The 144179-nt window shown below is 38.0% G+C and overlaps 5 protein-coding genes and 1 long non-coding RNA gene across 12 annotated transcripts; all 6 read left to right on the top strand.

Annotated features, from left to right (window-relative positions):
* The first annotated feature begins 27433 nt into the window (after positions 1–27433).
* Positions 27434–59083, top strand: LOC307167548 (NACHT, LRR and PYD domains-containing protein 3-like). 3 transcript variants are annotated; one of them, XM_079886729.1, is made up of 11 exons: positions 27434–27710; positions 27988–28083; positions 28358–28471; positions 29720–29833; positions 37551–39353; positions 41947–42117; positions 43747–43917; positions 45115–45285; positions 53471–53641; positions 56670–56848; positions 58592–59083. In XM_079886729.1, coding segments are annotated over exons 2-11 (2946 nt in total). In that variant the 5' UTR covers positions 27434–27710; positions 27988–28033; the 3' UTR covers positions 58594–59083. The 3 variants fall into 3 exon arrangements, with proteins under 3 accessions (XP_079742855.1, XP_079742857.1, XP_079742856.1); XM_079886730.1 differs by having other exon boundaries at positions 27525–27710; positions 27948–28083; XM_079886731.1 differs by lacking the exon at positions 45115–45285 and having other exon boundaries at positions 27483–27710.
* A 12633-nt stretch (positions 59084–71716) lies between these two features.
* LOC307167597 (uncharacterized protein) lies at positions 71717–97894 on the top strand. 3 transcript variants are annotated; one of them, XM_079886826.1, is made up of 5 exons: positions 91641–91747; positions 91959–92021; positions 92459–92574; positions 95976–96224; positions 96481–97894. In XM_079886826.1, exons 4-5 carry the CDS (start codon positions 96140–96142, stop codon positions 97578–97580), a joined length of 1185 nt encoding a protein of 394 aa, XP_079742952.1. In that variant the 5' UTR covers positions 91641–91747; positions 91959–92021; positions 92459–92574; positions 95976–96139; the 3' UTR covers positions 97581–97894. The 3 variants fall into 3 exon arrangements, with proteins under 3 accessions (XP_079742951.1, XP_079742953.1, XP_079742952.1); XM_079886825.1 differs by lacking the exons at positions 91641–91747; positions 91959–92021; positions 92459–92574; positions 95976–96224; positions 96481–97894 and adding exons at positions 71717–71821; positions 76896–76994; positions 77370–77543; positions 77774–79624; XM_079886827.1 differs by lacking the exons at positions 91641–91747; positions 91959–92021; positions 92459–92574 and adding an exon at positions 71793–71821.
* Positions 97895–111911: 14017 nt separating this feature from the next.
* On the top strand, positions 111912–117914 carry LOC307167611 (uncharacterized protein). Its single transcript, XM_079886855.1, has 3 exons — positions 111912–112157; positions 115377–115625; positions 115876–117914. Exons 2-3 carry the CDS (start codon positions 115541–115543, stop codon positions 116907–116909), a joined length of 1119 nt encoding a protein of 372 aa, XP_079742981.1. The 5' UTR covers positions 111912–112157; positions 115377–115540; the 3' UTR covers positions 116910–117914.
* A 1542-nt stretch (positions 117915–119456) lies between these two features.
* Positions 119457–124158, top strand: LOC307167616 (uncharacterized protein). Its single transcript, XM_079886864.1, has 3 exons — positions 119457–119702; positions 122322–122570; positions 122824–124158. Exons 2-3 carry the CDS (start codon positions 122486–122488, stop codon positions 123840–123842), a joined length of 1104 nt encoding a protein of 367 aa, XP_079742990.1. The 5' UTR covers positions 119457–119702; positions 122322–122485; the 3' UTR covers positions 123843–124158.
* Positions 124159–129070: 4912 nt separating this feature from the next.
* Positions 129071–135050, top strand: LOC307167605 (uncharacterized protein). Of its 3 annotated transcripts, XM_079886842.1 has the most exons (4): positions 129090–129312; positions 129770–129829; positions 131486–131863; positions 133912–135044. In XM_079886842.1, the coding sequence occupies exons 3-4, from the start codon at positions 131779–131781 to the stop codon at positions 135003–135005; spliced, it is 1179 nt and encodes a 392-aa protein (XP_079742968.1). In that variant the 5' UTR covers positions 129090–129312; positions 129770–129829; positions 131486–131778; the 3' UTR covers positions 135006–135044. The 3 variants fall into 3 exon arrangements, 2 of the variants coding, with proteins under 2 accessions (XP_079742969.1, XP_079742968.1); XR_013822822.1 differs by lacking the exon at positions 129770–129829 and having other exon boundaries at positions 129071–129312; positions 131648–131863; positions 133912–135050; XM_079886843.1 differs by lacking the exon at positions 129770–129829 and having other exon boundaries at positions 129076–129348; positions 131648–131863; positions 133912–135050.
* Positions 135051–136694: 1644 nt separating this feature from the next.
* LOC307167647 lies at positions 136695–143107 on the top strand. Its single transcript, XR_013822831.1, has 3 exons — positions 136695–136845; positions 137185–137433; positions 141558–143107. It is a non-coding gene; the product is annotated as an uncharacterized lncRNA (long non-coding RNA).
* Positions 143108–144179: the final 1072 nt, after the last annotated feature.

Genomic DNA, 144179 nt, shown 5'->3' with positions numbered 1-144179 from the left:
AAGGTAATTTCTTTTTCTTTTTTTTTATTCCTGTTGCTTCACCACACTCATGCTTCTTGTCACTTGTCAGATATATTTTTGTCAGTGCTTTCATTACATCCACATATCTGTACCGGATAGTAACAATGGATTTATATCTAGAGGACCAGCGGGTGGGACATAGTCCCACAAAATATAAATGAGCTTAGTTTGGATAGAGGGACTGAGGTATTTAATTGACCCCTTGGGCCGTTTGATCTGCTCTTGCAGCACAGGGTCATAGGTCAATAATGTTCAATAATGACAAGGAAATTCCCACTGTTTGGCTGTCCCAAAATGTCTCTGTGTCCCCGGAACGCTAGGTTGCACAATGTGCTTTAGCACCTGTTTAAAACAAAGCGCAGCATCATGCATGTCCATCTCCAACTGCGCATCAATGGTGCCATTAAGTTTCCACTGTTCATACAACTAGTAAAAGTTGTGAAACTGTAAAACTTTACACAAAAATGCTTAATGAGTCATTTTTCAACACTAAAATCCACCTTAACAACCACATTATTTATGTCTGTAGTTTTATCTTTGAAACTGAGATTACTAGTATAAGGTTTGGCCCCATTTAGGATACTTCCATTTTCTCACTGTCACGCAAATGCCCGTAAACTAAAGTTTGTCCAGAATCATCCAGTTGTGCGCTCAGGAACCAATACATCACCATTTCATTCATAAAGTAGACAACAAACTCATGACAAATATGGAGTTATAGTGCTTGTAACTTGTAAATATATAACTTGTAAAATCAAATAATTATTTTATCATTAATTAGGCGTATCAAATACCCCTTTCTTAAGTATTTCACAGGACAGTTGGACCTAATATCCAACATATTTATATTTTCATTTTTATAATTAGAGTTAAAACTATTTAATTATAATAATATCAATAGGCCCTATACTTGCAGCCCTATATTAAAATAAAACCAAAAAAAATTTAAACAAGTAAACCCAAAATAAAGAAAATAATTAATATTTCATCTGTTTACTTGCATGTCTCTTCTGACTGTTTCCCACGTCAGAAAACCACGAATATGCAAATGTGCGTGGGATTATTGAAATATTAAGTTAAAATTTGAGCGTTCGGCTGACAAAAAAAGTTTGGGAACATCTAGTCTAACTGAAGCTGAGGAAAGGAGCGGGTTACAAAAGAACAAGAGTTCTGTGTTGCTTGTAGACTGAGAGAGAAAAAAGCCTGTCGATCGCCCCCTGGAGGAGGAAAAAATAATGACGAGGCTGAGCTGTCCTTTGCTCACCGAAAACAGACAGAAGCCAGAGAGAAAGCAAAATGAAAGACAAATAAATGAAGCAATTGAATTTAAAAGGATAAAGGAACAATCGTGGGAGCCGAGCCATGAAGTGTATTAGTGAAGATAAAGCAAAAGCTTACAGCACCTGGTATTCCCAGGCGGTCTCCCATCCAAGTACTAACCAGGCCCGACCCTGCTTAGCTTCCGAGATCGGACGAGATCGGGCGTGTTCAGGGTGGTATGGCCGTAAGCGAGAGTCTTAGCCAATAAAGAGCTATTTAAAGAAGGGACACCGGGCTCGGCCCGCATTCACACACGTCCCAGACTGCAGCTGAAAGACAAACAGGAAGCACCAAGTGTTTTCATGCAGGCTTGACCATGAAACTGAGAGGACTCTTAAAAAAATGTTTTCAGAAAAATGGCCCCAATCTCTGACTCCCTTCACCCATGCATTATTGTAGTGGGGTGAACTGCGGTCTCCAAATAGCCAACAGGGTTCACAGTATGCACTGTCACACTCATTCGTTCATGGACAGTGGTTCCACGTGATTAAAACAAGTAATCTTAACAAAACAGGATAAATAAAATGCAATAAAATCTACCCTGTAAAACCAACTAGAACTAATTGGTGTTCATTTAACTTGAATGAAAGGTTTTAGTTATTTAGTCGACAATCTTGGAATGGCGTTGTCCAGCAATGTCAATGCCTTCTGCATGTCAGTGTTTGTAGCTTGAAGCATTGTAGATACAGAATTCACACTCTCCAAAATTTTAGTCTGCAGAATCACTTGAAAAATGAAAGGGGAATGACATTTCATTCTTCTGACTCTCAGATTTTCGAAAGTTGTCTGAGATTCCCATTTTTCTGCGAGCGTTTCTGAGATTCCCATTTTTCTGCAAGCGTTTGACATACTGACACATACAATGTTTGGTGTCAATATGTTAAGGCATTGCAGAGATAAAGCCTGAATAGTGCTTTTGCCAATATGCCTCAACTTCGCTTCTGCGGTATACGAAAATGGTTTTGTCTATCGACACGAAATCCATAACTTTTTGTCGGCACAGTCTGGAGATGATGCGATTCGATTTTGGTAAAAATCGGACAAACGGTCTAAGAGGAGTTTGAAAAAGTAGGTTTTGAGTGAAAATCAAGATGTCGAACAGGAAGTTAGGCCAAATAAGGAAAACTTGGTATCTATGTTCTCGGCGTGACCCAAGGAATCTATTAAGACCAATAGCCTTTTTGGAAATTTAGTTATAACTTTCAACCACTAGGTGGTGCTGTCTCAAAATATTTTGAGTACCTTCAAGGGATGGTGCTGATGGCACATTCTGAGTTTCGTAATATTACACCAATGCATTTGTTTAGTATAGCATTTTATTTCACAAAACTCTATTGAAGTCAATGGGAATTTCATGTTTTGTTCTATTATAGCGCCACCAAGTGACTCAGTCCCACCATTTTTTTATGTGTCCTCAGAGTGAGCCCATACATCTGTGTGTTAATTTTGGTGAAAATATCTCAATTCACTTCGGAGTTATAGACATTTATATGAAAAAACACTTAAAAAATGACAGACACCTGACTTTGTTTGGATTTTACTACCCCTTACTATCAATATTTTCGCATTTGGGCTTATTAATCACCTATCAACCTATGTTTCCAAACTTCTGACGGTGGTTTCGTCTTGATTGAACTAGCGGTTTCGAAGATATCACCAAATGTTTTTTGAGCGCTAAATCACAACGCTACACAAACCGTAAGGCAAAACCTAGCATGTGTGGTATTGTTGGACTCGGCAAGGATTCGGGAGTCTAAGGAGATTGCTCACGTGTAAATAAGTTGACCACACCCAAAGTTATAGGCATTTGGAAAAAAAAATGTCACTTCTAGGAGGCGCTGTTTTGAAACTTCTTAGGCTCCTTCAGGACATTGTGCTGATGACCAATACCAAGTTTCGTAACAATCCGTTCATGCGTTCTTAAAATACAGCATTTTAGCACATAATTCAAAATGACCGGCAGCCAAAATGGCCGGTATGGTAAAATTGGATATCAGTCGACTCGACTCGACTGTTGCCCTGAATCTAACGAGACCAATTTTATGATTTTTGGACTAACTATTCAGAAGTTATAGCTAAATTAGCCATTTTTCATATCTCCTGACCAGTAGGTGGCGCTGCGACGAAACGCAGCATTTAGCCTCAAGTCATGCTTGTGAGTACATGTACCAAGTTTGGTCTGAATACAATAAACCGTTGTGGAGATACAGCCTTATGACTGTTCTTGGAAGCGCTACGTAAAATTTGTTTGTGCGTTTATCGAAAATGGTTTGACGAATCAATTTGAATTCCATAACTTTTTGTCACCACTGCCTGAAGATGACCTAGTTTATTTTTCGAAAAAGTAGCTTTTTAGGAAAAATTAAAATGGCGGCCATATTTTTATGACGGAAAATGACGTCATAGGGTGCAATCGAATTGCCATGAGCTCAGAAATCAGAGGAAAAGGGAATTTTGTTGATTGGCCTTACGGTTCAAAAGTTATTAGCATAAATATAAGTGAAACTTTGGACAGGTGGTGGCGCTAGAGGGAATGACTTAAACACACCAAAATTGGTGTATTTAATGTTGGGACTGTCCTCTATCAGAATGTCAAACCGTTACTACTTTCCCACAATCGGTTCTATGGGCTGCCATAGTCTCCCAGAGCGGAAGAATAATAATAAGAAGAACGGGAACAGAGACAATAGGTGCCTCCGCACCTTGGGTGCTTGGCCCCTAATTAAACAAGTAAATCCAAAATAAAGAAAAGATTAAAAACCATGAACATGCAAATGTTTGTGGAATTATTGAAATATTAAGTTAAAATCTGAGAGTTCGGCTGACAAAAAAAGTTTGGGAACATCTAGTCTAACTGAAGCTGAGGAAAGGAGCGGGTTACAAAAGAACAAGAGTTCTGTGTTGCTTGTAGACTGAGAGAGAAAAAAGCCTGTCGATCGCCCCCTGGAGGAGGAAGAAATAATGACGAGGCTGAGCTGTCCTTTGCTCACCGAAAACAGACAGAAGCCAGAGAGAAAGCAAAATGAAAGACAAATAAATGAAGCAATTGAATTTAAAAGGATAAAGGAACAACCGTGGGAGCCGAGCCATGAAGTGTATTAGTGAAGCTAAAGCAAAAGCTTACAGCACCTGGTATTCCCAGGCGGTCTCCCATCCAAGTACTAACCAGGCCCGACCCTGCTTAGCTTCCGAGATCGGACGAGATCGGGCGTGTTCAGGGTGGTATGGCCGTAAGCGAGAGTCTCAGCCAATAAAGAGCTATTTAAAGAAGGGACACCGGGCTCGGCCCGCATTCACACACGTCCCAGACTGCAGCTGAAAGACAAACAGGAAGCACCAAGTGTTTTCATGCAGGCTTGATCATGAAACTGAGAGGACTTGTGTATTTAAAAAAATAAATAAAATTCAGACAAATGGCTCTACAATTAAATAGCAATAAAATCAACCATGTAAAACCAACTAGAACCAATGGTGTTCATTTAACTTGAATGAAAGGTTTTAGTTATTTAGTAATGTCAAAAATAACAGCAGAGCAGTGCACACCTCAACATTGGTGGATGTTATGGAGTCCACGATCAACATCTTGGCAAGTTGATAGATTGAGGACTGCTGAGCAATTTCTGCTCTAAAACAGGCCCTGAATGACAGTAGTTGTGCAGGAAATGTAAATCCTATGTCCCTGTTGTAGTGGTCAGACAGATGTTTTGCCTTGACATAGGCCTACAGCTCATCATCACTTGCGAGCTAAAGAGTCATGGGGTGTAGGGCCTCAACATGTCAGAGGTTGCTCGCATACTGTTGAATCTTTGAGAGAGCTTGTTGATTATTGTGTCTCGATTAGCGTTAAAAATTTTGATTCTGAAATAACGTTCTGTGTTGGACAGGCGCTCTGCTTCACACAACTACCCATAAAACTTCAAATAATAGCCGAGTCCCAAATAGACGCCTGTCTCTTTTACACGCCTGGTGTGGCTACAGGTTTGGATAAATAAAGGCCGGTCTCTAATAGAGGCTCGGTCTGTTTTATAGTTTCAGGTTGTATTTAATCTTCTAAAACCCGTCAGATCGTCTGTTTAAACCAGTTCTATGGAGCAGATTGCACACCGTTGGAGAAGCGCCGCGTCGCGTCTATGACAACTCGAGGTATCGCACACCGGACGCTCACTTTGTCAGTTAATGGCCAGTAATATAGTTAGCCGATGTTTAAGGATATTATGGAATTAAGATCATGTCTGTACTATGTTATGATTGTACTGTACAATTAAATACAATCGTTGCTTAATCTGCAGTCTGAACACTTTACCTCAGAGCGTCTGTTAACTGAATGAATTGAGAATATCACCTGAAAATCCGATAACATCAGCAATTTTCATTCAAGCAGCTGATTTCTGTTAATGAATGTAAAACTGAATGTATATTGCAGCACAGGGGGAAGTCAGTATATACATTAACGACGATTTGAGACAATGTACACTCATAAAAAATGTGTGAGAATTTTAAAGACGTGGCGCTGCACTTCTCGTCTGGTGTGCGAAACCCTTTAGACATACGGAAATATAGTAGGCTAATTCTTACATTAACTGATCTGTTAAACACAAACACAGATTTGGTAACCTCCTACTGTCATGCTCATCTCAACACTAAATTCAAGGCCTGTCTCATATAGACGCCTGTCTCAAATACAAGCTGGTGCAGTTCGGCGATTTGGGAAAATAAAAGCCCGGGCTATTATTTGAAGTTTTACGGTAGTCATATTGACATTTCATTCTTCTGACTCTCAGATTTTCGAAAGTTGTCTGAGATTCCCATTTTTCTGCGAGCGTCTGTGCCTTAATCTTTGCCTGGTCAAAAGCGGCACGATACTCAGACAAGCTCTGAATGGCGTTGTCCAGCAATGTCACGGCCTTCTGCATGTCAGTGTGTAATAGCAATTTTTTATCTCACTGGGAAAAACAGCATCAACAGGTGTAAGAAACATTCAAGAGGCAAATTGTAATAAAGAAGAACAGGCTTTATTCTCTGAGGATTCATTACAGAGCCGCAGCCACCCAGCTTGTAAGCAAAAATCCCACAAACATAATAAAACTAAGACATTTTATACAGGTTTCTAACATCTTGACCACACCTACTTAGTTTTCTGTAACTTTCCAAAAGATACCCCCTATCTTCAACTGGCCTGGACTGGTTTTCTACCCCCCTGTGCAGGTCACACTGTTCTTTGTCCCTGAGAAGCCAAAAGGCCTTCATCTGTTAGAAAACCCTCACAGAAGCACATGGTCAGATGCTACTACACATAGTTAAATGAAATCAACAAGTTTAAATGAATAAACACAAGAATGATGAATTTTTCATTAACATTTCCCCCCTGTTTATCATTCTCTGATAACCAACAAAATAATAAAAATTCATTTCTATTTTCTAAAATTAATCAAACCCATTTTACTATTGAATCCCCAAGAATACAATCACTTCAAGCTTTTCTTTACATCACAGTTATACTCCTTCATATTTGATTTTTGTATACCTGATCACTCTTCTTTAAACTTGTAGGAAAAGAAAGGATTAAAAATGAAATAAGCTTAGGCTGTTTTTGTAAGGATAGGCCCTTAATTTTGTAGCAAGCAAGTAAAGGTTTATATATGGCCGGGCTAGGTGAACAAGCACTGTTATTGCACCCCCAAAAACTATAGTTCGGACCCTCGGTCACCTCAATATAAACAAGAAATAGTGTAGTTATATTTAGTAGGAAAACAAAGAAAAAGGAAAAAGTAGATACAAAAATATCCCTCAATTCAAACCCTGTCCTTGTATGCCACCTCGTAACACGGATGGCTACTGTTTTTAACCCTCTTTATACATTATCATCGTCCTCAGAAAGAAAGAATTTAGAAAGTAAGAAAATCCGAAAAATGAAAAAAAAAAAAACACCCCCCAATTTACCACGTTACTGTAGCTCTCGCTACTTCCACCGTCTGCCTAATTTTGTCCATCCTTGGGATAAACTGAACAGACATTCCAGTACTCGTATTCACCCATGGATAACAAAATTGTCAAAATAACACATACAATCATAACTCCTATAGCCTACATTCAGCCCTTTCCATTAATCCACTTTGGTTGTTGAAAATTAACTCTTACTTTTCCATTGCAGACCGACTATCTTTTTTTGTTTATGACCGTACTTCACATCATTGAATAGATTTTATACTTTTCCTGAAAACATTTACACCAATCAAATCATTAGATCTATATCAATACTAAGCCCTAGTTTGATTTAATCAGATAAAATCATCAACATCATCACAAAACAAATTATTCTGCTAAACTTAAACCATTAGTTGGTCCACATCCTCCTCCAGGTGTGTTGACCATCTCGTTCGCCCCATGGACATTCCGTCTTCACCAGGGTGACTCTTTACGAACCGTTGCAATGGGCTTTCCATCGTTGGCAAGGGAGGGTACGTTACTAGCACGTCCTTGACCCCTCACTGTCCTTCGCGTCGGCGCGTGGGGTTGCTGAGGTTGGTTGGTGTAGTCTAAGGTCAGAGGCGTGGACCCAGATGTCACCCTCTCCAACCATTTTCTGATCATTACAAGATTTTTCCTTATCCCGACCGCACCTCTACTGGAATTAACCATTTCCTGCCTGCTGTCACCTGTGAATGCAGACCCTAGCTATTTTGTTATTGACCGCTTGTCTGGCCGGTCGTCCCTTTTGGTGTGACCTGTTGAATCAACAGCCTGAAACATATTGTCACCAGATAATTTTGCTCACTGAATGGCACTGAAAACCCTGAAAGGAAAAAACACTCAACCCACTTTGCCCATGTCAACAAAACAATATTTATACATTTGGAACAGAATCAGTTCTGTTCGACACAATCCATCCTGACATCCTGCAAAAGGAAAGTTTTAAGTTATGCGCTGCGCAAGGTGTGGCACCTCTCTGCCACAATAATAACCCAGTTTACTGGGCACAGTCTGCCCTGTATCAAAAGTCAGCATGCTCTGTAAAGAAAACCAACGTCGAGGTTATTGTCAGATAGTAAAGTACACATAGTTTCTTTTGTCTGCTGTGCTGCCGCGGCCTTCGCTGCCAAATCTGCACACTTACAGACAGCAATTTTGTTAGGGAGAAAAAAATGACTTCTTACAGGGCAGTGTTCTCCCAACATTTATTGTCCCACCTGTACGATGGCTTTCAGCTAATTTGAACCCCTTGGTATGGTAATTGTTACCATCCCCCTTTTGATGCATGATACACAATGGTGTTTGGGTAAACAAAGTTTTCAACACTAACCCAAATGTTGTCCTTCAGCCAAATTTCCCCCAGACATCTTTCTCTGCCTCTGAAACAAAACATTACATAAGCCACAATCTCATCTTCTTATCTAATAATTTGAAGGGCACCGGTCCTGAGTCTCACTGCTTTTCAGGCCTGTTATTTGGTCTCTTAAGTCAGTCATCTACAAACATTTTCCAATGTCAAAGTCATCAATTGTTTCTATCAGGTCAGGTCGTCGTGTACAGACTTAGTCGTCATTGTCAGTTAAACAACATTCTCCTCCTTTGTTCACAATAATCATAAATGTTAGGAGCTCTCTGGATAATTTGATGTTGACTTAGCCAATGTGTCACTTTGTTGTGGCCATCAAATCTATAACATTTTCGTTTATGTCAACCCACGATTGACGACGATCTACAACGATTCCAATTTACATAAATACTTAAACTGATCCAGAAGGTAATTCAAATCAACACCACAAATGACAAAATCAATTACTGCCAGACAGAGCTTGATGACTAATCAACTTAAAACTGGCCCCGTGTTCTGTATTTTCATCAGATTTTTTGGCTTCTTTAAACTTTGTAATTTGCCACAACCCATCTTTAATGATACAACACTCATTCCAGAGGTTAATGACACCATATACACACTATTCAGATGGAATAGCTGCTCTAAACTAACACATACCAAACATGAATTAACTCTCACAAAACATACAATGCTGTCACCATCAGACACACACACACACTGACACCTGTCTATGAACTCATATTCATATCTTCTGGTGTTTACTCTAAACATATTTAAAAATTAAACACGATTTTAAACTTCTCATTTTCCTGTAGCTTTTATCTAATTTTACATAGTCTCTTAACCAGTTTCAAAAGCCTGTCTGTTCATTATTCTTTTTCTCTTAGAAAAGTCAGCTGGGTTGTTTTGGTTCGTTATCATTATTTTGCTTCAGCTTGCTTTAGCAGGCCCATAACAGAAAGACAGACAGAGTACCGGCCCTTCCTCCACTCAGCAGTCTCTCTCACTATACACAAATAATCTTTTCAACAGCCTACTAAGACTGTAACTTATACAAAATCTAATAATAAATTAATTTCAATAACCTTTGACCATTAACCTTTATCCAGACTTTTCTTGAATCTACAAGCTGTCTTCACCTTTAGCCACCACCACGTCTAATGACCTTCAGGATTTAAAACTTACAAAACATATCTTACATATCTTAAAGACATATTATTTCAATATCAACTTCTATAATATTTTCCCTTGCCCATAAGGCAACCAACATCATGTTCCTGATAAAAATTAAGTTTTGTTACTGTCTCCACAACAAATAATGACAATCACCTCACGGTCTCAGCTGGCTCTTGAAAGCCCATTCCCATCAGCTCTTTATCTATAATCTTCATCAGGGTGTTGTCCCCTGGCATGGTTGCAAACACTTGTCATAATGAAAAACAAGCCATACAATGAATGCGGTTTCTTGCAAGTGGTATATAGAGGAACTCACATTTTCTGGGTCAGACATGCCGTAACTCCTCACAGCCCATCTGGCCTCTCAATGATCTGCTGATGCTGGTGGCCACTCAGTCAATCAGCGCCACTCTCATACCCAACTCACATAAAACACCGCCATTCTGCAGATACCCAGTGTTGGCGTGACCCTCTGTCTTAGGTTGACCTCTGGCCCTAGAGAATCTTACCCGTCTTTGAGTGATATCACTTCGTGCACACTGGTAACCGCTCTTCCCCATAACAGAATCTTTGACCATTTTCTTCAACATAATCTGTTCTGGAGCTTAGGAAAGGCACATTCAAGAGTCACCAGAGCCATTCGGACTGCCTAATAGTGTTAACACAGGGAGACAGGTTAATAACAACAGTATTTAATCACTTAAATATTTTAAACATCTTCAAATCAGCAAAATCGCAATACTGAGCTTACACTCAGTGAATTTAGTTATCACAACGTCCATTCAGTGTACTGTTACATCTGTAGCCGGAGCCATCGGCCCTGTTTCATGGTGGAGGCTAAAATCAGACAAAGAAGTTACTGGTCCTAAACTAGTCAAAAATGTCACTTCTATCGTTTAAGACTTCTTTAAAGTCATTCAGTTTTACTTTTAAAACATTTACAAATTTCCCTTTAAATGTATGAAATCTGAACTGCCTTGTAGCATGATTTCTTTTAACATCCATGTCTATGGTTTTCAACTAAAACAATGTGCCTTGCACAGGCTCAGACAAGAGCTTTCAGCTGACATTGAATGAGAGAGACTCTGAGTCATTCAGGACTGGTACACTGCATTTCTCTTCTAAAATCAAACTTTATCTACCATCTTTTAACTTTAGCCCAGCTTAAGGCATCTTTGCCAGAATTTACATGTATTTTCAAACAACCATATTTTACATTTGTCTTTTGCCCACATCAGGGAATTTAGACATCACATTACAAATTTCCTCTCAGATCGTGTCTCTGTCGCGCTGGCCGTTTTAGACACAGCACACACCAGATTCAGATAAGCAAACTGTTTCAGCCAATCATAAGCTTATCTTTTGAAAGCAAAACATCAGCTTCTAGTTCTTTCATGGTCAACACCATTTCTCCACGTTCAAAACACTAACTTTTGAGGCTGCTAGCAACCTCCGCTTTTGATAAATTTTTTGCATTTATCGTTGTAAATAATCTGTCAGATTAGTCTCTCTATATCATCTAAACCCTTTTAAAGTGTTCCATTAAAAACACAATCATCACTTTAGGTACCGGTACTTTTAAAATATTCTGCAACTCATTTGTTGGAGTCATTATTATCTGTAATTTTACATCAACCTGTATTCATCAATTCACTAGCTCTTTCCTTCAAAACGATTCCCTTAAGACTTAAATCTTTCAACCTTCTTACGACTTCCATCTATTAACTTTCCTTTAACTTTCTTTTCTCCCTTGCACATTCTTTTCACTTTCTTTAGCACTGCGTTCACATTCTTAGTTCTTTCTCAGACGAAAACTTTAATATCGTCATTTAAATACTGTTCTACTTTCAAAAACCCACATTAATACACGTCACTTTCACGTTATCACTTTCTTTTCTGAGTGTCCATTTACAATTACGGGCTAAATGGCCCACTGACCACAATTAAAACACTCACTTTACCTATAGTTTGATCATTGAGCTTGCAAACAGCTCCAACTTACTGCACACCCTTGAAGCAGTGCGTCCCAATCAGGAATGTAAACAGAGCCACTGATAAGCAGTTCTCTGTATTATTTTACAGTCCACCAGTGTGGATTCAATCACAATAGCCAAATCATAATCTTCATCATTATTATTGGCATAAAACATAAAGTTTCATAAGTTGCAACGAAAATCATTCAATATATTCTCAGGGGTTTTCACTAAACATTTTCTTTCTAAACTTCACATTTCTTTGAAGTCAAAGCTTCAGAGCACAGCTGCTTACCGCATTTTCCCTCTTTTGTTATGAAAATTCTCTAGACATCATTATTTTACCAGTAAAATAAAATTGTTTCCCATTCTGCTTAATAAAACTTTTGTTCATCTTTATATCATGTTAATCCCTGTTAATCATACTCAATGCCCTATTTTTATCTAAAAACATACCATTTTTAACTTAATTTGACTTAACAGGCGTTCATAAATTGTTCCATGAACTCTATCTTCCCCTACATGCTAGTTCCTTCTGCATCTGTTCTCTTTTATCTGCAATCCAACAATTCTCTGTTTATAATTTCCATCAGGAAAAACATTCTATCTTTCCCTATCTTTTTCAGTTCAACAAACTACTGTCTGTTCACAGTTTTACACACATGCTGAACACGACTACAACAGCCTCTCCGTTTCCCTGCGTTCTATTCCACTGACTCTTTCACGACATTCAGTCTTATTTTACTCAACGTTCCCGCTTCAGGGAAATCATGATATTTGATCAGTTTCTGTATGTCAGTCATACATTTACCACCATAATTATTTCTCATTTGACAGAAAATTGGTGTATAAAAATTATCTGTTTTACTGTTTGATGATCCCATTTTGGCTGAGTCCCCCCCTCCTGGATTTTACTATTCGACACGTGTCTTAGTGTCTGTCAAACGTCTTCGACAGACCCGATCTTTCCCTTACCCCAAGATCGGTCGGGTGGTTTGTAATTACGTTTCACTCAAAAACTCCCTATAAGCACTTTCCAGCGCTCGATTAATTCTGATTTGACGTGGCTCTTCCGTCCACCTAAATCGATTTGATGTGGCTCTTCCGTCCACCTAAATCGATTAATTCTCGGGTTACTAGCGCCTTTGAGTAAAACTAATTAATCAATAACTGTGATTCCCCTGAATCACCTGTGGGCTTTCCGTCCACCAACGAGCTAAGTGAGGTAGAAACTGATCCGAATTCCTCAGATCAATTCTTTCCCTTACCCCAAAAAATTGTGATTCCCCTGAATCACCTCTCGCTCGTACCAAAGGCAGACACTCAGCCAGAATAGTTCATGTTCACTCACAATTATCAAATCACACTTAAACTTCAATAAAACAATTTGCCGTGTCTTACCCAGGTGCTTTTTCTCTGTTTTTCCCGCAATCGCCGCGGATTCTTTATGGTCCTGGTGGGAGCTTCCTCCACTGGCCCTGAATGCGGTATTGCTCTCTCTCCCGTAATCTGTTGAGTTTCTATCTCAAACCGTCGAGGTATGAGACGGCCGCCTGTTGCTGCCGAGGTCGTGCACTTTCCCGTCAATCCGTTCTCAGGACCAGGAGAAGAAGCGTCCGCACAGGATCCTAACTTCTGACACCAGCTGTAATAGCAATTTTTTATCTCACTGGGAAAAACAGCATCAACAGGTGTAAGAAACATTCAAGAGGCAAATTGTAATAAAGAAGAACAGGCTTTATTCTCTGAGGATTCATTACAGAGCCGCAGCCACCCAGCTTGTAAGCAAAAATCCCACAAACATAATAAAACTAAGACATTTTATACAGGTTTCTAACATCTTGACCACACCTACTTAGTTTTCTGTAACTTTCCAAAAGATACCCCCTATCTTCAACTGGCCTGGACTGGTTTTCTACCCCCCTGTGCAGGTCACACTGTTCTTTGTCCCTGAGAAGCCAAAAGGCCTTCATCTGTTAGAAAACCCTCACAGAAGCACATGGTCAGATGCTACTACACATAGTTAAATGAAATCAACAAGTTTAAATGAATAAACACAAGAATGATGAATTTTTCATTAACAAGTGTTTGTAGCTTAAAGCATTGTAGACACAGCATTCACACTCTCCAAAATTTTTGTAAGTAGAATCACTTGAAAAATTAAAGGTAATTTCTTAATTTTTTTTCTTTATTCCTGTTGCTTCACCACACTCATGCTTCTTGTCACTTGTCAGATATATTTTTGTCAGTGCTTTCATTATATCCACATATCTGTACCGGATAGCAACAATGGATTCATATCTAGAGGACCAGCGGGTGGGACATAGTCCCACAAAATATAAATGAGCTTAGTTTGGATAGAGGGACTGAGGTATTTAATTGACCCCTTGGGCCGTTTGATCTGCTCTTGCAGCACAGGGTCATAGGTCAATAATGTTCAATAATGGCAAAGAAATTCCCACTCTTTGGCTGTCCCAAAATGTCTCTGTGTCCCCGGAACGCTAGGTTGCACAATGTGCTTTACCACCTGTTTAAAACAAAGCGCAGCATCATGCATGTCCCTCTCCAACTGCGCATCAATGGTGCCATTAAGTTTCCACTGTTCATACAACTAGTAAAAGTTGTGAAACTGTGTAACTTTACACAAAAATGATTAACGAGTCATTTTTCAACACTAAAATCCACCTTAACAACCACATTATTTAGGTCTGTAGTTTTATCTTTGAAACTGAGATTACTAGTATAAGGTTTGGCCCCATTTAGGATACTTCCATTTTCTCACTGTCACGCAAATGCCCGTAAACTAAAGTTTGTCCAGAATCATCCAGTTGTGCGCTCAGGAACCAATACATCACCATTTCATTCATAAAGCAGACAACAAACTCATGACAAATATGGAGTTATAGTGCTTGTAACTTGTAAATATATAACTTGTAAAATCAAATAATTATTTTGTCATTAATTAGGCGTATCAAATACTCCTTTGTTAAGTATTTCACAGGACAGTTGGACCTAATATCCAACATATTTATATTTTCATTTTTATAATTAGAGTTAAAACTATTTTATTATAATAATATCAATAGGCCCTATACTTGCAGCCCTATATTAAAATAAAACCAAAAAAAATTAAACAAGTAAACCCAAAATAAAGAAAATAATTAATATTTAATTTGTTTACGTGCATGTCTCTTCTGACTGTTCCCCACGTCAGAAAACCACGAATATGCGAATGTGCGTGGAATTATTGAAATATTAAGTTAAAATCTGAGCGTTCGGCTGACAAAAAAAGTTTGGGAACATCTAGTCTAACTGAAGCTGAGGAAAGGAGCGGGTTACAAAAGAACAAGAGTTCTGTGTTGCTTGTAGACTGAGAGAGAAAAAAGCCTGTCGATCGCCCCCTGGAGGAGGAAGAAATAATGACGAGGCTGAGCTGTCCTTTGCTCACTGAAAGCAGACAAAAGCCAGAGAGAAAACAAAATAAAAGACAAATAAATGAAGCAATTGAATTTAAAAGGATAAAGGAACAATCGTGGGAGCCGAGCCATGAAGTGTATTAGTGAAGATAAAGCAAAAGCTTACAGCACCTGGTATTCCCAGGCGGTCTCCCATCCAAGTACTAACCAGGCCCGACCCTGCTTAGCTTCCGAGATCGGACGAGATCGGGCGTGTTCAGGGTGGTATGGCCGTAAGCGAGAGTCTTCGCCAATAAAGAGCTATTTAAAGAAGGGACACCGGGGCTCGGCCCGCATTCACACACGTCCCAGACTGCAGCTGAAAGACAAACAGGAAGCACCAAGTGTTTTCATGCAGGCTTGACCATGAAACTGAGAGGACTCTTAAAAAAATGTTTTCAGAAAAATGGCCCCAATCTCTGACTCCCTTCACCCATGCATTATTGTAGTGGGGTGAACTGCGGTCTCCAAATAGCCAACAGGGTTCACAGTATGCACTGTCACACTCATTCGTTCATGGACAGTGGTTCCACGTGATTAAAACAAGTAATCTTAACAAAACAGGATAAATAAAATGCAATAAAATCTACCCTGTAAAACCAACTAGAACTAATTGGTGTTCATTTAACTTGAATGAAAGGTTTTAGTTATTTAGTAGACAAGCTCTGAATGGTTTTGTCCAGCAATGTCAATGCCTTCTGCATGTCAGTGTTTGTAGCTTGAAGCATTGTAGACACAGCATTCACACTCTCCAAAATTTTAGTCTGCAGAATCACTTGAAAAATGAAAGGGAATGACATTTCATTCTTCTGACTCTCAGATTTTCGAAAGTTGTCTGAGATTCCCATTTTTCTGCGAGCGTTTCTGAGATTCCCATTTTTCTGCGAGCGTCTGACATATTGACAAATACAAAGTTTGGTGTCAATATGTTAAGGCATTGCAGAGATAAAGCCTGAATAGTGCTTTTGCCAATATGCCTCAACTTTGCTGCTGCGGTATACGAAAATGGTTTTGTCTATCGACACGAAATCCATAACTTGTTGTCGGCACAGTCTGGAGATGATACGATTCGATTTTGGTGAAAATATTACACCAATGCATTTGTTTAGTATAGCATTTTATTTTACAAAACTGTATTGAAGTCAATGGGAATTTCATGTTTTGTTCTATTATAGCGCCACCAAGTGACTCAGTCCCACCATTTTTTTATGTGTCCTCAGAGTGAGCCCATACATCTGTGTGTTCATTTTGGTGAAAATATCTCAATTCACTTCGGAGTTATAGACATTTATATGAAAAAACACTTAAAAAATGACAGACACCTGACTTTGTTTGGTTTTTACTACCCCTTACTATCAATATTTTCGCATTTGGGCTTATTAAACACCATTTCAACCTATGTTTCCAAACTTCTGACGGTGCTTTCGTCTTGATTGAACTAGCGGTTTCGAAGATATCACCAAATGTTTTTTGAGCGCTAAATCACAACGCTACACAAACCGTAAGGCAAAACCTAGCATGTGTGGTATCGTTGGACTCTGCAAGGATTCAGGAGACTAAGGAGATTGCTCACGTGAAAATAAGTCGACCACAGCCAAAGTTAAAGGCATTTGGGAAAAAAATTCACCGCTAGGTGGCGCTGTTTCGAAACTTCTTAGGCTCCTTCAGGACATTGTGCTGATGACCAATACCAAGTTTCGTAACAATCCGTTCATGCGTTCTTAAAATACAGCATTTTAGCACATAATTCAAAATGACCGGCAGCCAAAATGGCCGATATGGTAAAATTGGATATCAGTCGACTCGACTCGACTGTTGCCCTGAATCTAACGAGACCAATTTTATGATTTTTGGACTAACTGTTCAGAAGTTATAGCTAAATTAGCCATTTTTCATATCTCCTGACCAGTAGGTGGCGCTGCGACGAAACGCAGCATTTAGCCTCAAGTCATGCTTGTGAGTACATGTACCAAGTTTGGTCTGAATACAATAAACCGTTGTGGAGATACAGCCTTATGACTGTTTTTGCAAGCGCTACGTAAAATTTGTTTGTGCGTTTATCGAAAATGGTTTGACGAATCAATTTGAATTCCATAACTTTTTGTCACCACTGCCTGAAGATGACCTAGTTTATTTTTCGAAAAAGTAGCTTTTTAGGAAAATTTAAAATGGCGGCCATATTTTTATGACGGAAAATGACGTTGAAAATGAATTGCCATGAGCTCAGAAATCAGAGGAAAAAGGAATTTTGTTGATTGGCCTTACGGTTCAAAAGTTATTAGCATAAATATAAGTGGAACTTTGGACAGGTGGTGGCACTAGAGGGAATGAATTAAACACACCAAAATTGGTGTATTTAATGTTAGGACTGTCCTCTATCAGAATGTCAAACCATTACAACTTTCCCGCAATCGGTTCTATGGGCTGCCATAGACTCCCAGAGCGGAAGAATAATAAGAAGAAGAACGGGAACAGAGACAATAGGTGCCTCCGCACCTTGGGTGCTTGGCCCCTAATTAAACAAGTAAATCCAAAATAAAGAAAAGATTAAAAACCATGAACATGCAAATGTTTGTGGAATTATTGAAATATTAAGTTAAAATCTGAGCGTTCGGCTGACAAAAAAGTTTGGGAACATCTAGTCTAACTGAAGCTGAGGAAAGGAGTGGGTTACAAAAGAACAAGAGTTCTGTGTTGCTTGTAGACTGAGAGAGAAAAAAGCCTGTCGATCGCCCCCTGGAGGAGGAAGAAATAATGACGAGGCTGAGCTGTCCTTTGCTCACCGAAAGCAGACAGAAGCCAGAGAGAAAGCAAAATGAAAGACAAATAAATGAAGCAATTGAATTTAAAAGGATAAAGGAACAACCGTGGGAGCCGAGCCATGAAGTGTATTAGTGAAGATAAAGCAAAAGCTTACAGCACCTGGTATTCCCAGGCGGTCTCCCATCCAAGTACTAACCAGGCCCGACCCTGCTTAGCTTCCGAGATCGGACGAGATCGGGCGTGTTCAGGGTGGTATGGCCGTAAGCGAGATTCTCAGCCAATAAAGAGCTATTTAAAGAAGGGACACCGGGGCTCGGCCCGCATTCACACACGTCCCAGACTGCAGCTGAAAGACAAACAGGAAGCACCAAGTGTTTTCATGCAGGCTTGACCATGAAACTGAGAGGACTTGTGAATTTTAAAAAAATAATAAAATTCAGACAAATGGCTCTACAATTAAATAGCAATAAAATCAACCATGTAAACCCAACTAGAACCAATGGTGTTCATTTAACTTGAATGAAAGGTTTTAGTTATTTAGTAATGTCAAAAATAACAGCAGAGCAGTGCACACCTCAACATTGGTGGATGTTATGGAGTCCACGATCAACATCTTGGCAAGTTGATAGATTGAGGACTGCTGAGCAATTTCTGCTCTAAAACAGGCCCTGAATGACAGTAGTTGTGCAGGAAATGTAAATCCTATGTCCCTGTTGTAGTGGTCAGACAGATGTTTTGCCTTGACATACAGCTCATCATCACTTGCGAGCTGAAGAGTCATGGGGTGTAGGGCCTCAACATGTCAGAGGTTGCTCGCATACTGTTGAATCTTTGAGAGAGCTTGTTGATTATTGTGTCTTGATTAGCGTTAAAATTTTTGATTGAGTCTGAGCTGTCCTTTGCTCACCGAAAGCAGACAAAAGCCAGAGAGAAAGCAAAATGAATGTTTAGACAAATAAATGAAGCAATTGAATTTAAAAGGATGAAGGAAAAAACGTGGGAGCCGAGCCATGAAGTGTATTAGTGAAGATAAAGCAAAAGCTTACAGCACCTGGTATTCCCACGGTCTCCCATCCAAGTACTAACCAGGCCCGACCCTGCTTAGCTTCCGAGATCGGACGAGATCGGGCGTGTTCAGGGTGGTAAGGCCCAGACTGTAGCTGAAAGACAAACAGGAAGCACCAAGTGTTTTCATGCAGGCTTGACCATGAAACTCAGAGGACTCTTAAAAAAATGTTTTCAGAAAAATGGCACCAATCTCTGACTCCCTTCACCCATGCATTATTGTAGTGGGGTGAACTGCGGTCTCCAAATAGCCAACAGGGTTCACAGTATGCACTGTCACACTCATTCATTCATGGACAGTGGTTCCACATGATTAAAACAAGTAATCTTAACAAAACAGGAACGAATAAAACGCAATAAAATCTACCCTGTAAAACCAACTAGAACTAATGGTGTTCATTTAACTTGAATGAAAGGTTTTAGTTATTTAGTAGACAATCTTGGAATGGTTTTGTCCAGCAATGTCAATGCCTTCTGCATGTCAGTGTTTGTAGCTTGAAGCATTGTAGATACAGCATTCACACTCTCCAAAATTTTAGTCTGCAGAATCACTTGAAAAATGAAAGGGAATGACATTCATTCTTCTGACTCTCAGATTTTCGAAAGTTGTCTGAGATTCCCATTTTTCTGCGAGCGTTTCTGAGATTCCCATTTTTCTGCAAGCGTTTGGCATACTGACACATACAATGTTTGGTGTCAATATAGGCATTGCAGAGATAAAGCCTGAATAGTGCTTTTGCCAATATGCCTCAACTTCGCTGCTGCGGTATACAAAAATGGTTTTGTCTATCGACACGAAATCCATAACTTTTTGTCGGCACAGTCTGGAGATGATACGATTCGATTTTGGTGAAAATATTACACCAATGCATTTTAGTATAGCATTTTATTTCACAAAACTGTATTGAAGTCAATGGGAATTTCATGTTTTGTTCTATTATAGCGCCACCAAGTGACTCAGTCCCACCATTTTTTATGTGTCCTCAGAGTGAGCCCATACATCTGTGTGTTAATTTTGGTGAAAATATCTCAATTCACTTCGGAGTTATAGACATTTATATGAAAAAACACGTAAAAAATGACTGACACCTGACTTTGTTTGGATTTTACTACCCCTTACTATCAATATTTTCACATTCGGGCTTATTAATCACCTATCAACCTGTGTTTACAAACTTCTGACGGTGGTTAGGTCTCGATTGAACTAGCGGTTTCGAAGATATCACCAAATGTTTTTTGAGTGCTAAATCACAACGCTACACAAACCGTAAGGAAAAACCTGGCATGTGTGGTATCGTTGGACTCGGAAAGGATTCAGGAGTCTAAGGAGATTGCTCCTTAAATATATCTACTAACGCTTAGTTGAGAATGTCTATTAATAGTCTACTGATCATAAACAATTTCTTTGTTGACAAGCAACAAATAAGCAACTACATTTAATCTTTAGTTGACTATCAACAGTTATCTACAAATGGTTAAAACATTTTTTTTAAATCAGCTAAAATAATAATTAATTTGATGCATATGAGACCCCTTGAGTAAGGATATACAGTATCATATACTTCATATGCTGACATGACTGTTGACTTTTAACTGACAGATTGATCTTGAGTTGTTGGTACTCAATCTACAGAAAGTTAGTTGACAATTGAAAGTTAGTCGCCAATTGGTTAATAACCTGTTGCAAAATAACATTGACAGTCAACAGGCACTTTTTTGTAAAATCTGTAGATTAACACTTGAATTGTACCTTATAGTCTATAGGCAGTCAGTTGAACGTATGTTACTTGTCTGTTGAAACAGTGTTGTTGAATGTCAACTGATGCACTGTTGACAAGCTACTGAATGGCTACTAATAACTAGTATAGTCTCAACAAACGGACTATCAAAATAAAGTGTTACCGAGTCATTTCGTTCATTTAAGTGGCTTTAAATGTTATACTTTTAACAGCCAAATTCCCCGAAAACATCCACCTACGCAATCTCTATCATATTTTGAATGAAGAAATCATTATAATGCAGCCAAAGATAATTTACAGGGAACATAAATATCTAATTTACCTTCCGAGTCTTTGGTTCATTTGTCATGTGACGCACGCAATGAACGGATCGTTCGCGAACGACACATCACTACCCTCCAGGAATTGAGTTTGAGATCACTGAAAGCAGCTCTGGAGAAAACAGTGATGTCATCCAAAAAGAAACCGTTCTCAGTTCTGTACTGGTGATTCGAGAACTGCTGCAACAACCAGTTCTCTTACGAGAGTACTCTCGTGTTGCGTAAGCTAGCTTATGCTACGGGAAAATCCCTTTTCTCGAGAATACTGAAGCCAAAAAATTATCCTTAATTTTTGCATTAATTTAAAACGCGTTGCTGCATAAGCAGACATAGGCGAGGCAGCTTGCGCGCCTATTGGTTGCTATGCAGCAACTGCTGCAACCTGTCGAGGGACTGCCCGTGATGTAAGCACCAATGAGGGCGTGGGCGCCCGTGAACGTCACGTCCCGCCAGAAGGGGCGTGGCTTATACTATATAAGCAGAGTCCAGATAGGTTGTTCTTTGATTTTTCATCTCTTCAGCGAAGTATACACATCGCTTCAGCGAAGTATACACATCGCTGGATCTCTGGAAGAAGCTTTTGCTGTTGAAGAGCTCTACAGCGGGACAAGCCATCTGCATCGCAGAACCAGAAGCCGGCTATCTTCTCGCCGCTTCACCGCCGTTCCTGCTGCGCTATCCGGCACCTATATCCTTTATTGCATTGTGTGTGTGCTCTTCTTCCTAAAAGAGCTGAGGCGTTGTTTCAAATGCCTCGATTTTCTAAATGCGGCTCTTGCCGAGCCACTCTCAGCGACGGGGACCGCCACTTCCTGTGCGTTTCCTGCCTGGGACGGAACCACGCGCTTTTCAAGGGCGGCTGCCCGGAATGTGACATCATGACTGTGTCAACCCTGCGGGCTAGTCATCTTTGACGTGGACCCCGCTCCTCCGCTTCTCTCTGCTGGGCCGTGCCGCAAAGCGCCGCTCACAGAGACCACCGGAGTGTGAGCCTGTTATGCAGAAGAGGATAGCGCGAATGCACGCCGGTGGAATCCCCACATGCATCGCTTCCTGAGTTTCCCGCCTCGCTCATGGCTGGCCAGCCCCGGCTTCCGCCACCGCTCCCACCGTGCTTGACGAGTTCGACGGGGATAATGCAGAAGAGGATAGTCCCGCCGAGGCCGGACCAACCTCCATTTCGCACATTTCTCAGTTCCCTCTCAGTTCAGGCGACTGGAAATATCAATATTGCAGCATATGAGCCTGTTATAATACATGCATATCTGCTCACGCGGACTGGAACCTTATGTCATTTCCCCCTGTGGCTCAGTGGCGAAATCTAAGGCTTTCGCGAAAGAGACCCGTGTTCGAATCCCGGGCCTGGCGGCAGATGAAAAAATGTGAATTGAAAAATGATACTGCTGTCGTCTCGGAGCTCGCGGCCAGCGGGGTTCGAGTGCTATGAGCTTTTAACATAGAGCTCGCGGCCAGCTTTCTTACGTACAGAAAGCAACACGAGCCCGCGCCGGCCCTGCCGCGTGACTCACATGACGCTCTCTTATCTGCTCACGCTAACAAAAAGTTTTTGTCCCGTGTTGAATCCTGGCTCTGGTGGCAGATATAAATTATACTGCGTTCTTCTCTGGGCTCGCGCCCTCCTGTTCAAAAAAAGGCGGGGCTTTTTTCACAGAGATTGAGAATCTGCTGAAAAAAGGGGCTATAGAAACCCTTCCTCTGATACAGAGCGAATCAGGTTTCTACAGCAGGTATTTCCTCGTCCCAAAGAAGGATGGTGGTCTCAGACCCATCCTAGATCTCAGACGGTTAAACAAAGCCCTCATGCAGAGATCGTTCAAAATGCTCATGACCAGACAAATTCTCGCGCAAATTCGCCCGAGAGACTGGTTTATCTCTGTGGATCTGAAAGACGCCTATTTTCAGATTCAAATTGCGCCCCATCACAGGCTTTTCTTGCGATTCGCCTTCGAGGGTCAGAGCTATCAGTACACCGTCCTGCCATTCGGACTGTCTTTGGCGCCTCGTACATTCACAAAGTGCATGGATGCAGCGCTCGCTCCCTTGAGACATCAGGGGGTCCGAATATTGAACTATTTGGACGATTGGCTAATTCTAGCTCAGTCAGAGGCAGAGCTGATAGCCCACAGAACTTTATTACTCGACCATTTACAGGATTTGGGTCTCCAAATCAACTGGACCAAGAGCTCGCTGTCTCCCAGCCAGAAAATTTCCTTTCTGGGGACAGACTTAGACTCTGTGTCAATGACAGTGCGGCTGGTGTCACAGCACGCGCTGCGAATTCAGCGCTTTTAAGGTCGGCAGCATTTTTCCTCTCAAGTGCTTTCAGAGGATGCTGGGTCTTATGGCTTCGGCCGTGGCAGTGCTTCGACTGGGCTTGCTTTTCATGTGCCCTTTCCAGCACTGGTTGAAAACGTGGGTCCCACTTTGAGCATGGACCTCCGGCCGCGTTCGCCTCAGGGTGACTTTGTTACAGCACTGAATCCCTGGAAGGGGATGGACTGGTACCAGTCATGCGTGAATCTGGGAATGGTCTCGAAACGAAAAGTAATCTCTACAGAAGCCTCCAACTCAGGTTGGGGCGTCCTCTATGAGGAGCGCCTACACATAAACTGTCTGGAGATGAAAGCGGTCGAGAACGCCTTTGGACATTTTCTCCCCTTCCTGAAGGGTCACAATGTCTTAGTCCGTACGGACAACATGGCGGTGGTGTCCTTCATAAACCGTCAGGGCGGTCTCAGGTCACGGAACCTCCACACGCTGGCAGAACGCCTCCTTGTGTGGGCCCAGCACAATCTGCGCTCGCTAAGAGCAGCACATGTACCAGGCTGCCAAAAATGTGGGCCCAGACATGGTGTCCAGGGACAATGTTCCCCCCAGGGAATGGTCCCTGCACACTCAGGTAGTCCATTTACTATGGGGCACCTTTGGCAGAGCGGAAATCGATCTCTTTGCATCATCAGAGAATGCACACTGCCCAATATTTTTCACGAAACACAGGGACGCGCTGGCCCACGACTGGCCCAGCCGCCCGCTCTATGCGCTTCCTCCGATCGCGCTATTAACACAGGTGATCAAGCGGATCAGGGAGAATGAATGCTCTGTGCTCCTCGTGGCGCTGCTCTGGATGATCCAAGTTTGGTTCTCAGAGCTGATGCAGCTAGCGAGTACGACCTCATGGCCGATTCCGGTGAGGAAGGATCTCCTCTCCAAGGCCAGGGGCCAGACTTATGGGCCCTACATGCATAGGCCATCAACGGGTACCCGCTGATCTCTCAGCGGGAGTGTTGAATACAATTACTTAGGCTAGAGCGCCCTCTACGAGACGGCTCTACGCTTCTAAATGGTCAGTGTTTTCCGGCTGGTGCTCGGCCCGAAACACAAATCCACAATGCTGTAGCGTTACGGAGATTCTCTTCTTTCTACAAGAGCTTTTGGACGAGGGCAGGTCCCCCTCCACGCTCAAAGTATACGTGGCGGCCATAGCATCATTTACAAAACCTATGCATGGCCAGTCACTGGGAAGGAATGATCTCATCATCCACTTCTTGAGAGGAGCTAGGAGGTTAAATCCTCGCCGGCCCCCTCTGGTTCCTGCCTGGGACCTCTCCACGGGCCTGGATGCCATGAAGGGTGAACCCTTCGAACCACTTCAGTCCGTGGATGTGCGGTATCTTTCGTTTAAGACCGCTTTCCTCATGGCCTCAGTTAAGCGAGTGGGTGACCTCCATGCGCTCTCTGTGAGTGCTACGTGCATTGAGGTTGGGCCTAATGACTCCAAAGTCATCCTCAAACCAAGACACGGTTTTGTCCCCAAAGTGCTTTCCACTCCGATCACAAGTTATTTCACTGTCAGCTCTTCCACGACCCGATGGTAAGGGCTATGTGAATTTTATCTGCCCTGTCAGGGCATTAAGAATATATGTTGAACGGTCTGCTGCTTTCAGGCAGTCAGAACAGCTCTTTGTTTCTTTTGGTGGCCGTACTAAAGGGCTAGCCATGTCGAAACAGAGCCTATCCAGGTGGATAGTTGACGCTATCGCTCTAGCTTATAAGTCCAAGGGCCTTCGTTGCCCTCTGGGCATCAGAGCTCATTCCACCAGAGGCATGGCCTCCTCGTGGGCATGGTCCAGCGGAGTTTCACTCCAGGATATTTGTATGGCGGCAGACTGGGCCTCTCCATCTACATTTATGAGGTTTTATAACCTGGAAGTTCCCGCCTTACAGGCTAAACTGTTGTCAGTCTAACATAATACATACTGTTTTGCTCGACTCAGACTGTGTATTATGTACGTGCTCGGGCACTAGATCGACAGATCAGGCTAATTCCCCTAACTGTATTATACACTCACATCTGTCCCTCGGGTTCAGATGCCTTCTGACTGATAAGCAGTTATTAAATCATTCTTATGAGATCCAGCCCACGGATGTCTATCCCGGCTGTTCTTCCGTACTAAGCACCCATTTCCTCTACCTAGGAATGGTTAATTATATTCTTAGGCCCACCCCGGCCGGCCTAGATATTACCACTATTATGTGTATCCCTGTGCACATGCCCTTGGGAATATATATGTGGACATCACTAGCACGCACAGCGTTTTACATTGGGTTCCCGTAGCGTAAGCTAGCTTACGCAACACGAGAGTACTCTCGTAAGAGAACGCTCTCGGTTACTAACATAACCTCGGTTCTCTCTATATGAGGGAACGAGTGTTGCGTAACACTGCCGTGCTTGTGCTACTTTCTGGTTTCGCTTCAGTATGAAAAACCAAAGAACAACCTATCTGGACTCTGCTTATATAGTATAAGCCATGCCCCTTCTGGCGGGACGTGACGTGCACGGGCGCCCGCACCCTCATTGGTGCTTATGTCACGGGCAGTCCCTCGATAGGTTGCAGCAGTTGCTGCATAGCAACCAATAGGCGCGAGCTGCCTCGCCTAGGTCTGCTTATTGTGACAGCCGGAGTGTAGCGGAGCATTACCAGTTGACGCCACACGGTGGTGCCTCCTTTTTGTTTTGTCACTGGGTATCACCTTTAACTCCTCGTCGACTTCCTTGACTCGAGTAATGTGGACGCTGGTGAAGGCTATAGGTCACGAACATTTCTGTCCGGTTATTATTTTTGCTGAAGGTAATAGTTTATATGCCGTGAGACCTGGCTTGTATGGTCTGTATCTGAGAATAAATATGCAGTGTGGAAATCCCTCCACTTCGTCTCCTGCCTTGCTACTTTATTTCATGCCGGAGCTATGCTAATAGCCTCGTGGCTTAACGTTAGCTTCCCTCCAACTCCACGTTACATTATGCAGCAACGCGTTTTAAATTAATGCAAAAATTAAGGATAATTTTTGGGCTTCAGTATTCTCGAGAAAAGGGATTTTCCCATAGCGTAAACTAGCTTACGCAACACTCGTTCCCTCATCTAGAGAGAACCGAGGTTATGTTAGTAACCAAGAGCGTTCTTGACTTGAGAACCGCTGTAGCTGTGTGTGTGTGCTAAGCTGAGCTGAGAACTGATATGAAACCTTACTAGCCTACAGTCGACAAAACTAAAAAAGTCGATGCATAATCCTCTCCAGTATATTTAATAGGCTACGTTATGTTTTGATTAGCATATTGTAAACATTTACTTTGCACCCTTAAAACCTTGGCAGGAGTTTGTCAAAGATTTATATCAACTTAGAAATTAAATGAGCTGTTACTGAAAATATGCTTTAGTAGGCTATGTTTAGTTCGACAGTTTTACAATCCATTCATTGTCTTTCCCAATCTTTAAAACACTACAGTGATAAGACAGTAATTATGTGATAGGCCTAAACATGTTTCCAACATGTTTTATTGTTTTACACTTACTGGTGATCAACAAAATACTTAAGAAACATGCATTTCGTCCCTCTGAAAAAATTGCACACATGCTCAGCTCATCAGCTCATCGGTTTTCAGTGTCGATTCGAACGTGTCCGAAAGAAACAGTTCTCGGTTCTGTACTGGTGATTGAGAACCATGTGGTCGGTAGTGCGCGCATGCGCAGTATCAGCTGCTCGTGCCCATCAGTTCTCTCTGCTCAGCACATGCCTCAGTTCAGTAAAATGTTGGAGTTACTGGAATAAAGAATACACGGGGATATTGTTTTATTTCGAGTCGGAGGAACTGTCAGGCATGTCGGAAAGTGAGTAACTTTAGTAAGATCAGCACTGACTCAAGACGCGAACTGTTACGAACGATTCAGTCCGATTTGATGTAACCTACTGGTTCGACCGTTTCACTAAAAAGAACCGGTTCACTAAAAAGAACCGGTTCAAAAGAACGATTCGTTCACGAACCGGACAACACTATTGTTTTGCGCGGAAAAAATGAAAAGTGAAAGTAAATGTTCAGAGTTGATGTTTCGTCATTTAACAGCCAGAATCGATTCTATACTGAGATTCAAATGCAAAGTGTTTAATGGAAACCTTCACAAAAGCTAAGACACGGATACGTGTAACTTGATAGAAACGGCGGTGGATTTTGTGAATCTGAATGTGATCAAACGTTGATCAAGGTGAGTGTTCAAGCTCGAGACGTTTCACATGTGACTTCCGGATTTAGGCCAATATTTCCCTTAAAGGACATATTAGTTATTTTATATGTGTTTGGTTTATATTTTTCATTTCAGAGAAAAACATGGTTTCATTGTTTCGTGTTGTCTGTGGTTAAGCATTTGTGTTAATAGGCTACGGCTAACATTGTGCATTTGAGTGAACGCCGCGTCTCATGATCCTGTTTCTCTGAATCTCAGGTTCCGTTCAGCTGAATTATTGTTTGTCATTTCCATTCAGAGTCAGTGGTGAAGATCAGATTCTGTTTCAACTGTTCAGCTTCATCATGGATGAAACTCAAACATCCAGAGATGAAGATTTTTATCCAGGTTGCAGGTATTTTGAATAAACTCCAGATTAAACCATCTTTAAATTATAGTAAAGAAGATGTTTTTATTACGTTAAAAGCTGAAATTTCATTGAAAACAATTAGACCAGCCAGTTCTTCTTTTATTAAAATACCTTTTAAAAATGTATATTAAAATATCAAATAAATAAATTATTTATATATATATATATATATATATATATATATATATATATATTTATATTTATTATTATTATTATTATTATTATTATTTTATTTTTTTATTATTATTTTTTTTTATAGTTCAGTTCATCAGAAGAGATCAGGACCAGAGCCCAGCTGTGTGTCTATGAGGAGTGACGCGTCTATGGGTCATCCAGCAAATTTTAAGAGTGAAGATACACAACATGATCTCAGGTATTACATTTCTATAAAAATATGACATTTTATATTATCAGAACATTATCAGTAATATATTGTACAAGATATGAGAAATTCTGTTTGGACATTGCATACAGTTATTTTTATGTGTAGCTAATATTTTAGTGTATGTAGTGGAAAAGACGGAGACCATTCTGTTTGGCTCAAAATACAAATTGAATAGATGCTCGGAATTTAGGGTTATTTTGAATAATGTTGTGGTCAGTACAAAAACGTCAGTAAAATACCTGGGTTGCATCCTAGAAAGCAACTTGGATGGCAGGAAGATGGCCAATAAGGTTCTGAGTAAAGTCATCGGGCTTACAAAGTTTTTAGCCAGAAATTCTACATTTTTAGATAGGTCAACAATGATCAATTTAGCTAATGCTTTAATTTTAAACCAGTTTGAATATGCATGCACATCCTGGTTTGAAGGCCTAACAAAATGACTTAAAGGGAGGCTGCAAACAGCACAAAATAAATGAATAAGAATAATTCTAAACATGGGCCATAGGTCTCATATAGGTAGGTCACAATTTGTTGAGCTTAACTGGCTTCCTGTTGAGTCGCATGTTATTATGTCAAGACTGACCATGATCCATAAAATATTGTATGGTAATGTCCCAAAAAATTTTAGGGCACACACACTATTTTCACTCGTGGCAGTATATCAGACCTCTGTCCTTATGCATTCAAGACAGTGTTAGGGAAAGAAACATTTGCCTATATAGGGGCAGTTCAGTGGAATAAGTTAGACCGGCAAATTAAAGTGATTTCAAGCATGAACTCTTTTAAAAAGAGGACCAAGGATTGGTTATTAGAGAGGGTAGCGGGACAGAACCAGGGGCCAGTTACAGTTTATATTTTTGCTTATTTAAGGAAAATGTTTGTACAGCATGTTATGTCATTGATTATCACACAATATGGAAGTGTCTTGTCCTGATGTTATGTGTTGAGGACCACAATGGAAATAAGTCCTGGACTTAATTGTGTTTTTATCCTCGATTGTATTTGATGCCTTTTGTTTTATGTTTAAGGCTTTCTTGATATAATTAAATAAATCAAATCAAAATCTAGATATAATTAAATAAAATCAAATTCACAGTGAGAGACGTATATGAGAGCACTTAGTTCATTTTAATTTTTTTTTAATCAACATTGTGAAAATCAATTCTTTAAGGATAAATGAAAATGTGATTTTTGAATGCAGTAATTCAATGTATTAACTTTAATATTATGTTATAGTTCAGTTCATCAGAAGAGATCAGAACCAGAGCCCAGCTGTGTGTCTATGAGGAGTGACGCGTCTATGGGTCATCCAGTATATTTTAAGAGTGAAGATACACAACATGATCTCAGGTATTACATTTCTATAAAAATATGATTATAGTATGACATTTTATATTATCAGAACATTATCAGTAATATATTCTACAAGATATGAGAAATTATTTTTGGACATTTCTTATGGTTATTTTTATGTGTAGCTAATATTTTAGTGAATGTTGTGTTATTCACACATGAGAGACGTATATGAGAGCACTTAGTTCATTTTAAAAAAAAAAATCAACATTGTGAAAATCAATTCTTTAAGGATAAATGAAAATGTGATTTTTGAATTAGGGCTGGACCCGAATATTCGATCGGTGGGTTGGTATTCGATTTGAAAATTTGACATTCGAATAATCTTTTTTTTTTTTTTTTTTTCACACCTGGGATACCCCGCGAAACGGTTCTCATTCGTGCTTGAATAAGGCCGGCGACACACTGGCTGCGTGGCGTGAGTGTCTCAGCTGCGTGGCGTGTCTGTTTTTTATTTCAGCTCCCATGTTAACAGGCTGGAGTTTGCACACTGCCTGCGTGAGACACGCGAAAACGCCTGCATGCTAGAAATAGAACCGACGCCTATAGTGTTCCGCAATGGGAAAGCTGCGTTGCTTTGACATTGTGGAAAATAGAATAATAGAAACAAAATGTATTAGCCTTTTTACCCGTTATTATCAATCTCAATCTCAATCTCAAATTAATCTCGTTTTTAATTTAACTTAATTTCGTTTTTCTTTATTTAAATTTCGTTTTTCTTTATTTAAATTTCGTTTTATCTTTATTTAAATTTTGTTTTTCTTTAGGCCTATTTAAATTTCGTTTTTCTTTATTTAAATTTCGTTTTTCTTTATTTAAATTTATTTTTTTTCTTTATTTAAAATTCGTTTTTCTTTATTTAAATTTCGTTTCCTCTTTATTTAAATTTCGTTTTTCTTTATTTAAATTTCGTTTTTTTTAATTTAAAATTCATTTTTCTTTATTTAAATTTCGTTTTTCTTTATTTAAATTTCGTTTTTTTTTATTTAAAATTCATTTTTCTTTATTTAAATTTCGTTTTTCTTTATTTAAATCTACCCTTTACTGTGTCAGTAATTTGTTAGTCAGAAAAATATTAGACTACCTTAAAAGTATTGCTTAAGTTAACAGACCTGTGTGTGTGCGTTTTATATCACTAGTGCAGACTGTGTCCATTCTCGGAGCAAATAAGCCCTGCCCGCGTGAGGCGCGATGCGACTCTTCCCGCTCATGCTGTTCTGTAGTTTACTAAAAGTTTATTAATTCTGAATGTGTCGCGTCTATATTGCACCAAATGGGACACTGCTATGGAAGTAAAATAATGTCAAATGTTTTTGAAACAAAAAGCCTGTTGAATTGCACTACTTGAAAAAAAAAATAGGCGTTGCATTAAACATGCTTGCATTTTAATGCATTGTATTTTTAGGGCTTGCATTTTTATGGGCTGAAATTCAACATGGTTGAATATTTAAGCTGTGAATATTTCAATTAAAAACGTTTCAAACACATTTTCATTATTAAAAATTCAATAATCCATATTCACCTTTCATATTTCACTTCCAAAATATTCAAACTGTTTAAAAATACAACCTATAATATTCAACAGGCAATTTTCGGTCCATTTTATTTCGCTTTGCAAATTCGCTTCCACAAATTCAGTGGTTCAAATTCGACAGTAAATTCAATGGAACTGCAGGAAAAGCAGTAGATTACAGAGATACTCTCCATCTGCTGTTAGTCGACCTCACCAGCAGGTTGTGCAAAAGCGCGTGTTGTTGACGAAGACCAGCAACAGTTAGAGCAAGCCATTCATTCATAAAACTCATTTACAGCAATGTAAGTGTATTCATAGGCGTCGATTTCGGGGGGGACGGGGGGGACGCGTACCCACCAGATTTCGTCATGAGTCATTTTGTACCCACCACTTTTAACTTCCGTCCATATTAATTTGACTTTTGGTTCGATTTTTTGACCGTTTTCAGTGGTTATGAGGAGCAATATGAGAGAGAAATTTGGTAATCATTGTCTGACCCAACAAAAAAACATTATAATATTAATTTTATTTTATTTTTCATGTTCGCATTTATGAGGGAAAAAACAACGTGTCAGTTCTCGGTTACGGACGTGCAGCGCTCTGAAAGTGGCACTAAAAGACTGCTTTACAACTTTCACAGAGACCTCAAACAGAACAGCTGCTTTCTTTAAATTTAATTTAGTTTTGTATTAATTATATCTTAATTTTAATTAATGTTTCATGAACCAGTTGCCTGGATTTAAAGTAAATATAGCAGAATCACGACAAGGCGCCGGCGAGTGAACTGGAGTTCGTCTCATAAATGAACCGAAACTCAGCGTTTAATGCACATTCACATTCACAGTGTATTTAGACACATTTAGACGTATTCATAATCATTACTTTTACCGGTTCTTTGTGGCAAGCTTTATGCGTGCGGTCGTGCGCTTGAGTGCGGCTATATTACGTAAACGCTCATTATCCTGTAGGCTATATAATATAAGTAATTAAATTAATATAAAGGGGCGATTTGTCCACGAATGACTTAAATGAACAACTAGCCTACTAGTCGACTAGAAAAAAACAACTTTTAGTCAGAAGCAGCCCTTATTCCAGATATTTTCGAACCAGGCAAAAGGACATCTGTGTTGAGCGAGCGACCCTGAGGAATGAACGAGCGGAGCGGAATATTCAGAAATGCGCTCTCCACTCACGAGCTCTGATCGGAACAAACCCGAACCTCACTGTCTGCTGAACTTGCGCAGAAACATCTAAATATAACCAGCGTTTTAAAATGTTTTTTAAAATTAAACACTATTTTAGCACAAATTATGAGCTTATTTGCGATTTTTTAATAATTATTGACAAAATTATAATAGGCCTATAGTAAAAGTTTTTTTTTTTTTTTTAGTTTTGGGTGAGCCTTTTGAAAAGTGGGGCCGTGCCCGTGCCTGAGCTACAGAACATCGTCTTTCAAAACATAACCTGCGCGAAAGAGAAAAAAAAATGAATGCGTCATTGTACCCAGCACTTCTGAAAAAGCACTTCCGAATGCGTCTCTGTCCCCAGCACATTTCAAACCAAACTGACGCCCGTGAGTGTATTTGTGATTATTATGACGGCGGTTTTGTGTTAAATTCAGTGTCTTCACGGTTACTTTCCCTGTGTAGCCTACAAGCATCTTTCTCTACCGTGAACAAGATTATAATGTTATTCCCCGATGCGGATATAAAGATCCAATGTTACATTTTTGAGGTTGACATATATTTCTCTTGGTTGTTAGTGGCCTTAACTTTATATTGTGGCGATGTGCTGCATGCAGGCTATTAGGGTTTCCCTCAATACTTAAGGAATCCCCTTCTTGACATAGCCTATAAAACGCTTAACGTATAGCTTAATGGACTAATTACAGTGATATAAAAGACCAAACTCGCAGGCAAGCAGATGGACTCAGAATAACGCGCAAAGTTTAATTCTGAGCGTTTCCCAGTGATAGACTGGCATAAAGTTGGCTTGACATTGGACATTCGCACATTTAGGGACCGTCTCTAAAGTGTATACAACTTTGGTATACACGTTTCTAACTTCAATAGCATTTGAATAGAACGACTTACAGTCATAAAACGAACTGTAAAGTGTTCATGTAGTGTCAGGCATAATGCGCACCCTTTGGATTTTTGATATTTATTCAAATAAATTAAAGTTTGCTATTGAAGTTAGAAACGTGTATGCCAATGTTGTATACACTTTAGAGACGGTCCCTAAATGTGTGAATGTCCAATGTCAAGCCAATTTGACATTTATTAGGCTACATTGTCATTTATTTAGCAGACGCTTTTATCCAAAGCGATTTACAGTTAAACTAACAATAGGAAGACAATATGCAAGTGCTATGACTCTTCCCAGTTTAAGCTAATGCAATACACGTAGGCATAGCCTACTATACTATACTATACTATATATATCTTTTCTCTCTCTCTCTCTCTCTCTCTCTCTCTATATATATATATAATATATATTTATAGAGAGAGAGAGAGAGAGAGAGAGAAGAAAGTTTTATTATTGATCAAGTGTTGATTTTATGCCAGTATATCACGAAACGCTCTGCATGAAACTTTGCGCGTTACGTTCATATTCTTAGTCCATCTAGCTATATAGTAGCCTACAGCCTACATCCCCAATAAGGTGCGAGTTTGATCTTTCATATCACTGTATTAGTCCATAAGCTAAGTTAAGCGTTTTGTCCCGACAGAAAGGGAATTCTTGAGTATGAGTACTGAGGGAAACCGATTATAATCCTGTTCATGTAGAGAAAGCTGATGACATGTAGGCTACCCAGGGAAAGTAACAATGAAGTTATTGAATGAAACATAAACACAGCTTTTGTGTCTTTATCATCTTTTCCGCATATATACTGACACAGATAATCATTTTCATTTTATGAATGAATGGCTTGCTCTAACTGTTGCTCTGTCTTCGTCAACAACACGCGCTTTTGCACTAGGGCTGAACGATTTTGGAAAATAATCTAATTGCGATTAGTTTTTACCAATATTGCGATTGCGATTTAATATGCAATTATTTTTTTAAGATCTTTATCTTTTCTATTATTTCAACAAAAACAAGCAATACATCATTTTAAAATAGGATGGGAATCTTTAGGCACCTCATGAGCCAATCAAATTTTTTTTCTTATTAATTAATCTTATTAATAAAACTTAAAATATTTATAATTATAAGTACTTTTAAAAAGAAATACACATTAAAAAACTAAATAATACAACTATATGTTAAGAATTTTAACTAATATAGCTTCAAAACATAAAATCAAATAAAATAAAAACATTAAAAACATTACAAACAATAAACAAAGAGTGCTTTCAGTATTTAAGGGTATGCTGTCTGAACGTTTTCATCTCTTTTGAAATATAAGATGTGGTTTGTCCTGTCTGTTAAAATAACTGACTGCGTTTACATTAATTTCGCGTCATAAAAGCATTTTGAGATGCAAGTACACGTAGATGGAGTCGCTCACAGCCGCATGCTCAAGCGCTCTTCGCAAAGCGCGCGTGAGTATTTGAAACTGAAAGCAGCTTCTGTCGGTGATTTTCATATTTTTAATATATAAGCCAACTGCATTCCAAAAGACATATGATGCCTTCGTAGAGCATTTGTAAGGAAAATACCGGCGGGCCAGACTGAGTAACATCAAGCAAAGCACGCGTGACGCGTAAGTTATTATAGCGCATTTTGTGCAATGCAGCCTACGAATGTCCTTGTACCGGTAATTCGCTTCAACTTCTCCAAACTTTATGAAAGATTATTTTTCGGAAGGTTCGAGTGGTGCGTGTGTGCGTGTGTGTGAGACAGAGGAAGCAAGCAGAATACGGTTGTTTATAAAGCACACGCAGCGTCATATCTGTGTTTAAAACTAAGCTCAGACTCTATTCTGAAATTATCTGAATAGATACAAAATCGTTGGAGAGAATCTATAACACAATATCACATAAATACAAACTGTTCTTTCCTGTAGCCTATGCCAGGTCTATATGCGTAGCGTGCCAAGTCGATGCTTCCCGTAGTGCAGACTGCTTTACTCTCGCGTGTCACGTGACCAAAGTTTAATCACAGCTTTTGCGGTTAGAAAATCGCGTTTCATCATATCGCGATATTATCGCAAATGCAATTAATCGTTCAGCCCTATTTTGCACCCCCTGCTGGTGAGGTTGACTAACAGCAGATGGAGAGTATCTCGGTAATCTACTGCTTTTCCTGCAGTTCCTTTGAATTTACTGTCGAATTTGAACCACTGAATTTGCAAAGCGAAATAAAATGGACCGAAAATTGCCTGTTGAATATTATAGGTTGTATTTTTAAACAGTTTGAATATTTTGGAAGTGAAATATGAAAGGTGAATATGGATTATTGAATTTTTAATAATGAAAATGTGTTTGAAATGTTTTTAATTGAAATATTCACAGCTTAAATATTCAACCATGTTGAATTTCAGGCCATAAAAATGCAAGCCCTAAAAATACAATGCATTAAAATGCAAGCATGGTTAATGCAATGCCTATTTTTTTTTCAAGTAGTGCAATTCAACAGGCTTTTTGTTTCGAAAACATTTGACATTATTTTACTTCCATACACTGCACTCCCTTGTGAAGTCGATTGGATGAACGGTTCTCGAAATAATCAAAATGCAAACGGACATACAGACACATAGTGATTCGTGCCTTTATTAGAGAGAAGAATATGTTCAGCCCATCTCCAAAGTTTCGAATATTCGATGTTCATTACTACCGAAGCTTCGAAGCTCAAAAAATGGTATTCGGACCAGCCCTAGTTCATTTAGGAACCAACAAGCTGTGGTGGGCACTGAATGACTTGCTTGAGGTAAATATAAGGCTATGTGACAAACTAAGACAAACTAAAAAGTTTTATTGGCGTCTTTCCGCTGCTGAAACACTGATCGATTGATTACACAAGTTATGATGCCTTTCAGTAAGAATACTGTATCTTTTAACATACCTTCAGGTGTCCATTCATGTTTATTATGAGGAAGAGAATCGCGTTTACTCGCGCTCCGCACTGCCACTTTAAAGGTGCAATGTGTGATATTTCTGAGGATCTATTGACAGAAATGCAATTTAAGATCCATAACTATGTTTTCAGTGGTGTATAAAGACCTTACTTAATGAACCGTTATGTTTTTATTACCTTAGAATGAGTCATTTAGATCTACATAACCGCGGCCACCCCCTTCTATGAAGGTCGACATATTGTGACGTCATGTTTCTACCGTAGCCGACAGCGAACAAAACAGCGCAACAGAGCGCGTTTCGTCACTAACTTGAATGAGACGCAGCAGAATACTCAGGTTGTTCCTGACTCTGCAAACGTTGAGAAAAACATGCTGTCTGAACGACGCCTCGGACATCGTAACGTTAGCTATTTCCCCTTACCTAAGTTAGCTGCTTTGATGCTCTTATCTTATACTAACTAGCATGGAAACAAGCTATGGTAAAGTCAGTGAATAAAAGACTAACACAATGATAAACAAGTAAAAATAACAATCGCAATAACCTGTGGTTTTTCTGAATAATTAAGTAAATATAATTTAATATAAAATATAATATAGAGAAACCTCATTGCTTGACTTGCTACTCTCTGCTGACTCAGACGATGACATCTTCCGATCCTACGTCGGCCACCCTAGCTTCTCATTTGAGTTTGCAATTTGAAGGAAAGGCCGCGAGTTATTGAACGGTTGCAATTCGCAATCTCACCACTAGATGCCGCTAAAAATCACACACTGCACCTTTAAATGAGGAGCTAGTACAGTGATCTGTCACGCCACATCAAAGAGCGCCAAAACGGCATTTATTGTTTGAATTTTGTGATCAAATAGACAGAATTTGAAAGATTACACCTTGCTTATTATCGAAAGTAACAAATTACGGAGCTTGCTATTATAGGGTGTTAATGGTGGTTAGGCTATAACGCTGTATTCGTTGTGAACACATAAGACATGAGGTCCATTGTGCCGGGGCAGCAGGGGGCGGGGCGTCCTCGGTACACCATGAGAGTATCGCGATACGTATTGTGGGTGGAGTATCGCAGTTTTTCGGTTCGGTTTGAATATCGTTACACCCCTAATAAAAATATATGATTAAAAAAAGTAATTGTGTTTATTAATACTGTGGTATTTTAATTTTACAGCCATGAAGTCCTCAACAGGTTTAGATCAAATCTGATGAAGAAGTTTGAGTGTCTGTATGAAGGAACAGCACAGCAGGGAAACCCAACACTCCTGAATGAGATCTACACAGAGCTCTACATCACAGAGAGTGAGAGTGGAGAGATCAGTAATGAACATGAGCTGAGACAGATTGAGACACAATTCAGGAGAGCAGCAACAGAGGACACACCGATCAAATGCACAGACATCTTTAGACCTTTACCTGGACAAGACAAACCCATCAGAACTGTGCTGACAAAGGGAGTCGCTGGCATTGGAAAAACAGTCTCTGTGCAGAAGTTCATCCTGGACTGGGCTGAAGAGAAAGAGAATCAGGACGTCCAGCTCATATTTCCACTTCCTTTCAGAGAGATCAATCTGATGAAGGACAAAACACTCAGTCTTTCAGATCTTCTTCATGTCTTTTTCCCTGAAACTAAAGAAATGGAAATATCCAGTAACAAATATAAAGTGTTGTTCATCTTTGATGGTCTGGATGAGTGTCGTCTTCCCTTAAACTTTCACAACAATGAGACTCTACAGGATCAGACCAAAGAGACCTCAGTGGACGAGCTGCTGACGAACCTCATTGTGGGGAATCTGCTTCCCTCTGCTCTCATCTGGATCACCTCCAGACCAGCAGCAGCCGATCTCGTCCCCTCTGAGTGTGTCCATCGAGTGACAGAGGTACGAGGCTTCAATGATCCACAGAAGGAGGAATACTTCAGGAAGAGAATCAGTGATCAGAGTCTGGCCAATACAATCATCTCACACCTGAAGTCATCAAGGAGCCTCTACATCATGTGCCACATCCCAGTGTTCTGCTGGATCTCAGCCACTGTTCTGGAGAAGATGTTGAGCAAAGCAGAGAGAGGAGAGATTCCCAAGACTCTCACTCAGATGTACACACACTTCCTGATCCTTCAGACCAACATCAAACATGAGAAGGACTATGAGCAGAGCGTGACAGATGAAGACATGATCCTCAAACTGGGGAAACTGGCTTTTCAGCAGCTTGTGAAAGGCAATGTGATCTTCTATGAGGAAGACCTGAGAGAGTGTGGCATTGATGTGACAGAAGCATCAGTTTACTCAGGATTGTGCACTCAGATCTTCAGAGAGGAGTTTGGCTGGTATCAGGGGAAAGTCTTCTGCTTTGTTCATCTGAGTGTTCAGGAACATCTAGCGGCTCTATATGTGCATCTCTCCTTCACAAACCACAACAGAAATGTGTTTGACCCAAACACAAAACAGAGATTGCTGTCTAAAGTCAGTGACTTGTTTCAGCTCAAGTTTAAACATGTTTCTTTATCTGCGCTGCATCAGAGAGCTGTGGATGAGGCTCTACAGAGTAAAAATGGACATCTGGATCTTTTCCTGCGGTTTCTTCTGGGTCTGTCAGTGGAGTCTCATCAGATTCTCCTACAAAGACTAATGAAACAGACAAGCAGATCTGACAGCAATGAGGAAACAGTTGAGTACATCAAGAAGAAGATCAGGATCATTGACTCTCCAGAGAAATCCATCAATCTGTTCCACTGTCTGAATGAACTGGGTGATCGTTCACTAGTGGAGGAAATACAACAGTATCTGAAATCTGGAAGAATAAAGGAAGCCAAACTCTCTTCATCTCAGTGGTCAGCTGTAGTCTTTGTGTTGTTGACATCAGATGAGAAGCTGGATGAATTTAATATTAATGATTTTGTTGGAAGAGTCAATAAAACTGAAAAACTAAAGGTTCTTCTGAAGCTTCTTCCTGTGATTAAAGAATCCAGATCAGTTCAGTAAGTATCAATCAGAACAATCAGTTCAGTGTTAAAACATCAGGAAAATAAAAGTTCATAAATCTTCAGTGCTGCAGATGTTGTCTAGAGTTCAGTGGTCAGTATTTGATGTGTTTCCTAACCTGTGACCATGTAAAATGTGTGTATGAATAAATAATTCAGGTTTACTAGTTAGTTGCACATAAAGAGGGAATTTAAATATTTAAAGGGGTCATATAATGCCATTTTTGTACAAGCTAATATGATTCTTTAGGGTCTAAATTAAAAGTTTGTAATATACTTTAAAAATTCTCATTAGTATTGTAAGAAAACACTAATTTTACCTGGTCAAAAACAGCTCTGTTTTCAGCACGCCGTTTAAGTGCATGTGTCTTTAAATGATAATGAGCTTTGCTCACCCCGCCCCTCTGTTCTGTGCGTACACCAACACAATAACATAATAACCATAACGCGTTGTTCATTATAAAAGTGGGATTATGAATTATATTGAGAATGTCGTACATAGAAAACATGCCATAAAAATAGCCGCATTCATCGTGAAGCGTGCTAGCGATTTGCAAAGATTAATATAAATATTAATATAAAGGTTAATAAAACGTTACACTCACTTCTTCTGGAGGTGCAGCAGGAACACGAATAGTGGGTACCGATCCTTTTTTCAGGAGCAGCTTCTTAGCAAAAACAGCTTTATACTGACTTTGTTTATAAAGTAACTTAGTCTGGTGTGTGAAATGATTCACGCTCGCAAACATGAAAGCATTGACGTTGATCGTGAGTAATATTCCCTTCGAAAACAAACTCAGCCACTGCGTCTTCAGCGGTTCGGATTTAGGAACATCAATATGACTGCTGTGTTCGTTATTACACCGAAGAACCTCCATTCTGCTCATAGACAGACAGTGCTCCAGCTATCAACAATGACGCGCCGCGCGGGCTATGATTGACAGCTCACTCACGAGCAAGGGCGGGTCTGTGTTGAAACGTTCCTGTCAATCAGCAATTGTGGGCGGGGCGTCGATTTTCTGACTTCTCAAAATCGAACGGGTGGGTTTCCCGAAAGCATCGTTGGCCAACTATGGTCGCAAGTTCCGTCGTTACCAATAGAGTTCAATGGACATTGCGATGAACTTGCGACCATAGTTGGCCAACGATGCTTTCGGGAAACGCACCCCAGATTGATTTCAGAGAGGGCTAAACATATAAGAAGATAAAAAAAAAACACTGGATGGATATCTATCATTTTATGATGGTTGTGTACAGGCACTGCCAACACACATTTCAGTACAATCAACTTGTAAAAGTGCATGTACCATTATATGACCCCTAAAAGAAATGATAAAAGAAATGAAGACCAAGCAAACAACTGGAGAAACAGCTCATTTATGAAGTAGCTCAAATCTCCTAAAAAAAAAATTTATGTTTGGTTTACATAGCAGAGTCATACATTTAAATTTTGCTATTAGAAGGACAATTAAACATTTACTTGATGTTTAGATTAAAGTTGACTAAAACTTCACATTGTAATTTTACTGTGAGATTGACAATACAAATTCAAATCCCTGAGTATGTGAAATTGGTGATGGTTCTCTAGTAAAGTGCAGATTTAAAGCTCTCATATTGTCAAAACTGAAATTTCCTGGGTTTTTTCATGATAACAGAGGTCTAGGGACAATGTACTGTAACTACCATACACGTTTCAAAACAGTCAATCCACAGACAAATGCACACAACCTGCATACAGTACAGTAGCTTTGCCTTTTCAGAGCCGTAAAAATGTGATGTCAGAACTCTTCAGTCACCGCCTTCAGTCACCACAACCACCAATGGTGGGTCACTCAGAAAACAACCGGCCAATCAGAAGAGAGGTTCATGAATATTAAGTAGACAGGCCAAAATCGACCTGTTCTTGGCAGAGCTCCTGAGAAAGGAGCTGAAAAAAATATATTGAGATGTTTTTTTGGTACTTAAATTGCAAATATATATTCTTAAGGACATCAAAACCTAAAATAAAACTTCAGAAAGTTGTACAATATGGGACCTTTAATGTGTATCAACGACTCTTACATAACTAGGATAGCAATCTACAATGAGACATTTAAGATTATTTACAAGTCATTACTTTTACAAAATCTGTTGTGGGTAACTATTTTGAAATGCCGTTTTGCAGCGTGTAATTGGCCATCGGTTCTCAGCAGAAATGGATTATGTATTAATGTATAATGGATTAATCCATACATAATCAATGAACATAATCAGGGTAGCAATGAACATCATTTATTGCTATAGTGAATGGATTATGTATAGTCTCAAAAGAAAACTAACCTATGTTGTGAATAGTGTCATTTATTAAAGCAGATTTTGCACAAGACTGAATTTCTAATATAGTGCAAATAAGAGATTATATTTCCTGATTGAATGATACTTTAGATGTTTTAGGATCATGTTTTGTGATATTTTGGATCTTAATCTAATGATCCATCAAACATTATTAATTTGTGCTTTAAGTTTGAACTTTCTCTTTAATAATGGATTCACTGCTAAACTGATCTGATCTGAACTGAGAGAGTGAAGTGTGTGTCATTGTTCTCTACAGGTTGAGTAATTGTGGCGTCACAGATGAAGGTTTTGCTGCTCTGACTTCAGCTCTGAGATCAAACCCTGAACACCTGAGAGAACTGAGTCTGTCTGGGAATAAAATAGGAGAATCAGTGAATCTGCTGTCTGATGTACTACAGAATCCTCACTGTAAACTGGAGAAATTAGAGTAAGATCATATTTGACTCTCACACATGAATCACAATGTAAAGTATATTTGAAGTGTTCAGCCTCTTTCTGCTGCTGTGAGTTCAGATTATTGAGCTGTAAATGATTGAACATGTTTTACATCATCAGTCAATGACACGTTTGGTGATGTGAGCTGCGTTACACGCGGGATTGAAATGGTGGCTACAGAAATCTCTAATGTTTATTTTGGTCATGGCTTGTCTTGAAAAACGAAGACAATATGACGGGTGCCGTAGGAGAAGTCACACTGCAGGACTGAGAGTCAAATCTTCTGACACTGTCAGAATCTCGTCGGAGGTCAAATTTGATCGCAACAGTCTTTAATCGGCTGTCGGTGAACGTATCAAATAGAGCTGCACGATTAATCACAATTAACATGAAATCAATTTTGCTTATCACTATAATGAACTTCGCTGTGATTATTTATTATGTGCAGCTTGTCAGTGACGTACGGCTCTGATCAATAGTAAACGCTGCTCTTTTAATGTGCATTTAAAAAAGAAACACATCAAACATCTTTCCAAACAAAAAGACAAACTAATGATCAAACACTTCAGGTTTTGGCCTAAGATCAGAGGAAACTTTTAGGATTTGCTAAATTTGTCTCAGACGGCCAAAATCGCACAGTGTGCAGTCGACTTAAAACAGTAAAACTAACCTATGTTGTGAATAGTGTCATTTATTAAAGCAGATTTTGCACAAGACTGTATTTTAATATAGTGCAAATAAGAGATTATTTTTCCTGATTGAATGATACTTTAGATGTTTTATGATCATGTTTTGTGACATTTTAGATCTCAATCTAATGATTCATCAAACATATTAATTTGTGCTTTAATTTTGGACTTTCTCTTTAATAATGGATTTACTGCTAAACTGATCTGGGGTGTGTTTCCCGAACAACGGCGTAACTCGCTGCTTAACTATCATAGTGCGATGCATCGTTGAAGAAATCAACTAGCTAGTCACGACTGTTTCCCGAAACCGTATTGTCGCAAAGTGGTCATTCAACCATGTTGGTTTATGACGTCAAGCACGTGGTGGAGTAATAACTTCTTTGAATGAACCTGTTCGGGATCGTATTATCGAATTTGAGATCGCTAGATGTTTTGCTGTAAATTACAGAAATGGCATCTGAGGACAATTTCTAATTTTTCACAGTTATTTTGCTTTATTTCCAGATTCAATCATAGGCTCGTTCTTACGCACTAGAGCACGTTCTCACATGCGCACTCTTTAAAAACAGTGCTTTAAATGTCTTGACAATCTAAAAGACATGAATGGCATTTGAATTTATTCTAAATAAAAGATACAGATTGTAATGAATGTCAGCTTGCTTATTTTGCTCAGGATGAGGATTTATTAAGTCCACATGTCATGCAAACTAGAAACTGCTTTTAATCACAGGTGGAGAGCTGTCGTTCCAACTACACAACTTTGCGATGCTGTTTGCGAATGTTCGTTAAAACGATGGTTTCGGGAAACACAGACTCGTTTTACTATGCTGATAATGACGGATCTTGCGAATGCAGTTGGCTAACAATGCTTTTGGGAAACGCACCCCTGATCTGAACTGAGAGAGTGAAGAGTGTGTCATTGTTCTCTACAGGTTGAGTAATTGTGGCGTCACAGATGAAGGTTTTGCTGCTCTGACTTCAGCTCTGAGATCAAACCCTGAACACCTGAGAGATCTGGATCTGTCGTGGAATAAAATAGGAAAATCAGTGAATCTGCTGTCTGATGTACTACAGAATCCTCACTGTAAACTGGAGAAACTGAGGTAAGATCATATTTGACTCTCACACATGAATCACAATGTAAAGTATATTTGAAGTGTTCAGCCTCTTTCTGCTGCTGTGAGTTCAGATTATTGAGCTGTAAATGATTGAACACATGAGCTGATCCTCAATAACATGAAACTGCAGGACTGAGAGTCACACTGAAATACACACTTTCACACACAATCAACATTTCAGTCTCTTGACTTTAAACAGACTCGAGCTCAACACAGTGTTGTAAAGTTTTTCTTTCTTCAAAGCAGAGACCAGGAGACAGTCGGGATCACGTTCAACAGAAGTTATTCTTTATTGAGAACTCCTCCGTACGCGGCTGTAGAAACTTCCAACATGATCTGTCTAACATAACTTTACATGGTGTCTTATAGGCATTTTAGGAGGAGGGACTTTTGGGGGTGGAGACAAATTCAAACAAAGCATGTAAATGAGTATACAGATTAAGGTAACACCCAAGACTGTGAGGGTCTGGCCAATCCTAATTTAATTAGCATAAGGCTCCAAGAGCCATTTGGGTCCGAAAGCCTTTTGCAGAACAAAAGGTGAGATTCTCAGTGAATCATTCGTGTGCTAATCCCATCAGTCTGAGTGAAACTGGGACTCGAAGAGCCATTAAAGAAAACAGGAATTACAACTTTGCTGAGATCTTAACCTTAAAAGCTAAAATCAGTATTCTTCACTGTGATGTTATGTAAGGAAGCATATCTGAAATAGATTCTTAAATTTTAACCCTTCAACAGTCAGAACTGAGAAATGAAGAACATGCTGGATTCATTCTTACTGTTAATTATGTTCATCTTTCTGCATTGACACTTTCTAAAGGATTGTTTTAATTTTGTAAAATGAAAACACACACACACACTAATTGACACTGCATACATATTACTACAGATCTAGTAAGTAACACAGAGTAAAACTATGTTGTGAATAGTGTTATTTATTAAAGCAGATTTTGTACAAGAATGAATTTTAATATAGTGCAATAAGAGATTATTTTTCCTGATTGAATGATACTTTAGATGTTTTATGATCATGTTTTGTGACATTTTAGATCTCAATCTAATGATCCATCAAACATATTAATTTGTGTTTTAATTTTGAACTTTCTCTTTAATAATGGATTCACTGCTAAACTGATCTGATCTGAACTGAGAGAGTGAAGTGTGTGTCATTGTTCTCTACAGGTTGAGTGATTGTGGTGTCACAGATGAAGGTTTTGCTGCTCTGACTTTAGCTCTGAGATCAAACCCTGAACACCTGAGAGAACTGAGTCTGTCTGGGAATAAAATAGGAGAATCAGTGAATCTGCTGTCTGATGTACTACAGAATCCTCACTGTAAACTGGAGAAATTAGAGTAAGATCATATTTGACTCTCACACATGAATCACAGTGTAAAGTATATTTGAAGTGTTCAGCCTCTTTCTGCTGCTGTGAGTGCAGATTATTGAGCTGTAAATGATTGAACATGTTTTACATCATCAGTCAATGACACGTTTGGTGATGTGAGCTGCGTTACACGCGGGATTGAAATGGTGGCTACAGAAATCTCTAATGTTTATTTTGGTCATGGCTTGTCTTGAAAAACAAAGACATTGTGACGGTTGTCGTAGGAGAAGTCACTGCAGGACTGAGAGTCAAATCTTCAGACACTGCCAGAATCTCGTCGGAGGTCAAATTTGATCACGGTCAACGGTCATTAAAGGGGAACTTGAGAACTATTTCAACTTAATAAATCTGTTTAGAAATCATTTGAATGGTTAAATAACCTGTTCTGGTGAGAATGGTGACTTTACCCGCACCCCCCAGCGTTCCCCGGCGGAAAACCAACCTTGCAATGGGGACTAACGTCCCGGTAAGTTGGAAATAGGAAGTTTCATGAGAAGCGAAACTACTTTACGGCAATTCAACATAAACACACACGCTATGATACTGTGTATGATGTGTCACTTCGGTAGACATAGCTCCACACAATAAAGTTGGCCGGCTCCCATAATAACAAATGCACATGAGCAGCGGTAGAAAGGGGGAGGAGGGAGCCGCAAGTGAGATTTTTTTACTAGTGTTGTGAAATATACGGCCCACAGCTGTAGGGGGAGCTCGTTGAGAAAACACACGACAACAAAAGTGAAAATCTGCGAAGAAATGCCTAGAGTTGCCATGTTCCCCTTTAATCGGCTGTCGATGAACATATCAAATAGAGCTGCACGATTAATCGCAATTAACATGAAAAAATCAATTTTGCTTATCACTATAATGAACTTCGCTGTGATTATTTATTATGTGCAGCCAGTGGTGTAGTCTAGTTTTTTGTAGTGAGTATACTGTAATATACCCCCCCCCCCCCAACTCACCCATCCCAGAGCGTCACTCCATAAGCACCACCACACTCACTATACAGTATGCATCGACATTTAACAAATTGAGAGCATTATGAAATATTAGGTGTTATCAACATGTCAATTTATTATAAGCAACACAAGACTTTAACAGCCAATGTCATTTACAGCTGGGGAGACTGGACTGATTTTCTACTGTTTAGTGTTAATCACCATCTAATTTAGCCAGTTAAGAGCTACATTTAGCCTTAGATTTTATATGAATATGGTCCCTGAAGCACAGGTTTTATCAGCTGACAATTTTCCAAAAAAATAAAAAAAATGAAACATTATAGGCACAAATACAAATTTACTTTTAGAAATGGTGTGTTTTTTTTTTTTTTAAATAAGGTGTTATTCTTTTGGCAAGTTTACTGTTTAAATTAAAACATGTATGAAAACTTGTGTGAAATTCCCTTAAAATAACGTTTTAATAGATTTTATTATTATTTTTATTATTTTAGAATTAATTTTATTGTGCAATTTCTTTCTAATTTCTTTGAGTTATACCGAACTTTTATTTTGACAGGTTGTCGTGAAGACATTACAGTTTTAATGTTTAGGCTATATGAAACGAATGAATGACGACAGTTTTATCAAATGAAATGGTGAAATTTTCGTGCAGTGACTCTCATAGCAGCTCTGCGATGAAAGTTCACATGTGTATCCTATCCTACACCATGTCTCAATACAGTGAAACGCTGAAAACACCACAAGCGTGAGTCACTCGTGCTTCAGTGTGTGTGTGTGTGCGCGTAGTGGAGCACACATTGAGCGCTCATTCCCAGAGACGCGTAGAACAATTGCAGTCTCTTTTAACTTTAATATTCAGACTCTACGTAGGGCTGTACAATGAATCAAATCTCGATATGGACTAGTGTGACACTAGTCCATATTTTGAGATTTGATTCATTGTATAGCCCTTCTTTTGATTTATTCATTCAAAAATAGCCAAATTCCGTGACGTTCTGCTTAGCCAGCTCCATTTGTGACTGGATTCCGCGATTCGGTGTCGCTTCGCAAACACTGTGTGAATTTATGAATGAAAGTGAAAGTTCTGACACAAAACGAAGTTGTTACGTATCCTCACAATTTTTTAAGTGGGTATACGGAAATCTTTGGCCTTTTCTAGTAGGTATACGGCGTATACCTGCGTATCACGTAGACTACACCACTGTGTGCAGCTTGTCAGTGACGTACGGCTCTGATCAATAGTAAACGCTGCTCTTTTAATGTGCATTTGAAAAAGCAACACACATCAAACATCTTTCCAAACAAAAAGACAAACTAACGATCAAACAGTTCAGGTTTTGGCCTAAGATCAGAGGAAACTTTTAGGATTTGCTAAATTTGTCTCAGACGGCCAAAATCACACAGTGTGCAGTCGACTTAACAGTAAAACTAACCTATGTTGTGAATAGTGTCATTTATTTAAGCAGACTGAATTTTAATAGTGCAAATAAGAGATTATATTTCCTGATTGAATGATACTTTAGATGTTTTATGATCATGTTTTGTGACATTTTGGATCTGAATCTAATGATCCATCAAACATATTAATTTGTGAGAAAGACAAAAAAAATGTCCAGGGAGTTCAATAAAAAAGTGACTGAATGTGCTCTTTGTGGTTGGGAATTTAAATACATGTAGTAAAGTAAGGATCCAAGGCACTGTTCTTCAAAATTGTTAAAAGCCTTTATTTACCTGGCTATATCATCGTAGAAAATTTAAAAGACAAGGGGTGAAAAAAGCAACCCACGCGTAGCGGCACAAACAGCCTTCTTCAGGGTGTGCTTTCCAACCAAACAACTTCCTCTTTTATGTGTGATGATTAGAAACACCTGAGTGACATCATACATGCACTTACAGAGAAAGTCCACTAGGGGGCTACATTGCAAATTCAGTCCAAAGAAAGAGAACAAAAAAATATATAAATAAATTAATAAATAAATAAGTGAAAAAATTTATAAATATATTCAACAAAAAAATACAAAATAAATAAACAGTTTTGGATAATGAAAGACAAAGGTGGGCTATACACAGAAAGCATATATCACAAAAAAAGGACTGAAGTCTATTTCTTCATTTAACCGAGGGTAAACTGTGGCCTGTAGCTCATATATATATAGAGTGTTTCTCTCTGTAAAAGTCATTTTAATCGGTCACCACCCCGAATACTCTTTTTCATCGTTTCTAAACCCTCAACCATTAGGCCTTCTGGATTACTATTGTGCACATTCTGGAAGTGTTTTGCCATAGGGTAATCTAAGTTAGCTTTTCTAATGGCATTTTTATGCTCTGATTCTCTGTCTTTGCGACGTCTCTTAGTCCGGCCTACATAAAAGCATCCACATCTGCATGATAACCTGTATACCACAGAAGAAGTACTGCAATTAATGAATGCTTTTGTGTTGTACATCTTCTGTGTCTTGAAATTGCAGAATGCTTTGCATTCTTTAATATTAGAACAATGATTACAAGACCCACATTTGTACTTTTAACTGTCTTTAAAGCCAAGCAATCTGTTTTTTGGCAGGAAGATGACTAGATACTAGCCTATCTCGTAGTGTTGGAGCCCTCTTGAAACTAATTTTTGGAGATGCAGAAAACACTTCTCTAAGGACAGGATCACTCTTAATAAGATTCCAATCTGAGTGTTTAATCCTTTTTATGGGATTGGCCAAAGAGCTGTCACAAACTAGGCCTGGAATAGCTCTGATCTAGGAATAGACTGGGCTTTCTTGTAAGCATTATGTACAATTTCTGTGTGATAGCCCCTGTCTAAAAATCGATTAGACATGATTTTAGCTTGCACTTCATATTCATTATCGGCATCACAAATACGTCTAAGACGTTGGAACTGGCCAAAAGGTATATAGTTTTTTTTGTAGCCAATTTGAATGGAGCTATCTGCTTTTAACATAGTGTTAGTGTAAATGGTAGTCTTTCAGCCCCCTTATCCACGGGTTCTCCTCAGGGATGTGTTTTGTCTCCCTTATTGTATATCTTATATACAAATGATTGTCTAAGCAAACATAAAAATAGGTACTTCTTAAAATTTGAAAAAGTTATCGTGAGTCTTTTAGGTGAAAATGAAACGTGCCTTGGTCCAGTGGTTAATGACTTCGTGAAGTGGTGTGATGATGCCTGTTTGCAGATTGATGTATCCAAGACAAAAGACATGAGTATTGACTTCAGAATACAAACACATCCTTCCCAAGACACATTTGTTAAGTTCAGTAAGGTGGAGTGTGTGGACAGTTACAAATATCTGGGGACTATTATTGATAAAAGATTGCGGTTTGACTTGAACACAGAGGCCCTGTGTAAAAAGGGACAGCAGCGCCTTTACTGTCTTAGAAAATAAAGATAATTTAACAGACAAAACACTGATGGAATTGTTCTAGTCAAGTCAAGTCAAGTCATCTTCATTTATATAGCGCTTTTAACAATGTAGATTGTCTCAAAGCAGCTTTACAGAGATAAGCGTATAATTTAAGGCAACAGAGATTGTTTCGGCTGTACAGCAGAGTTAAGTTATTTCCATCTAAAGTTAGTTTTAATTGATTTGCTTCCGTCGCAATGATCATTTGTTATTAAATTAGGGGCCGCTAAGACGACACCATTACCTCTACACAGACTTTAAATGCGAACCTGTGAGAAACACTGATGGCGTTCACATGCGCATTTAGAATTGGTTCTATAGTTATGTGCGTTTGAATATACGCAGGTTTGGAATTCCCTACAAGCCAAGCCTAAACAGAATACTTGTCTTTCCTTATAAATTTTGATAAGGAATTTTATTTTATTTGTTGCTTTGGGGTAGGACCGCGAGACGAATTTTCCCGACAACGCCTTATCTGTAGAGTGGTAGTGGGATCCTCCATAGGGAGAGACTAGTTGGCACTTCAGCACTGCGTTGTCATCGGGTCCAGGCGAAGGTCCTTCGTCAGATCTGGATATGGCCTGGATCCGGCAGGCTGCAGGAAAACCTCGGGATAAACACAGACACTAAAATTAGCGTAGATTCTTCTCATGATGTAACGAGTACATCAGGATTTTTGGGAAGTGTTCCCGGTTCCGGCTGACCTACTATATGCAGCCTAACATTAAATTATAGAAGTCTATAATGTATTATGTGAAAGCTAGGTCAAAGAGATGTGTCTTTAATCTGGCTTTGAACTGACAGAGTGTGTCTGCTTCCCGGACAATGGTAGGAAGACTGTTCCAGAGTTTTGGTGCTAAATAGGAAAAGGATCTACCGCCAGCAGTCGATTTTGATATTCTAGGTATTATCAACTGGCCGGAATTTTGAGATCGTAATAGACGTGACGGACTATAATGCGTTAAGAGCTCGCTCAAGTACTGCAGAGCTAAACCATTCAGTGCTTTGTAAGTAATCAGCAATATTTTAAAATTGATGCGATGTTTAATAGGGAGCCAGTGCAGTTTTGACAGAACCGGGCTAATATGGTCATACTTCCTGGTTCTGGTAAGAACTCGAGCTGCTGCGTTTTGGACCAGCTGTAGTTTGTTTATTAAGCGTGCAGGGCAACCACCCAGTAGAGCATTACAATAATCTAGCCTTGAGGTCATGAACGCATGAACTAACTGTTCCGCATTTGTCAATGAGAGCATATGGCGTAATTTAGATATATTTTTAAGATGGAAAAATGCAGTTTTACATATACTAGACACGTGACTTTCAAATGAAAGATTGGTATCAAACATTCCAACATTCTACAAGTCGTATATAGAGCCAGTGTTGTCCTTTTCCATCAGCTGCTGGTTTGGAAATCTTAGTGTGAAATACAAAAATGCACTAAATAAATGAGTCAATAACAATGGGAAGATTATAGGTAAAGAGCAAAGAAGCTTGACATCTCTGTTTAACAGACATGTCTTGAGTCGAGCCCATTCTGTGCTTTTAGACAGTGAACACTTCTTATATCTGGAGTTCTTTATGTTTCCCTCAGGTCGTCGCTACAGATTACCAAAGATTAAAAATAATCTATACAAATACTCTTTTGTTCCGAGTGCAATCAGACTATTAAATAAGTCTTAAAGGTATTTATTAAGTTTTTTTTTTTATATATATATTTTTTTATATTTTTAGGTACTCTTTGTATTTTTTGTAATTTGTAATATGTGTTATTTATTATCATGATGTAATGTATGTGTTCTGTTTGCCTGTGCTGCAACCAAATTGCCCAAAATGGATCTTAATAAAGCTTGACCTTGTTCCTATCTGTTGTTTTATGATACACAGTAGTGTGGAGCTTCCCATCTTTACCAGTTGAAATGGTTAGGTCTAAAAAGTTAAAATCCGTTTTGGAATGTTTTATGCAGAATTTTATATTCCTATCATTATTATTCAAATGATCATAAAATTGTAACAGTTCATCATAAGAACCACCCCATATCAAACGAATATCATCAATGTCCCTCCCCCACCATTTTATCTTGTCACTGTATCTGTTTAAATAGACAAAATCCCTCTCCCACAAACCTAAGAAAAGGTTAGCATAGTTAGGAGCAAAGCATGCACCCATCGCAGTGTCCCGAACCTGAATATACAATAGGTCTTGGAAAAGGAAAACATTATTTTTAAGTGTCCATTCGGTGAGCTGAATGATGCATTCGGAGGGAGGCAAAGAGTCTATTCATCAGAAAATGTTGTAGAGCTTTTAGTCCATCATTATGAGCAATATTTGTGTAGAGAGACTCCACATCCAATGTGATAGGAAGCAGTCGTCTGGAACTCTCATGTCGCTTAAGACCTTCACTGTATATAGGAGGGAAGTTGTTGAGCTAATGGCTTGATGTGAAAGTCTATAAATTGCGAAGCTGGCTCTGTGAGAGAACCGTTGGACGATATGATGGGCCTGCCTGGAGGAGATAGTACTTACATTTACTGTGTTTATGGGAATACTCTACTTGGTATTTTGAAATATTTCCGTGTTTATTTGGCCGTTTAGGCGCGCAACCGGAGACAAAGTCTACTATGCTTGTCCGTGTTGCGCTCGGAGCGCGCACAGCATCCTATCAGTCAGGTCTCTTTTTGGACTTATTGCGCTTTTAATATTTCTTTTCAATATAAAGCACATCCTCCTGCTCTTTTCTTTCTCTTTCATTCATGATTTGTAATTAATAACTTTAAACAGAATCGTCAGCTGAAATCTGCGCGGATTAACAAAAATACTACATTTATTTAAATGACATAAAGGATCTCTGCGGCAAAAGTGAAAGTAAAGGCACAGCAAAGCACCCGTTTCAATAAAAGGATATATTAAAGTTTATGTAGCCTACTTTTACATTTTCGCTGCTGTTCTAAGTGGTTTTCGCCATTACCTTAAACAAGCTGCCGCTGCTTGAATCCCAGTGCAGGAGCTGGAGGTTACAGCACCACACTTGTGGTTAGTGGTTAGTTGATCGCTGTGGTGACTCGTGACACTCGCGAACAGCACTGAACACGCACTTTTGCCGGTACGACTTGAATATCATTATTATCATAAACGTTTCATTAATTTCGGTAGGCTGTACAACAAGGGAATTGCAATTGGCTGCTTTTTCTGGAGAGAGCCGATCTCTGTTGATGTGTCTTCATTTTTTTATCGTTTGTTGCTAAAGGGTGAGAGACCTTGCGAGGAACATGATTTTTGCCAAAGAGCCAGGTGTGATTCGCGAGCCATAGGTTACCAACCACTGGTGTACACGAATCAATACGTGACCTTTCACAAACTGCCGTGAGACTGGGCCGGTCTGACAGGGTGGGGGGCGTGGCATCATGATGGTGGCTGTCCATCGTGATGTCGATCAGCACAACCCTAGTCGTAAGGCTTCTTCACCATATTTGTCTCTGTCCATTATTACAACTGCTCCCCCTTTATCTGCAGGTTTGATGATTATAGACTCATTCTTTGCCAAATGATCTATTGCCAGTTTTTGGGATTTAGTCTAGTTCTCCCTACTTCTTTGATTTGATGAACAGTCATTCAATGTCAAAATCCACCTTTTTTGTAAAAGCAGTCAAAGTCCCCCCACCCACCCCACATGTCTTTCAAATTTGTGCTTTAAGTTTGAACTTTCTCTTTAATAATGGATTCACTGCTAAACTGTTCTGATCTGAACTGAGAGTGAAGTGTGTGTCATTGTCCTCTACAGGTTGAGTTATTGTGATCTCACAGATGAAGGTTTTGCTGCTCTGACTTCAGCTCTGAGATCAAACCCTGAACACCTGAGAGAACTGGATCTGTCTGGGAATAAAATAGGAAAATCAGTGAATCTGCTGTCTGATGTACTACAGAATCCTCACTGTAAACTGGAGAAACTGTGGTAAGATCATATTTGACTCTCACACATGAATCACAATGTAAAGTATATTTGAAGTGTTCAGCCTCTTTCTGCTGCTGTGAGTTCAGATTATTGAGCTGTAAATGATTGAACACATGAGCTGATCCTCAATAACATGAAACTGCAGGACTGAGAGTCACACTGAAATACACACTTTCACACACAATCAACATTTCAGTCTCTTGACTTTAAACAGACTCGAGCTCAACACAGTCAGAACTGAGAAATGAAGAACATGCTGGATTCATTCTTACTGTTAATTATGTTCATCTTTCTGCATTGACACTTTCTAAAGGATTGTTTTTAATTTTGTAAAATGAAAACACACAGACTCACACAAACTGACACTCCATGCATATTACATACTAAAGATCTTAGTAACAGTAAAACTAACCTATGTTGTGAACACTCTCAGAAAAAAAGGTACAAAAGCTGTCACTGGGACAGTACCCTTCAAAAGGGTTCTAATATGTACCATTTAGGTACTAATATGTCCACGTATGGTACCAATATGAACACGTTTGGTACCAATATGTACCTTTGAGGGACTAGCACTGTTTAGGTACAAAGGTGTACCTTTTGAAAAGGTACCGCCACAGTGACAGCTTTTGTACCTTTTTTTCTGAGAGTGAATAATGTCATTTTTTAAAGCATTTTGCACAAGACTTAATTTTAATATAGTGCAAATTCACACTTGCATACATTTTGAGGGGGGGAAAGTTTAATGCGTATTTGGCGTGCTGTCCGGGGGGAGGGCTCCGAGCTCCGAGTTCTCCCCACGTATGTAATGGCTCGTTTCCACTGAGTGGTACGGTACGGTACAGAACAGTACGCATTTATTTGCGTTTCCACTATCAAAAGTTGTGAATGGTACCAAAATGCCGAACCGTACCGTACCACTTTTTAGGTACCCTTCCATTGGGATACCTAGCACAGTGGAACGGTACTAAAAGGTGGAGCTAGACTCACTGCAGGACGTTGATTGGTTGACAGAGAATCGTCACTTGCGCGTGCTACAAGGGGAATGACAACATAAGAAGCGCCATTTTTTAATATACAGTTTAATATAATACTACTGTTACTGTGTCACGAAATGTAATTTTAAGAGTTTTTCAGGCGAGAATGTAGTTGTTTAAAGCTCAAATCTGTGGTTTATTTATAAAGATGATTTTTTTCCCCCGGATCCATGCGATCAGCGGGCGCTCGGCGCTCATGTTTCCCGGCTGGATGAGCCTTTCCTCGGCTAACGTTAGTTCTTCTGACGGTCGCCGCTGACTCCGACGGTATGGTTAAACATGAGATATAATTCGTCTTGTGTAGACCTAACGGGCGATCTTTGGTCTCGTGAATATATAATTCGTTCCCTGCCAATCGTTTTGGCTGAGGGCTAAGTTTAGTTTCATATTATAGCCTATTTGTATTTAACTTTACTGTTGTAATGTTAGACTAGAGCGCTGCATTTGGATATTTGACTGAATTGTTTGCTTTATTTCTTATTGTATATGTTAGCTTCTTGTACCTTTTACTTAAACTTTTATATTGGCTATTATTGATAAAACTGAAATTTTACAAAAAGAAATATGGTTTCTTGTCATTTTTTTATTACAAGATTATCACTTATGTTTATTGCAGCATTTGTACAAATGCATATTTTGCCTGGAATATGTTTTTTTATAATTATTTAAACGAAAAGAGGTAACGTTAGGGTTGTGTTTTAAATTTCGTTTTGTTCTAAATAGAATAACGTATAATGTGCAGTGAATAATCAATATGCGTTGCGCATGAACCACATTTGTGTCCCTATAATGTTTAATTTATTTAAATGAAAACGAAAAGAGGCAGAGTGGTGTTTTATAACATATTTCGTTTTATTGTTGCTTAAAATGTACAGAGTAACAGAGATAACCGGAGTAGCAGAGCGAGCTGAGCGACGCTTTTAAGAACGTGCTGTACCATTTGCATGTAGGAGTCGCACATGGCAAGTACAAACTTTGCGTACTTGATATTGAGAAAAGCCTAATGTCGGCGCTTGTCGTCTTGTGACAAACATGTCGAGGAGCAAGAACAAGATCTGCTGTATGTCATCCATTGTAGTTTACTATGTTCTTCTTCGCGCGAAAATGACGTTGATCGAAACACCACGCCTATCAAGTAAGGGTACTGTTGGCAGTGGAAACGCTAGCCAGATCATGGTTAACAGACCCGAACCGTACCGTACTGTCCCGTACCGTACTGCTCAGTGGAAACGAGCCATAAGGTTCAAGGTTAAAAAGGTTCAAAATTGATTTAGCCACTTCAGCATTACAGTTGATAGGAATTTGTCTTGGTATGCTCACATATATAACTTAATTAACAACAATACACTGACACAACAACACATTCCACACATATACCTCACATATGCCCCCCAATAACATCAAATACACAGACATGAACAACACATATTGCACATTAAGTGTGTCAGCGTGTCATAAAGCAGTCCGTAAGGGCTTGGTGCAAAAGGCACAAGGCAAATACTCATAAAGCTTAAGGAGTTAAGATTGAGGTAAGTAAGGGTGAGTGGTGGGGTGGAAAACATCCAACTAGTTCATGGACTTAATTTAATGTAAGCATTCAGTTAGTGTAAGTGTATAGGACTAGAAGCGTGGAGAAGGGGTGGTGGGGGGATGCTGCAAAACTGTCAATGGATTGAGGTGAGACTGCTGAGTGTATATATACCTCTTACCATTGATTGCTGAGTGCTCTCCACTTGTGGTAATTATCTGAACGCGCTCCTCCCGAACTTTAATAATAAAACATGATTAAGAGATTATTTTTCCTGATTGAATGATACTTTAGATGTTTTATGATCATGTTTTGTGAATTTTTAGATCTCAATCTAATGATCCCTTTAGTTGTTTAGTCCAATTAGGTTGTGCTTTAAGTTTGAACTTTCTCTTTAAAAATGGATTCACTGCTAAACTGATCTGATCTGAACTGAGAGTGAAGTGTGTTTCATTGTTCTCTACAGGTTGAGTAATTGTGGCGTCACAGATGAAGGTGTTGCTGCTCTGACTTCAGCTCTGAGATCAAACCCTGAACACCTGAGAAAACTGGATTTGTCTGGGAATAACTTAGGATATTCAGGAATGAAGTTGCTCTCTGATCTGAAGGAGGATCCACAGTATAAACTGGAGACATTACACTACTGTGAGTATATTTTTATCTGAAGTCTAAATTGACCCAATTTCAGTAATGGGTCTCATGTGTGTAACTGGAGAATATAAGATAATAATTCAGCTCCACTTTAGTCTCTGTAAACTATTCTAATAAGAGTTGAATTCTGTGATGTGAATATGATCTATGAATAGGCTAGCTATATGAATATTTTCATCCCTTACATGTTTACATGTACAACTTTTGTTTCAATTGGAATTAATTCATTCTGATTGATGAATCCAAACGTAGTGTTTACATAAACAATTAATACAATTATTGGTTTGATGTGTGTGTGTTTACTTGACATACAAGCTTCAAATGGGAATTGAGTTTTTGACATGCACACACTGCACAAATATTTCCCACTGTTTGCACTATTCTCCTACTTTCTTTGTTTTAAACAGCAGACTTAATATTTAAATATAACGGGTGTGGTAGATTTTTCCCTAAACCTAACTATCTGGGTCTCGTCTACAAATCGACGTCCCTGAACGTCTACTGTCTACGTTTAGTCAATCTGGGTCTTGTCTACAAATCGACGTCCCCATTCAAAAATAATCATCTAACTAACTTGTTCCCCTGAACTAGCTTCCGTCCTGAACTAGCTTCCTTCGCATGAATAATCGACAAACAGACTCAAGCAAATGTCCTTTAAATGCTTTAATCACGGCCAGGAGATCTTCCCGAGCAGTTCTCAGGGAATCTCTCCCAAGAAGCAAGGGCAGAGGATCTCAGACAAAGTCCATTGAGAATCCCACCGTAAAACACGGATACAACAGTTTTTATAGAATCGAAAAAACAAATAAGACAAACATGTCACCTTCAATATGATTGGTTCAATTGGTTCAAAAGCCCCAACCTTTTTCCTCTGTCACTGGCACAAGCAAACTCTGATTTTGTGATTTACTTATCACAAGGTTTGAGAACTAGTAATCTGTCTAGTTTCACTTCCCCTATTTGTTATTTATACACACACACACACACACACATACACACACACAAGTCACAAGTTTTCCCCAAAGAGTTTGGACACATTTAAAAGCATAATGTTGTTCCTGCAAGAAAAACAAATGTTAGTTGATTAATTAAACTTGATTAATTAAAAAATCCATCACACGGGTCAGGTCCTAATTAGGAGACAATGAGCACATGAACCTGTTGTGCCGTGCTGCTTATATTTATCCCGCAGTAAAAACACCCCTACCTGCACCCGAAACAGCCTGTGGATGCGAGTCTGAAAGAAGGACTGAAGGCCGTGAGATTGTGTTGGTCATTCATGACTCTTCATTCAACAACTACAACAGCTCATACGCATCATACGGCATTACGTCATTGCACACGCACAGAACTTTCCAGATTCGGTTTTCAATCTGATCAAGTGTTTACATGTCCTCTCGATCGGATTAGAAAAGGAATAAACCACCCAATCCGATCGAAATTTCATTCGGATCGAGCTCAAGTGTTTGCATGAAGGCTTTTCAGTCCGAGGATTATTTGTTTGCATGTAAACGTGGTGTGTGTGTGTGTGTGTGTGTGTGTGTGTGTGTGAGTGATAAAGTGAGAATTGTTGATCATTTGCTGTTATTCATCTATTCCAGTTTTTCATTAATATCTTTGGCTGTAATATGAATATACTAATATCTCTGGCTGTGTTTTCCTGAAATGATCTCCAGATGTGATGTGACTCAGTAATGTCTCATACTCATATGTGTCTGTCTGTGTGTTTTATTGTAGGACTCTCAGTGTTTAGACGTCAGTTCAGTTTCCTCAGGATCAGCTGATGGTGAATAAAGAGCCGCTACAGAGACTGAAGACACAGAGACATGATATGTGTGTGACTTCACACCAGTTTCTTGTTTTATAGTAATGGCTCATGAAAATGAGTGCTGAAAATATTAGCTTTGAATTGTTTCAAATTTGTAAGATATTGATTACAATGTAGATGGTGAAACACTCGTACGTGACAAACGGTTAAAGCAAAGTGAAAACAAGTCAGTAGATTTAGACAATAGATTTATTGTGCAATACAGACAGCGTTGGGAAAAGTGTTATATGGTTTATCAAGAGTTTGACTTCAGAAGAGATGTTGTAAATTATACCATCAGAGGAAGACAAAGATTATGCAAATAATTTCCACTGAACATTTATTTTTCAAGTATTTTTCTATTAATAAAAAAAGTATACGTTGATATATTAATGTTTCCAAATAAATCTTCACATTCATTTACTGGTTTCTTGTTTTTCTCCTCCTGCGTCTGAACACAGTTAATTACTAATTGCAATGTTAATTTCTATCATATTCCTCTTGATGTATCAAGTGTTTCTAAAACCAGCAACTAAAAAACAGTGGAATGAGTGCGGGCAGCGATTTGATCCAGAAATCAATCCGGAGGGTGTTTGTTACAATAATCTAGTTACAAAGTTTATTCATGATCGAAAGTGTTACTTGTATAATCTATGTTAATATTATTTTAAGTGTTACCCAAGTTTATGTCTAATTATAATAGAGCTTTTCCTTGAACTTTCCTGAGAAAAATGAGCAATTTTATAGAAAATCCTTGAAACATTGTTTTTTCTCCTCGTTCAGGTTCACTTTGAGCCAAATCTCAAAATCGTCCTATGGTGTGACGGTAGACAAAATTATTTCATAAATATTAACTTTTATAAATAAAGAAAATAATGTTTAAAAATCTTAATGAACACTCCTGGCATAATTGTGCAAGTGGTGCACTGACAATATAGTTTTATAGGCTATAATTTGTATACAAATAAATCTGTGAAATGCTTATAGATCAATAAATGTTCATTTAGATGCCCCTTTGACACACACACACACACACACATATATATATACTTCCATAATATTTTTTCCTATTGTTGAAGTCAATGGCTACCGTCAACTGTTTGGTTACTGACATTCTTCAAAATATATTCAAGTCAAGTGTGCTTTATTGTCAATTCTTCCACATTTACAGTACATACATACAGAGAATTGAAATTGAGTTACTCTCAGACCCTTGGTGCATACAGTTATCATTAAGCTCTAACAGTGGACATACAAATACAGATAAATACAGTTTAATCATATGTACATACAACTATACAGATATACAAATATACAAATGAGGACACTGTAATGGCATAAGGCACATGGCAGATAAAGTGCAAACCAGTTGAATAAAACAAACAAATAGTGCAAGAAGACTTTGTGTTCAGCAGAAGAAAGAAACTCGTATAGGTTTGGAACAATTTCATTTTTGGGTGAACTGCATATCACTTTAATATACTACGGTTTTCATTTGGAGTGGACTGTTTATTGTAGAGTCTGTTTCTACTGTTTTCACATTTTAAAATTGTGCAATTTGCCTGATTTATAAAATATCCTGTTTAATCAAGGTCAAGCTTTATTAAGATCCCTTTTGGGCAATTTGGTTGCAGCACAGGCAAACAGACAACAAACTGACACATACATTACATCATGATAATAAATAACACATATTACAAATTACAAAAAATACAAAGAGTACCTAAAAAATATAAAAAACCTTAATAAATACCTTTAAGACTTATTTAATAGTCTGATTGCACTCGGAACAAAAGAGTATTTGTATCGATTATTTTTAATCTTTGGTAATCTGTAGCGACGACCTGAGGGAAACATAAAGAACTCTGGATATAAGAAGTGTTCACTGTCTAAAAGCACAGAATGGGCTCGACTCAAGACATTTCTGTTAAACAGAGATGTCAAGCTTCTTTGCTCTTTACCTATAATCTTCCCATTGTTATTGACTAATTTATTTAGTGCATTTTTGTATTTCACACTAAGATTTCCAAACCAGCAGCTAATGGAAAAGGACAACACTGGCTCTATATACGACTTGTAGAACAATTCCATCAGTGTTTTGTCTGTTAAATGATCTTAATTTTCTAAGACAGTAAAGGCGCTGCTGTCCCTTTTTACACAGGGCTTCTGTGTTCAAGTCAAACCGCAATCTTTTATCAATAATAGTCCCCAGATATTTGTAACTGTCCACACACTCCACCTTACTGAACTTAACAAATGTGTCTTGGGAAGGATGTGTTTGTATTCTGCAGTCAATACTCATGTCTTTTGTCTTGGATACATTAATCTGCAAACAGGCATCATCACACCACTTCACGAAGTCATTAACCACTGGACCATGGCACGTTTCATTTTCATCTAAAAGACTCACGATAACTGTGTCATCTGCAAATTTTAAGAAGTACCTATTTTTATGTTTGCTTAGACAATGATTTGTATATAAGATATACAATAAGGAAGACAAAACACATCCCTGAGGAGAACCCGTGGATGTTGTTAAGGGGCTGAAAGACTACCATTTACACTCACTCTCTGAGTTCGTTCAGTTAAACAATCTAAGACCCAACCTACCAAGTTAAGATCCAGACTAAAATTAGTAATTAACTTATCTGCTAAAATATGGGGTTGTAGAGAATTAAAAGCAGATGAGAAATCAATAAATAAGAGTTTGGCATGAGTTTTTCTACCTCTATGCAATGTTTAATAGAGTTGCTGTTGCATCTTCGACACCTCACTTTGTTCTATATGCGAACTGAAGAGGGTCTAACAAATCCTTAGTTTTGTCTAATAATTCATCTTTTACTAATTTCTCGAAACATTTCATTATAAGGGATGTTAATGCTATCGGCCTAAGGTCATTTAATGTTACAGCATGTGTGGTTTTCGGCACTGGCACTACAGTGGCTTCCTTCCAAAGTTTTGGAACTCTCTGGAAGGCAACTGATCTTTGAAAGATGTTACAAAACACTGGCGCCAATTGTTCTGCACAGACCTTAATTAAACGCCCTCCGATTTTATCTGGACCAGGGCTTTTTCTCACATTACAACCCTTGAAGACTTTCATTACAGACAATTCGTCAAAACAGTTATAAGCACAACCATAACTCGTTTTAGATTTCATAGACTATCGCTGGACCAAAATCAGGCACATCAAATTGTAAATAAAACTTATTTAGGTCCTCTGCCAGCTGACTACTAGAGTCATACTCTATTGGTAATTGAACTTATGCCTTGTATGTATTCATATGCTTTCATCTGGCAGATTGAGATTTCCCACACTGAGTACATTTATACGGCTTTTCTTCAGTATGAACTACCTCATGTTTTTTCAGGTTTCCAGACTGAGTGAAACTCTTGTCACAATATGAGCACTTGTAAGTTTTTTCTCCAGTATGAATTCTTTGGTGCCGTTTCAGATATTCAGCTCTAGAAAAAAAAAAAAGTTCTTCCCACAGTCCAAACACACATGATCTCTCACGTCATTATGTGTTTTCTGGTGCAGTTTACAATGATCCAGCCGTGTAAAACTCTTTCCACAGAGAGAACACACATAAGGCTTCTCATCTGAATGAACTATCAGGTGTTGTTTGAGATTTGATGATGAACTAAAACCTTTTCCACACTGATCACAGTTAAAGGTAGGGTAGGTAATCCTGTTCAGAAACATTTTTTTTTATACTGGGTGAAATGGTCCTTCCATTCTGATAGTAGTCAATACATTATGTGTTCAGAAAAAGGAATGGAAAAAATCTGACCTCTGTAGCAGCTGTAGGACAGTAAAAACTCTGACCAATCACTGCCATTCGGTGCGAATGTAAAGAACCAATCAGATGCCTTCATGTCTCGTGCCCGAGCACCACTGCGTGCACAGCCCTGCGTGCACTCATCATCACATGTCACCGTTCCCGGAAATATTCAGCTCACTACACCGAGTAAGCAGGAGTTTGCGGCACAATGGCTGAGAAAATGCAGCAAAAAGTACCAATGCCAGCTTTGCTACTTTGCTAAACTACTTCCTCGGACCCTGCCCGCACTCTTGAACGACCTCCTCTGCTTCGTCCCCGACCCTGGAGTGGACCTGTCCTCGAACCGACGATGCGGTACTTGTCACCGGAGTGTAATGTTAACGTTAGTCCTCATCAGAGTCAACAATGTTTTCATCATGGAAACTCTTACATGCAAAACACTGTATATGTTATGACTCTTACACGAAATTCACCTTCATCACAGTTTAACTGATGGTAATGGAAAAACGTGTATCAATGCAACCTAGCTTTGCCTTATAAATATAGCTCGTTACCTATAGCCTAAATATAGCTCGTTACCGAATCAAACAAAATATATTTTAAACTTTACCAGTATCGATATGCTAGCTTGATAGTGAGTACTAAAAGCCATCATATTTGTTTATATTCATAGGGATAAAGTTAGGTATTTTATTACATGTGATTCTGACATGATGTCGCTGCATGCACTGCGCTCCTTCCTCTCCGCTCGTCTCAGGTAAATAATAAATGCGTCTTCAGCTGAGCCTGAGCGTTTGGCGTCGCGCGTTCATGTGTTTTGGGGGCGTGGCTTTGGAAGGAGCCCAGAAGGGAGGGGGTGGAGTGAATGGAAATAATGACCTGTGTTTACAACAGTCGTGAGAGGTCTACAGACACTCGATTTTTATACTTTCTTTTTCAGAGTACTTACATTTTAATTATGTATTGGTATATAAAGACAGTTTAAACAAATTTGGAATGTTTTTTTTTCTGAACAGGATTACCTACCCTAGCTTTAAATGGTTTCTCTCCAGAGTGAAAACACAGATGTTTTTTGAGTCCAGATATATATGTGTAACTCTTTCCACACTGAGAGCAGACGTGCAGCTTTTTGGCTTTTTTTGTTTTTTTGTTGAGTTTTTAAGTTACAATGTTTTTCATCCACTTCATTCAGTTTGTGTCTTTGCTCCATCATTTCCATCTGGTCTGAAATAAACATATTAATTCATAATCAGTTAATGGAGAATAAATGTGAAAGTTAATGTAAACCTAATTTATTAGCAGAAAGCTTTAGAGATCAGCATCCGTATAATGTACCAGATATTTGTTGTGTGCAAAGGATACCTCTGTCATTTGCTTATTAATGCAATCAAAATGTTAATGACAATTACTATTATTTAAGGTTATGATCATTTAGACATTATTTATCACCCCTACATTGTGCATTGTTTTCCAGCCACTAAATCAGTTAAAATGACTGCTGGGGGGGGGGGGGGGGGGGGGGGGGGGGGGGGTGTGACAATTAAGAATGGACACCAACCTATTTGTTCCTCAGTATCTTCATGTTTTATTCTGGATGGTTCTGGATCACTCATGTCTTCAATCTCCTCTTTAATAAACTCCATCTATAACAGTCACACAGATTTCAGCTGCTACTCCTGGAGTTTGTCCTTCTCTTGTAGGATGATGGGAATATTCCCAGTATTTATTGGTGAATTGTTGTGTGAGTTGTGATCGTACCGTCGCCCACAGGACCTGGGGCCTCATTTATAACCGTTGCGTACGCACAAAACAGGACCTGAAAGAGGCGTACGCCACTTCCGACGCATAAGTTGTGATTTATAAAAACAAACTTGGCGGGAAAATGTGCGCACCTGCACGCAAACTCTGACCCATGCGTACAAACGTTTTGGAGATGGAGCAGTTTGGCGACACCAATGGTGAGCTGGAGTTAAATGTCTTTTTGGTCACTTTTAGACAGAAAATCTAAAGAAAATTAAACATATACATAAAGATAATACAAATATAATTTCACTCACCAAGCCTGTCACTGAAGCAAATATCCATCCCTTCTTAAATGTCCGCGCCAGCGAGCGCATTGGCCGTTTAGTGAAACTGACGCAAATAACAGTTGAAATAAATAAAATAATTATTTAAACTATGTTTTACTTATGATATAAACATTTAGATTAAATATGCCATTCAAATTAATGGAGTTAAACACTTAAACATGAAATCATTACTGAGAAGTTACAACATTTTTTTATATTCAATCAATAGAAAAATTTGTTGTGGATGCGTGTTTTTGAACACTTTTCCTGGGGCATGCTTTAATGTTTTTACCACAGAGATAATTGCTTATCATGATAATACCAGATTGTCTGAGAAAATTGTTTTGTGCAAATAATGCCCAAGGCCTATCTGTTTCGATTAAAAATATAAATCAATTAAAAATACAATTCGGCCAGTGGAAAAGATTGAGAAAAACTTTCTCTGAAATGTATTTTACACTATTTGATTTATGTATTCAAAAACAAGGCAAAGATAGACAACTACTTGATTTTTATTAATGTAATGTGTCTTGTACCGCTAAACGTTATCACGTGGATGAATAATCATATGCAAATGATATGCAGATGAGGATCTGCATAGTAAAACTAGGCGTTGTAAGCTCCATATATGGTTATTTCGGGGAGGAGACGCATGTGCGCACAATCTTCCGCTGACTGGGATTTATAAAGTGAATTCTGCGCAGGTTCTGGCGTACGAACGGTTTTATAAGTCTAAATATTTTTTTGCGTACGCCATTTTTGGCTTTCGGGCGCACGTACACTTTTAGTAAGGTTCCTACGCACAGTTTTATAAATGAGGCCCCTGGCCAATTTGAAAAAAATACATTACATTGAAATATATCCATTAGATGTTAGAATACTGGGTCTTTTTTCATGGTTTTATAGACAATACAAAACCAGAGCACGTGATACATTTTTATACGAGTCTCTGGCTGAGTCTTGTGTGAGTTTTGTTTTGATTTGATTTCTAATTATACTGTGTGGACGAATAGAATAGCTGGCAAGATATGAATTCTTTAAAAGTATGAATATATCTGATGTCTGATAAGTGTTTGGGTTTTAAAATCCAGTTTTTATGTAAAAGTTGATTGTTGACCCATTGCTCAATGGAAACAAACAGGTATTTGCCGTTGTATATATATATATTTATTTGTTTATTTATTTTTTGCTTAACAGTTTATATATATATATATATATATACAGTATATATATTTTTTTTTTCTGTCCAGTTCATACTTGTTTAATTTATATGAAAGATATTTGTGTAACGAATCAGTAGGCAGATGCAGATCCATATGCAACAACTTTATTAACAAAGGCAGGTAAAAGTAACTTAGGTAAGCTTGAGTGGGTCCCGCCGAGTGGAGAGTGAGACAGGCTTGAAGTAGAGGGCAGGCGGCTGAGGAACAGTATCCAGGAACAGGCAAGTGGTCGAGGCAGGCGACTGAGAAACTAGGTCAGAAATCAGGCAATGGGTCGAGAGGCAGGCTGCAGACAATCAGAGAAGGTGAGGTTAGCAAGGGTCAGTAACACAGGAAGACAAGGTACTCAGAAACGGCTCGGACATGTACACTTAGAGAGGCAATACTTCGCAAGGAGCACTACGTTAATGAGGCAGATAAAGGCTGAGCAATAAGCACTGATACAGAACAGGTGTAAGGGCGTAGATTTGGTTTGAACATTGGGGGGTTGAAGTTTGGGTCTGCATATTTTTCATGTGATCATGGTATAAATATTGGGGGGGTTGTAATGCATAGATTTAGATATTGGGGGGGTTATCTCCTAGCCTGGCTCCGCCCTCCTACGTACTTCCGCTCAATTTCATTTTCCTTCAGTACTACGTCTGGGACTGCTGTATATTCTTAGGTTTCCAGAAACAAATTTTTTGTAGGACCAATCAGCGAATAGAGGGAGTGGCTGAGAATGATGACGTTGATGTGATCACACACATGACTAGCGTCGGCCAATAGTGAGCCTACGTGTGACGTACAACACACAGACGCGCTGCTTTATCAAGACTTGAGGAACAGAGAGAAGGAAATGAATAGTGGAATAAAGTCGTTTTTTTTGTTTGTTTTTGCGCACAAAAAGTATTCTCGTCGCTTTATAAACTTTATAAAAGACAGACATCTTATTCTAAACATAATCCTCTGATCATTCGGACGACCACACGTTAGCGATTGGCTATGGCAGATCCTGAGTGACTCTGGGCAGATCCAATAGTTTTGAACTTTAACAGAGAACCCGCCTTCAAGGAAGTAAACGTTTCTCAATGGAGCGAGGCCAGACTCTCTGTACAAATGAAACGTACGAGAGTCTGGTAGAACCAGGCTAGTTATCTCCCCCCAACCCCCCCACAAACTACGTCCCCGGGTGTAAGGCAATAACTGCGCAAATGATACACACTAATGGGAAAGTATGCACAGCGCTAGAACTCGGGAGAGGGCGCTTGTGACTGAAAGATGGGGAAACCAGGGAGACTGGACGCCGTAACAATTTGCATGTAAATAAAATAAATAAAAGCAAAACATTATTTAAAGAACAGATAATACAGAAATATTGTAACTTCTGTTGTATGTTTTGGTCATCAGATCACAGTGAAAACAGGGACATGATACTGAGGAACAAAGAGGTTGGTGTTCATTCTTGATTCTTGAGTGTTTTAACTGTGAGTGTAAATGCAATTAAGAAAAAATAACATTTAAACTACAATTATGCTACAGTTTTTGCTTGAACATGTTAAACATATCTAATCATTTCTGTAATACATTTAAATTTAAATTTTGTAACTTATAAAGCGTTAAAATATGTATTCAATTTACATATTAAAACTAGTGTAAGAAATGGCAAATGTAAATTATCTAATTAAATTTTCATTTTCATTTTGCACCAAACATTGCACAAATGTATGGGAAAATTTAAATTTAAATACAGAAATGCATTGCCATTTTACATATTGCATTGTCATTTTGCATATTACATCTCAAATTGAAATTTGCTACCCATAAGCTTCCATATACTTCAACTAACCTAAATAGAAGCCTACAACCTTGCTGATTTGTTCTCCCAACCTGACTAGCTATACATGACTTGTGTCAGCACAGCACAGCAGCAATCAGTTGGCCGAAAGAAAGTTCGGTTCAGAGACGGTGCTGTCACGCATTCAACCGATGCGCTCATCGGTTCTCAATATCGAACCTGTCCGAAAGAAACAGTTCTCGTTCTGTACTGGTGATTCGAGAACTGCTGCAACAACCAGTTCTTGACTCGAGAACCGCTGTGTGTGTGTGTGTGTGTGTGCTGAGCTGAGAACTGCTGAAACCTTACTATACGCTGTAAGGCCCGATATATTGGTCCAAAGCCGATTCGCCAATACACGGGGAAGCCGATGGCAGCTTTAATGAATGACTAGCATACTTCTTTACATTATAATCTGTCTTTCCTGTTGTTCATGGCAAATCACTATCACTAAAGTTCAGTACATCAGTCCATATAACACAATGCTCTTTCATGGCCTAGAAGACATGGTCCATTCTTGAGACTATAGTATTTGTCCTTTCAGGAGCTTGACATCTTTCATTTTATGGAATAGAGTGTCAATTTTTATTCCTGTGATCAAAGCTGAATTTTCAGCATCATTACTTCAGTCTTCAATGTACAGTTTACAGAAATCATTCTAATATGCTGATTAAACGCTCAAGAAACATTTCTGATTATTATCAATGTTGAAAGCGGTTGTTCTGCTTCATATTTTTAGCGCATTTCACAATCAAACACTGTATTACTTCACTGTTACTCACCGTCCCCCTTTGAGTCTGCTTGTTCCCTGACAGAAGACCAGACCAAACAGACAATAACCATGAGTGGCCTTTTATTCGACCCAGCTACTCTGCTTCTTTCCATGACACAAGATGGCCGCCTCATTGAAGACTATGTGGATGAGTTCCTAGAGCTCGCCCACTTGGTGCCATGGAATGATGACACAGTGAAGATGGTCTTCTGGAGTGGATTTTACAACCATATGTTTCGTCAGGTATCAGTGAGTGTTACAACATGTAGTCTGATATGATATATAGATAATGATCATCCCTTACTGTTAGCGAGGTTGAAGATGCCAGCTCCACTCAGCTGCTGTCACCCCAGTCCACTCCAGCACTTGTAACACTGGTGGCTTTTTTCCATCGAGCCATCACACACCACGAAACTCTTCCCAAGTCCTTCGCCATCATCACTCTTCAAGCAAGTCCCAGAATCCAATCCAATTCCTGAGTCTGTTCCAGTGACAGCAGATCCCAGAGTCCGTTCCATTGAGAGAAGATCCCCGAATCCGTTCCAGTGAGAGAAATTTCCAGAGTCCGTTCCAGTGAGAGAAGTTCCTGAGCTTAGTCCAGAGAGTGCAGCTACGACCATAATGGCTTTTGCATTTATGTGTGTCTGCACTCCAGCCCATAAGCCCATTCCAGTTCACAACGCCATAGCTCCTCCCAAGAAAAGTTTTTTTTGGGTGGGAAGGGTTATATGCAGTGTTAATTTCATTGATGAATAATTTTCGTCAACAACATTTTTTCACAGATGAAAACGAGGTAACTAAATAAAAAATTAATTTTTAATGACAAAAACTATCTATTGAGATTTTCGTCAACTAATAAAAACTACATGAAAATGTTAGATAGTGACGATTTGGGAAGCGATCCAGTCAGAACTGATGTCCTGCGTTTGTGGTAGATGTGCACATTTGTACTGTAAAGTGCTGATCAACCCAGAGGGACACAGTTGGCATGTGCTGCATGTCTCATAAAACGTAAAAAAATGCAAACGTCTGGGAGAATGAGAAGAGCAGACATATAGATCTGAATAAGAGTGATGATGCAAAAAAGAGCTCTATTCGGTACGGTTTTCTGTGCGCACACACCCGACCCGAAGCGTGCAGCCATGCACATAGACACCTGTACAGCGCGCGAGTACTGAATTGAGCTCTCTTCCATGTCTGAATGGAAAAATACACTAGCCTGGCTCCGCCCTCCTACTTACTTCCACTCAATTTTAATTTTCCTTCAGTACTACGTCTGGGTTTGCGGTATATTCTTGGGTTTTCTCCAGCCAATTTTTTGCCGGTCCAATCAGCGAACAGATGGAGTGGCTGAGAACGACGACGTTATGGTGCGCTAGTTTGAGTTGCAGACATACGCCACGACCAAACGTTAGCATTTGGTTATGGCAGATCCAGAGTGGCTCTGGGCAGATCCAATAGTTTTAAACTTCAACAGAGTACCCGCCTTCAAGAACGTTAATGCTTGTCAATGGAGAGTGGCCAGACTCTCTGTACAAATGAAATGTATGAGAGTCTGGTAGGACCAGGCAACAAATACACACAACATTATGTCTAAATGTCCGTTTTGTAGAGTATTCGCGTAAACTATGTTTGTTATGTCTTAAACAGTTTTGAGTGTATCGGATGTGCATCAGTGCAATTGGATCCGCATGTCATTGGACATGATCCGATGTCTTAAAGTAACAGTGGGTAATAAACCTAATGTGTCATGTGTCCTTAATATTGATCAAGCAACAAAAGAAAAAGAGAAAAGCATTCACTGCTTGTTAATAGGTTTAATGGATTACTTCTATTTAATTCATACAAATAAATATGTTTACTTGAAAGAATAAAGAATGGTGTATGCAAGTAGTTATAAAGAATGCATTTATCATTCATTGAAAAGAAGACTGTGTTCTACTTTAGGAAAAGGAGTTTTATTTAATTTTAAGATATTTTTTAAGTCACAGCAGTTAAATCTGTATCTGTATTGCATGTTCAAACTTTAAAATCATTAACAGGTTAATAAATGTATTCTCCGGGAGTGTATGGGTTTGGAAATTTTAGAGAAATTCTAAATGAATGCATTACAATTGAACTAAACCCATTATATTTTAGTAGACTAAATCTACTGTAGATTTAGTCGACTAAAATCTTATTTTATTTCGTCGACAAAAACTAGACTAAAACTAAAGCAATTCAGATGACTAAAATATAACTAAATCTAAATGGCATTTTAGTCAAAAGACTGACTAAAACTAAATAAAAATTTGCTATCAAAATCAACACTGATATAGTACCATGTTTTCACCTCATTAATTATGGTGAGGTCATTAGTGTCAAAAGATTGAGGCAACCGCCAATATGCTATTATTATGGAGAAAACTGATCCTAGACCAGCAGTTATGAGCAGTTTTTCTCTCTAAAAGCAATCAAAAGCTTCAGCAGGCAGTGGTTTGAGTGAGAACTCTTGTCCAGTGTTATTCATGTAAATTTACATTCGTGTTTTGTTCTTATTCTGTTCACTGGCTATTTTATTTAGAAATGGATTTAGTTTTTTTCTTGAAACTGTTGGCTGACAATAAATCACATTTAACATCGAGGTCCAACTTAATTCATACGGAAGAGTATTAGGGCCAAGCAATAATAAAAAAATAAAACCATCTCGAGATTAAAGTCATTATAATGCGAGATTAAACTCGTTAAATTTCGAGAAAAAAAGTCGAAATACAATCTTGAGAATAATCTCATTAAATATCGAGAATAAAGTCGTTGTGTTTCGAGAAAAAAATCATTAAATTTCGAGAAAAAAGTCGAAATACAATCTTGAGAATAAACTCATTACATTTCGAGAAAAAAACTTTTTGTTTTTTTAACATTGCTTAACATTGCATTCTTTTATTATTGCTTGGCCCTAATCCTCTTCCGTAAATTCACCAAGATCCGCTCACTTTAAAGTTTCTGGCCTCGCCACTGCTGTATATCTGCATGTATTCAAAAGAAGACACCCTATAATTAGGCTGCAATTACATAATAAGGGAGACATGTAGAAAAACAATACTGTAACTGTAATTGAGTGAAGGTGAATATATTGTTGAATGCATTATATATATATATATATATATATATATATATATATATATATATATATATATATATATATATATATATATATATATATATATATATATATATATATATATATTTATATATATATATTTATATATATATATTTATATATATATATATTTATTATTATTATTGTGCATTATTAATTATAATAGTGGATTTGGTCCATAACAGAGCGGAGATGTGATTTACTGAATGCGGCCCCTTTAAGAAAAATTACACCGCGCGTACTGAGCATGCGCAGAAGAGTTTTGTTTTCGCTCTACTCTTTTTCTTTTTGTTGTCTCTTTAGACGCTAAAATGAATGTAACTTTTTTCCGGATGTCGTATATTTCCAGTCTGCAGGTCAGAGATGTTATATTTATCATGTAAGAATTGATGTTTGTGTTGCCTAAGGCTACATTGTTATTAGTGTAACGTACAGATAACTCGTACGATCGAGTTTCACGCTGAGCATGTGTTTGACGTGACCAGATCAAATTGCACAACACTGATCTAATGTAATTTAGGCTACTTGTAATTTGTTTGGCTTATTATCAGAAATAATCTACTCTAGAGGGATCAAGCAGATCAGGGGGGATCGTCAGTCAGTCAGGACACGGCACGTTTACATTTGTTCATCAGTGGTCTCTGTATCTGGATAACTGTCTGGATTTCTGTTTCCCACAAATTATTGAAATTAGGTCTATAATAAGCCTTTATCACGGAGTGTAAAACAACTCTTGCTTCATCTTCTATCAGTGGCAGTGTCCATATAGCACGGGATTTTTGTGGTTTATCAGATGCAATCCATCTCAAAAAGGGTACTATCTACGAGTTTAAGTTTCCCAACATTAACCTGATATGAAATGTGAGAAAAAAAATTTAATTCTTAAAAAACCTAAGAAAAATGTTAGTCTGTATGACTGCATGATTGAAAGGAGAGCACGCAATAAGCATAGGCTGCTGTATGTTCTGAAAACATTCTCATCTGTATTCAGTCAGCTTGATATATTTAAATCGGCATATTTAGGATATTTTAACCTTTATAAATGGCTTTTTTTTCCTAATCATTTTAAATATATGCTTCATCTTTAATTTTTTTATTTGATAAATAAATAAAATTACAATAGTAAGACATTATAGGGCTGTTACCTGTCAAATGAAAGTTTTACACTGAAAAAATACAGCTGCATTAAATAGCCTAATGTTATGAGATTGTTTTAAATATTTTTTGCATTACAAATAAGAAATGTTGGAAAGAATGATATTTTTGGGTCAATGACGTGACGCGCCTAAATTTTCTGTCCGATTGCTTTTTTTCAGGCAAAAACGGGTTTAAATGCATAAAAAGATACTGTATTTGAAGTACCTCTCCCATGTATGTAGGCTACTCACTTTAACTTTTCAAAAACCTTTACTTATTTGTTATTTTTTTTTGTTATTTAAAGTGTCAAAACATCATGTGGTGCAACCGTCCGGCCATAACTTCTGTTTTGAAAACATCTTTGAAATTACTCTAAATTTATTCAAATTTATTTTCTTCACTATTTGGCATGATTTACTAAATGTTTTGTAATCCTTTAAAAAAAATTCAAAGCATTTGTATTTATATTTCCATCATAATATACAAACTTGTCTGATGATGCCCATTTTATGACATATCATGTGGTGCGACCATCAAGGAAATACCATTTTGGGACTTTTATGTTGAAAGCTATTCAAACACAGGAAGTTATATCATATACCAATTTACCAAGGACCCATGGAAGCAGCAAGCAGGTTTGTAATTCTATCAAATTGTGGAGAAAAAAATAAAACCTTTGTAATGGTTGGTATGTTGTTGCCATATTTGGATGTAATGTGGTATGACCTAAAAAAAAAAATATTAAAGTTATTTCTACAAATATATATTTTCATTATAAATTTCATTGTGACCTTTTTTGGGAAGCTAGCTTTTTCTTTTTTTTTTTAGGTGGCCAATTCTGTGCCTGTAAATTTTGACTGAATTTGAAAATATCATGTGGTGCGACCAAATATCATGTGGTGCGACCACTGCAGAATGTTTTCCATGATAGATATATATTCTAGATTGGCAGTTTTATGCTTTTATATTCAATTGACATTATTTACAAACATCATATTTTTTAAAAATATATTTCAGACAGTTTATGTTTACTCTTTGTACAATATAAGAAAAATGCAACAAAAAAATTAGAGCATGTAATTTAAGTTTAGTAATTATGCATTTATTAGTAGTGTATTTATTATTGCTTATTTATTTATTTAAAACTATTTTAATATATTTTACCAGATGCCACTGCCACGTGAAAAAAATCTGACCCTGCAGCAAGAGCAGAGTACCTTGATAGGAGAAGAGTGAAATATTATTACAGTATAAAATATCTATTTTCTATGTGAATATATTGTAAACTGTAATTTATTCCTGAGATCAAAGCTGAATTTTCAGCATCGTTAATCCAGTCTTCAGTGTCACATGATCCTTCAGAAATCATTCTATAATGTAACCCTGGACCACAAAACCAGTCAAATTTGTAAAATTTTTTTAATTTAGATTTATACATCATATGAAAGCTGAATAAATAAGCTTTCCATTGATAGATGATTTGTTAAGATAGAACAATATTTGGCCAACTGAAAATCTGGAATCTGAGGGTGCTACAAAATCTAAACATTGAGAAAAGCGCCTTTAAAGGAGAACTCCGATCAATTTTAACATTGAGCTCATTTTTTTGTAAATTTGGAGTGCTGTCAGTACAGAGAACAATGACAAAAATCGGTGTTACCTACACCGTGTTATCCTCTTTTTAAAATTTGCACCCTGTTGACTTCGATGGGGCAAGTTTTAAACCTGCTTTTAGCCTCTTAACATCCTTGATGTGTCATTACAAGTGCACAGGTCATGTGAGTGATTCCTTCGGATTGAACGCGGGTCAATCTGACTGCAGTAGATGTGAAAGATATGAATAAAAATGATGTTATTTCAGCCAGCGCTCATACCTGTGTTTACATCCTGTTTTCGGTCGAAGTCCACAGTAGTCGATTGTCGAGTTCACGGGCGTGATCATAGGTAACTAAACCAATGCGCGTGAACTCGACAATCGACTACTTTGGACTTCGACCGAAAACAGGATGTAAATACAGGTATTTACAGGTACTTGTCAAGGATGTTAAGAGGCTAAAAGCAGGTTTAGTACTTGCCCCATTGAAGTCAACAGGGTGCAAATTTTAAAAAGAGGATAACACGGTGTAGGCAACACCGATTTTTGTCGTTGTTCTCTGTATTGACAGCACTCCAAATTTACAAAAAATTATGTTTTATATATTTATGGTAGGACATTTACAAAATATGAAACATGATCTTTATTTAATATCCTAATGATTTTTGGAATAAATTTTGATTTTGACCCATACAATGTATTGTTGGCTATTGCCACAAATATACCTTGTGCAACTTGTGACTGGTTTTGTGATCCAGGGTCACTAATGATTTGCTGCTCAAGAAACATTTCTGATTATTATCAATGTTCATATTTTTGTGGAAACTGTGATACATTTTATATGTCAGGATTATTTGATGAATAGAAAGTTCAAAAGAACAGCATTTATTTGAAATAGAATATTTCGTAACATTATAGCCTAAATATCTTTACTGTCACTTTTTATCAACTGAATGTGTCCTTGATTAATAAAATTATTAATCACTTTAAAAAAACTATTGACCCCAAATGTTACCTGTATACAATACTTTTATGAAATAATTTATATCTATAACATTATTTAAAAAAAATCTAAGTCAAGTTAGAAAGAAATTCTAAGTCAAGTTAAATGAAATGGTGCACTTGTGTTTGTGATGTGATTTTTATATAAAAAATTTTTTTATAAAATGTTTATGTTCAGGAAAATTCTGTGAAATTTATATAAAATCTGGTTTAAATCTTTTCTTTTTTTTTTTGTATAAAATGTATTGATCATTGATTTCTTTAAATAGATTTTTGGAGCAATCACTCATCATGTGGTGCGACCAATAAAAGCAATCACTGTATTAAATTTAAATAAAATTTCTTATTTCTGTGGCTGAAATATGAATCACTGATACAGTTTGATTTAGTAAATGATATTTTTAAAACATTTGTATATGTTTTATGTGATTTACTGGAAAAATAAGTCTGTTAACTAGATTTAAGATCGCAACACATAAATTATAGAACAAAAAATGAGATCATTATTTACAAAAACTCAAAAGAAATGCAAATACTTGTTTTTTTAAACATTTTAATTACTAATAACTTGTATAAAAAAAATGTAAGCATCTTAAAGGGATAGTTCACCCAAAAATGAAAATTCTGTCAGTAATTACTCACCCTCATGTTGTTCCAACCCCGTAAGACCTTCGTTCATCTTCGGAACACAAATGAAGATATTTTTGATTAAATCTGAGAGTTGTCTCACTCCTTCATAGGCTTCTAAGGGACTGAAACTTGCTGGCCCAGAAAATGTATTAAAGACATCGTTAATATAGTCCAAGTGACTACAGTGGCTCGATCTTAAGTTTATAAATCTACGAGAATACTTTTTGTGCGCAAAAACAAACAAAAATAACGACTTTATTCCACTTTTCATTTCCTTCTCTCTGGGCCTCGGATTTTTTCAACTCTCAGATTTAATAAAAAATATCTTCATTTGTGTTCCGACGATGAACGAAGGTCTTACGGGGTTGGAACAACATGAGGGTGAGTAATTACTGACAGAATTTTCATTTTTGGGTGAACTATCCCTTTAAGGAAATAAATTAATTTTAAGATAAATCACGGTCGCACCACATGACATTTTTTAAGGCTACGGACAATTCATCTAGATGAAGAAACACTAAAATCACTTACATTTTTTAAACGAATTTAAGGTACACAACATCCTTAATGTTTGAACAATTGCAACAGTTTTTTTTTTTCTTTTGTATTTTAAAATTGGCCTGTCGAAAATCCTTATACGTCATGGACCCTTTTAACACGAAACTAAACCACCAGTAGGTGGCGGCAGGTTAACGTTTTAATGAGTGAGTTATTTATTCAACCGATTCGTCCAAAACTCTGAATCATTCAGTAATGAAAACAAGTTTGAGTGTTCCTGTGAGATGCGTTATGTTTCTGCTGTGATCTTTGTTTGGAACTATTTTTGCATAAACCCCGCCCCCGGAACACGATTTATAGATTATCAAGACAGAATATGCTAATCAATGACCAGAAGATAATTACACATAGGCTAAGCTACACAAATTCATCAACTAACCATTCAGAAACGTCTTGTTGCTTCTACATGTTGTCACTTCTTCTTGAGTCTCTCCATCATTGACTCCGTTGACATCATCTGACTCCGGTTTGAACATAAAAGGCTAATTTTTTTTTTTTTTTTTTTTCAGTGCATGTCTGTGAGGTAAAAGGACACAAGCTGTTGAAGCTCCGCCCTCTGTGCCGAGAGCAGCAGCTCATTTGCATTTAAAGGAACAGACACAAATATGGTGCGTTTTTGCTCAACCTCAAAAAGTGACAAATTTAACATGCTATATAAAAATATATGTGGGGTATTTTGAGCTAAAACTTCACATACACACTCTGGGGACATCAGAGACACATTTTACATCTTGTGAAAAGGGCATTATACCACCCCTTTAAGAACTGTAATTATTACAGTATTTCAGTATAAACTCAGTAACCTCGAATTTGGCAGATCTGGTGTCCCTCACAACAATTCATCAAATAAGAAAACTTTAGTTCAACTGTTAATGGCAATTTATGATAAATTATTCTGGAATACATTTAAATGATCATAATCTTGTACAGTACTTGTTATCCACATTTTGATGGTCTTCCTTTACACTTCCTCCCACATTTAGATTATTTCCTTTCTGGGAATATTCCCATCATCCTACAAGAGAAGGACAAACTCCAGGAGTAGCAGCTGAAATCTGTGTGACTGTTAAAGATGGAGTTTATTAAAGAGGAGATTGAAGACATGAGTGATCCAGAACCATCCAGAATAAAACATGAAGATACTGAGGAACAAATAGGTTGGTGTCCATTCTTGATTCTTCATTGATGACGGCTTTATTAGCTCTGATATATGGATGACAAATGATATATAAATGCATCTAAAATGATCATAACCCAGTTTTAATTGCATTAACAAGTGAATGACAGAACCGAACTTTGCACATTAAAGAGACTTTAAAGATACTTTTTAATTCTCACATTTAACTTCATTGAACTGATTCTAACTGCTTAATACATTTTATTTTAGACCAGCTGGAAGTGACGGAGCAAAGACAGAAACTAATCGACGTAAAGAAAAACTGTGACTTCAAAACTCAAGGAACAAAAGCCAAAAAGCTGCACTCCTGCTCTCAGTGTGGAAAGAGTTTCCAAAATCATGGAAACCTTAAAAAACACATAAGAATTCACACTGGAGAGAAACCGTATACATGCACTCAGTGTGGAAAGAGTTTACAAAATAAAGGAAACCTTAAGACACACATGAGAATTCACACTGGAGAGAAACCGTATACATGCACTCAGTGTGGAAAGAGTTTCCAAAATAAAGGAGACCTTAAGACACACATGATAATTCACACTGGAGAGAAACCGTATACATGCACTCAGTGTGGAAAGAGTTTCCAAAAGAAAGGAAACCTTAATACACACATGAAAATTCACACTGGAGAGAAACCGTATACATGCACTCAGTGTGGAAAGAGTTTTTCTCAAGCATCACATCTCAGAGATCATCTGCTCTGTCACTCTGTAGAAAAACCATTTAACTGCGATCAGTGTGGTAAAGGTTTTAATTCGTCATCAAGTCTTAAACAACACCTGAAAGTTCATTCAGACGAGAGGCCTCATGTGTGTTCCCTCTGTGGAAAGAGTTTTTCACGACTGCACAGTTTTAAACTACACCAGAAAACACATGATGAAGTGAAAGATCATGTGTGTTGTGACTGTGGGAAGAGCTTTACTACATCTAGTAATCTGAAACTGCACCGAAGAATTCATACTGGAGAAAAACCTTACAAGTGCTCATATTGTGACAAGATTTTTGCTTATTCTGGAAACCTGAAATCACACGAGCGAGTTCATACTGGAGAAAAGCCGTATTACTGTACACAGTGTGTGAAGAGCTTCAAAGATGCATCAGGTATCAGTAAACATCTGTGCATTCACTCTGTAGAAAAACCATTCAACTGTGATCAGTGTGGTAAATATTTTAATACGTCATCAAATCTAAAACGACACCTGAAAGTTCATTCAGATGAGAAGCCTTATTTGTGTTCTCTCTGTGGAAAGAGTTTTTCACAAAGAATTCATACTGGAGAAAAACCTTACAAGTGCTCATATTGTGACAAGAGTTTCACTCAGTCTGGAAACCTGAAACTACATGAGCGACATACTGGAGAAAAGCTGTAATACTGTACTCCAGGGGTGCCCAATCCTGCTCCTGCCGATCGACTGTCTTGCACAGTTCATCTCCAACCCTAATCAAACACACCTGAAGCAACCAATTAAGGTCTTCAGGATCACTTGAAAATTAAAGGCAGGTGTGTTTGATTGGGGTTGGAGATGAACTGTGCAGGACAGTCGATCGGCAGGAGTAGGATTGGGCACCCCTGCTGTACTCAGTGTGAGAAGAGTTTTAAACATTTATCAAGCCTTCACACTCATATGAAAAAATGTTTCAAGTGATTGTAATGGATTTTTTAATTAAAATAACTAACATTCATGTTTTTTTCTCTCTGAAATTTGTCTCAGATCCTCCGGCCGTGATTAAAACATATTCAAAGGCATTGTCTGGAGTGTGTCGGTTATTATTGCTGCGCAGCAACTTAGGGTTAGGAAACTCAAAGCCAGTTGACGACTGTAGACGCAAAGCTAGAGTATAAAGATTATGAAGTGTTGACTGTAGGCGCTTGGGTGTCGATTGGAGACGCCCCAGGTAATTAGGTTCCAGGTACGTAAGAAAAATCTACCACATGATCAACATTAGTTTTCATGTCAAATACATTAAAGTAAACTGAGATAAAAGAGTTTTTCATAAAAGCACTATATCATCTAGATTAATTTTGTTAATGTGGTGAAAAGCTTGGTTGACTAGAAAGACTTAAAGAAATGAAAAATGAAAATTCTGTCATTAATTACTCACCCTCATGACGTTCCAAACCTGGGGTGCGTTTCCCGAAAGCATCGTTGGCCAACTATGGTCGCAAGTTCCGTCGTTACCAATAGAGTTCAATGGACATTGCGATGAACTTGCGACCATAGTTGGCTAACGATGCTTTCGGGAAACGCACCCCTGTACGACTTTCGTTCATCTTCAAAACACAAATGAAGATCTTTTTGATGAAATCTGAGAGCCTAATTTCAATCTGTTCATCAAATAAAGCGACCGTGTCTCTTCAGAAAATGATTGACTGAACCGCTGGATTCATATGGATTAGTTTTACAATGTCTTTATGAAATTTTTTTGAATCAGCAAAGTGGTTATTGCATAGCTGTTAATGGAGGGACAGAAAGCTCTCAGATTTCATTCAAGCCGGATAATAAAAGATGTGGGGCAGTGGTGATACGTATCTGTATAAGTAAGGAATAATTGATGAAAGGCCTTTGAATTGTTAGAAAATAATGCACACCTGAGCTGGTAATGTTACACCTCGGATGTGCATTATTTTCTAATAATTCAGTGTACTAGAGTCAAATATTCTGCTTATGCTTTTGATTGATGATCAATTGAACTTTACAGACCACATTGCTAGAACTGCCCGGTCCTGCAGATTTGTCTTATACAACATCAGGAGGATCCTTCCTATCAGAGCATGCTACACAACTCCTTGTCCAAGCACTTGTTCTATCCAGACTGGACTATTCTAATGCTCTCCTGGCTGGTCTTCCAGCTTGCTCGGGCAAACCTCTGCAACTGATCCAAAATTCTGCAGCTAGAGTGGTCTTTAACGAGCCAAAGAGAGCACATGTCACTCCTCTCCTCACAAAATCTCTTTCTCTGACCTTTTCCTGGTCTGTTCCCTGCTGGTGGAATGACCTGCCCAACTCAACCAGAGTCCGTGTCCATTTTCAAGAAACGGCTGAACACACATCTTTTTCGACAACACTTGATCCATTAATACTAACACTTTATCTTCTATATCCAGGGGTGCACATAACTGGTGCTCACGTGTGGTAAAAATAAACGACGCGCAGCAGAAAACATGGAAGGAAGCGCTTTTGAGTACCAACATTTTGGCCCAAAATGTTGGTACTCAAAAGCGCTTCCTTCCATGTTTTCTGCTGCGCGTCGTTTATTTTTACCACACGTGAGCACCAGTTATGTGCAACCCTGTCTATATCTATCATCTAAAAACAAAAACAAAACAAAAAACAGGTATTGCATTAGATTAAATTGGGAAGGGTCATAGCACTTGCATATTGGTGTCCTAATCTTGCATACTGTTGTCCTAATGATTCTAATTATTGGACAAAAAACGTCCTCACGTAATAACCTAGAATACTGTCTAACACTTGATGGCTGCTCTGTTAAGTCTTCGTCGTCAGTTAGGAACCTGGGTGTGCTCTTTGATACCAATCTTTCATTTGAAAGTCACGTGTCTAGAATCTGTAAAAACGCATTTTTTCATCTTAAAAATATATCTAAATTATGCCATATGCTCTTATTGACAAATGCGGAACAATTAGTTAATGCGTTCATGACCTCAAGGCTAGATTATTGTAATGCTCTACTTGGTGGTTGCCCTGCACGCTTAATAAACAAACTACAGTTGGTCCAAAACGCAGCAGCTCGAGTTCTTACCAGAACCAGGAAGTATGACCATATTAGCCCAGTTCTGTCAACACTGCATTGGCTCCTTATTAAACATCGTATCATTTTAAAATATTGCTGATTACTTACAAAGCACTAAATGGTTTAGCTCCGCAGTACTTGAGCGAGCTCTTAACGCATTATAGTCCTTCACGTCTATTGCGATCTCAAAATTCCGGCCAGTTGATAATACCTAGAATATCAAAATCGACTGCTGGCGGTAGATCCTTTTCCTATTTAGCACCAAAACTTTGGAATAGTCTTCCTAACATTGTCCGGGAAGCAGACACACTCTGTCAGTTCAAAGCTAGAAAAAGCTTTGATGAACTTTTTCATTCTCCCTGGGTTTTATAAAGAATCTTTGGGACCATTAAAAGACTCTGGCCTGAGGATCAAAGGGCACGGCCTGGGGAGTGGGGACACAACAAATCAGCAATGTATTGTGGGGCCTGACCATTTACACCTCTAAAAGTTAAAACTAATATTTTAAGATCAATACGAAATTTGATGAGTAGCCAGTGTAAGGAGGATAAAATGGTTGTGATGTGTGTCCTTCTGCCAGATCCTGTTAAAAGCCTTGCCACAGCATTTTGAACCATCTGAAGATGATTCAGAGCAGATTTGTTGAAAAAAGTAAAAAGAGAGTTACAATAATCTAAACGTGAGGAAATAAAAGTATGGATAACCATCTCAAGATCAGAGATCAGAGTCCGATAAAATTGCCCTCAATTTCGCAAAATTTCTTAGATGATAAAAACAATTTCTGACCAAAAGTCTAGAATGGCAGTCCAAAGACATTGACTGGTCAAACCAGACGCCAAGATTTTCTGAGGCTCGACTGGACAGAGGTGTTGAAGGATTGATGGGATTTTGTTGTCTGGGGCAACAATTAGGGTTTCAGTCTTTTTCGAATTTAAAGCTGCAGTCGGCAAGTCTGGCAGATTGAGTGGACTTAGCCAAAATTTTGAATGTTTACAACTCTCATGCCCCTCCCCCACTACCAACGAGCACCCGCCCATCGTCAGTGCGTGTGTACCTGATTTTCTGTGAACGCGTCCGTCTCTTCAGCAGATCAACACCATGGACTCGGAGGTAAGCTGCCCTGGCTAATCTATCCATAGATAGCAATAACCGAGGAATTGGAAGCTTGTTAGAAGATTTTCTCTCCGCCATCACGCTTCGTACAATCTTCAGGCAAACTTCAGGCATGTCGTGTGCATGTGATATTGTAATGTGCGCGCCTGCGCGAGTGAGGGGGGATCTGTGGCGTGTGCACGAACTGTGATTGACAGTCAGATCGCACACCCCCCTGCGCTGATTGGACCCGATGAGACGGGAGCGGTGGATTTTTGCAAAACAAATAACACGCTCCAGGTGGAGTTAGAAGCTCGAGTTTTTTTCTAAAACCACCTTATTTATGTTGTTCTGTCGGATTATACTGTCAATTTCACTGAATTTGATCAAAAAAATGTTGCCGACGGCAGCTTTAATTGGAGACAGTTACTAGTCAGTTACTAGTACTAGTCAGTTACTAGTACTAGTCAGGTCTAGACCAAGACTCTCTCCGACCCTCCCGGTTTTCGAGATATTCACCCAAAACCGCTTCTCCCCTCTTCGCAAAACAGAACGCGATGCTGTGATCATCGGTGATTGCATCGGTACACGCTACGTTAGGTAAAAGTAAGGTGCACAGTCACTGCTTTCCTGGTGCTCGTGTTTCTGAAATCGCTGCTCGCGTTCCCGAGATTCTGAACGGTGACGAGCGCGTTGGAACTGTGGTCCTGCACACGGGAGTGAACGACATCAGGCTGCGCCAGATGGAGGTTCTGAAGAAAGACTTCAGGAATCTGATCGATACGGTGCGCAGCACATCGCCTGAAACAACGATCATTGTGCCAGGACCGCTTCCCACGTACCGACTAGGACATGAAAAGTTTAGTAGATTATTCGCGCTAAATGAATGGTTAATGTCATGGTGCAATGAGCAGAAACTGCTCTTTGTAAATAATTGGAATCTATTTTGGGAGCATCCTAGGCTTTTCCGTGCTGATGGCTTACACCCAAGCAGAGTCGGAGCGGATCTTCTGTCGGTTAACATCTGCAAAATGTTAAATACCTTTTGACTAGTAACCAAAAGTCCAAATCATAGTCTCTGCTGCACCAATTTAACTGATATAAATTCTTGTGTAGAACATTGCATAGAAACTGTGTCTATTCCTCGATCAGATAATAAATCTACTGCAGGATCTAGGAAAAATCTAATTGTTATTAAAACAGAAAATGTTGCTATTAGTAAACAAAAACAATTTCTAAAGCTAGGTCTTCTAAACATTAGATCACTCACACCTAAGGCAGTTATTGTAAATGAAATAGTCACAGATAATAGCTTCAATGTACTTTGCCTTACTGAAACCTATCTTAAACCAAATTATTATTTCGGTCTAAATGAGTCTACTCCATCAGGATACTCCTATAAGCATGAGCCCTGCTTGATTGGTCGTGGCGGTGGTGTTGCAACAATCTATAGAGATATTCTCAATGTTACTCAGAAAACGGGTTATAAGTTTATTTCGTTTGAAGTACTTATACTAAATGTTACGCTCTTAGATGTAAGAAAAAAATCCCTAATATCTCTAGCCATGGCTACCGTATATAGACCGCCTGGGCCTTACGCTGATTTCCTAAAAAGTTTGCAGATTTTCTCTCAGACCTATTAGTCAATGTCGATAAAGCATTAATTGTTGGAGATTTTAACATACACGTAGATAATCCAAATGATGCGTTAGGGGCTGCATTTACAGATTTATTAAACTCCTTTGGGGTCAAGCAAAACGTTACCGTACCAACTCATCGTTTTAATCATAAACTCGATTTAATTATATCACATGGAACCGATCCAACTGATATAGATATCATTCCACAAAGTGATGATGTCACTGACCATTACATGGTAACTTGCATATTACGTACTCCTGTAATATATCATGCTGCGCCGCGTTATCGATCAGGCAGAACAATCCTTCCATCCACCATAGATCATTTTTCAAATTGCTTATCTGATCTGTCTCAGCTGCTCAGTGAACCCAAACAAACAGATGAACTAGAGGAATTAACTAGCACTATGAGCACCATTCTCTCTGGAAAATTGGATATTGTTGCACCCATTAGATTAAAAAAAGTCAGAGAGAAAAGTAAAGCACCATGGTACAACAATACTACGCATGTTCTAAAGAGAGAAACCCGTAATTTAGAGCGTAAATGGAAACAAACTAATTTAGAGGTCTTTAGAATCGCATGGAAAGACAGTATGTCACGTTATAAAAAGGCCCTAAAAGCGGCCAGGGCTGAGCACCTCCGCAAACTAATAGAAAACAACCAAAACAATCCAAGGTTTTTATTTAACACCGTGGCTAGACTAACAAACAAACGTCACCTGAACAAAATATTCCGTTACAGTTTAGTAGTAATGATTTCATGAAGTTCTTCACTGAGAAAATAGAAAACATCAGAACCACAATTGTAAACGTTCAATCCTCAATCTCGCCTTATAATTCACAGTGTAAGAACAATTACAGTGCTTTACAACTATAGAACAAAAAGAGTTAAATAAACTTATCACTTCATCTAAAACAACAACATGTTTATTAGATCCTATACCCACTAAACTACTGAAAGAAGTGTTACCTATAGTGGAAGAGCCTCTCCTCAATATTATTAACTCATCTTTATCTTTAGGTCATGTTCCAAGAACATTTAAACTGGCAGTTATAAAACCTCTCATTAAGAAACCACAATTAGACCCACATAATCCAAAAAATTTAGACCCATTTCAAATCTTCCTTTTATGTATAAAATACTAGAAAAAGTTGTATTCGCCCAACTGGGCTCTTTCTTGCAAGACAAGGAAATATTGTTGCGCTCAGATGAAGGCTAGTTGTAAGTCCAGGTGCGTGAAAACCAATAAAATGTAGAAGAGACTGTAGATGGTTCGCACTCTGAAAAACTAGACAAAGTCTTTAACAAAAAGAAACAATTATTTTAATAGAGCAAGAGCAGACGTTTCAGCCATCCAGCTATTCTCAATGCTCATAATGAATCAACACCAGACATGCGGTCAATTAATACCCAATAGGTAATCAGGAAACAAGTAACAGGTGCAGAGGGAGGGGCTTCAGCCCAGACCCAGAGAACAAACAGAAACACAATTCTTTTAATAGAAAAGTTAACAATATTTATCTCTAAAAAAGAATAAAAGCATTTACAGAAAACATGAATAGTTAATCTCTTCATTCATCCCTTTCGGGAAAAGGCTGTTGCAAGAAAATGACATCTATGAAAAGTTTCAGTCTGGATTCAGACCGCATCATAGCACTGAAACTGCGCTCGTTAAAATCACAAATGATTTACTATTAGCTTCTGACCAAGGCTGTATCTCAATACTAGTTTTACTTGATCTTAGTGCTGCATTCGATACTATAGATCACACAATACTCTTAGATCGACTACAAAATTATACTGGTGTTCAAGGACAAGCATTAAGCTGGTTCAGATCATACTTATCTGACCGCTACCATTTTGTCTATTTAAATGGAGAAAAATCAATCATAACTCCAGTAAACCATGGAGTGCCGCAGGGATCTGTGTTAGGCCCTCTATTATTCTCAATATATATGCTGCCACTTGGAAATATTATAAGGAAACATGGAATTAGTTTCCATTGTTATGCTGATGACACTTAAATCTATATTTCATCATGGCCAGATGAAAACGCTAAATTGACAGAGTGTGTTAAAGATATAAAAGATTGGATGACGCGCAATTTTCTTTTATTAAATCCAGACAAGACAGAGGTACTAATCATCGGTTCAAAAAACCGCCCACAAAACCTCTCACACTACAACTTTAACATAGTAGGATGTCCTGTTACTTTATCCTCTACAGTAAAAGACCTGGGTGTTATACTAGACTGCAACCTGTCTTTTGAAAATCATATTTCAAATGTTACAAGAACAGCCTTTTTTTCACCTTAGAAACATTGCTAAGCTACGTAACATGCTATCAGTTTCTGATGCAGAAAAGTTAGTTCATGCATTCATGACCTCGAGACTAGATTACTGTAATGCTGTATTAGCCGGTTGTCCTGCATCCTTAATAAACAAGCTACAGTTAGTCCAAAATGCCGCAGCTAGAGTTCTTACTAGATCAAGAAAATATGATCATATAACACCAATTTTATCATCACTACATTGGTTACCTATAAAGTTCCAGTTTTAAACTAGATAAAAGACGCATCTCTTCAGCCAGGCATTCATATAATACTTTTAATCTTACAGTTAAATCCGACCTCTAGTTCATAAACGCCAGAGGAGAACTGGCCCCCGACTGAGCCTGGGTTCTCCCAAGGTTTTTTTTTTTTTTTCTCCATTAAGTCACCTGATGGAGTTTTTCGGTTCCTTGCCACTGTTGCCTTTGGCTTGCTCAGTTGGGGATATTAGGGGATATTTAATTTAATTAATCAATCAACAATACTATTGATCAGCATTACCAAACGTGGATGTTTTCCACTAGAAACAAACATTGATGTATTATTTTAATTTAAAACTGTGAAGCTGCTTTGATACAATCTGTATTGAGAAAAGCATTATATAAATAAACTTGACTTGACTTGACTTGACTTTACTTACTAGCAAGCCATGATTTTACACAAGAAATACAATCCAGTAAATCCGTTAGTTTGTGGAACTCAGAATCATTGAACGAGCAATACAACTGTATGTCATCAGCATAAAAGTGGTATGTCGCATTGTTAAAATGGCTCAACATTTTTCCAGAGGGCTAATGTACAGTAAAAACAAAAGTGGACCTAGGACAGAGCCCTGGGAAACACCATTCAAGAATGGAGTGGCTTCAGACAGTATACCATTTAGGGGCGCTTTAAGAACAGGCCTGGTTCTATGGGAATGTTAAAGGGTGCTAAGCTGTTGTACATGGCAAATAGTAAATAACTTTAAAGAATTGTTACACTGCTCTTTTACATAGAGGGACAGTTTAATATCACTAAAGTTCAGTACATCAGCCAGTCCATATAACATAATGTTTATTTATGGTCTAGACGACTTGGTCCATTCTTGAGGTTATAGTATTTGTCCTTTCAGGAGCTTGACATCTTTGATTTTATGGAATAGAGCTCCAATTTTTATGAATTTTCAGCATTATTACTCCAGTCTTCAGTTTCACATGATCCTTAAGAAATCATTCTTATATGCTGATTTGATGCTAAAGAAACATTTCTGATTATTGTTGATGTTGAAAGCGTTTGTGCTGCTTCATATTTTTGTGGAAAACGTGATTCACTACTATTCAAAAGTCTGAGGTAAGTGACAGTTGTCATAATCTCCAGCCACCATGCCTGTCACCTCAGCACTACATCTCCCAGAATCCTTCCTGGTCTACCACCAGTGCACATTTCACAATCAAACACTGTATTACTTACAGTTACTCACCGTCCCCCTTTGAGTCTGTGTGTTCCCTGACAGAAGACCAGACCAAACAGACAACAACCATGAGTGACATTTCATTCGACCCAGCTACTCTGCTTCTTTCCATGACACAAAATGGCCGCCTGATTGAAGACTATGTGGATGAGTTCCTAGAGCTCGCCCACTTGGTGCCATGGAATGATGACACCATGAAGATGCTCTTCTGGAGTGGATTTTACAACCATATGTTTCGTCAGGTATCAGTGAGTGTTGTAGTCTCTGATACCAACATGTAGTCTGGTATGATAGATAATAAGCTTTGGCTAAGTGGTTCAGCCCTTACTGTTAGCGAGGTTGAAAATGCCAGCTCCACTCAGTTGCTGTCACCCCAGTCCACTCCAGCCCTTGTGGCACTGGCAGCTTTTTCCATCGAGCCATCACACACCAAGAACTCTTCCCAAGTCCTTCGCCATCATCACTCTTTAATCCCAGAATCCAATCCAATTCCTCAGTCCGTTCCAGTGAGAGCAGATCCCCGAGTCTGTTCCAGTGAGAGTAATTCCCGTGTCCGTTCCAGTGAGAGCAGATACCAGAGTCCGTTCCAGTGAGAGCAGATCCCAGAGTCTTTTCCAGTGAGAGAAGATCCCAGAGTTCATTCCAGTGAGAGCAAATCCCAGAGTCCGTTTCAGTGTGAGAAGTTCCTGAGCTTAGCCCTGAGAGTGCAGCACTGACCGTAATGTCTTTTGCATTAATGTGTGTCTGCGCTCCACATAAAAAATAAAATAAAAACTCATCAGTTGAATATATTTTCATCATGTGGCAAATTTCACATTAAAGGTCCCGTATTATGCCCCTTTTCACAAGATGTAAAATAAGTCTCTGATATCCCCAGAGTGTGTATGTGAAGTTTTAGCTCAAAATACCCAACAGATCATTTTTTACAGCATGTTTAAATTGTCATTTTTTGGGGCTCAGAAAAAAGCGCTTTTTTAGTGTGTGCCCTTTAAATGCAAATAAGCTGCTGCTGCACGACACAGGGGGCGGAGCTTCATGAGCTTGCGCTCAGTCTCTCAGGACAATTTCATCTCACGGAATAATGATAATATCATAAACTCTCAGTAACGGTGTTCATTTCGAGTCGGACAATAATGCCTACAGAGTCAGAGTGCTGTATAGAGATGGAACAGGTATAGTTTAGTAGTTTAATTACGGTTATAACGTATTTGTCATCTGCTTGTAGGCTATGTATCCATTATTAATAGCCTACAAGTCTGCTTTTTCGGACCAGATCCGATTGATGATCAAACATATACTGATGAGTTTAATAAAGTTTATTGTACATCACACAAAAGATGAAGCATCAGTTTTACTTCAGAAAATCACCGTAAGAGCTGAGTAAACACAGTAAGATATATGAAGTGCGCAAGTACATAAACGAATTTCGGTAGAGTTGAGGGAGCATTTTCTTTAAAAACAAAATAATTCCACCTCGTCTTCAGCGGCTGCCTCAGATTTCGGGAGTAAATAGAGAGAGCTATGTGGATTAATACATCCAGCCACACAACACCTACAACGCTTGGGAGACATTCTCGTCAGTGCAGCAGCTGTGGACTCGATCATGTTAGAACGGCAGTGTCTGTCAACACTCGTGGGCGGGGCCTGTGCTTAGTGACGTCACTAAAACAGCATTCTGAAAACAGGTCGTTGGGTCGTTGCTGATGATTTAAAAAAGGAGTGAGTGGATTTTTATCACTATTGGCTGGTTGTGTACACACACTGCCAACACACATTTATGTCCAAACAGCATGCAAAAGTGAATTTTGCATAATAGGGGATCTTTAAAAAGCTGTTTGTAATCATGTCTGTCGGATGTAATCAAACTATTTCTCATTGGTAACATTGACCTAATGTATTTTTTTTTTGAAAATTAAACTTAACTGTATTACATTGACCTAATGTAATTTTCCTTGAAAGTCAAACTTATGTATTACACTGACCAATGTGTTTTTCTATAGGTCTAACAGAATGTTACAATGTAATGCATTTTTTCATGAGTAAAATATACAAAAATGACTATATTGTGCTGATCTTAGAACTGCTTCCATGCATGTCTTTCACATTGTTGCATACATTAAAATACCTTAAAAATATGCCATTAAATGCACACCAAAAAAGCAAACAAATCAAATAGCAAGTCAAATAGTTTATTCACTTCATAATGCTATAAACAGTTATAACAGAAATGCAGACAAAACACATCATGTAAAAAATAAAAATAAATTAAATAAATTAAAACCTGATCTACTCAAACATCTTCCGCTTTTGGACTCTGTCTGACAGCGTTTGTCCACCCAGATACAGAGAATAAATTATGCCCAAGTGATGGCACACAGCACAGTCTGAATTTCCTCGAGTACCTCTACTCCCTGAATTACAATTGACACTTCTTTTGGTGGTTGTTGTGCACCCTCTGCATGGACCACACAGATCCCTAGGACTATCTTTTCCTTTCTCAGCCTGCTCACAATCCTTGAAGTTGAAGAGCACAAGAAACACAAACATAGTGTGTGTGTAATGGTCAAAACAAAAAACATCCTACTAAACTTGCATTACAAACAGAAATATATATATATATATATATATATATATATATATATATATATATATATATATATATATATAGTGGTGGCCAAAATTATTAGAACGGTAGGAGTTTTTAATGTTTTAAAAGAAGTCTCTTCTGCTCACCAAGGCTTAATTTATTTAATCCAAAAACAGTAATATTGTTAAGTATTTTTACAATTTAAAATAACTTTTCTTTTTGATTATATTTTAAAATGCAATTTATTTCTGTGTTGGTAAAGTTGAATTTTCAGCATCATTACTACAGTCTTCAGTGTCACATGAAAGCTTTTGTAACATTATCACTACCGTTTGGAAAGAAATTAATAATTTTATTCAGTAAGGATGCATTAAAATGATCAAAAATGACAGTATAGACATGTATTATGTTGCAAAAGCTTTCTATTTCAGATAAATGCTGTTCTTTTGAACTTTCTATTCATCAAAGAATCCTGAAAAGTAATTGTACACAACTGCTTTCAACATTGATAATATTAATAAATGTTTATTGAGCAGCAAATCGGCATAATGATTTCTGAAGGATCATGTGACACTGAAGACTGGAGTAATGATGCTGGAAATTCAGCTTTGATCAGAGGAATAAATTACAATTTAAAGTATGTGGATCCTGGATATGTGGATTACTGTTTTTGTGGTATTTTGGATCAAAAGATAGCCTTGGTGAGCAGAAGAAACTTCTTTTAAAACTTTAAGAAAATCTTATCATTCTAATCATTTTGGCCACCACTATATATATATATATATATATATATATATATATATATATATAAATCTTAATTACTGGTTATGTTTATAGGTCACGTCAATTAAAAAAAAAAAAAAAAAAAAAAAAAAAATGAGGGTCACCCTTAAAAAAAGTTTTTAAAACCACTGATGTACATCCTACCACCCACTGTCCAAACAGAAATTCACATATCTTACCAAGCACTCCTTGATAAAGGCCCTATAGTCCTCTTTGAGGTATTCACACAGGCCTTTAATCACCACTTCTCTCTTCAGGTCAATGCTGTTTCATTTAAAAAAAAAAAAAAAAACATTTTGCCTTCTGCTCTTGAGTATATACTTGGAAAGAAAGTCACTGACAGAAAGAAAGGAAGGAGAGTGTTGAGAATTCCTATGGATCACATGACGTAGCCAGTCATGGGAGGAGCTAAGTCTCCTCAGGTGCACTTAATGATTGATAAATCACTATTGTTTGGTGTGTTGGTGTGTGCCATATGCAATGGAAGCAGACTGTCCTTTTTTTCTTTCCTAATGAGAGCCTTTGTAGAGTTGATGTGTTCCTGACAATGTAAGTTTGTGCTCTTTTGATTTGTTTCTTAATGTTAATTCTTGAGATTTGTTTGGGTCTAATTCTGAAATGTTCTATGTGATTATGTTTCAGTGTTCTTACTATTTTGATGTTGAATTGTTTAGAATTGGATTATGTGATTTATTAGTTGAAGTTGGTGTTATGGTGTTAATTATATTTAAGATTCTGTTTGTTGTTTATTTGTTTATAGAAACCATACAACTCTATATCTGATTCCCATTCCACTCTATGGCTGATCTGTTACAATAAATGAGTATGGACTGAGTACTGGACCCCTGTGTTTTAAAGGTGCTCTAAGTGATGTTGAGTGACGTCACTTCTTGTTGACGTTCGAAGTATTGTCAAACAAAACGGAGGCTAGCTCGACCCTCCCTCCTCCTCATCCGCGCACTAACCCCCCAAACCCCACCTCCAAATCATTCTTATCGGTTATTGGCTGGAACAGTTTGTTATGTTTCGTGGTGTGGGTTAGCCCAGTTTGTTTTTCTTGCAGTTTGTGGAGCCTGGGGTGTCTACAGAGACCGCGTTTTTTTTACAGTGTGTTTACTAGCGGATGGTGAGGAGATGTTTGCTGTATGTGACAAAAAATGTTTTGGCCTAAAAAACATGTGACATCGCTTAGAGCACCTTTAATGGACTCACCATCCTGGTAGCACATTTCCTGAACCAAACATTCTCAATTTTTTACAGAGAGCAAAGAATGAAAAAAGTAATTCAGGGATGAAAAGAGGGGGGAAAGACCAGAAGATGTATGGCCCTATTGATTTCCTTGATGTGGAAAATGTGGATGGAATTGTGGAATCCAGGTATAAAAATGGAATTTAGGAATGAAAGGAGTTAGATGCAGATGGAAAATAGCTTTTGCTAACTCTGGTACAAAACATCTTTTCGAAAGATTAATGTATTTTGTACATTGTCCCTGACAAATAAACTAATAAAATAAAATAAAATAAAATAGAAAGGTATGATACAGTTAAATCTGATATTTTGTCAAATATTTAAAGGGTTAGTTCACCCAAAAATGAAAATTCTGTCAGTAATTATCACAAAGATTCCATAAGCGAGCACAAGTTGCTGCAGCCGCGAGGACTGTGAATGTGCAGGCAGCCAGTCATAAAGGGGTGATTGATTGGTCGCGGCACTGTGTGCAAAACAATACTTCGGCCTAATGTCTGATGTCGGGTTACACAAAGCAAATCATCGACACAATTATTTAGTTTACTTATTTAATGACCAACAATTTAGTCGTAATAATTATTTTCGCATAAGGCTTATTAACGTTAGTCTATAGCCTGAAAGGTCTGAGTTACAACAGTTATTGTTGTTGTTTTTTTCACAATAACATTTGAGTTCATGATTTTAAGGTTGTTGTTTTTTTTGTGGTAGACTTAAGACTAATGACAGACTGTTGATCTTTGAATAAAAATATGTTTGGTTCAGGTTTGAAATTCATGATCTTTTATGGCTATGTAGTCTAATACATAGAAATCTAATATTCTAATCATAGAATATCATAGAACAAGTCCATTGATGTGATTTACTGAATGCGGCCCCTTTAAGAAATGACCGTGAACACGCGCACTGAGCATGCGCAGAAGAGAGAAGTTTTGTTCTCTCTCTCTCTCTCTCTCTCTCTCTCTCTCTCTCTCTCTCTCTCTCTCTCTTTGTATTTTCCTTTGACGCTATTATGAATGCAATAGTCTAACACGTCGTAATTCCATGTAAGTGTTTATATTTATACACTAATGTTATTGTTAATGCAATAAAAAAAGAGAAAAAAGCGCGAGAGACAAGACGAGCGCTGAAACTTGAACCATTTGAAGCTGAAAGTGACGCTGTTAACGGTCGTGAATGAAGGATAAATGTGGAATATTTTCTTCGGATGTCGTAGGCTATATTTCCAGTCTGCAGGTCAGAGATGTTATAGATGTTATAGATGTTATATAGCCTATTTATAATTATATCATAATTTTTTTTTTTTAATTTATATAAATTATATTTATAATGTAAGAATTGATATTTGTGTTGCCTAAATGTACGTTGTACGTATTGTAACGTAGGCCTACAGATAATTAATATTGTCATTATTCTAATCAGCACTATTCAGTCTGTACATAGTGTATGATTTCTGTTATCTTTGTTAGATTCCTGTTTAATTCATAGATTAATTTGTAAGGCCCGGCTCGATCGGCCCAATGGAGGCATCCAATCAGCGGGGGAAGGTCTCTGCGCGTTACTGTCTTTACTCGTGGCAAAGTAATTTGATACAATGAAATACATTCTCTCATGTATTAACTCGTTATTTTATCGGACTCTATAAATGAAAAGGTTTTAATGATAACTGTGCATCATTAAATGTGAGCGAATGTTTTACTATTCTTTTTAGCTCTTTACTGAAAATAATGTCAAAGCCAGTAAGAATAAAATCAGATGTTTACAATTTATTATTATGTCAGATAAATGTATCATGTCAATTTCCTAATCAGTTCGAAGATAGTAAATACAATAAAATCAAATGCTCAGAGATAAAGAGTAAAAGTAATAGGTTAAACCCGACATTAGAAAACACATGACGCAGAGAGTCTTGGTCACTCTCAGCAATCACATGCTAATTTGCTAGATAGACAGAAACCTCTTTCACATTTATTTTAAAAATTTGTAGTACAACACATCCTTATAAAATCTGGAGTCATTTAAAAATGAACAACTTTCCCATAGAGCTGTTTTAAATGCTAGTAATATATAACCATATCAAAATGCTCTATATTTAGGCTATATAAAATCAAGCACACATGGTCATTTAAATTAAGAACTGTAATTATTACAGTATTTCAGTATAAACTCAGTAACCTTGAATTTGGCAGATCTGGGGCCGTATTCACAAAGAATTTTAAGGCTAAAAGTAGCTCCTAACTGGCAAATTTAGGAGCAACTCCTAAAAATAATGGGCGTGTCACTCGTAACTTTAGGACTCCTAATTTTTTTGACTAAGAGTAATTCACGAAGCGTTTTAGCCCTAAAAGTAGCACCTAAGCCTGGGACAGCTTAAAAGAAGTCGAGAGGACTCCTAACTCACTAAGACCTTCACAAACCGCTTTTTGTGGCATTTCACGTTGCGATGTTTTGAAATGCGTATGCGGCGGCTACAGGAGCTTCCAATCGCGAGGGAACAATTTTGCAATAACACCACCAACAACAACCAAAACTAGGCTACTCATTGCATGTAAACTAATTGTAACGTTTCATTGTGAATCAAATTAAAATGTTCTTCTCTTTGCAAACGTAGGCAGAGGCATATAGTGACAGATTCATTCAATAATGTTGCAAAGATATTGCATCAATCCATATGTTTCATTAGGCTACTAGGCTATTTGTTTTGCCTTACTCTTTATTCATTTAGGCTATTTATTCAGTTATTCATCATCTTCCGTCCTTCGCACTGCTTGTGTAGCGCACGCATTCTCAGACCTGTCACCTGTCACTCATCATCGTAGGGGAGGTGTTTGGAATCATTCCTGCGTTACAATCATCAGCCAATCAAGGTGGTCACTTCAGTCAAGCTCGTGCATGAGTAAAGACTTACTCTTAGTTTAGGAGTTGTCATTTTTCTTTACTAAAAGTAGGTCTGAAAGGCGTTGTGAATAACTTTTAAGAGAAAACTCCTAGCTAAAATCTTTTAGTGCGATTTAGGAGTACTCCTAGTGGCAAGATAAAATGCTTTGTGAATACGGCCCCTGGTGTCCCTCACAACAATTCACCAAATAAGAAAGCTTTTAGTTCAACCATTATGGCAATATATGATCAATTAAATAAAATAATGAGAAATATATGATTAATTAATTATTCTGAAAATACCTTTAAATTATCATCATATTGTATAGTAGTTTGTTATCCACATTTTGATGGTCAAATGTTAGATTATTTCCTTTTGTGCATCATTCTCAGTCCCTTAATAAATGGTTTATTTCTGTCGTCTTATGTTATATTTCTGATTAGTTTGGATATTAATTGAATAATAGAGCCTGTGCATTGTTTCATCCTTATTATATCCAGGGTTACATAAAAATATCAAACTACTGTTGTTTTATATGCTACTAATATGTAACCATCAAAATGCTCTATATTTGAACCAAATCAAAGACACCATTTGTGTTTACTGTTAAAGTAATCCAGTATAAGTTCAGTAACTTATCTTTGATTTTTCCAGATCTGGTCCTGTGGGCGTCAGTATCACACAGTGACCACAGTTCACACCTGCAGTGAAGCCCCTCCCACAACAATTCACCAATAAATACTGGGAATATTCTCATCATCCTACAAGAGAAGGACAAACTCCAGGAGTAGCAGCTGAAATCTGTGTGACTGTTAAAGATGGAGTTTATTAAAGTGGAGATTGAAGACATGAGTGATCCAGAACCATCCAGAATAAAACATGAAGATACTGAGGAACAAATAGGTTGGTGTCCATTCTTGATTCTTCATTGATGACTGCTTTAGTAGCTCTGAAATATGGATGACAAATGATAGAGAAATGCATCTAAATGATCATAACCCAGTTTTAATCGCATTAACAAGTGAATGACAGAACCGACCTTTGCACATTAAAGAGACTTTATACAGACAGGTGTCTTGTTTTCTGCTTGCTAAGTGTTTTTAATTCTTACATTTAACCTCATTGAACTGATTCTAACTGATTAATATGTTTATTTTAGACCAGATGGAAGTGACGGAGCAAAGACAGAAACTAAATGACGTGAAGAAACACTGTGACTTACAAACTCAAGGAACAAAAGCCAAAAAGCTGCACTCCTGCTCTCAGTGTGGAAAGAGTTTCCAAATTAAAGGAAACCTTAATAAGCACTTAAGAATTCACACTGGAGAGAAACCGTATACATGCACTCAGTGTGGAAAACGTTTCCAAAATAACGGAGACCTTAAAAAACACACAAGAATTCATACTGGAGAGAAACCGTATACATGTACTCAGTGTGGAAAGACTTTTTCTCGAGCATCAACTCTCAGGAATCATCGGCGCATTCACTCTGTAGAAAAACCATTTAACTGTGATCAGTGTGGTAAAGGTTTTAATTTGTCATCAAATCTAAAACAACACCTGATAGTTCATTCAGATGAGAGGCCTTATGTGTGTTCTCTCTGTGGAAAGAGTTTTTCACGACAGAGCAATTTTAAACAGCACCAGAAAACACATGAAGTGAAAGATAATGTGTGCTGTGACTGTGGGAAGAGCTTTACTAGAGCTGACCAACTGAAAGTGCACCAAAGAACTCATACTGGAGAAAGACCTTACAAGTGCTCATATTGTGACAAGAGTTTCACTCATTCTGGAAACCTGAAATCACACGAGCGAGTTCATACTGGAGAAAAGCCGTACCACTGTACTCAGTGTGAGAAGAGTTTCAAAGATGCAAAAAGTTTAAAAGATCATCTGCACGTTCACGCTGGGGAAAAGTCATTTAACTGTGATCAGTGTGGAGCAAAGTTCCTATTGTCAAAACATCTGAAATGTCACATGATAGTTCATTCAGGTGAGAGGCCTTATGTGTGTTCTCTCTGTGGAAAGAGTTTTTCAAGACAGGGCGGTTTTAAACAGCACCAGAAAACACATGATGAAGTGAAAGATCATGTGTGTTGTGACTGTGGGATGAGTTTTACTACAGCTGGCAATCTGAAAGTCCACCAAAGAACTCATACTGGAGAAAAACCTTACAAGTGCTCATATTGTGACAAGAGTTTCGCTCATTCTGGAAACCTGAAATCACACGAGCGACTCCATACTGGAGAAAAGACGTAATACTGTACACAGTCAGTGTGAGGAGTTTCAAACGTTTATCAAGCCTTCTCACTCACATGAACATTTTTTTTAAAGTGATCAACATTTGTTTTCAAGTAAAATACATTAAAGTAAACTGAGATAAAATATGGAGTTTTCATAAAAGCACTATATCATCTAAATTCATTTAGTTTGGTGAAAAGCTTGGTTAACTAGAAAGACTTAATGGGTTGGTTCAGCCAAACATTGTCAATAATTTATCGCCCTAATGTCGTTCCAAACCTGTAAGACTTTCGTTTATATTCAAAACATAATAAATACATTTTCTTTTTAATTAAATCTGAGAGCCTAATTTCAATCTGTCTCTCATGTTTCATTAGCTGTGTTCCAATGTGAAGGCTGCATCCTCCAAAGGACGCATTTGAAGGCCGATTGCGTCACAGTGGCGCGATGAAGACTACCCTGATTCAAAAGCGATGCCAAATGCACAGTTAAAAGCCACAAGTTTTTCTTTCTTATAAACTTAAACTTAACTCCTTCGTCACTATTGCGTGGCTTCATTTGTCAGGTGGTTTGAGGCTAAACGTGTGCTAATATTAGTTTAAAAATTGTTTCAGGGAGCAAGGAGAAGACAGCTCCTTAGATATTTTTTTAGCTATGTATCTAAATTAACCAGTTTCAAAGGTGCTGCATCCAAGACAGCTTGGTTAGCCAGTGCTGAGTGTGCATGTGCCAAATGGGGTCCAAATTGGGTGTAATTTATTTGGGCCATATTTGCTATGCCATGTGTGGGCCATTTTAGGTTCACATTCAGATTCGCCAGTGATTACGGTCCCACATCCTTGCCAAAACTTGCCCAGATTGCTGCAAGATCCCCGAGTCCGTTCCAGTGAGAGAAGATCCCAGAGTCCATTCCCCGAGTATTCATTATTGGTAAGTATTCGTTTGTTTGAGTTTTTGTAGTAAAGAATTCACCTCACTGTAAGAAAATTTGTATATCATAATTTTGAGTGAAATATGCAACAGCGATGAAAGTTATGCGAGGTGAATTGTTCTAAGTGTCCCTTCGATCGCTTACTCAGCAACGTGCAAATTCTGTATTAGACCAGTCTAACGATTCAGAATTTGACTAACTGTGCAAATTGGTTCTTTGCTAATTGGCTTGATAGCTGGATTGATATACCAGTCATAAAATGAATTGGCGGCTTGCGATCGCTTCGGCACCTAGTCTATTTTTGCTGCGTCGCTCATGCTGAATTGGCCACAGTGCATTGTTCTTGATCAAAATTGACCTGCCTAACATGAAAAATAAGACATTTCACTATAAAATCAAGTGAGATGTTCCGTGTTTCACAATCACCATATGACATTAAAGGGATAGTTCGCCCAAAAATGATATTTAAGCCATGATTTACTCACCCTCAAGCCGTTCGAGATGCATATGTCAATCTTTTTTCAGACAAACACATTTTCAGTTATTTTAGAAAATGTCTTGGATCTTTCAGTGGTTATAATGTGAAGCAATGGGGTCCACCTCCTTCAAGTCCGAAAATGTGCATGCATCCTTCACAAAAATAATCCATCCGGCTCCAGGGGGATAAACGAAGGCCTTCTGAGGGTAATCCGTGCGGTTTTGTCGTAAAAATATACATATTTAAAACTTTATAAATGAAAATAACTGGCTTCCGGTGGCGGTCGGCGCGCGTTCATGGAGATGGATGCTGGCGTATGACGTAGGACGTAGCGCAGGAAGCGCTGTGACGTAGAACGAATGTGACAGCGCAGCCAGAGAGCAGAGCAAATACACAAAAACATAGTTTTTGCCCAAACTTCAAAGGCCTGTTTAAATGATTAAAACTAGATGGGATGTAACGTACATCCCATTTTAAGATTACTTTTATCATGTAAACTACCTATTTACAGCATGCTGTATGCATGTGCGTGGGACAGAGGGGAACACGGTCACATCGCAGCTGAGCTGCCCATCGTAAATCAAAGCAAGTGACAGACGGGTTACATCAGAACACCTGAAAAATGTGACAGAATGGATGATAGTCGTCTGTTTTTGCAGTAAACACGCTATTTGATAAATGCTATAAAATGCACATTTGCTGAAATTATCAATCTATGTATTCTGTACATTTTAACCACTCTAAGTTCGTCAGGCTTACGAAGGTCAAACAAATGAGTTTTGGAAACATTGTGGAAAAAACAGTGTCTCTATATCCACATTAAAGGAGAACTCCGGTCAATTTTAACATTGAGCTAATTTTTTTGTACATTTGGAGTGCTGTCAATACAGAGAACAACGACAAAAATCGGTGTTGCCTACACCGTGTTATCCTCTTTTTAAAATTTGCACCCTGTTGACTTCAATGGGGCAAGATTTAAACCTGCTTTTAGCCTCTTAACATCCTTGATGTGTCATTACAAGTGCACAGCTAATGTGAGTGATTCCTTCAGAGTGAACACGGGTGAATCTGACTGCAGTAGATGTTAAAGATATGAATAAAAATGATGTTATTTCAGCCAGCGCACATACCTGTATTTACATCCTGTTTTCGGTCGAAGTCCATAGTAATCGATTGTCGAGTTCACGCGAGTGATCATTGGTACTAAACCTTTGCGCGTGAACTCGACAATCTTTAAATCTTGCTCTATTGAAGTCAACAGGGTGCAAATTTTAAAAAGAGGATAACACGGTGTAGGCAACACCGATTTTTGTCGTTGTTCTCTGTATTGACAGCACTCCAAATTTCCAAAAAAATGAGCTCAATGTTAAAATTGACCGGAGTTCTCCTTTAATTTGTTGACCGGTCTTGCTCTCCAACTTTATATTTTCTTAATGTGATACATGAGATATTTAAACACTAAACCAATTTGCCCAGGACCCTGTGTTCAAGTCTATGTTAGGCCGTTCCCTAAATGCATGCAAAGTAATGCACAAAAACATACTGGTGCTTGTTTGTTCCTAGTGTAGTACTTTTTACTGTATAGTACCCCAGTTAATTTCAGTCAAACTTCACTGATGAAGGTAACCTTTCATGATAACCCAGATCTAAATATTGTATTTTTCTTTTTTAAAGTTGGTCATCAACATTCACAACCACAGTTAAGTAGTTAATCTCTTAAAAAATATTAAAAGTATTCAAAATTCTAAATTTTCAATCATTTGACAACATAAAATATATTAAAACATGAGACGTAAAAAGCAAAAAAAAAAGTGCATATGATACACACTTTGACGGCGTATAATATGCACGTACCCCACACCACTAAACCTAACCAAGGGGTTTACAGCGCGTACATATGCACGTAAAAAGTCATTTTTGCGTATCAATTGCACGATAAAACACAACGCGTGCTATAGATAGGCATTTTCATGAGACTGGGTTGAATATTTATGGTACAGACAATTGTACCATGTAAACATTTTAAATTATTTTAAAATCAATTTAATTACTTGAGATAATTGTAAAGTGTGTCATATTAAGTGAACGAGTTGGGTAAAATAGAACCATATTTTCATATGAGTACTGGTTCCCACTCCTAATCAACATCTTCTCTTTCACAGTTTGATGAACATGACCGAGTGAGGAGAAGTGAGAATCCTTTTTAGGATTGTGAATGTGGCTGTGCAAAGAATGTCCATCGAAACTAGCTAGCAGGTATTTGTTGCTGCAGCATTTTAGGCAGACTCATGTGTGTGTTTTAGGGGCAGTTTTAGCTATCCATGTCAATACACATATTGCCCATGCATGTTTAGTACAAGGAGTAAGCTTCTTAATCACACGTACAAAAGACATGCTAAACAGGAAACTCCAAAGCCAGAAGAATTAACAACATTCCAGTGTCATGTGTGCTCATGCAAGGAGCTTGCAACAGAAAGAGATTATTTTCAACACATAAATGGACAAAAAGCGCAGGTGAGAGAACTTTGAGTGGAGCGTAATTACAAGCTGACGCCCGTCCGATCTCGGGGTAAAAGATCGGGTCTGTCGAAGACGTTTGACAGATTCTGTAAGACACGTGTCGAATTGTGAAATCCAGAAAAGAGGAACTCAGCCAAAATGGGGTCATCTAACAGTAAACCAGATCGTTTTTACACACCTATTTTGTGTCAAATGAAAAATTACGGCTAGAAATGCATGCAAGAAATTGAGAAACGGATAATTGTTTAACAAAAAGGTTGTTGTAGTCGTGTTCAGCATGTGTGTAAAACTGTGAACAGACAGTAGTTTGTTGAACTAAAGAAGATAGGGAAGGATAGAATGTTTTTCCTGATGGAAATTATAATACAGGTTGATGTAAAATTACAGATAATAATGACTCCAACAAATGAGTTGCAAAATATTTTAAAAGTACTGGTAACTAAAAGGATGATTGTGTTTTGAATGAAACGCTTTGATAAGGTTTTAGATGATATAGAGAGACAAATCTAATGAGTTCTATCACAACTTGAAAATAAAATGTATCACAAACTGAGAGGGCAGCCTCAAAAGTTAGTGTGAATCCTAAAAGAAGATTGATAAACTCCAAGAGAAAACACTGAAGTCAGGTATTAAATTATGGTAATTGAGAACCTGACAACTAAAATTGATATGAAATGCGAAACGTTATTAAGAACTAGAATAATTATTATTCTTTCTTTAAGATAAAATAAGCAGAGGCAGTGTTACGGGATTAACAGTTGCTAAATGTAAAATGTGTAGAAAGGCATCTGATTAAACAAACAGATAACTGTTAGTGTTTTGAACGTGGAGGAATAGTGTTGACCATGAAAGAACTAAGAGCTGATGTTTTGCTTTCAAAAGATAAGCTTGTGATTGGCTGAAACAGTTTGCTTATCAGAATCTGGTGTGTGCTGTGGCTGAAACGGCCAGTGCGACAGACAAGATCTGAGAGGAAATTTGTAATGTAATGTCTAAATTCCCTGATGTGGGCAAAAGACAAATGTAAAATATGGTTGTTTGAAAATACATGTAAATTCTGGCAAGGATGCCTTACTGCTGGGCTAGAGTTAAGAGATGGTAGATAAAGTTTGATTTTAGAAGTTTATGAGAGTACAGTGTACCAGTCCTGAATGCTTCAGAGTCTCTCTCATTCAATGTCAGCTGAAAGCTGTTGTTTGAGCCTGTGTAAGGCACATTGTTTTAGTTGAAAACCATAGACATGGATGTTAAAGGAAATCATGCTACAAGGCAGTTCAGATTTCATACATTTAAAGGGAAATTTGTAAATGTTTTAAAAAGTAAAACTGAATTTTTGACTAGTCTAGGACCAGTAACTTCTTTGTCTGATTTTAGCCTCCACCATGAAACAGGGCTGATGGCTCCGGCTACAGATGTAACAGTACACTGAATAGACGGTTGTGATGACTAAATTCACTGAGTATAATCTCAGTATTGCGATTTTTGCTGATTTGAAGATGTTTAAAAGATTTAGGTGATTAAATACTGTTGTTATTAACCTGTCTCCCTGTGTTAACACTATTAGGCAGCCCAGAGTGCTCTGGTGACTCTTGAATGTGCCTTTCCTAAGCTCCAGAAAACAACTGAGTCTGTTGGGGAAAACTGATTTCGTGGTGGGAAAGAGCGGTTACCAGTGTGCATGAGGTGTCGACCCAAAGACGGGTAAGATTCTCCGATGGCCAGAGGGGGACAACCTAAGACAGGGCTTCGCCGCCACTGGGCACCTGCCCAATAGTGAAGGGAGGTGTTTTATGTGAGAAAGGTATGAGAGTGGAACGGATGACTGTGAGGCCAGCAGCATCCTTAAATCATTAAGGGGAGATGGAGCTGTGAGGAGTTACGGCAGTCTGACCCAGAAAATGTGAGTTCCTCCATACCACTCAACAGAAACCGCGTTCATTGGATGACTTGTTTTTCATTGTGACAAGTGTTTGCAACCATGCCAGGGGACAACACCCTGTTGAAGATTATAGATAAAGAGCTGATGGGAATGGGCTTTCAAGAGCCAGCTGAGACCGTGAGGTGATTGTCATTATTTGTTGGGGAGACAGTAACAAAACTTAATTTTTATCAGGAACATGATGTTGGTTGCCTTATGGGCAAGGGAAAATATTATAGAAGTTGATATTGAAATAATATGTCTGTAAGATATGTTTGGTAAGTTTTAAATCCTGAAGGTCATTAGACGTGGTGGTGGCTAAAGGTGAAGACAGCTTTTGTAGATTCAAGAAAAGTCTGGATAAAGGTTAATGGTCAAAGGTTATTGAAATTAATTTATTATTAGATTTTGTCTAAATTACAGTCTTAGGAGGCTGTTGAAAAGATTATTTGTTTATAGTGAGAGAGACTGCTTGAGTGAAGGAACGGATGGTATTCTGTCAGTCTTTCTGTTATCGGCATGCTAAAGCAAGCTGAAGCAAAATAATGATAATAAATCAAAACAACCCAGCTGACTTTTCTAAGAGAAAATTAATAATGAACAAATGTGCTTTGAAACCGGTAAAGAGACCATGTAAAATTAGATAAAAGCTACAGGAAAATGAGAAGTTTAAAATCTTATTTAAAATTTAAATATGTTTAGAGTTAGAACCAAAGATATGAACATGAGAATATGAGCGGTTCATAGTCAGGTATGTGCAGGGATGTAGTGGAGGCTAAACGCACGTAAACGCCGTTTACGCACCTCCCAAAATTCGGAAATAGCGTTTGCCCACCTCCAAAGTGCGTTTATCCACTTCTACATTGCGTTTATCCACCTCTAAATTTCACGTTATTTGAGCGGACTTTGCTTTTCCAGTGCGTGATCGCCGATCGGTACATGATTCGAGCATTTGGGCCGTTAACGACAGAGCAGAACGCGCAGCGCAAACACGGAGCAGAACATTGAGCAGAGAGCGCAGCGCGCCGACACACACACGCGCGGAACAAAGAGAATAGCGCACACACGTAGCAGAAAACACACGCTCGTGAAGTTACTAAACAAGCGAGAATGAAACTTGATCGCAGCCGCAACAGGATTTTTTTTTTATTCATTACAGGCAGCTGGTTTAATGTAGGGAGCATGTCGAAACCCAACTCTACAAGAGATTCAGAGGGAATCAAGCCTGCACCAGGTTAAAGGGATAGTTCACCCAAAAATGAAAATTGTCATCATTTACTCTCCCTCAAGTTGTTCCAAACCTGTATGATTTCCTTTCCTCTGCTGAACACAAAAGAAGATATTTTGAAGAAAGTCGGTAACCAAACGACTGATGGACCCCATTGACTTCCATAGTAGGAAAAAAAATACTATGGATGTCAATGGGGACCAGTAACTGTTTAATTACCAACCTTCTTTAAAATATCTTCTTTTGTGTTCAGCAGAAGAAAGGAAATCATACAGGTTTGGAACAACTTGAGGGAGAGTAAATGATGACAGAATTTTCATTTTTGGGTGAACTTTCCCTTTAAAGACTTTTCCCTCTACAGGGAAACACTGATCCACATTTTTCTGATAGACCAAACAACTAATCAATTAATTGAGGAAATATTCAACAGATTAATTGACTATGAAAATAATCCCAAGTCCCTAATCATTATGCACAAGTGCATTGCATTGGAAGCCCTGGATATAAGCCTCCCTCTCTTAAATATTTTAGTTTTCTCTGTTTTTTTCATTTAGTAAACTTTATAGATTTCAACCATATTAGTCTCTTTAACAAGAACTTAGATTAATGTATGAATTGAAAAGTGATTGTGTGACCTATGATGAGGAAACAACCAGTGATACCCTTGGTAGTACTATCAAATGATAGCCTATAGCGATGTCATCAGGACACACATACACCGTAGGCAGTGGCCCACTTACCGGGTGACCACGTCGTGGTCCACCAGAATTTATAGTTTACCCACCTCTTTTTTTACCACTACACCACTGGGTATGTGTGTGTGTTGGATGGTGACAGCATTGTATGTTTTATAAGTGTTGATTCATGTTTGGTATGTGTTAGTTTAGGGAAGCTATTCTGTCCCCATAGTGTGTATATTGTGTCATTAACCTCTGGAATGAGTTTTATCATTACAGATGGGTTAAGGCAAATGACAAATTTGAAAGAACTTTGGTCATCAAGCTCTGTAGATTATTGTGGACAGAGAGAGAATGTTGTTTGACTGATACTGACCAAGTCTGTACACGACGACCTGACCTGATAGAAACAATTGATTACTTTGACATTGGAAAATGTTTGTAGATGACTGACTTAAGAGACCAAATAACAGGCCTGAAAAGCGGTGAGACTCAGGACCGGTGCCCTTCAAATTATTAGATAAGAAGATGAGATTGTGGCTTACGTAATGTTTTGTTTCAGAGGCAGAGAAAGATGTCTGGGGGGAAATTTGGTTGAAGGACAACAGTTGGGTTAGTGTTGAAAACTTTGTTTACCCAAACACGTTTATGTTAAATTGATGCACGAGTTGTATCATGCATCAAAAGGGGGATGGTAACAATTGCCATACCAAGGGGTTCAAATTTGCTAAAAGCCATCGTACAGGTGGAACAATAAATGTTGGGAGGACACTGCGTTTAACTGGGTAGAAGCCCTGTAAGAAGTCATTTTTCTCCTTAACAAAATTGCTGTCTGTAAGTGTGCAGATTCGGCAGCGAAGGACGCGGCAGCACAGCAGACAAAAGAAACTATGTGTACTTTACTATCTGACAATAACCTCGACATTTTGTTTTTCCTTACAGAGCATGCAGACTTTTGATACAGGGCAGAATGAAATGCCACACCTTGCGCAGCGCATAAATTAAAACTTTCCTTTTGCAGAATGACAGGATGGATTGTGTCAAACAGAACTGATTCTGTTCCAAATGTATAAATATTGTTTTGTTGACATGAGCAAAGTGGGTTGAGTGTGTTTCAGGGAAAACAAGGACCCTGAGTGCTATTCAGTGAGCAAAATTATCTGGTGACAATATGTTTCAGGCTGTTGATTCAACAGGTCACACCAAAAGGGACGACCGGCCAGACAAGCGGTCAATAACAAAAAAGGAAAAATCTTGTAATGATCAGAAAATGGTTGGAGAGGGTGACACCTGGGTCCACGCCTCTGACCTTAGACTACACCAACCAACCTCAGCAACCCCACGCGCCGACGCGAAGGACAGTGAGGGGTCAAGGACGTGCTAGTAATGTACCCTCCCTTGCCAGCGATGGAAAATCCTCTCTACGGCACGCAAAGTGTCATATTGGTGAAGACGGAACGTCCATGGGGCGAACGAGATGGTCAACACACCTGGAGGAGGATGTGGACCAACTAATGGTTTAAGTTTAGCAGAATAATTTGTTTTGTGATGATGTTGATGATTTTATTTGATTAAATCAAACTAGGGCTTAGTATTGATATAGATCTAATGATTTGATTGGTGCAAATGTTTTCAGGAAAACTATCAAATCTATTGAATGATGTGAAGTACGGTCATAAACAAAAAAAAGACAGTCGGTCTGCAATGGAAAAGTAAGAGTTAATTTTTAACAACCAAATTGGATAGAATGGATAAAATCATAAAACTCTTCTGGTTAGATTTGATTAAATAGGGTATTAAATAGAGCTTACTAAGTAAAACTATTGCCCGATTGAATTAAAAGGTTAACAAAATATGGTTAGGAAATATGTGGATGGGCGTGGATTAATGGGAAAGGCTGAATGTATAGGAGTTATGATTGTATGTGTTATTCTGATAATTTTGTTATTCATGGGTGAATACGAGTACTGGAATGTCTGTTCAATTTATCCCAAGGATGGACAAAATTAGGCAGATGGTGGAAGTAGCGGAAGCTACAGTAACGTGGTAAATTGTGGGGTGTTTTTTCATTTTCCGATTTTCTTACTTTCTAAATTCTTTCTTTCTAAGGACGATGATAATGTGTAAAGAGGGTTAAAAACAGTAGCCATCCGTGTTACGAGGTGGCATACAAGGACAGGGTTTGAAACATGAAAGATTTTCTATTTACTTTATATTTACTCTGTACTTGGTTTTTCTTTTGGGTTTTTATTGAATTAATGATGTTTTTCCAACTAAATATAACTTCAATTTTTCTTATTTATGCTGAAATGACTGAGGGTCCACCTATAGTTGTGGGGATGCAATTACAGTGCTAATTCGTCTAGCCCGGTTTCAGAATAAAACCTTTACTTGCTTGCTACAAGATTAAGGGCCTATCCTTACAAAAACAGCCTAAGCTTATTTCACTTTTAATCCTTTCTTTTCCTGCAAGTTTAAAGAAGAGTGATCAGGTATACGAAAATCAAATATGAAGGGTATAACCATGATGTAAAGACTTGAAGTGATTGTATTCTTGGGGATTCAATAGTAAAATGGGTTTGATTAATTTTAGAAAATAGAAATGAATTTTTATTATTTTGTTGGTTATCAGAGAATGATAAACAGGGGGGAGATGTTAATGAAAAATTCATTATTCTTGTGTTCATTCATTTAAACTGGTTGATTTCATTAAGAAACCAGTCCAGGCCAGTTGAAGATAGGGGGTATCTTTTGGAAAGTTACAGAAAACTAAGTAGGTGTGGTCAAGATGTTAGAAACCTGTATAAAATGTCTCAGTTTTATTATGTTTTTGGGATTGTCTGTTTTTCATGGCTGGGTGGCTGCGGTCTGTGAAAAGAATCCTCAGAGAATAAAGCCTTTTCTCTTTATTACAATTTTGCCTCTTGAATGTTTCTTACACCTGTTGATGCTGTTTTTTCCCAGTGAGATAAAAAATTGCTATTACAGTAGTGTTTTATTTTAGTCATTATTAGGTTATTTTCGTAGTAAGAAGAATAAACAAAACTTTTTTTTTTTTTTTTTTTTTTTTTTTTTTTTCTTCTTCATTTGGATCACTACTAAGTCACTGCAATCAACGTTCCTATCACAGCTGGACCACTTTTCAGATAAACTGATGCAGATCTTCAAGAGCAACGGAGGAGTGAAGGGGCAAAAAGATAAAACACATAGATAGATCACAGACTCTGTTAGTAGAAATGCATGCAACGTATTCTGTTTTGTCTAGTTATTGTACAGCTTGCTGCATTTGGCTAATTTCAGTCTTGATTTTCCCCCTGCTGTAGTGTGACAACATAAACATCAGGAGAGAGTGTATCCTGAAAGGCCTGATCATCTACCTCACTGATGATCCAGACTCTTTCTTCAAGGAGTATGTGGTAATGACATGTTGGCGCCCAGCAACGCAGATCTGCGACTTGGAAGGCCACGACGTGCCTAAATTCAGGGTCCGAGTGTCAGCTGCATAATCGATGGAGAAATGCTTCAGTCTATCAGTCCTTATGTGGAAATGTACTATGTTTATGTATTTCTTAGCCAATCAGAATCATTTAACCTGAAGCAAGGATGTAGCTTAGACCTTTGTGAAGGGTATAATTGCTGTGATTTTTGTAACTGTAACAGAGCGGCCTATGAACTCCTTCTGCCTGATAAAAATACAAACTATCTTCATTAAAACTTTTCTTCATTTGACTGCACTCTTGACTCCGGGTCTTCATTCATCATATCTGGTTCTGTGTCTTTAACTGTATTATCCCCTTACAGTAATCTAGGAGTTTTATAAAGCTTTTTACAGTGGATGCCATTTAAAACAAGTTAACGTCGGTAAGTCTATCCTTCACAGCCTCGCTTTCATTCCTGTCATGGCGCTGCTCTGAATACGGTCTAGTTCCCTGTTTTCACCTCATTAATTATGGTGGGGTCATTAGTGTCAACAGGTTGAGGCAATCGCCATTATGCTATTATTATGGAGAAAACTGATCCTAGACCAGCAGTTATGAGCAGCTTTTCTCTCTAAAAGCAATCAAAAGCTTCAGCTGGCAGTGGTTTGAGTGAGAAGTCTTGTCAAGTCTTACACACCTCCTATGATTATTTACCTTCGTGTTTTGTTCATATTCTGTTAACTGGCAGTTTTATTTATCAATGGATTTTGTTGTTTTCATGAAACTGTTGGCTGACAATAAATCACATTTAACATTGAGGTCCAACTTAATTCACCAAGATCCGCGCACTTTAAAGTTTCTGGCCTCGCCACTGCTGTATATCTTATTCATATATTCAAAAGAAGACCCTGCAATTACATAATAAGAGAGACATGTAGAAAATCAATACTGTAACTGTAATCGAGTAAAGGTGAATATATTGTTGAATCCATATATGGGTGGTTGACATGACATGGCCTTTTTTTGGTCCAATGTGTCAATGTTAAGTAAATTATAGAAAAATATATCAAAAACTGTGATGATATTGTTCAGAAAGTGCTGTTTTATATGAACATACAGAGCATTCATGGGTTTAATCTTCCATTTTTTCACAATTCTCAGCCAAACCAGAATAAGCTCATATGGCGCGACTGTCCCAAGCACATTTCACAAATTTTGATTTTGAATAAAAACAAGAAAATTAATTCATTTTCTGTTTATTCAATTATATTGATATCCCAGACGTCTACTTGTGAGTCTGCTTGACTAAAAGTTCAGGCATAATATTTTGAAGCCACCCTTAACTAAAACATTTTGTCCCAAAAATGGATATCATAAGGTGTGACGCCATATTCCTTTTTTTAAACGTGCAATTGTTTGGAGACCTTTGGGGAGTGGGGGTCCTCCTCCTTTCAGGAGGAATAACAACACCTCAGGAGGAATAACAACACCTCAGAAGGACACTGAAAGTTACAATGTGTTTTTTCCCTCTTCATGTTTTAAAAAAAAAATTAAGTATATCCTGCACTCCTGCTTCAGTTCCCTTTTGCACTGTCTTTTGGTGTGACACATTTTACACAAAAATGCCCAAATGAAATTACTTTTCAGTCAATATTACCTTTAAAACTTTATTGTCATATTTTAGTTGGCATGGTTTTAGCATGTTAGCATAAAAGCACATTGCTTAATGTCATGCTAAGTACATGAAACCTCATATGATGTGACACAAAATCATAAGGTGTGACAGGGTTTTCTTGTCACACCATATGATTATTTTGTCATACTATATGATATGAACTGCATTTAAATACATAAATAATGCTCTTAGATACATATTTTATAACTAATAGTTAAGTTTATTGAATATTTCGTCCTTTTAACACATTTTGATACTATATTATTCACACATTTAATATCTATACACCAACTCAATTTGGTGAATCCCTACTATCCAATTTTCAAGCTGAATCCATGTTAAACTACAGCATTTTGTCACTCAAATGTTTCCCTTTATTTATTTATTTATTTATTTATTCAGTTTGAGGTAAATTTCAGTAGATGGCGAGATAATGCGGATACAGAAAGAACAAGGAAATGATACATCAGCTTGCTGTTCGGTCATTGTTTTACTCATCCTCATTTTGAAATGAATTTATGCATTAAATAGAAAAAAAAAAGTTCAATGATTTACTAAAGATTATTAGAATTCATGTAGTTAATATTCAGCAGATTAAAATAAAAAGTGCAACATCAAATGAATACAGTAAGTGGATTAATGAATGTGTTATACACATATGATTCTTTGCTTCTTTGAGTAGAACTCTGTGTTTTAAACAATTTTGTGATTTTTGCTGTAACTGAAACAATGATTCACTTGTCAAACTAAGTTTGGTTGTTTGTTAAATGCATCTTATACAGATTTTTGCATACAGATTGTTGTGTGGTGTGACATCATATGGCGTGACACCATGTCATTTGGTGTGACATTCAGAATTTTGAAAGAAATTTAGACTTTTTGGTTATTAATCATAGTGCCAGCAAAGGTTACAAGCATTTTGGTACTTTTATAACAAGGTATTCCCAAATTAATTTGAAGTATATTGAAAGATTACAAGTAAACATCTTTCTATGAGTGATGATAAAGTAAAATAATGCAAAATGTAACATATTTGCACATAAGAAATGCTATACTTTTATATAGTACTGATAAAGAACCAGGATAAATTGACTTACATTATCACGTTATACCCCTTTTTAATTTAATACACAATAACATTCAAGTCACACCATATGACATTTTTAGTCACTAAAACAGTAAACTAGTGAATAAATGTAAATTTCAGGACAAAATCTACAAGACCACATATATATTTGGAAATATAAGAGTTGGTAGAATATAATCCAATGAGTTCCATGATTTACATTTGAGATTTTTTTTTTTTTTTAACTTTTTTTTAGCCAAATATGTCAACCACCATATATATATATATATATATAGATATAGATATATATATATATAGTGCATTTTTAAGCATTATTAATTATTATAATAGTGGATTGGTCCATAACAGAGCAGAGATGTGATTTACCGAATGCTTCCCCTTTAAGAAATATGACACCGCGCGCACTGAGCATGCGCAGAAGAGAGAAGTGCGAGAGCCTCTTTATGGTTTTGTTTTCTTTCTTCTCTCTTTTTATTTTTGTTGTCTCCTTTGACGCTAAAATGAATGCAACAGTCGAACACGTAAAAAGAGAGAAGTGCGAGAGTCGAGACGAGCGCTGAAAACTTTCACCAGTTGAAGCTGAAAGTGACGCTGTTAACGATCGTGAATGAAGGACAAATGTGGAATATTTTCTCTGGATGTCGTATATTTCCAGTCTGCAGGTCAGAGATGTTATATTGATCATGTTATAATGTTTGTGTTGCCTATATGTACATTGTTCTTAGTGTAACGTACAGAGAATTAAATCATTAGTTTGATCAGCCTCTATTCAGTCTGTATAGGCATATTGTGTATGATTTCAGTTATCTTGGTTAGATTCCTGTTTAATTCATATATGAATTAAATAATTTAACATGTGACTTGTTTCATCCTTATAAAATCTGGAGTCACACAAAAATGAACAACCTTCATAGAGCCGTTTTAACTGCTGCTATAACCATATCAAAATGATCTAACGTTATATTTCTTAAAGGGGTCATAGACTGAGAATTAAAATGTTCCTTGATCCTTTGACAGGTAAGAGTTCGTTATACTATAAAAATACCCAGCAAGTTTCAAAACTCAAAACTTTCTTGTTATTCCAAAAACTGCTTTTATTAAAACCAAGGCCAGCAAAAGACAGGATCTAAAAAGTGGAGACGTGTGACGTCACAGGGCAGCTTTGGCCCCGCCCACTGGAGCGTTATGGCGCTTTTCCACTGCATGGTACGGTGTTCGCGCTGATCCTTTTAGTTTTTGCTTTAGGCGCCGTTCACATATCGCGCCTAAAAACGCGTAGAAAACGCTAGGCGCGCCGCGTTCTCCTTTTTCCAAAGCGCTAGGGCGGTTGCGCTCCGGAGGCGTCTGTCGTTGCTAAAGCAACCATCAGCTGCGCTCTGGTTGGTTCTTGTCACGTGACCTACGGTGCGCTTGCGGCATTCTGAAAAGTTGAGAATTTTCTCCACTGCTGGGGACATCGTTAGTGCCAACCGGTCTCGCCTGGCACCAGACAGTGTTGATAGACTCATCTTCTTGCACAAGAATCTCTCAATAGTGGATGAGTAAATAACATTGCACTTTGTATCCTGAATGCAGTATTTTTTTATTATATTATTTTGCTCTGCTTTTTTTTATTCAAAGCACAAGCTAATTTATGTTTGTTAAAGGTAAAAGTGCACTTTTTCTTTCACATTGATCACTTCATATACCAGTTATCAAGGTTTGGAATTGGGATCCACTTGAATATTTTGAAGTGTGTTTGTTTACATTTTGTATTTCATATAAGTGATAGTTGAAGAGGTTGTATTACTTAGTGTTGTTCAGTACAGACTAGAGTGTTAATTTATTCCATACATTGATGTTCTTCCTACTGTGACATTCTGTTTATGCTCATAAGAAAAATAAAACATATTTTTGGGATGAAATAGCAGTCTCTTTCTGCACAAAACATGTACCGAAACCGAACCGAGACCGTGGCCCAAAAACCGAAGTACGGACCGTACCGTGGGCTATCTGTACCGTTGCACCCCTAGTTCCAAGCGTACCGTACCGATACTAAAATGTGACGTGAAAACACTGCAGATCACTGATTGGTCAGACAGAATTTGTGACACCAGACACTAAACCCGCTAGATTAAAATAGCCAGTAGACAACAGCCAACGCTGTAGCACCTGTTTTTAAAGTATTTGCTTGAAAAAAAAAGTTAAAAACTTAAAAGAAATGGCTGAATCGTGGTCAGTGGACGAGGTGCAGACATTCCTCTCGTTGGTTGCCGAGGAGCGGAGTAGAGGCGGCAACTATAACGATCAGTCCAACCCACTTTGAAGCGGTACTAACTGCAGTGGAAAAGCAACCGAGCTAAAGCGAACCGAACCGTGCCTTACCAAGTCGAGTCGTACCATGCAGTGGAAAAGCGAAGCGAGCCGAATCGTTCCACGCCGAGTCGAGACGAACCGAGCCGTACCATGCAGTGGAAAAGCGCCATTAGTGAACAGTGACATGAGAACGAGAAAAGAGAGATACAGGATCAATACCATTACCTTCCAAACAATCCTAATGCTAGGATAGTGGGGGTTTTCCCCCAACAATGTGAATGTCTCAGCAGTGCATTATTTGTTTGTATTTCACTGTGGATTATTTGGTAAATTTCGGCGCAGGCTTTGCAAACAGACTTTTACGATGTGGATCTGCCAGCTTCGCCACAAACATGTAAGCAGTCATGTTTATTCTAATGCCTGATCTGTGATCAGTGATTTCTGATGTAATTATTCAAGTTCAGACAGATTATCTCTCAAAATATTGTTCAATACTTTTTATGAATCAGTAAATCAAGCCAGTGACTAAACAATCAACTTCACATCGTTTCTCTTAGTAGGATGAAAATAATCTTATTTAAACTGTGATTAAATTAAAATAAAGAAAGTGATCAAAGAACCCTCCCTTTCAATTGCCCAAGCTGTCAATCAAACAGCGCAAGTTTATCTGGACACTTGCCAAAACTCGTTGAAATCAATCATCACAAAATCATGACGCTGTTACAATGTACAGTACAACGAAGCTCTTACTGTATTTACATCGTGTTTGCATTGGTATTTGGTGAAAGCCAGAGGTGTAAAGTCCAGGTTCAGAAAGTAAAAGTCCTCCTCTGTAGCTATTGTTCCAATCACCTGGATTTGCTAATTAGCACCGTTTTTTAGAGAGAGTTCCACATTACTAGCTATTTCATTTGCAAACATGTCAGCCAATCACAGCAGTGGGCGTTTACACTGAAGTCTCTCAGCAGACACGCCCCTTAAATAATAATAAAATAATCCAGTCTATGACCCCTTTAAATCAAGCACATATGGTCATTTAATTTAAGAAGTGTAATTATTAATGTATTTCAGTATAAACTCAGTAACCTTGAATTTGGCAGATCTGGTGTCCCTCACAACAATTCACCAATTAAGAAAGCTTTAGTTCAACCTATAATTGCAATATATGATAAATTAAATTACATAATGAGCAATATAATTATGCTAAATTATTCTGAAAAAAGAATATTCTTAAATTATCATAATATTGTGTAGTACTTGTTATCCACATTTTGATGGTCAAGTGTTATATTATTTCCTTTTGTGCATCATTCTCAGTCCCTTTATTGATGGTTGATTTCTGTCGTCTTATGTTATATTTCTGATTATTTTAGATATTAATTGAATATTATAATATAACCTGTGCCACGTTTCATCCTTATTATATCCTGGGTTACTTAAAAATGATCAACTTACAGTTGTTTTATATGCTACTAAAATGTAACCATCAAAATGCTCTATATTTGAACTACATTAAAAACACCATATGTGTTTACTGTATAAAGTAATCCAATATAAGTTCAGTAACTTATCTTTGATTTTTTCAGATCTGGTCCTGTGGGCGTCAGTATCACACAGTGATCACAGTTCACACCTGCAGTGAAGCCCCTCACACAACAATTCACCAATAAATACTGGGAATATTCCCATCATCCTACAAGAGAAGGACAAACTCCAGGAGTAGCAGCTGAAATCTGTGTGACTGTTAAAGATGGAGTTTATTACAGAGGAGATTGAAGACATGAGTGATCCAGAACCATCCAGAATAAAACATGAAGATACTGAGGAACAAATAGGTTGGTGTCCATTCTTGATTCTTCATTGTTGACTGCTTTGGTAGCTCTGAAATATGGATGACAAATGATAGAAAAATGCATGTAAATTATCATAACCCAGTTTTAATCGCAATAACAAGTGAATGACAGAACTGACCTTTCAAAGATACATTATACAGACAGGTGTCTCGCTTTCTGCTTGCTAAGTGTTTTTAATTCTCACATTTAACCTCATTGAACTGATTCTAACTGATTAATACGTTTATTTTAGACCAGATGGAAGTGAAGGAGCAAAGACAGAAACTAAATGACGTGAAGAAACACTGTGACTTACAAACTCAAGGAACAAAAGCCAAAAAGCTGCACTCCTGCTCTCAGTGTGGAAATAGTTTCCAAAATAATGGAGACCTTAAAAAACACGAAAGAATTCACACTGGAGAGAAACCGTATACATGCACTCAGTGTGGAAAGAGTTTCAGACAAAAAGGAAGCCTTAAGACACACATGAGAATTCACACTGGAGAGAAACTGTATACATGCCCTCATTGTGGAAAGAGTTTTTCTCAAGCATCAAATCTCAGTGTTCATCTGCACATTCACTCTGGAGAAAAAACATTTAACTGTGATCAGTGTGGTAAAGGTTTTAATTCGTCATCAAATCTTTCGCAACACCTGATAGTTCATTCAGATGAGAGGCCTTATGTGTGTTCTCTCTGTGGAAAGACTTTTTCACGACTGAACAGTTTTAAACTGCACCAGACAACACATGATGAAGTGAAAGATCATGTGTGCTTTGACTGTGGAAAGAGCTTTGCTATATCTAGTCATCTGAAACAGCACCAAAGAATTCATACTGGAGAAAAACCTTACAAGTGCTCATCTTGTGACAAGAGTTTTGCTCGGTCTGGATACCTGAAACTACATGAGCGAGTTCATACTGGAGAGAAGCCGTACCACTGTACTCAATGTGAGAAGAGTTTCAAAGATGCAAAAAGTTTAAAAGAACATCTGCACGTTCACTCTGGAGAAAAGCCATTTATCTGTGAACAGTGTGGAGCAAAGTTTATTTTGTCAAAACATCTGAAAAGTCACCTGATAGTTCATTCAGATGAGAGGCCTTATGCGTGTTCTCTCTGTGGAAAGAGTTTTTCACGGCTGAAAGGTTTTAAACTGCACCAGAAAACACATAATGGAGTGAAAGATCATGTGTGCTTTAAATGTGGGAAGAGCTTTACTAGAGCTGACCATCTGAAACGGCACCAAAGAATTCATACTGGAGAAAGTATGAAAAGAGAAATATTGTGAAAATATTTTTTCACTCAGTCTGGAAATCTGAAATCACACAAGCGAATTCATACTGGAGAAAAGCCATAATACTGTACTCAGTGTGAGAAGAGTTTTAAACGTTTATCAACCTTCACCCTCATATGACAAAATATTTAATGAGATCAACATTCGTTTTCATGTCAAATACATTAAAGTAAACTGAGATAAAATATGGAGATTTTCATAAAAGCACTATATCATCTAGATTCATTTTTAAAAAGACTTAAAGGGATAGTTCACCCAAAAATGAATTCTGTCATTAATTACTCAACCTCATGACGTTCCAAACCTGTAAGATTTTCATTCATCTTCAAAACACAAATGAAGATCTTTTTGATGAAAGCCTAATTTGAGCCCTCTGGTTCTCTGTCTATACTCCTGCTGCTCGACCTCAGCTCTGCCTTTGATACTGTCTCCCATGAACTACTCATTTCTCGCCTTTTGGATGTGGGTATTTCTGGTGCTGCTCTTTCTTGGTTCTCTTCCTATCTCTCTGACGGACAATTTTACATTTCAGTACAAGATTTTTACTCACTTACTGTCCCCATGAAGCAAGGTGCCCCCCAGGGATCCGTTCTTGGGCCATTATTATTCATAATTTACATAATACCTCTTTGTCAGATCTTTCACTGTCATGGTTTTAATTATCATGTTTACACTGTTTAAACTCTCTCCCCCGATCACTCAGTTGTGTTAATACTATTTCTGAATTTAAAACTATGCTCAAAACTCACCTATTTTCTGAATATTACCATTCTTAAGTTGTATTACATTTCGTTGTGTCCGATTGTATTCTGCTGTATGTTGCACAGTCTACATAATTCTCCTTTACTGTACTTTTACTCTCATCTACCTACTGTTGTTATGTTTGTTATCATTGTCCTTTGCCATTATTGTTGTTTGTTCATTGTAAAGCGTCCTTGAGCCCTGAAAAGGCGCTATATAAATAAAACTTATTATTATTATTATTATTATTATTCATAAGCCAACACCATTGCTTTTAAGTGGAAAATCTGGAATCCCTTGTCTCTTTAGTATAGCTATATCCTTTTTAGAGATTTACATATATGGTTTACAATCAAGTTATTAATGAATAATCAATATTTTTCCTCTATATTATATGAGTGTGATTATCAAAAATATTCTTTCATGTATTCTTTAAACGTCTGTAGGAAATATCTGAGAGGTACAGTGCTTGCTCATTGAGCCCGGCTTCCAGAAATAAATTATGGACTAATTTGTCAATACATGCATCTGCTTTTCTAGGGTACCGTGACAGCTATGGTCACTGGAGTTGCTGAAAACTTTAGTTAGAGTGACCGTTTCTTATTAAAGCCTTTACTTTACAGTTAGATATAAAGTGTCCTCTCCTTGAGAGAAAGAATATGTTATCTTAATGTTTTGAGTCTCCTGCTTATAGTTGGAGCCTGACCAAATCCAACCTTGAAGAAGCTGTGTGTCTGTGTGTGTGTTAGTATTCTTGGTTACAGTAGGGTGACCATACGTCCTCTTTTTCCCGGACATGTCCTCTTTTTGGACCTACAGAAATGCGTCCGGCCGGGATTTCTAGATCGCCCAAATAAAAAAATGGAAAGAATGTTTTACTTTATGTATTAAAGTACAATAACATAGTTACAAGGTTGTGAATGCATATGTCAAGTATTTTGTTGATGCATTCTTTAATTGACTGCACTCTTGACTCCTGGTCTTCATTCATCATATCTGGTTCTGGGTCTGGGTCTTTAACTGTATTATCCCCTAACAGTAATCTAGGAGTTTTATAAAGCTTTTTACATCGGATGCCATTTAAAACACGGTAAGTCTATCCTTCACAGCCTCGCTTTCATACCTGTTATAGCGCTGCTCTGAATAAGGTCTAGTACCATGTTGTCACCTCATTAATTATGGTGGGGTCATTAGTGTGTCAACAGGTTGAGGCAACCACCAATATGCTATTATTATGTAGAAAACTGATCCTAGACCAGCAGTAATGAGCAGTTTTTCTCTCTAAAAGCAATCAAAAGCTTCAGCTGGCAGTGGTTTGAGTGAGAACTCTTGTCCAGTCTTACACACACACCTCCTATGATTATTTACCATCGTGTTTTGTTCATATTCTGTTAACTGGCTATTTTATTTATAAATGGATTTTGTTGTTTTCATGAAACTGTTGGCTGACAATAAATCACATTTAACATTGAGGTCCAACTTAATTCACCAAGATCCGCTCACTTTAAAGTTTCTGGCCTCGCCATGTATATCTGCATGTATTCAAAAGGAGACACTATAATTAGACTGCAATTACATAATAAGTGAGACATGTAGAAAAACAATACTGTAACTGTAATCGAGTGAAGGTGAATATATTGTTGAATCCATATATTAAATATGTATATTATTATTGTGCATTATTCATTATTATAATAGTGGGTTTGGTCCATAACAGAGCGGAGATGTGATTTACTGAATGTGGCCCCTTTAAGAAAAATGACACCGCGCGCACTGAGCATGGGCAGAAGAGAGAAGTGCGAGAGCCTCTGTAGTTTTGTTTTCTCTCTTCTCTTTTTCTTTTTGTTGTCTCTTTTGACGCTAAAATGAATGTAACAATCGAACACGTGAAAAGAAAGAAACGCGCGAAAGACGAGCGCTGATACTTACACCAGTTGAAACTGAAAGTGACGCTGTTAACGATCGTGAATGAAAGACAAATGTGGAATATTTTCTCTGGATGTCGTATATTTCCAGTCTGCAGGTCAGAGATGTTATATTTATCATGTAAGAATTGATGTTTGTGTTTCCTAAATGTACATTGTTCTTAGTGTAACATACAGCTAACTCAGTGTTGAGTTTCACGCTGATCATGTGTTTCACGTGACCAGATCAAATTACACAACATAGAGAGAGCCTTCAGGGGTAAAAACTGACCACAATCCAGCTGCTTCCGCAAACACACACACACACACACACACATATTTTTATATATTTATATATTAGGAGTTGCATGATACTGATTTCTGCTAGTCTCTACTGTAAATGAAAAGACATGAAATAGTTCTTATCAATAAATGTTTATTAATTTATAGCCTAATGCAACAATTACATAAGTAAACTCTCAAAACATTATAATTATGACATTACATATTTAAATTTTACATGTAACATAGAGAAAGTCATAGAAAGTATCGGCTACACACAATGTTGTGATCCTAAAATTCACGTCATAGTCGCGAAACTGTATTGATAGTAAACTGTATTGATAAAACTAATTAAAACATTAGTAAAACAGTTAAAACATGAGTACATTTAATTTAATCAGTTTATATTTACCAAGTTTTCAACAGTAATAACAAGAAGTATCTTACTTAAATCGGCTTGAAAGTTTATATATTGTGTCTTCTAATGTAATGTAGGCTACTTGTAATTTGGTTTGCTTGTTACCAGAAAATCTACTCTAGACTTTCGGACAAGTAAATCGGTCATTCACTTGTCCGAGTAAAAAAAACTGCTTGTCCGGAAAAAAAAAGATTTTGTTGTAAATAGCCTATAATTTATTCTAAAGCAATATTCTCATCAGTGTTCAGTCAGCTTGATATATTTAAATCGGCATATTGAGGATATTTTAACCTTTATAAATGGCATTTTTCCCTAATCGTTTTAAATATATGCTTCATCTTTCATTTAATTTTTTTTATTTGATAAATAAATAAAATTAGAATAATAAGACACTATAGGACTGTTACTTGTCAAATTAAATAATTTACACTGAAAAAATACAACTGCATTAAATAATGTTATGAGATTGTTTCAAATATTTTTTTGAATTACAAATAAGAAATGTTGGAAAGAATAATATTTTTTAACATGAAACTAAACCACCAGTAGGTGGCGGCAGGTGAACGTTTTAATGAGTGAGTTATTTATTCAAACGATTAGTTCAAAACACTGAATCATTCAGTAATGAAAACACGTTTGAGTGTTCCTGTGAGATGCCTTATGGTTCTGCTGTGATCTTTGTTTGGAACTATTTTCGCTGCTGAAATAGAACAAAAAAAAGTCTTGTGTCTAAAATGTACGTTAGTTAATATTACCCTAACTGAAATCAGTGTCACATTTTGAATCGTGATGGTGTTCAGAAATCTTGCTCGTGTGATGTTGCTAAACTGTATCATATGTTATAAATATAAACTCTCAACATGATTTTTTTTTACCACAGTATTTTAACTGAGTTTCTGTGTGTGTGCTTTGCTCATTTATTTGATTTCTCCTTATGAGGCTGTGCGAGCCTCAACACAACGTTACCGCCAGTAGGCTACATATTCACTATCAATCACCACTTATACTAAGTGAATACATAATCATTGCGTTTTGGTGAATCCTAGTTATTTTTTGTTATTGACGTTTTAATCTGGTTAATTGTCCTGTCGGGCAATTAAAATTCACTTTCACTTGCCCCTTCAAAAAATCCACTTGTCCCGAACAAGCGTTAATGTTTTCCCCCACTCTGCCCTATTGTAGACATAAATGGGAGATTGTAATAAACATTCTGAAGCAATAAAAACATTCAATTCATAGTGTATTCTGATTATTCCTCTGGCAGTATAACGTTAGGTCACTTGAGCAGCGCGCAGCTCTTCATTAAGATCTCACTACTGATTTACACCGGCATCGCTGACAATCATGTCCTCATTCAGATACTGTTGCACAATTAAAATGAAAGATGATAACGCATACGAAACATAACGCAGCCTCTATTGTTTTTGATTATTTGCGGAAGCCTACCAGAAGTTAAGTTTGGGCCACAAACGTGCACATGCGCAGTAACGGTTGTTTATGTTGTTGCCGTTGAAACCGTCTATAGTATAGAGCCGTTTTAAATGCTACTAATATATAACCATATCAAAATTATCTATATTTCTTAAATCAAGCACACATGGTCATTTAATTTAAGAAGTGTAAAGATTACAGTATTTCAGTATAAACTCAGTAACCTCGAATTTGGCAGATCTGGTGTCCCTAACAACAATTCACCAAATAAGAAAGCTTTAGTTCAACTGTTAATGGCAATATTTGATAAAGTATTCTGGAATACATTTAAATAATCATAATTTTGTATAGTACTTGTTATCCACATTTTGATGGTCAAGGATTAGATTATTTCCTTTTGTGCATCATTCTCTGTCCCTTAATCGATGGTTTAGATATTAATTGAATAATAGAGCCTGTGCCCTCTTTCATCCTTATTATATCCAGGGTTACATAAAAAATATCAACCTACAGTTGTTTTATATGCTACTAATATGTAACCATCAAAATGCTCTATATTTGAACTATAGGATATAGCACAGTATTTGTGTTTACTGTATAAATTCAGTAACTTATCTTTGATTTTTCCAGATCTGGTCCTGTGGGCGTCAGTATCACACAGTGATCACAGTTCACACCTGCAGTGAAGCCCCTCACACAACAATTCACCAATCAATACTGGGAATATTCCCATCATCCTATAAGAGAAGGACAAACTCCAGGAGTAGCAGCTGAAATCTGTGTGACTGTTAAAGATGGAGTTTATTAAAGAGGAGATTGAAGACATGAGTGATCCAGAACCATCCAGAATAAAACATGAAGATACTGAGGAACAAATAGGTTGGTGTCCATTCTTGATTCTTCATTGTTGACTGCTTTAGTAGCTCTGAAATATGGATGACAAATGATAGAGAAATACATCTAAATGATCATAACCCAGTTTTAATCGCAATAACAAGTGAATGACAGAACCGAACTTTGCACATTAGATGTACTATATACAGATAGGTGTCTTGTTTCCTGCTTTCTAAGTGTTAATTTTCACATTTAACCTCATTGAACTGATTCTAACTGCTTAATATGTTTATTTTAGTCCAGATGGAAGTGATGGAGCAAAGACAGAAACTAAATGACGTGAATAAACACTGTGACTTACAAACTCAAGGAACAAAAGCCAAAAAGCTGCACTCCTGCTCTCAGTGTGGAAATAGTTTCCAAAATAACGGAGACCTTAAAAAACACATGAGAATTCACACTGGAGAGAAACCGTATACATGTACTCAGTGTGGAAAGAGTTTTTCTCATGCATCAGGTCTCTGTCATCATCGGCGCAGTCACTCTGTAGAAAAACCATTAAAGTGTGATCAGTGTGGTAAAGGTTTTAAGTCGTCATCAAATCTAAAAACACACCTCCAAGGTCATTCAGATGAGAGGCCTTATGTGTGTTCTCTCTGTGGAAAGAGTTTTTCAAGTCAGGGCAATTTTAAACAGCACCAGAAAACACATGATGAAGTGAAAGATCATGTGTGCTGTGACTGTGGGAAGAGCTTTATTGCATCTAGTCATCTGAAAATGCACCAAAGAATTCATACTGGAGAAAAACCTTACAAGTGCTCCTATTGTGACAAGAGTTTTGCTCGGTCTGAAAACCTGAAACTACATGAGCGAGTTCATACTGGAGAGAAACCGTACCACTGTACTGAGTGTGAGAGAAGTTTCAGAGATTCAAAAAGTTTAAAAGATCATCTGCGCGTTCACTCTGGGGAAAAGTCATTTAACTGTGATCAGTGTGGAGCAAAGTTCATTTTGTCAAAACATCTGAAAAGTCACTTGATCGTTCATTCAGATGAGAGGCCTCATGTGTGTTCTCTCTGTGGAAAGAGTTTTTCACGGATGAAAGGATTTAAACTGCACCGGAAAACACATAATGGAGTGAAAGATCATGTGTGTTGTGACTGTGGGAAAAGGTTTACTAGAGCTGGCAATCTGAAACGGCACCAAATAACTCATACTGGAGAAAAACCTTACAAGTGCTCATCTTGTGACAAGAGTTTCACTCATTCTGAACACCTGAAACTACATGAGCGAATTCATACTGGAGAAAAGCCGTAATACTGTACTCAGTATGAGAAGAGTTTTAAACATTTATCAAGCCTTCACACTCATATAAATTTTTTTTTAATGTGATCAATTTATTTTCATTCATTTTCTTGTCAAATACATTAAAGTAAACTGAGATCAAATTTGGAGTTTTCATAAAAGCACTATATCAGATTAATGTTGTTAATTTGGTGAAAAGCTTGGTTAACTAGAAAGACTTAAAGGTTTAGTTCACCCAAACATTCTGTCATTAATTACTCACCCTCATGTCATTCCAAATCTGTAAGACTTATTCAAAACACAAATAAAAATATATTTTTTTATTAAATCTGAGAGCCTAATTTCATTCTGTTCATCATATAAAGCAAGGTTCACCAATCTCGGTCCTGGAGGGCCGCTGTCCTGCAGAGTTTAGCTCCAACCCCAATTAAACACACCTGAACCAGCTAATCAAGGTCTCACTAGGCATACTAGAAACTTTCAAACAGGTGTGTTGGAGCTGGTTGGAGCTAAACTCTGCAGGACAGCGGCCCTCCAGGACCGAGATTGGTGAACCCTGATATAAAGCTACCGTGTCTTTTCAGAAAATGTTTGACTAAACCGCTGGTGTTACATGTATGATCTGTCTCTCATGTTTCATGGTGTTTTTGGTTTAGTTCTGTGACCCAGTTCTTCTTGTTACTGGTCGCTCACTCCTAAGGAGTATTACCGCCACCTACTGTGCAGCCTACATGGGTGATGCATCTGTATATTACTTTTATTTTATATACATTCCTTCCCTCTTCTCTCCTTTTATTTGTGGATGTAATGCCTCACCCGCCTTCTGCTGGTGCTGCGTGTCCTGTGACCCAGTTCTCCACTGTCAGTCTAATTAATCATCTCATACACTCAATGTCCTGTTAATCATCTAATTAAGTTCCTTTTGTTTGCTCTGTGTATTTAGACCCTGTGTTCTCCCTCAGTCTTCGTCTGTTCTCGTTAATGTTAAGTGTGGTTCCCTTTCGAGGCGGTAACTTCAACACGTCAGTGTGACGTATATGGGAACTCCTCCCTTCTCCACTTTTGCTGAAGTCTTATGGGCTAACGCCAGCTGGGGACAGCTGGCCAATTGACGCGAAGCATGCAAATACTGACAGGTTCGCGGGCAGTATAAAATGCATGGGCGCGGCAATTACATCAGAATCTCTTTCTTTACACTGTCATCGTTGAAGTTGCACCTGAGGACTAGTTAACCTTTTCTTCCTCGCATCCAATGGCTAACCTTTGCAGGATTTGTGCGGGCCCCATCGACCCGCCCCACACCTACGAGTACTGTGCCACCTGCCTGAGCCTGGCCCACGCCGAGGCGGCCTTCTCGGACTCCACGTGCGTACACTGCGCCAAACTGCCGGTGTGCACTCGAGAGGTTTCTTGGATCTATTACGGGGTCGAGGCCCACTGCCGCCAGCGAGCCACTGGTGGGCCCTCCCCCACCCAGAAACGACGGGGCCTGGGGCCATAGTCCTCTGCCGTCTTCAAGCACCCGCCCTTTTCACGGACGCGCTGGACTCGACGTGAAAGGCTCCGGTAAAAAGTAAGTAAGTCTGGTATCTCCATTCGAGCCGGCTTCTTCAAGGAGGAGAACTCGTTCTCCCACATCATCCACGAGCACATGATCTAAAGGGACGAGGCGGAAGCCCAGGGATCTGTGCGCACGCCCCCCTTCTAGGAGACCGACGCCGTGCATCTGTGCCCGTTCGTTCGGCTCACGGCTCACCTGGCTGGAAAAGAAAGACTCCAATCACTCCCTCCGGCCTCTTTGGTGACGCCGTGGAGTCAGTTACTGAATATTTCTCTGAGGCGCAGAAGCGGAAAGGCTATGAGTCACAAATTTCTCGTTCCAGCCCTCGTTGAGGTCTCTATCCTCGTCGGCACCTCGTCCTGCCTAAGATCGGCTGAGCAGCTGTTCGGCTCCGCCAGCCGTCCGTGGCTGCCAAGCCTTCGTCCTATAAACGGACCATCCAAAAGGAGGAGAGTGTTCGTTGGGGGCCCCGGCCCAAGCGCTGTGTTCTGCATCATGTCCCCTCTGTTCCTGTAGGCGACATTTGCAATGTTTGTGTGCAGTTTGTGTGAGCCCCACAATAAGAGCACATATCCCTCCACCCAAAGGACCGTTTCCTCCTCATACACTCAACACTGTGTCACTCGCCCTGCCCCAAGCAGCGCAGAGTCACAGTCCGTGCCTATATTGGCCTCCTGATGAAAAAAAACTGGAAACAGCGGCCAAAGAACTTACAGTCAGGGTCAATTTCTCGACTTACGCCACAAGAGTAACCAGTGACGCATGTATGCATGAGCGGACGCATGAGCGGACGCATGAGTCCGTTCCAGTGAGAGAAGATCCCTGAATCTGTTCCAGTGATAGTAGTTCCCGAGTCTGTTCCAGTGAGAGCAGATCCCAGAGTCTGTTCCAGTGAGAGAAGATCCCCGAGTCTGTTCCAGTGAGAGAAGTTCCTGAGTTCCTGAGAGAGTCACCGCTCTGTATTTGCTCTGGAGAGCAGAACAGCGACGTAGGGGTCTTCGCCGCCGTACTTGGGTCCACCAGACCCTTCGGAGGTGTACCCAGTTTTGCGAGTTTCACCACTTGCTTCAGGAGCTGCGCCTGGATGACGGCCACTTTCAGCGGTACTTCCGCCTGTCCCGCGCCCAGTTTGATGTCCTATTTTCCTGCATCGGAGTAATGATCACCCTCCAGGACACCAACTACAGGTGCGTCACTTCACCACGTGACAGCAGCAAGCAGGCTCGTGATTGGTTAACGTGGCGTGAACAGATGCCAAAGTTCAGATTTTTCAACTCGGGCGTCAGACGCGAATTCGCTTCAAACGCGTGAATGCACAAAAAGCACCAAATAAAATCATTCGCGCCAGACGCTCAATTCGCCTCTTTCGTGTGAACTGGACGCACGAATGAAGCGAAATCACGTCCATCGCGCCGCACTAAATGTGTCTATCGCACCGCAGGACCTCCAGACGCACGTCAACACGTCTTTACATTGACTTAACATGGAAATCACTCGCTCCAGACGCTCAATTCGCTTTCGGTGTGAACGCAGCAAAGATGTTTTTTTTTTGTTTTTTTTCTGTCAGGATTCCTTGTGTGCTTCATGTCATTTTCATATTTACTAAGTGTACAAAATTGTTCTGATAATACATGTTATTATGAGAAATAAAACAGAAACAACATCTTGTCTTGATTGATCTATTCAATCGAGTTCATTTTTATCCTTCACTACTGACTGTTTAAGAACAATAAAGTAACAAAGCTTCAGTTCACCAGATTTTGAGAATATAGTTAGAAAATAATATAGAAACTATAAAATATGAAACGATAGACAACATATTGATCATTTGCATTATTTACAGATTGTTTTAATTATGCCAGTACGGCAGTAAGCTGTAAGCGTGAACAAATATAATGGATTTACAGGGCAATCATCAGGATTTCATAACTTTAGAAAAAAGGTAAGCTAATTATTAAAAAAAAATAACAGAATGTCTCAAAACATACAACTAAAACAGAGGCCAAAAGCTCTTTCACATGTCATCAGTGTGGAAAGAATTTTAAACGTTAAAATAACTTTAAGGAACTCTTATAGTCCCCCTGTGGTGAAAATTAAACTGTTTTTTTTTATATGCTTTAAGACAAATCATGTACAAATTCATAAGCCAACACCATTGCTTTGAAGGGGAAAATCTGGAATCCCTTGTCTCTTTAGTATATCTATATCCTTTTGATGATTTGATGAGTGATTTACATATATGGTTTACAATCAAGTTATTAATGAATGATCAATAGTTGATCATTGCACTGAGAGGTGCAGTGCTAGCTCTGCTTTTATTATGGGATGTACAAACGAATTATGGACTCATTTGTCAATACATACATCTGCTTTTCTAGGTATGACAGCTATGGTCACAGGGGTCGCTGAAATCTTTAGTTTGAGTGACCATTTCTTAGTTAAAGCCTTTACTTTACAGTTAGATATAAAGTGTCCTCTCCTTGAGAGAAAAAAATATGTTATCTTGATGTTTTGAGAAGAGTCTCCTGTTTATAGTTGAAGCCCGACCAAATCCAACCTTGAAGAAGCTGTGTGTCTGTGTGTGTGTTAGTATTCTTGGTTACCGTAGGGTGACCATATGTCCTCTTTTTCCCGGACATGTCCTCTTTTTGGACCTTCAAAAATGCATCCGGCCGGGATTTCTAGATTGCCCAAAATGTCTGGGATTCGGCTTTTGCTTTCCGCAGTCGCTGTTTTTGCATTACTTTAGGTCCTGCCTTCTCGCACGCCACCATTGGTCGGTTGGTCATGTGCGTAACGCAAACATTGGTCAAACTACATCTCGATCTTTACCCTCAGCACCACGCCAACAGCAGCCAAGAGACAAAATAGCGCTTGCTTGTCAACAGTGGCACAAATAAAGGTGTTAGCGACCTAGAAGCCCACATAAGGAAAGTGTAAAAGAGAACATCAGGAGGACTGAAATTATTTTTTACTTAAATAGTGTAGTAGATTTTTTTTTTTTTTTTTTTTTTACTTATGGCCATGAATAGAAACAGTGTCATGTAAAAGGTGTTAAAAGCTAAGCTATTTTTTTATTTGTTTGTTATTATTCTATTGATGTGGGCCACAAAAGTTGAACTGATCCTAGAACAGCAGTTATGAGCAGTTTTTCTCTCTAAAAGCAATCAAAAGCTTCGGCTGGCAGTGGTTTGAGTGAGAACTCTTGTCCAGCCTTACGCACACACCTCCTATGATTATTTACCGTCGTGTTTTGTTCATATTCTGTTCACTGGCTATTTTATTTATAAATGGATTTTGTTGTTTTCATGAAACTGTTGGCTGACAATAAATCACATTTAGCATTGAGGTCCAAAATAATTTACCAAGATCCGCTCACTTTAAAGTTTCTGGCCTCGCCACTGCTGTATATCTGCATGCAAAAAAAGAAACCCTATAATTAGGATGCAATTACATAATGGGACACATGTAGAAAAGCAATACTGTAATCGAGTTAAGGTGAATATATTGTTGAATTCATATATATATATATATATATATATATATATATATATATATATATATATATATATATATAATTGTGCATTATTAATTATTATAACAGTGGATTTGGTCCATAACAGAGCGGAGATGTGATTTACTGAATGTGGCCCCTTTAAGAAAAATCATGACACCGCGCGCACTGAGCATGCGCAGAAGAGAGAAGTGCGAGTTTTGTTTTCTTCTCTCTTTTTCTTTTTGTTGTTTCTTTTGACGCTAAAATTAATGTAACAGTCGAACACGTGAAAAGAGAGAAGCGCGAGAGACGAGACGAGCGCTGAAAACTTGTCATTTGAAGCTGAAAGTGACGCTGTTAACGATCGTGAATGAAGAACAAATGTGGAATATTTTCTCTGGATTTCGTATATTTCCAGTCTGCAGGTCAGAGATGTTATATTTATCATATAATTAAAGTTTGTGTTGCCTAAATGTACATTGTTCTTAGTGTAACGTACAGATAATTAAATCATTTTGATCAACCTCTATTCATAGGCATATTGTGTGATTTCTGTTATCTTTGTAAGATTCCTGTTTAATTCATATATGAATTTAATCATTTAACCTGTGACCTTATAAAATCTGGATAAACATAAAAATGAACAACCTTCATATAGAGCCACTTTAAATGCTACTTATATTAAAGGGATGGTTAGGAGTAAAATCAACCTGGGGTCCTTTGCACTATTCTTCAAATAGTGGTAGAAGAGGATGTGGTGCTGGTCCTTCAAGAGTCACTCTCAATCTGTCTGTCTATAAAGTCTATAAAAAAAACAGTCTTCATGTATTTTACTACACTTCATCTTGTGATTCTTATTAAGTGGGGGTAATTTTTTTTTAGGATTCTTTACCTAACCTAAGTCTCTGAGATCCTGACACCTTGCACTTCTGGAGACTCCAGGTTGGTTGCAGTTCTGGAAAATGGTGGCGCTGGAGACTAAAGGGTTTTTGATGGTTTCACACTTAATTCTTCACCTTAATTCTTAATTATTTTGCAGTTAACGTGTCTTTTCTTCTCCACCTGTTTTTGTCTGACCCTGCTGACCCAATGAGCATTTCACTTTCCAATGGTCATGCCTTAACTGCAATTTCTAGTACTGCATTAGTATTGCATCCTTCTCATGGGGATTTAATAATTTTTGACTTTTAAGTCTGAGTTAAATCTCTTTTTTGGCTTATTTTATCTGTAAAGGAAAACATGCCTAATAATTATGCACATCTGAATATACGGTAAGGCATTTTTCATTTCCAGCCTTCATGAACAATTATCACTTATGAATGATTAAATACAAAATTAACTGTAGTTATTAAGATTAATGTGGTTTGGCATTAGAAAAATGTGCCTGGAAAAAAAATATGATCAGAAAATTGACGTGCCTAATAATTCTGCACGCACTGTGAACTAATTATTACATTACATGCGAAACATTACATAAGCCTATTTTCAGTTCAAAATAGTGAAATTAGACAAAAGTATATTAGTTTGCCTGATTATTTGTGTCATTCGTTTAACATATATGACCTAAAAAAACTGTCAAATATGAAATGTTTAGTTTAGCTACTTACATCTTATCTCGCACTTGACCATAAACTGAAGCGTCGAGTCGCTCTGCTAAAATTCGTGCTCAGCAGCTTCTGTGAACATAAAGCCCGCCTACTTTGATTTGGTTGGTCATCTCAAATATTCTGACATTGATGAGCAGTGACAGACCAATGAGTCTCAGATGAACACATACACACATACACACACACACACCCTGAGGGCGCATAGTCCTCTAAAATGTTATATAACATTAAGGAAACGTAGAAATGATTTAGAAACGCACAACAGCAGCTACATATAGAAAATACCAAAAAAAAAGTACTTTTTTTTTTTTTTTTACCATCGCATTGCCGCCCCTATGCGCCGCATATAACGCATAGGCCTACCCACTTTTTGCGCCACTGATTAGAGTGTAATAATATGTTGGCAGAAAGTTTTTCACAGACTCTGTTTCAGCATGTTGGCATCAATAAAATGTGCTTAATGTGCCACTTTACAGAATATCTCAGACATCACCGTAATGAATGAGGTGAAAACAGGGACTATTGGAGACAAAGAGGTTTATCAGCAGCTCATTTAAAGGAGTAGTTCACTTTCAAAAAAAAAATGTCCTGATAATTTACTCATCCCCATGTCATCCAAGATGATGTCTTTCTTTCTTCAATCGAAAAGAAATTAGCAAAACGATCGGTCATTTTTAAAAAAAAAATTAATTTATATACTTTTAACCATAAATGCCCATCTTGTAGCCTACTATCTCTGACATGCGCCACGCATTACGTCATCACGTTGGAAAGGTCACGCGTGACGTAGTCGGAAGTACCGACCCAGTGTTTACAAATTCGGAGTAGGAGTACAAGTTTGGAGTAGGAGGACCATTCAAAGTTATTTAATGTTGAATGACACATATTTATATGTGTTTGTGTCAGTTTATTGTTTAAAATGGTCCTTATGTGTGCATATCCTGGATGTTTAACGATGTCACGTGTGACCTTCATGTGTGATTATTTTTAGAAAATGCCCGATCTCGACTGGGATCGTGTTGAGCCTTTGAAGCTGCATTGAGACTGACATTTGGACCTTCAAACCATTGGTTGCCACTGAAGTCCATTATATGGATTATATCTCTCAGACTTTGGACAATAATGGAAAAAAACGTATCTTTGATTTTTCCAGATCACAGTTCACACCTGCAGTGAAGCCCCTCACACAACAATTCACCAATAAATACTGGGAATATTCCCATCATCCTACAAGAGAAGGACAAACTCCAGGAATAGCAGCTGAAATCTGTGTGACTGTTAAAGATGGAGTTTATTAAAGAGGAGATTGAAGACATGAGTGATCCAGAACCATCCAGAATAAAACATGAAGATATTGAGGAACAAATAGGTTGGTGTCCATTCTTGATTCTTCATTGTTGACTGCTTTCGAAGCTCTGATATATGTATGACAAATGCATCTAAATGATCATAACCCAGTTTTAATCGCATTAACAAGTGAATGACAGAACCGAACTTTGCACATTAACCCCCTGGGGTCTGAGGTGTTTTCTGGCCCTGGAGGTGTTCTGACATGCTCTGACATTTGTGCTTATTTCTGTTACTTGTGGCATTTTCATGGCTAAAGTCTTATTACACTGTATTCAGCACAAACTCTGCTACAATAATATATCAGCAGCATGTGTGTAAAAGTTTGTAGTTTTGAGATAATGACATTTATGCGTGGTTTGTGAAAATACAAAAAAAAATTGTCACTGAAATAAGGTCATGAAACCCATACTGATTATTTCTTCACAAGACTTTTGAAAATTGTATCACGTAGCCTAGAATATTTGCTCCAAAACTATGTGAAAATCACCCTGACTGCTCATTCAGATAAGACAATATATTGATTTAAAATTTGTACGACGTGTTTTGTGTGAGAAAGCTATGCGGGAGGTCATTAATATGTAAGCTTTTCACACCTGAGAAAGACAAAGACCCTCCCCTAACCAGCCTATTAGGAGCTATCAGGCCCTATCATTCTGAGCAACCTTGCACAAAGAATGAGGAGATTAAAAAAAGAATGGCTTTTTGACTGTTTGGATTTATTTACAACACAACATAATCCAAAGATACAAAACAAATGACAAAAAAGCACTCATTGAAACCAATGATCCAAAGACAGAGACCTTTGTGCCATTCCTAAAAATATTGTACATACCTTTCATTTCCAAGGTGTTTGATTTTCACTTTACCATGTTCATGTACAGAGACTCGTGTGAATGTTGAAGTCAGCAGGACTCAGCATCTGGGCCCTGAAAGAAAAAAAAAGTGAACATACTGATATCAAGAGAAACTATAGGCCACGATTTTGTGAATACATTTTAGATTTTTCTGGTTAAAATTGCTTTTTAAAATTCACAGAATACACACACACACAAATGTTTCCAACAATATATAATATAATGAACACCAGGTTTGTTGTGTCTTGTAGGCATAGGCTATGCGCAGTGCTGCATAAAATAATAATAACAATAACCTATAGCAGCCTATAAATCTTCCAACAGATTTCAGTAACAACTAAGCTAGAGAAAAATATATTGATTATCATGTTACTTCAAATGTTTCCATTCGTTATGATGATATGAAATGAGATAATAGTAAAAAGCAACAGTTCAACTGCAATGTGAAGTTTATGAAATAATAACAAAGTAATATGTAAGAATATCTTACCTTACATCTTTCTTGTCTTCAAATCACGTTCTTCTTCTTCTGAGGTAAATCCAGTGTAAGCTCACGGCGCGTCTTTCAAACTCGACGAAAAGCAGAGACTTGTGAAGTGTTTTGGTGTTTTGTTTTTGAGGTAATGAGCGCGTTCGCGTTCCATGTGGAGATTTGCATGTCAATCTCTTTTGCGCGAGTGGGCGTGTTCAAATTAAATATAATGAGCAAGCGTTTGAGATACTGGACATCTTGTTGGTTTTATACAAATTACTTAAACAGAGAATATTTGTTTTCAGTTTGAATCCAATCATTTAAAAGTACACACTTAAATGTTTATAAAGGTATATGGCTCATAAATGTGTGACAAGTATTCGCTGAGTTTTGTTTCAGTTTATAGACGTGCTCAAGAAAAAAAAGTTCAGCGAGACGGAGAGGCAGAACGCACACCCTGTTTATTTTCTTTATTTTACAAAAGCACAGTGTTTTGATTTGATTGTAAGTGGACACATATGAAAGTAGAAATATCACAGATTCTTTTTTTATATTTCTTTTTTCTGTATGACCATAACTGACGGAGTAATTTAAGTTTATAGTGCCGGCGCGTTTGCCAACCTCAGAGGGTTAAAGATACTTTATAGAGACAGGTGTCTTGTTTTCTGCTTGCTAAGTGTATTTAATTCTCACATTTAACCTCATTGAACTGATTCTAACTGATTAATATGTTTATTTTAGACCAGATGGAAGTGACGGAGCAAATAAAGAAACTAAATGACGTAAAGGAACGCTGCGACTTACCAACTCAAGGAACTAAAGCCAATAAGCTGCACTCCTGCTCTCAGTGTGGAAAGAGTTTCCAAAATAAAGGAGACCTTAAGACACACATGAGAATTCACACTGGAGAGAAACCGTATACATGCACTCAGTGTGGAAAGAGTTTTACTCAAGCATCAGGTCTCAGTTATCATCTGCATGGTCACTCTGTAGAAAAACCATTCAACTGTGATCAGTGTGGTAAAGGTTTTAATTCGTCATCAAATCTAAAACAACACCTGAAAGTTCATACAGATGAGAAGCCTTATGTGTGTTCTCTCTGTGGAAAGAGTTTTTCACGACTGGACAATTGTAAACATCATCAAAAAACACATGATGAAGTAAGAGATCATGTGTGTTTGGACTGTGGGAAGAGCTTTACTACAGCTGCCTATCTGAAACTGCATCAAAGAAGTCATACTGGAGAAAAACCTTACAAGTGCTCATATTGTGACAAGAGTTTCGCTCATTCTGGAAACCTGAAACAACATGAGCGAGTTCACACTGGAGATAAGCTGTACCACTGTACTCAGTGTGAGAAGAGTTACAAAGATGCAAAAAGTGTAAAAGATCATCTGCTCCGTCACTCTGGGGAAAAAACATTCAACTGTGATCAGTGTGGTCAAGGTTTTAATTCGTATTCAAATCTAAAACAACACTTGAAAGTTCATTCAGATGAGAGGCCTTATGTGTGTTCTCTCTGTGGAAAGAGTTTTTCCCAACTGAACAATTTTAAACGGCACCAGAAAAAACATGTTCAAGTGAAAAATCATGTGTGCTTTAAATGTGGGAAGAGCTTTACAACATCTGGCAATCTGAATCGGCACCAAAGAATTCATACAGGAGAAAAACCTTACAAGTGCTCATATTGTGACAAGAGTTTCTCTCAGTCTGGAAACCTGAAACAACATGAGCGAGTTCATACTGGAGAGAAGCCGTTCTACTGTATTAAGTGTGAGAAGAGTTTTAAACATTTATCAAGCCTTCTCAAGCATATGAAAAAATGTTTCAATTGATCAACATTCGTTTTCATGTCAAATGCAATAAAGTAATCTGAGATCAAATATGGAGTTTTTCATAAAAGCACTATATCATCTAGATTAATTTTATTAATGTGGTGAAATGCTTGGTTAACTAGAAAGACTTAAGCCCTATTCGGACGGGATTAAGTTTACAAGGGTAGATGGAGTAATTTAATTTTTACCACAGATAAAAATAATGTCTGTATTAATAATGGCCATTTCGCACGGGATAAGAAATCTTGTAAATACTAATATCACGTGCGCAGACACATGTAACCTATATTTATGTATATAAAACAGTTATGCCCGGTTGAACGATGTATTAATTAATTAACTCCAGATTGGATTATGTTGGTAATAGGCACTTACCTAACGCTAAAAGATGTTTCATGCCACTAAAGCCTGGAACATACTGGGCAACAGTCGGCTGTCATACTAGAGAAAGGCTTTTACGGCCTCTCGCAAAGAAGTGCATTATTTGTTACAACTTTTCTATACAGTATGTTGTTCCATTGTACTATCGGTATAAATATGTAACTTAATAAATAACTTTGCCTGCTTTAAAGCAATCAAACAATCAAACCTGAATGTTTAGATAACTAAAGTTATAATCATTTGCAGGATTTGCAGCATGCAAATTCGAAGCAAGAATCTTTCCTTTTATCACTGATGATGTTGAAAGCTAAAATGATTATCTAAACGTTCAGGTTAAATCCTAAATTTTCCTATCAGTTCTAAGAAAGCCCTTTACCTTTAAAGAAAAATAGGTTAAAGAATAACAACAACTTTAATGGAGTCAGATAAATAACTGAATTATGCACGTCATCCTTCAACTGCTTTCTGTTCTGATTATTGGTTCAAAATATCAGCGTAAGCTTCCAGTCCAACACTTTCCTAATCATGGACTTGAAAGTAAAAGTTCAGATTTACCATGTTCCAGTACAAGTTTGAGAATGATATGAGTTTTATGAATTAGACAAATGATATTACTGAAGAAAGCCTGGAATCAGATACAAACATTAACTTTTATCTTCTGTCTGATATGCTGAAAACTGCTACGTTATTGTTTCTTTGTGCATTGTGTTATGAATAACATAAATTGCATTCAAATCCGAGAAATTTAAAAAGGTTAGTAGTAGTTTGCATCCCTGGAAATGAATTTCGGTCATTTAACTTTTTATTCTAAACAGTTGGCAAATATTGCTGGGTTTTTTTTCTATTGCTGAGATTTTTTTTTTTTTTTTTACTCTGATGAGTGCTCAGTGTCAAAACTCCCAGTGTTCCACTGGCTAAGATGACCGAGGGCCAATTGCATGCTGCAAACAAAGTTTCGGAAGTGACACATCTACATATAAATGTTGGATTCACTCTGCAAGGAACAGAAATGTGACATGTTAAAATGGTAACACTTTAAAGCAATGTAAAGGCAGACTAATAGATTAATAGAAAAATATTCGTAGCAAAATATTTTTGAAATTCTATTCCAATTTTTAGTAAAAGTGATGACTTGTAAATAATCCTAACTGTATCACTGTACACTGCTGCTATGATGGAGCCGTTGCTTAGCATACATCTGCACTTTACTAGAGCACCCACCGTAATTTCAGAAGCCCCCTTTTTTTATTCTGGTCCTGTTTAAGAATATGCGTCCCCTTTAAGAAAAATGACGCGCACTGAGGATGCGCAGAAGTGGATGCGCGGAAGAGAGAAGGGTGAGAGACGAGACGAGCCGAAACTTTCACCAGTTGAAGCTGAAAGCGACTCTGATAAAGATCGTGAATGAAGGACAGATGTGGACTATTTTCTCCTGGGGCTGTAGATTTCAAATATGCAGGTGAGAGATGTTCTCGGATTGAGTTTAACATTAAACAGCTTCATCCGTGTTTAAGGGCTAATGTATTGAAATGCGTTGTGTGTCCTGGTTTATTATTAGAGTGTAATAATATGTTGGCAGAGAGTTTTTCACAGACTCTGTTTCAGTCTGTTGACACCAATAAATGTGCTTAATGTGCCACTTTACAAAGATCTCAGACGTCACCGTAATGAATGAGGTGTAACGTTAAACAGGGAATTTTTGGAGACAAAGAGGCTTATCAGCAGCTCAAATTTAATGATGGCTCTGTTATTTCTCTCAGACTTTTGGTAAAAAAAAACTTATCTTTGATTTTTCCAGATCTGGTCCTGTGGGCGTCAGTACCACACAGTGATCACAGTTCACACCTGCAGTGAAGCCCCTCCCACAACTATTCACCAATAAATACTGGGAATATTCCCATCATCCTACAAGAGAAGGACAAACTCCAGGAGTAGCAGCTGAAATCTGTGTGACTGTTAAAGATGGAGTTTATTAAAGAGGAGATTGAAGACATGAGTGATCCAGAACCATCCAGAATAAAACATGAAGATACTGAGGAACAAATAGGTTGGTGTCCATTCTTGATTCTTCATTGTTGACTGCTTTAGTAGCTGTGGAAAAATAATCAGTATATGGATGATAAATGACAGAGAAATGCATCTAAATGATCATAACCCAGTTTTAATCGTATTAAAGGCGCAATATGTACGTTTTTTAGATGAAGATATCGAAAAACAACTAGAGCTCAAATTTTACATATTTTCTTGACTTGTGTACTTGCATTATCCCAAAAGTTTCCAACAATGTTTAAATCCAGAGAAATCCACAAATTTAACCAGTGTTATGGAGTGTGTCATTGTTGCCTTAACAAGTCCTATTTAGTTATTTATTCCAAGTCCTTAAAGGGTTTTTGTACAAGCTAATATGATTCTTTAGGGTCTAAATTAAAAGTTTGTAATATAGGCTACTTTAATTAAAAATTCTCATTAGTATTGTAAGAAAACACTCATTTTACCTGGTCAAAAACAACTATGTTTTCAGCACGCTGTTTAAGTGCATGTGTCTTTAAATGATAATGAGCTTTGCTCACCCCACCCCTTTTTTCTGTGCGTACACCGTTTGTAATAACAATAACCATAACGCGTTGTTTATTATAAACGTGGGATTATGAATTATATTGAAGAACGTCGTACATAGAAAACATGCCGTAATGTACCCTGAGTGTAAACCTTAGTTTATTCATCGTGAAGCGTGCTAGCGATTTGCAAAGATTAATATAAAGGTTAATAAAACGTTACACTCACTTCAGTTCTTCTGGAGGTGCAGCACGAACACAAATAGTTGGTACCGATCCTTTTTTCAGGAGCAGCTTCTTATTAAAACCAGCTTTATACTGACCCTCGTTTGTAAAGCAGTCTGGTGTGTGAAGTGATTCGCGCAAACATGAAAGCATTGACGTTGATTGTGGGGAATATTCCCTTCGAAAACAAAACTCAGCCACTGCGTCTTCAGCGGTTCGGATTTAGGAACATCAAAATGACTGCTGTGTTCGTTATTACACCCAAGAACAGAACACCACAATCGCTTAGACGCCATTCTGCTCATAGACAGTGCTCCAGCGTATCAACAATGCGGACTATGATGACAGTTCGCTCAGGGCGGGTCTGTGTTGAAATGCTGCTGTCAATCAACAATTGTGGGAGGGGCGTCCGACCGTGTGACGTCACACGGTCAAACAGCTTGATTTGAGACAGGGGAAAGCATATAAGGATCATTTTATGATGGTTGTGTACAGGCACTGCCAACACACATTTCAGTACAATCAACTTGTAAAAGTGCATGTACCATTATATGACCCCTTTAACAATTTAGTCCAAGTCCGAGTCCAAAGAGGGCCGAGTCAGACTTGAGTCAGAGTCCTTAACATCCGAGTCCACAAAGATTTAAATTATTTGAAATTGACCTTTCACAAAGACCCGCCCGTCTTAGTTACTGTTGCTACGTCCGACAAGCCATTCCGCTCTCACTCCACACATCATGTTCTCACACTGTGAAAAATATATTGCGGAGCAAAGAGGACACTGATAATGCACCAACAGACAAGACAGAGCAGGCTACTTTTGGTACAAAGTCTCAGCTTTCAAATTTTGTAATTTTTTTTATGAAATTCAAACAATAAATACTGTTTTGTGGTGATTTAATGTGTAGGCCTCAGTTCAAGCAGCACGTGAATAATGATAATCTCTTCTAGTTATAGCACAAATTAAACATGAATGAACATCAGAACAGCAAAAAGAAATCAATACACACCATTTTTAAATGGTGGATATCTGCATTATGATTTGTCAGATCGCCTGTCAATCAAATCCTGGCGAAAGGTCTCAACAATGAGCTCTTAAATTAATATTTTGTTTTACATGCTAATATCTTATTTAGCCTCTGAAGGGCAGGACAACATTTTTAAACAAAATAAACCAATGATCCCCCCCCCCCCCCCCCCCCCGGCTCTTAATGGATGCTTCCTTCTTGAGCATCAATAAATGTTTGCAGGGTTTGTAATAGTTGTGTATGAGTCCCTCAGTTGTCTCCAGTGTGACAACAAGATGGATCTCACAATCATAGTCACTGCTAGTAAGGAGTCAAATATGCAGAAGATGCTGGAAAAGCAGAAAAAATGTGCAGGAGCTGGAGGATTTGTCTTGTGGACTAGGCTATTAAACATCTGTTAGGTGAAAAAGCTTTTTCAGGGCAGTACTAAATAGAAACAATGTTTTTATGATCCTTCTTATTAAAAAATAAATAAAAATAACATTTTGGAGATTCTGCAAGGTGTATGTAAACTTATGACTAAAGTGTAAATATAATAAAAAATCATAACATTATTAGACGCGAAAATGTTGCTATGGTTATCACGTTCTCATGTTGCTATGGTTACTATGTCAATCATCGCAATTTCATGACTCACAGGACTAATATTTAGCGGATTCACTCCCACATTTAAATGCAGTTATCACTCTTTATAGTGAACGGAAAACACTGGTCCTCAAAACAAAACTATTAGCTTGCCAATAGCGCTCCCTTTAAGCCATCACTACCGCGTTTAGCACTCTACCTAAAACTCTCATCATAAACTGAAGTTGTCCGCACTGCACAGTGAATCTCTTTATTTATATCGTGTCTAGACTTTGTTGTTTATGAGGGGATTTGCGAAAGAATAAAGCTTGTGCTGATTCTGAACATACATTTTAGGCAAATTCTCCGCATGGTGACTCTAAAACGTCTCTGATTTGCCACTGCCTTCATGCGCTTAATATACATGTCTGTGATTGGCTATAATGCTCAATGCTGACACAACTCATGTAGTTTTGTTTCGTTTTTGAATAATATTGTGTCCTCCAGTGCCCGGACTCGACTGTACTCTGACATTTTTCTGAGTCTAAAATGTCCAAGTCTGTGTCAAGTCCGAGTACAAATTCATCCGAGCGCGTGAAAAGTCCTAGTTCGTTCAAAATTGGACTCGAGTCCGAGTTCGAGTACCCCAACTCTAATGAGTACCATGTTTTACCATGCTTTAAAGACAACACTATTTTGTCAAGTGTCTAACATACCTTAATCAGAGAGAGCTTTCTCCGTTATACATTCTAAAATGAATTGCATGTCATTAAGCAAAAGTAATGTATTCATCCAGCTTTTATTAATATGATATTCTAATATCGATTTAGGGTCTGTTTACGTAACAGCGTTTTGGGTGCCTGAAAACGAAAAATTTGAAAACGGGTTTCAAAGTGCAAGTTTTTGAAAACGGTATCCTTGTAGCCTAAACAACAAAAATGCTAATCTCTGAAGACGATGATCTCATGCACATGTGTATAACGTGTTCAGTCTATAGTGTTTCATCGCCATCTAATGGCCTGGCAGCAGAATACAGCGTTTTTAGTCGTTTTCACGGTTCCATGTCAACGGAGATCGTTTTGACAATGGTGTCTTCTGTACGCGGAAAACTCAAAGGAAAAACTTCTCAGCTTTAAGCTTATCGTTTGTCGTGTAAACGTACCCTAAATTTACTGCATTTGCTCCTACAGCTCTCGGTCCGGAATGCTTCATATCATCATAATGATAATAAAACTTTAATACACCAGCATCATCAAGCTGCGCCTTTGTTTTGAATGAGCGACCTCTAGTGGAGAAAATTACATATTGTGCCTTTAACAAGTGAATGACACAACTGACCTTTGAAAATCAAAGATACTTTAGTAACACTTTACAATTATTAACTAACATGAACTAACCATGAGCATTACATTTATTACAGTAATTTATTAATCTTTGTTAATGTTAATAAAAATCCAGCTGTTCATTGTTTGTTCATGTTATTCAAAAATGTTAACAAATAACTTATTTTAATAATGTATTATTTTAATAATGTATTAGAAAATGTTGAAATTAACATTAACTAAGAGTAATAATTGCTGTAGAAATGCAGTTCATTATTAGTTCATGTTAACTAAATTAGTTAACTAATGTTATCGAATGAAACCTTATTGTAAAGTGTTACTGATTTTGTTTTATACTGACAGGTGTCTTGTTTTTTTGTCTTGTGTCTTGTTTTTTTTTTTCATTTTTTTTTTTTTTTCATTTTCGCATTTAACCTCATTGAACTGATTCTAACTGCTTAATACATTTTATTTTAGACCAGCTGGACGGAGTGACAGAGCAAAGACAGAAACTAATCGACATAAAGAAACACTGTGACTTCAAAACTCAAGGAACAAAAGCCAAAAAGCTGCACTCCTGCTCTCAGTGTGGAAAGAGTTTCCAGAATAAAGGAAACCTTAACAGACACATGAGAATTCACACTGGTGAGAAACCGTATACATGCACTCAGTGTGGAAAGAGTTTTTCTCAAGCATCAGGTCTCAGTAAACATCTGCACATTCACTCTGGAGAAAAACCATTTAACTGTGATCAGTGTGGTAAAAAATTGAATTCATCATCATATCTAAAACAACACCTCAAAGTTCATACAGGTGAGAAGCCTTATGTGTGTTCTCTCTGTGAAAAGAGTTTTTCACGACTGGACAATTTTAAACTGCACCAGAAAATACATACCGGTGTGAGAGATCATGTGTGTTGTGACTGTGGGAAGAGCTTTACTGCATCCTGTGAACTGAAACGGCACCAAAGAATTCACACTGGAGAAAAACCGTATACATGCACTCAGTGTGGAAAGAGTTTTTCTCAAGCATCAACTCTCAGTGTTCATCTGCTCCGTCACTCAGGAAAAAAAACATTTAACTGTGATCAGTGTGGTAAAGATTTTATTTTGTCATCAGATCTAAAAGAACACCTGAAAGTTCATTCAGATGAGAGGCCTTATGTGTGTTCTCTCTGTGGAAAGAGTTTTTCACGACTGAAGAGTTTTAAACTGCACCAGAAAACACACAATGAAGTGAGAGATCATGTGTGTTGTGACTGTGGGAAGAGTTTTACTAGAGTTGGCCAACTGAATCGGCACCAAAGCATTCATACTGGAGAAAAACCTTACAAGTGCTCATATTGTGACAAAAGTTTCACTCGGTTGGGACGCCTGAAATCACATGAGCGACTTCATACCAGAGAGAAGCCGTAATACTGTACTCAGTGTGGGAAGAGTTTCAGAGATGCAACAGGTTTCAGATAACATCTGTTTATTCACTCTGGAGAAAAGTAATTTTAACTGTGATCAGTGTGGTAAAGAGATTATTTCCTCACATCTAAAACAACACTTGAAAGTTAATTCAGATGAGAGGCCTTATGTGTGTTCTTTCTGTGGAAATACATTTTCATGACTGAACAGTTTTAAACAGCACCAGAAAACACATAATGAAGTGAGAGATCATGTGTGTTGTGACTGTGGGAAGAGCTTTACTAGAGCTGACCATCTGAAACGGCACCAAAGAATTCATACTGGAAAAAACCTTCCAAGTGCTCGCAGTGCTCATATTTTCTATGTTGTAATCATTATGTTGACAACTTGTAATAATTACTTCAGTGAGCTCATTGTTTCTGCCTTAAATTGATACATAGTTTGCTAACTGCATTATTTGAATATGTACATTTCTGAAATGCTTAACTTGGCCAGTCACCTCTGATAACAGCTCACTATAAATTGTAATATAAACAAATACATTTTCTGTAAAGCTGCTTTGAAACTATATGTATCGTGAAAAACGCTATACAAATAAATGTGAATTGAATTGTGACACGTTTGTTTTTATTTTTTACAAAAGTCAGCAACTATAACAGTGTAAATAAAGTAAATATTGTAGTTTATTTTCTGTCAGGATTTATTGTGTGCTAAACAGGTATTTTTTTTAAGTAGATATATTAATGTAATTTTCAAATTGACTAAGTGTACTATATTGTCTTCTGATTGTACATGCAATTACGAGAAATAGAACAGAAACAACATCTTTTTGTTTTGATTGATCTATTTAATTGACAAAGTATGAATTACATAGTTTTAATATTGAGTTTTTTATCATTCTATCTTTTTTTATCATTCTATTGTAATACTGTTATAAATATGTTTGAGATGTACAGTATTGTCAACCTAATGATCATGCAGGTCTTGTATCATACAAAGAGGCTGGAGTTAATTTTTTAAATTAACCTGAACACAGTCCAGTGTCGACTCTAGTCCCTGAACACAGTCCAGTGTCTGCTCCAGTTCCTGAACACAGTCCAGTGTCGACTGTAGCTCCTGAACACCGTCCATTGTTGACTCCGGTCCCTGAACAAAGTCCAGTGTCTGCTCCAGATCCTGAACACAGTCCAGTGTCGACTCCAGCTCCTGAACACAATCCAGTGTCGACTCCAGTCCCTGAACAAATTCCAGTGTCTGCTCCAGATCCTGAACACAGTCCAGTGTCGACTCCGGTCCCTGAACACAGTCCAGTGTCGACTCTTGTCCCTGAACACAGTCCAGTGTCGACTCTTGTCCCTGAACACAGTCCAGTGTCGACTCCAGCTCCTGAACACAGTCCAGTGTCGACTCCGGGCCCTGAACACAGTCCAGTGTCGACTCCGGTCCCTGAACACAGTCCAGTGTCGACTCCGGTCCCTGAACACAGTCCAGTGTCGACTCCGGTCCCTGAACACAGTCCAGTGTTGACTCCGGTCCCTGAACACAATCCAGTGTCTGCTCCAGATCCTGAACACAGTCCAGTGTCGACTCCAGCTCCTGAACACAGTCCATTGTTGACTCCGGTCCCTGAACAAAGTCCAGTGTCGACTCCGGTCCCTGAACAAAGTCCAGTGTCTGCTCCAGATCC

The sequence above is a fragment of the Squalius cephalus genome, assembly GCF_949319135.1.
Source record: "Squalius cephalus genome assembly, chromosome: 11".
NCBI lineage: Eukaryota > Metazoa > Chordata > Actinopteri > Cypriniformes > Leuciscidae > Squalius > Squalius cephalus.
The sequence above is the reverse complement of the archived record's forward strand: the minus strand, read 5'-3'. Positions and strand labels throughout refer to the sequence as shown.

Bases quoted from the DNA above. Each gene is read 5' to 3' on its own strand.
- LOC307167548 (XM_079886729.1), top strand. From the start codon at position 28,034: ATGGATGAAACTCAAACATCCAGAGATGAAGATTTTTATCCAGGTTGC. The intron at 28,084-28,357 runs GTATTTTGAATA...TTTTTTTTATAG, and splicing joins GATTTTTATCCAGGTTGCAG to TTCAGTTCATCAGAAGAGAT. The intron at 28,472-29,719 runs GTATTACATTTC...ATTATGTTATAG, and splicing joins GATACACAACATGATCTCAG to TTCAGTTCATCAGAAGAGAT.
- LOC307167597 (XM_079886825.1), top strand. From the start codon at position 77,459: ATGGAGTTTATTAAAGAGGAGATTGAAGACATGAGTGATCCAGAACCA. The intron at 77,544-77,773 runs GTTGGTGTCCAT...ATTTTATTTTAG, and splicing joins AGATACTGAGGAACAAATAG to ACCAGCTGGAAGTGACGGAG.
- LOC307167611 (XM_079886855.1), top strand. From the start codon at position 115,541: ATGGAGTTTATTACAGAGGAGATTGAAGACATGAGTGATCCAGAACCA. The intron at 115,626-115,875 runs GTTGGTGTCCAT...CGTTTATTTTAG, and splicing joins AGATACTGAGGAACAAATAG to ACCAGATGGAAGTGAAGGAG.
- LOC307167605 (XM_079886843.1), top strand. From the start codon at position 131,779: ATGGAGTTTATTAAAGAGGAGATTGAAGACATGAGTGATCCAGAACCA. The intron at 131,864-133,911 runs GTTGGTGTCCAT...TGTTTATTTTAG, and splicing joins AGATATTGAGGAACAAATAG to ACCAGATGGAAGTGACGGAG.
- LOC307167616 (XM_079886864.1), top strand. From the start codon at position 122,486: ATGGAGTTTATTAAAGAGGAGATTGAAGACATGAGTGATCCAGAACCA. The intron at 122,571-122,823 runs GTTGGTGTCCAT...TGTTTATTTTAG, and splicing joins AGATACTGAGGAACAAATAG to TCCAGATGGAAGTGATGGAG.